Consider the following 144,179-nt stretch of genomic DNA (forward strand, 5'->3'; position numbering starts at 1 on the left):
CTCTCCCCCTCCTTCACTGACCTTGGTGCCTGCAAGGCTGTTTCTCACTCCTCTCTCTCCCAGCTGTTGTTTCCCAGCAGGTTTTTTTTCCCTGTCTTAAATCTGCTCTCACAGAGGCACAAACAATACCGCTCATTGGCCTGGCTCTGGCTGGTGGCGAGGCCCTTATCTGACATGGAGCAGCTTCTGGATTCTCCTCATAGAAACCACCCCTATGGCCCCCTGCTACCAAAGCCACTACAAGCTTACCCAAATTTGCCGCCCTGGGAATGACAGACAGCCCTCTTGTTTCCAACATGTCCCTGTCAGAGCTGGTGCCTTTGACAGCTCATGTCTGCCCTGCACCAAACCAGCAAACACTCATCTGCCTGTGTGAAAACACATTTTAATTGAGTGGTCCTGCTCACCCAGGAATTTAGCTAAGTCTGTAAAGCTGCTTGCTCTTATCTCTATATGCAACTCTGCCAGTTGATGCCATCTGCAAATTTTAGATTTATTTTTAGATAATTGATAGAAATGTTGAAAAGCACCAAGGCTTCACTGCTTCCTTGAGATCCCAACAGAATGTTCCCATTCAGTGACAGTTTTGTGTTGATTTGTGTTTTGTCGCTTGTGGTCATTTCCCAACCCCTTTAACATGGATTAGGTAATGCCTAATACTAACATTTAAAAACAGAATATAATGTCAGATCACTTGCAAAACCCTTTTATGGGCTATATCTGTCAGCTGCATGCTGAGAGGGACTTCACTGCCATAAAGCCTGGGTATTTCGTCAGTGTGTCCTGTTTTAATCAGGCTATATACAATGATCCTTGAACCTGGTGCCATTTCAGCACAGAATGAAAATTCAGACTTCAAGGTTCCAGGAACATCAGTCCAAAGAGGAATTAGCTCTGCCCTGAGGACTGGCCCTGTAAAAGCAAAGTTCCCATATTCCCTGTCACTGCTTCTCTGAAGGAAGTCTCAGCAAACTCCAGCAATAACCCAACCTGTCTGCAAGATGCAGACCTAATTCGGCTGCTTTCCTCAGCACACCCCAGCGATGCTATGGGCATCCACCAGGAGATGGGAAAAGAGCTTTTCAGATAAGCAGGCTCACTGTTGTTCTGCATCCGTGTCATCCTGGCTCTGACCTGAGAGCAATGCAGCATCAAGTGAGGCCTGAGGTGATGCCTCCAGCCCTATAGTGATGCCTCCAGCCCTATAGTGCCCTGCCTGGTCCCCTCCCTCTGCACAGCTCCACTTGAGAGGGAGTCCACCAGTTCTTGCCATCCTTGCCCACCCACCAGGATGGAGGGGAGCAGCAGCTCTGCAGGTTGGTCTCATAATTAATTCTCCCTCTTGTCCACTGACTCTTTAAAGGTGTAAACACTGGGCTGTGTGAGTGCCTGGCAGCAGCCCAGGAACAGCTCTGTTTGTCAGAATGCAATAGGCACTTGCAGTGGGGATTTTTTGTTTACTTTTTTATTTTATCGTCAAGCTCAGCTACAAACAAACCTTTAATTAATTCCTCTACAAAGTTCTGCTGAGCTTGTGGCCTCTAATTCTTTTGGGAGGCTAATTAACCTGATCCTCTCACTCCATGCTCCTTTCTCAAGAATGTCAGTTTTCACTTGTTGAATCTTAATGTGTTCTACTGGTGTAACAATCTGCTCTTCTTTACCAGATGCCTCTCGCCCCCGGTGCACAGGCTACATTTCTATTTTGCCTATATGAGCTCATGCTACAGCTGCTTGCAAAATAGCACAGCTCACACTTCTTTGCTGGAAAAAATCAACTCTTCACAAAACTTCCCCTTAGCACTGGAAAAGGAAACCACCCAGTAATTTCACTTTTCCACTGAAATTTACAGTTTTTAAAAACTGTTGGCTTGTGTGTGTCTGTGTGTCTGTGTGTCTGTGTGTGTGAAAGCTAGCATGCTGTGGAACATGTTCCTGTTTCAATGTTTTCAGTGAACACTTAAGGAAAAGGAAAGCAAACTGATATCTGCACAGATACAGACATACACAGGCATTTTGGGCAAAAAGCCATTTTTCGGGGGAGACTATTTGACTCAGCTCCATCTTGATCAAAAAGCCATTGATTTCAAGCATGAGGCACCCAGGCTGTTTTTGATACACATCTCCAGCCTTGAAAAATCCATACTCTTAAGCTGAAAAAATAGAAGCTTGTAAAAGTCATTGAGATGTTTTGGTAATCATTGAGTTTAGCCTTCTTGTGACTCAAATCCTCAAGACTGATGTTGGAGTGCCAAGCTTTCCAATCTGCTCCGAGGAGTGACATTGCAGGGAAAAGAGTTTGCTCAGCTTCAAGGAACAGGCATGCATCAGAAAATGGTGGCTCTGAAAATGCTGAAGGTAGAGGTGTGGTGTCCAAGTGCAGAAGAATAAAACAGCACCTCAGAACCAGGGAGTCAATGTGGGATATGGCATCACTATGGGACAAGGGTGCCAGATCCATGCTTGCACCCTGTGGACGGACTGCAGCCACTCACTTATAAAAGGAATAGTGGGGCAAGGTCCTGCAGCACTTCCCAGTCTGAGTGATCTCCCAGAGACCATCACCTGCAGCAAAGTGTATCAGCACATTTTCATGGGGAAAAATGTTTTGGTGCTGTAGCCTAGGGACAGCAAGATCCATCTGGGAGGGCTTTCAGCACAACAAACACAACAAAACAACACAGAATGAGAAGGAAAATTGGGCACTTAATGGTACCTTTCTTCCTCTTCCCTGGTTGGCCACGGGTGAGATTGCTCTACTGAGGGGCAATTGCACAAACCTCCATCAAGGAGGGAGTCAAACCTGCATTCCTCATCCTTGGCAGAGCTCCCAGGGATGGCCTGATGGGAGGAGATAGCCACTGCCTGACTTGCTCAGGGACCAGTGCCTAAGTTCAGGTTGCTATTTTCCAAGCTTTTCCTTCCACTGTAGAAACCTGAAATAGAAAAATAGAATCAGTTTAACAGACTTTTTGTTGAACACACCACACAGTTTTCTTCTTTTCAGTCTGACTGAAGTTGTTTGTTTTTTTGTTTGTTTAAGGAAAAACACTGACATTTGTCTTGGGTCCAAACTTTTCCTTCTTTAGACCTCTTAATCCCTCAAGGATATATTTTATACCTCTCTCAGTAAAGGTGTATGGGCAATGCTGGGCAATGAAAGCTAAACAGAAAGGAAAAGTAACATTTAAAAATATATATTTTTACCTTTTTGGCATCCTCAAAGCAACCAAAACAAATAAGTTCTGTTTGTTAAAGGGGAGCAACTTTCTGGCAGCTTTCTTTTTTGGTAAGCCAAATCCCATGTGTGTTTTGACCTGATGAGAAGGAAGCAGCACCACATTCTGCTCTCCAAATGCCCTGCTCTGCAAGCACCTGGAGAGCACTGCCTACAACAGTGTTAAAACAATTTCCCTATTTTACAAAGGTCCTGGAAATGTTTAGAACCAGCTGGGAAGCACTCAGGTACCATAGCAATAAGCACCAGGCCATTTATAGTGCTATATTCAGAGCAAGGTAAAACAGGCCACACATTAAACAATGCCTGTAGAAAGAAGACAGCAGTCATTGTACCCCAGGCTGAGCAAGGTGAAACCTTGTGAGAAAACCATGAGATCATTTAGTTCATCATCCAAAGGACGTCAGGGATCATGCTCACAAGGATTTCATGGCAAGACTGCATGGGGATGCAGCCCTGGTGTTCCCAACTCTATAGCATCGCTTTACTCCAAGGTCACTCTGCAAAGCCAGGCCAGTGAGCTACCGCTGCCCATAATGTGTATGGAGACAGGGGCAAGGCCAAAATTGACTCCGACCTGCCAAAGTCCACTGTTGCTGAAACATGAGACTAAATGCAAAAGAGCAAACAATATATAAGTGAAAAACAGCTTTCAGCCTTACTTAGGGATGATGCTGATTGTTGCTCAGGTAAGAATTTAAATTCTCTTCATATTTCTTCATTGGGCCCTGACAGTCCAAAACCCATTCCTACCATCACCTGTTAAGGCCACCTGGGACATTTTCCCCACTCAGAGCCTCCATTTCTCCCATCAGCAATAATATGCTGAGCCCTTCCTAGAGAAGGTGAGGCCTGTGGAAGATAAGTACTTCAGAGGAGCTCTACCATTCTCCATAATTCTTGTGACACAGGGGACTAGTGACTCTGTTGACCTCTATGCTTTGCTTATCTTTCCCATTGCAGGTGAGGGCAAAGGATGGGAAAGCTCCCTGAAGTCCTAAAGTAACAGCCTGCCTGCACAGCAGCATGGTCCTGGGTCTCAGGATGCAAGCGCTCTTCCTGGGACTGGCCCCTTCCCTGCTGAACCTTCTATAGCCTATAAAGCAGTAGGGCTCTGCTTCTGCAGGTACTTGGTCCCAGGGCAGGAGCAGCCCGGTCTGCATGTCCCTGCAGCCCCCCAGGCAGGAGCCATCACCTCCAAGTGCGGATCCCAAATGGGCTAACACAAGGCAAAACAGACCTGGAGGAGGGAAGAGGGGGAGGACGAACTTAAAATAAGATTGTTGGGTAAAGCAAAAAAAGAAAGACACACACGCCCTCTCAAACTCACATGCTTTTGAAATGTGTGAGTTTCCCTGAGGCTGCAGAGATGACAAACAAGGAGTTCCAGGGAAAAAGGAGCTCTAGGAAGAGTGCTCAGTTGAAAGGAGAAAGCCCCACAGAGCAGCACTGCTTTGCAAAGGCCCTGCAGGGTGGGGAGGGATGCCAGTTATCCCATCACAGCATATTAGTGCATTTTGTTTCTATATTATTATTATTATTATCCTCCTGTTGCTACAGCCATTAAAAACTGTCTCTAAATAGCTCAGCATGGTGATTTACTGATTGAGTTAACTTGGCTGCAGTGGCTCTGGTGCTGAAGGATGTGGTTTGTGATTAGATAAGACCATTGCCCCTTTCAAAATGAACAACACATTAAGAGGTTTTTCTAGGTCATCTAGACTGCTCAGCACAGCACTCTGCCAAGCAGTGCAAAGCCCAGAGCCTGTGGCCCTGACTCAAAACAGACAGTCATTACAGCTGACGAAGGGCTATGCTCTCCGTCCTCTGGAGGAGGCACAGAGCTTGAGAAAACCCCAGGAGAATCTTCAGACTGGAATCACTATCTTCTGCCTTAAAGTCCAGGGAAGACTTTAGAGACCAGCTCAAGACACTTAGAATTTCCAGTTCCTGGTGCACACGGGGTGAGTGGAGGGTCCCCATGCTCCCAAGTGACACTTGTGCTCAGAACTTCCCATGACCTGAGACCATACTTGTAGACCAGAGCACACAACACTGTGTCATGATGGTCTTTCAGGGCAAAAATATACCTGGTTCCTCCCATGCCTTCATGCTATGTCTCCCCTGAATCTGCCAGCATCATGCTGACCCTTGCCAAACCCCTAGCTCCAGAAGCAGCAAGTGCTGGGTCACACTCTGCCCATTCCTCATCAGGACACATCTCAGATGGAGCTCCCAGGATACTGAGAGCTGGCACACACCAACTCCAAGGCGGACCCAGGAGCTCCAGTCTGTCTCACTTGTGCAGAAGTACACACGCAGCTCCCAGGCTGCCCAAAGAAGACTCAGGCAGTTGATGGATCCTATTGCTCTGCCATGCACATGCCTGTAGCACCGGGTGAGCTTGTTCTTCAGTTCACATGGGGGCCAGTCTCCCTGGTTGTCCACGCTAGCTACCACTGTTGAGCATTTAGTTCAGCTTTATTGAGTCTTCCCTTGGCAGGAAGACAAAGGGCTGCATGGGGCTCAGTCACAGCAATCAGCTGCACAGCCTGGAAGCCAGCAGTGTGATGCTGAGAACTTACCAAATCTCAAGAGCCTCGTGTCCTGGAACTGGGGCTCACAAAGAGGCAAACTCCACATTTCTACTTTGCAGAACTCAATAAAAATATATTCTTATTCCCTCCATAGTACTGAGGCTTACACTTGTGCTTGTGACACTGCCCCAGGGGAGTGACCAGGAGACAGGCATGGAGAAAAGCTAAAGCTGGGAAAGGGCTGTGGACAGACCACGAGGACAGGCTACTGCAGTAGGGGTCCTGGAGCTACCCTGCCTGTTCTGCACATTTTCTTGCCACTAAAGTGTCCTCAGCAGAACAGATGCAGTCAAGAAAACCTCCCACTGGTGAGCAGCTCCTGTGTCACACCTGCCTACACCTGCATTGCTTCACAGTGGTGGCACAGCTGCTGAAGCTGCCCAACTCAAAGAACAAGGGGAACTGCATGGCATCAGAAGAGACAAAGCTGGCCTCCTCACAGCTCAAGCACTGGCCAGGCAGGGGGACTGGAACGCGAAATAAAACCCCATTTAACAAGAAGACAGAAACTTTTTTAAAAGTGAAATCATCTCGCATTGAGCCTAGTTCCCCTCTGTCAGCTGAGAGCTTCAATTGGCAGCCAGACGAGTACCTGTCAGGGCTGGGTTGAAGTCATTAGCAAGATCAGAGTCCGGGCAGAACAGCAGGGGGGTGGACTAGATGACCTAATTTGCGTCCCTTCTAGCTCAGAAAGTCTGTGATGTATTTTTAATGAAGCACACACAATAAACTGCTAACATAATATTAGAGGCTCACTTCAAAGCTCAAATAGGCAGGGAAATCAAGGTGAAAGTTTCTGAATTCATCATTATTATGTGTCACTCAGCTTTGCTATGACAACGCCTGCGTACAGCACATGCTTTCTTTCCAGTTTTTGATACATGGTTTGGGACCCACCCTTCTTCTCATTTTTTTTTCAAGCAAACCAGAAAGGGCCTGGAAAGTATAAAGCTTGAATGGACACCCCTTATACATATACGCATTGTTCCAGCCCCACAAAGGTTTTGCAAGCAGCAAAATGGAGTGACTCTGGAGGAGGCTGGGGTCATACCTTAAAAAAGCTTCAGGCCACCTGGGTTCCCTTTTGTCCTGCTGGTCCTTGTCATACAGCTGGTGTCTGTAAAGTTTACAATTTGTTGAGATGTGTCAGAGAGCAGCAAGAGCAGGGCTGCTCCCTCAGTGAAGGCAAGACAGGGGCTGAGGGAGATCCACTGGTTTTCAGGGAACCCACCAGCCACAGCCTGTACTAAGCGAGGAAGAAAAGACCATGTGATGGTGTCAGGTGTCCAGCCAAGAGTCCACATCATAAGGCAATACCATAGCAATGAGACAACACTAAGCTCAAGCCAGGAATTAAATCCACTGGTCAGGACCAGGACGAGTGATCACCAGGCAGGTCCATAACGATGAGGTAGGTCCAAGGTCAAGCCAGGAAATCTGCCTGCTGTTGAGCTCCAGAGGAGCAGGGCTACACAGCCAGGCTGAGACATGATTATGGCTGAGCTGGAGACCAGCCCTCCTCCAGCATATCTCAGGTAGGGTCTGAAAGCACCAGGCTGAGCTGAAACAGAGTTTCTGGGCCCATGGTTTGGGTGAAGACCCCGAGTAAGGTTGGTCAGGGCCATTCAGCCTATTAGCTGACTCAGGGCTCTAGCAAAACATATGAGCTGCACCTGTAATATAAAAGTACACAATGAAAAATGGGATTTCCATGTGTTACAGTATTCTCCTTTCCAGAACTGTTAGACCATTCTGGTAGGGGAAAGCAATTGCTTTTTCCCACAAACCTCCTTTCCTTCTGGGACGCCCTCTGGTTCATGTTGTGCTTTGGAAATGATCTATTCAGGTTTTTTAAAACCCACAGATGTCATAGGAATAAGTAATAGACTCCAAGGGCTGAAGCAAATCAGAAGTCAAATGCTCCTCTGACTGCATATAAATATTCCTGACCCCTCCAGTTTGCAAAAGTTGTTTACCAAAGAGCTTCCGAGGTCCAACCAAATTAATCCTTTCACAAGAACTTACCGAGTCCAGAGGACCTTAGTACTTCAACCCCTACAGTGAGCTGCAGCTGTTGGAAACACTCCTAAAAACAACCTCAAAACATACAAAGTAAAATTAAACACCCCAGTCTACTTTCCATCCCTATCTCCTAGAAATTATGCAATCATTCTCAGATCTCCTTGATGGGGTGATTTCAAGCAAACCAGAAAGGACCTGGAAAGTATAAAACTTGAATAGACACCCCTTATACATATATGCATTGTTCCAGCCTCTGGGGTGACTTCCCTTTGCTTTCCCTTCAACAACCCTCATCCCCAGCAGACCCATCACAGTGAAGCCAACTGGACAGCAAGGGAGAGACAGTGAAGAGCAAAACAGCATTTAGCAAAATGCAGTATTTAATAGTCTCACTTGGAAGCCTTGTTAAAATCTCAACTTTTTCTGCCCAGAGTGAATTGAAACATTTAGTCCCAGCATCCTGAAGTCAACTAGACTGACACAGCCAGGTGATGAGCATGCCTGTTATCCATTGCTGTTGCATCTTATTTGAGCTTGCTCTCTAATTGTCATGCAGAAAGGGATTGAGCCTTGCAGGTAACCTGGTGTTAATTGCACTGCAGGGTGGAGGGGAGGATAGTGACAACTAATGAACTAGCAAAAGTGATTGATTCCTGTCTCAGTGTCAGGACACTGCACGGCTGTTTGTCAAGAAACAAGAAAATGTCACTGGGATTTGTAAGCACTTGTAACTATTACATAAAGCACTTTGACTAAGAATCACATAAGATAACTTTCCAAGACTGCTGCTCTGAGAGTGTGTTAATACAACCACTGGCTCTTCTTGACATTTCTGCAAACAACTTATAAATATTCCATGGGAGCGGCTGCTCCTGCTGCCGCTGTTGTTGTGGTCTGAATGGAAATACCAGGGGAAGAAAAGAGCAGCTCTGCCCTTATTTAGGAAGCATGCAGCTAAATAAGAGTCCTCAGTCAGCCCACTCTAGGGTTTGCTCCAAGCAAAAACAAAACACGGTTGAGCATCCTGTCCTTCTCTTGCTGGTGGAGAAGCTTGGATGCAAGGGAACACCCAGCACAGTCCCCTACCACCAGCCCCTCTGCACCCAGACGGGCACTGGGCAGGGCGTTAAGTGGCTCGCCAGAGGCCACATACTCACCGAATGACACTCACCCACATGGCACATGTGCCAGTGACACTTTGAAGGAGCTGTCTCCACTGCTTTACCCCAAGGCTCAGATGCTAAACGCAGGGCTCCTCAAGCCGTGTAAGACAGTGGTGGGGATGCTGATGTCTGAGAAGCTGGGGGAAAGCTCCGTTGTATCTGGGGACTGTCCATGGTGGGTGCTTTAAAAGAAAGATGTCCTGTCACTCGTCCCAGACATGGACACACTGGTGACTAGGGCACCTTGCGGCAGGCAGCAGGGAGGATCCCTGGCCTATTGGGGTGTTGGGAAGGATCACACAGAAAACTTGGTGACAGATGTCACAGTGCTGCTGGCAGCTGCCCCTGGGGACAGGCAGGTCCACATCAGTTGTGCATGCTGTGGAGCTCGTTATCTTTATCTAGAGGTATTACACCAGACAAGTTTGCGCAGAGAGCAGAGCAGATCTTACTGCTCGTGTTGCAAGAGACACACGCAGTGAGCTGCAGGAGTGTCAGATTAAATCCCACTGGCCATAACCAGCCAATAGGTGCAGCTTCGCTGTTTTAAAATATTATGTGTCCTCTCACATGGCACACCCTTCCCATAATAGACTTTGCAGTCTTTCCTTTTCTGTTTTAAACCCAAGCTATAATGCTCAAAACCAGCCACTGACCAACAAATGTGAGTGGGAGCCAGCCACAACCACACCACCACGAAGGAGCTGAGCCATGAACAAACCACCGCCAACAGACCTGGCCCACAAATAAACCACTGCAGATGGACCCTGACACAAGTAAACCACTGCAGATGGAGCCACCCACAACTGAAATACTGCAAAGAAACCCAGCCCTGTGACTCATCTGAGCTAGCATGCCTGTGTCGGTGCCATGTGGAGAGCAGCAGCCTATCAAATCTATGATTTCATCCCCAAAGATGCACTGTTTTTATCCTTGATGACAGCTGGGCCTTTTTGGTACCTGCTGACCTAGAACAAGTCTCCCAGGCTGTACTGAAGGTGGGTCATTTGCAGTGCCTCATTGTTTAGTGAGTGGGCAGTGCATACTTTATATTCTGTCATGCCTCTCCTTTGCCAAGTCCCAGCTTTCCCTATTTATAGATGCCCTGGGAAGCAAATCTGTTAAGTCTCACCTGCATCAGCATCTCACTGTGAGGTGCTCTAGTTATGGATCAAATCAGAGATTCTCTAATTAGTGTTTCTGTCCCTACCCAGACTCAAATTTTGGCCCTGACTTTATAAGGGCCTGACTTAATTATCTCTGCATAATTTCATATTCCTTGTCCTTCCCACGGCTATACCCGGAGTCTGTGCTGTCTCCCATCTGCAATCATGACACAGTGATCTGCTATCAGCCCTAAGAAACTTCCTCCTCTCTTACCTGTCCTCCCTCTTCTCATGCCCACCCCTATCTTGCAATGACTTAAAAGTTTGCATCTAGAAAAATTAATCAGTTCAGAGCAGAGAGATGAGGAAACCCCAGCTGCTAGAGAGGTTTAGCAGATCCTGTGTAACAGTGGTGCCATCAGCCCTTCAGTCACAGGCAATGGGGCATCTGGCCCCAAGATCTTCTATGATCTACTGGAGAAGAACGGGGCAGAAATGCTCAGCATTTGCTGTATCTGTCTGCAGCCCAGGGCCAGGGTTACAAGCAGGTGCTTGCAGACTCTCAGTCCTTGCAGCCTGTTAGTAACCAGGGACTACTGCCAGGAGCAGGCTCCAGTCCCTGGCCCAACATTGCCAGCCCTCACAGCACTGTCGTGAGTATTGTGAGATTTGGTGTTTCCCTGATGATCGCCAGAGACAGAGGAGTTGCATGGGGACTTCAGTATCAGCTGAGAAAAGCTTTGAAACATGATCTTTAAAACCAGTATGTGGTAAAGCAGAACCCAGAGGCACTTCATTAAGAAGACCTATGAATTTATGCTGACTTCAGTCTGGGGACCTATGCAGTGTGCTGCTGTCTGGAGGTCCAGCTTGAAACTGGGAATCTTCTGGTTCAGTGGAAGGGCAGGAAAGGTAATTTTTATGTCCTTGCACATCCAGTGATGTCCTGGGCAAGAGAAGAGGAAAGCAGCTGCCATGAACCCACCAGCTGTAGACTCATAAAGTCTGAAGCCAGGAGTGACCACGAGCTCAGCCTGAGCCTGCCTACCTCAGGGCATTGCTCGTACAGATCCCTGCATGCAGCAGAATGCCCATGCCTGAAACGCTGCTGGGAAAAGCAATCTGCTGTTTGCAGCAGGCAGAGAACAAACTATCCAAGATCCAGTGCCTTGCCATGGTCCCAGCCTCTCCTGGTTATCTGATGATGTGTTTCCAGCAAGCTCACTGCAGCAGCTATAGCAATGAGGATCAGACCCAGACCTAGGAGGTACTTTCAATGCACAGACCCAGCAAGATCATCTTTTGAGGCCTTGGAGGTACACTGGACAGGGAAAGTGAGGAATCTTCAGGATACCCCAGCTTACAATAGAACTGCTTGAGTTGCATGGATCAGAGCATCTAAGTCCTTTCTAATCAACATCTAGGATTTCTTATGAACCAGACCATTGGTGGGTTTCTTTGACACCACATTACACCTCTCTTCTCTATAGCTTTGATCAAAAAAGTCTTGCTGATGGAAATGATGTCAAAGCCACAGAAGCCCTGTATAAATTTTTGATCTTGGTGAATCACAGTTATCCAGAAATAAAAATGAAAGCTTTCAAAAACAGTTTGATGAAATCACTTTCACATGAAATGTCTTCATGTCAGATGTTGCAACTTGGCAACATGGGAAAGAGAGATGGGGACCTCTGGAGCGTGGCTCACCACAGCTGCACTAGGACGGGACAAATTACCAACTAAGGATGTGTTTTTGGACTCCACTTCCCTTTCCATAGGCAAAGGTACACTCTCATCTTCCTGCCCTCCGCATAAGGATGGGAGGGCAGGGGCAGAAGATAAAAGCACTTCTCTTGTTACCGTGAGAAGGGGAAGAAGAATCACGTCTCTGTCTGGCTTGGAGCCCAGTGGCGCTTGCAGATGGACCTGAAAATCTTGAAAAGGGAGTTCTCTTTTAGTACTGCTTGTTGCAAGGAGAAATGTGGAGCAGACAGCAAAGGATGAGTGTGGAGCTGTGTCGTCAAATGCTGTCAGAGAAGCAAGCATGAACACAATGTCTTTCCACCACTGTGTTTTTACAGTGGGCTCTGCGTTATCAAGGGTCTGTGCAATGGTAAGGCATAGAGGACACTACGTGCAGAGCTGTGCGACTCTGTGATGAGGAGCCCACTCTTCCCAGCACAGCCTAGACTTCATCCCTTAACTTTGTCGATTTGATTTCACCCCTGGCAATCAAGGACTTGAGCAGAAAATTGACTGTGACTTGAACAGCAAGAAAGGAAGAAAGAGAAGGCATCATGATATGAGGAACAGTCAACAAGTTCCTGAGCCCTGAAGGGTAAATCCCACTTAACTCAGTGACATCCAAGTATAAAATAGATCTAGGCACATCTGGAAGTCTTGTGCCAGCCCCAGCAAAGCACCAAAAAAAAAAAAAAAAGAGACTGCCCTCTTCACATACACCCCATCCTCACCTATGTCAGAGCTCACCCTCTCACTCTTCAAACCTCCTACAGGTATTCCTGCTCTCCACTGCATCCCCTTCTTCAATAATATGTCTTTCAAATGGCCTTCTGATGTCTGTAAACAGAGAAATTGGCATCTGGACAGTGGGAAATCTAGGAAATGAGCACAAGGGATTCTTCTGGGCTTATGGCCAATGTATAGTCCTATGAGCCACTGAAAGCATGGCAGAGTCAAGCTCTAGAAAGCAGGAAGAGTGTCACTGGGTTGGCATAAAGCAACTCCCAGTCCATGCAGGGTAAGCAATAGTAATGTGCTTGTCTGCTTTGTGTTAACCACAGGGAGCATTAAAACTGAAGTACCCGTGATACTGATTTGGGCACAGACCAACCCAAATCTCAATTCTGTTCAGGGCCCATTTATTTGTCATGGGGAAATTCCACAACATGCAGCCATTGTCCTTTCTAGCTCAGGTTCATTCTGACTTCTGCCACTTCATCTGGTTTCCCCATGTCCATAGATCTGTAGGTATCCATCCAAGCATTTTGACCACAAGACTTAGCGACTATTTCAAAAAGAACTGTGGTGGAACCTGAGGCTGTGACCAAAATGGAAGTTTCTACAACAACCTGGCACAGCATCTGGCAGTTCTTCTCCTGGCTTTTCTGTGGGCTTTGAAGTGCTGCTGATCCTGTGGCCAAGCCAGGCTGAGCTGTTCTCTGCTACTGTGCTTCCACTTCAGCTATAAATTTGAACCCCTCAATACTCTGAAAGATGTTTTGGATGTGTAGGAGAGGACAGAACCCGCTTTGGGCATGCAGGACCCCCAGAAAACATCCAGTACTGGCATGAAGGGGAGAAATCCAACCTAGTATGGCAGAGTGAAGTTGGTAATGTAATGATCACTCACCTGTGTGTATGAACACTGGACAAGCATGCAGGCGCAGGGATTGTCAAGGCCATATCTAGATTATCAAGGCACTTGGGGATCCCAGCACACGGCACTGACTTCTTGCTTCATCCTTTGGGCTGAACAATGCATTTGAACAGAAAACCACTTGGCTTATATGTAGAAATAAGACCATGAAGCTGGGATGGCAGCAGATCTGCTGTGATCCCAGGGCCATGCTCCACAGCATCTCTTGCCCAGTGACACACCTGGTACTGGCAGATCAGTCCCCGTCTCAGTGCCAAGAGTGAGCTGCTGACCAGCATGGGTCTATGCCACGTCTTTTTGGCAGGCCCAGTGATGGATTTGGAAGAGACAGATCACAACTGCAACTGTTTGGGCATTGACCTTCCTGTCACTCACAGGGGTGGAAACTGGCTGTGGCAGACAACGAAGGTACCCAGCAACACCCTGTGAAGTTGTTGCAGGTGGGTCTCAGATGCTGCCACACCAGCTTAACAGCATGCACCATCACAGCCACCCAACCACCCTCCCTTGCTCCTTCCCATGGCTGCCCTCCCCTCCTCATGACTATTCATGACTAGAGCAGGGCTTGGACTAAGTGCTGGCTGTACTGTTGTCCTTCTCTCTTGGCTTGTGGTGGTCCCTCCCTCTTCCATGTGCAGTTGTTCTAGGAAGCTGAGCACTGGTCCCCATGCTGCGAACCTCAGTGGTGCCCAGGCAGCTTGGAGACCCTCATCCTCATCCTCATAGAGGACACATAGTCCTCTAGCACATGTTTCTAGGACCTTGACACAGCTCTCGCTCTTATCTGGTCAACATGTGAGCATGAAGTCTTCCTGTTTAGAATAGCATGTGCATGACAGATTGGTCTTGTATGTATAGACCACAATACCACAACACTCTTCCTGGAGAGAGGAGCACAGAAGAAAATCTACAGTTTAATAAGGAAAGCAAACTCCTGGCAAACTCTCTGCACAACCCTGCCATAACCTTGCGTACCTACGGAGTGCACAGCGGGCTGTCTGCTGTGCAAGGAATACACAGCTAGATCTAAACAGGTACTTAATGGCCCAGGATGTGGTATGGGGACACCCAGACATCAGCTGATTTATTTTCATAACATCCTGAGGTCAAAGATGGGGGTCAGATAGAAGATGAAGTCACTTGCACAGCGATCATGTGAAGCACCACTGTGGGCACAGCCACGACTGGATGCCAGCTCTCCTGCACAGCCAGCATGGCCTGAGCTGCCAGGCCAGGAGCTGCGTGTCTGGAGTCACACCTCATTTCATAAATCCACGCCCGAGCACTGCTGTGCTCTGCAACCACCTTCTCATTCATTACTCACAGAGCTTAGTCTAGTCATCTGTGCAGGCAGAAGAAAAATGTCCCTGTCTGACTTCTTGGGACAGTTTACCTCTACCTGCAACCTGGAGTCCTCAGCTTCAAGGGGCTCGGCTAACATTTCCTGCTATTCTGAGCATCTTGAAATATGAATGGTGTTGGGGGAGCATGTGGGACAGTTCAAAGGGAAGCAGGAGCATCAGCAGAACATGTTTTCTGCAAAGAAACCCTTTGTTGGCACCAATTAAAGCTTGCATAACTGTGCTGGGTATATCTTATTTATTACTGTCATGTTAAATGCTCAGCCTGCCTTCAGATCGGGGGTTACTCAACACCCTTTTAATTTTGCAGCTTTTTAGTCAGTTAGCATATTTCATCCCTTGCAGAAGACAACCACTTAGGAAAAAGAAATCTTTATTTTATATTTTTTTATACTTGTACACAAGTAAAATAAAATGCATATCTATATATACTGCAATCTTGTGAAGGAAAAGGTAGCATTCTTTAACAAATGCTGCCCGTAAACATGGTGTGATGGAATGAATACGGAAAAACTGCAATATTCATAAACATAGGATTAAAACAGCATCAAATTCATTACCTCTGCAAATGGGAACCTGCAATATTGTTCAGTGTGATGTCAAGTTACAAACAAATTTTAGACATTCTTTTCAGAGCATTTCTTACACATTTTTTTTCCTGTAAATAAACCATATTTCTTTATCATCTGCTGTAGCAAAAGCTGCTTTGTGGGCAAGTGCAGTTCCGAAGATCAAAGGTATAATTCACAGGTTTTAGGACAAATAAATTATGTACATCTCGGTGTCTGTCTTTTTTTTTATGTCTTGTTTTTTGTTTGTTTGTTTGTTTGTTTGTTTTTTATAAAGGCATCCAGTTAACTTTTGTGTAACAAAGCTTTCTCAGGGTGAATGGTAGTTTGCTTTCGTTTGTAGCATTTATGGAGGTCAGCAAAAGTCTTGTATTAAAGTGTCATCAACCCAGGAAAAGAGTTAATTTTAGCAGAATAACAGTAAGCTCCACACCAAGGGAGGGATCAAAAGGCTTAGGCTGAGCTGTAATGTGGAGCTGTTTCCTTGCTGGGTGAGGCGGCACTGGGCCTTTGATTTGTTCTTTTTAGAGCAGCCCTGCCTCTTTTTGGTTGGGACTGTGGAAGGTTCAATAGGCTCTAGAAACTCTGGTTTCAACTTGGTCATTGGAGGGTCTACAATGCTGGGGAAGGTCCCAAAAGGGGAATCATTTATCTGCTTGTTGCTGCTATTTTTGGAACGGTCTGTCTCAATGTACTTGGTTTTGGACATATTCTCCTTATCCTTGAGAGGGTTGTTGGAGGATGGCCGGCTGCTGTGGGAAGAAGGACCTGCCTTGCCTTTAGCTTCATATATAAAAGATTTATCCATTTCTGGCTGGCAGCACTTCACAGAGCCATCATGGGAGCTGAGAGGGGGGTTCCCGGTGGGCAGTTTACCAGACCTGGTCTTAGTGCTAAAAACACTTGTTCGAATCTGGTTGAAAGAGTCGACGCATCCTTCCAAATCAGAGCTCTGCAGCCTTTTGAGGTCTCTCCCTGCCAGATGGGGGGGAAGGTGGCACTCTAGCTCCGAAGACGATCCTTTAAACTGCCTGAACCAATTCCAGAGGGATCGAGCCTGGCAGTCGCAGATCCACTGGTTGCCATTTAAGCGCAGGTACTGGAGGGACACCAGAGGAGCCATGGTTTCCCCTGTGAGCACGGTCAGGTTGTTGTTAAATAGATATAAGGTCATCACTTTCCCAAGGTCATGAAAAGACCGGCGGTGAACCAGGCTGACTCTGTTCTGGTGCAGAAGCAGACGGTCAAGGTTGATTAGCCCACGAAAGACGTTCTCTGACAAGCTCTTGATTTTGTTACCATGCAAAAACAGGTAGGTGAGGTTTGCGAGATCTATGAAAGTGTCATCCAGCAGGTTCTGTAGATTATTATCCTGAAGGTAGAGATATTGCAAGGAAAACAATCCCCGAAAAAGCCCTGTGGAGAGTTCCAGGAGCCCACATCGATCCAGATGTAAGGTGTGGAGGTGAACAAGACCACGGAATGTGACAGGATTGATAGACTTCAGGTTTGTGTTGTCACTGAGATCTAACTCCTCCAGTTTGTTGAGTCCATAGAAGGCTCCAGGCTCAATGAGGCTGATGTTGTTGGAGTGGATCCAAAGAATTGTCATGTTGCGACAGGAGGTGAAGCTGGTGGACCTCACAAGGGTTATTTTGTTGTTGTGCAAGAAGATGCGCTGGCTCTGGATGGGTATCTCTGTGGGGATTGCTGTCAGTCCTTGCTGCTGACAACTTATTGTAATCTTCGGTTCGCTGTAGCATACACACGCCCCAGGGCAAGACTCCACTTCTGACTGGATGTTCAAGCAAAGCACCAAAATCAGCAGTTTGCTTCCTAAAGGACAACAAAAATAGTATGCAAATTAGCCAGTGTCATGGGAGAGCACTTTTCTCTGCAACTAATAGATGAGCCTGAAAATCACCCTTCTAAGTGCATTGACATTAACCACAAACAACATATGCCAGGGGAGCCAAACAGTTAAAATGAAGAATTAAAAATGTTCTACCACTTAGCACAATAGTTAAAAGCAGTACACACTCATAGAGAGAAATCCTGAGCACTTCCTTGGCCTTTTGCACTTGGGAGACCTCTGACTTTGGTCGCAAAAGTAAGTTATAGTCATTATGTATTTGCATCATAGGTCTTGAATGCATGTCTAAAATAAGCCTGGTTCTAATGAGCTTACCTCTGAGCAAAGGGGCTGCCTCCTCAGGGGCCATTTGTCTCTGTCACAGGCACCTCTAGCACAGTTCAGGCTGTGATAATGCACCTGCAGTGGCAGAGCTGTGCTGGGCAACTCTGTGTCCCATCCAGTGCGATCAGCTCCTTGCCTGCCTGCGCTCAAAATGTAAGATAAGGCTTCTGTGACTTTCCGTGAACAATTTCTGATTGATCCAGTCTTTCTGCAAGAAATAACTGCAAGGGATTCTTAGAATAACTTACAGGTCAGACCTGTCTGCAAAGGCCTTGGAGCCAAGAGCATCCTTCAATAGTCAGACCTTTACACCACACATTTGGGCTTCCCTTCCTCTCTCCTCTTCTGCCCTCTGAATCTGTGCCACTGAGGAAGAGGAGAAAAGAGAGTTTTCCAGAGGGCAGTGCTGTTCTTGGAGGAAATCATGTACAAGCCTTGATTAAGAGATTCCTCAAAGCTTACAAGGCAGAAGCAGGTTTTGTGCATCCCAAGAGTGCAGGCAATCCAGTGGGGTTAAAGAGCCCCCGAGAGGAATATTTTTTCATGGTGATAACCACCTGCTTTCCCAGGAGCTGGACTGCAAGGGACCATGGGGCCTCGAATCACAGGGAAGTATGTGGATTCATCACATCTGACGCATGTTTGGGAGGGGCCTGGAAGATGGGCAGAGATAGGGCAGAGGTGTGCAGCCAACACCAGCTTCTGAAAGGGGACCTGGGAAAGAGTCGGTGTGAATGAGGCCAGTTTCAACAATGCTTTACCAGCAATTAGCAGCAAGTAATTAAATCACTTCCTCTAAACCACATACTGAAGCTAAAGCAAATGGGCAGCAGCCGTAGCAGCGGGATGCTCCATTTGTGTAACACCATGTGTGACCAGGGACATGTGTGTCTCCTTCCCAGCTCATTACAGCACCTCTGGCAAAGGGATGCACTCCTCCCAGTCACTGGGGAGCCCCAGCCCAAGCACAAACAGCAGCTGTGGGAGGTTTTCTCTTCCTTAAAAGAACTGAAAATGTTGTTCAGGCATTTTGATGCCTCATTACACTTTAAGGTAGAATAGCAGAGTTCAGAAATCCAGGAAAAAAAAGAAGAGAAGCCAAGATAGTAGTCACTTTTCTGTCATAAGAGGCTGGGATCTAGGCCTGAGATTCCTTCTAGTAAAAATAATTCATCAAGCACAGCTAATAAATCTGTGGAGGTCCAACAGCCCAATATAGACAGGAGACTCCTATACATCATCGTTCACATGGGAGAAAAAATAACAGCTCAGCATGCTGAGATAATTTGAGCCTGATATTATTAGCTGCTGAGCATCCCTGGAAGGCAGTGTGTTGAGAGCAGTATTATGACACATTCTGGCTGTCATGTTTTGACATATCACGTCCCATTGTATGGAGTAAAGTAACACAAGACAACTGAAATCCCCTGCTGGAGACATGTCACACCAAGAGGAGCTTCCTGGGAAATTAAAACAATGTCAGCATCCCTCTGACCAGCACAATTCTTCTCCAGCTGATAATAAAAAACTGCAGCCAGAGAAACACACCTTTCTGGAGCCTCTTCCATGATTCGGATGATGGGGACCCAGTGGTACTGCAGCTACGTGACTCACTCCAGCAGAACCACTTCTGGGCTGTGGGCACCACTGCAGACTCCATGGCTCTTTCCAGCTGCTCCTGGTAATACCGCAGGAGCTGCAGCCTACTCAGGGAATATCCAACCACGACCCAGATGCATCCACACACCTTAAACATGTGACATGTTCACAGCAGAATGGATGCAAAGCACCATTCCTACGGGAGAGGAATCACAGTGACAGTACTCCTGGTCTAGCTCCAGACAAGGGAGGCAAGTGCATAATAAATATATGTATACATGGGGAGAGAAAGAGAGAACATGAAGCAGCCAGCAGAGAACAAGGGATGCATGTGAATACCACCCTGCCCTGTGCTAGCCCTTCCAGACAACCACGCTCCCCTCTTCCTCCACCCTCTGCATCACTTGATGATTGTATGCAGAGTGTGCCCCTTTCTTACAGGCAGAGCTGCCTGGGCTAAGTAGCCAAGTCCTGTCTCAGCTTTTGGGTGTGTGCAGAGCTCAAGACATGCTACAGCTTCTCCCCAGCACAAAGGAACAGAAGGAAAGGAGTAAATCCTTCTCCCTTTTTTTCTCCCATTGCTGCTGCTGCCTCTGCAGCTGCTGGGAGCTGTGAGTCAGTGGCACTGATAGCTGGCTGCCAGTGGAGCAGCACAGGGAAATTAATTACAGTCAGGGCTAGCCTGTGCGCTTTAATTAGGGACCTGGTGTTCATGAGCTGCTCAGATGAGCTCTTTCCACCAGAGACAGTTCCTGTCAATCACCCCCTAAAGCTTTTTTCCAGCTTCTCTCCTGCTGTGCAGCTCAGCCGTGTCCTGGCTGAGCCATGCTGAAGCTCAGCGCCCAGCAGGCACCAGAGTGTCCAGCCAGTGCAGGGCTTGAAGCAAGCACAGGTGTGGCTGCAGACCACAGGCAGCCTTGGGAAGTGAAGCTGATGCTGCAGCCCCCTTATTCCCAGTCCTGTAGCAGAGACTGGAGAGACTGTGCCTTGGCCTGCCACTGCTACTCCGAGGAGCTTCTCTATCACTGGCATTCAAGGTCCGAACAGGTAACTTCCTCATGCTCAGCCTGCCCCATCTGCAGAACCCACCAAGTGCTGTGAGGCACGCAGACTTTGCACCACGATAGTTTCACCTGTCCAACTCCAAGCAAATATTACCTGGGTCTGACTGCCCAGTTGCTAAGTGAGTGACCACTTCAGGACTGGGATGAGCACAAGGCAGGGTCCTGGGACAGGAAGATTGCTAAGACTTGACATCAGGACATGTTAATTAAGCCACACAGATTTAGGATGGCTTGGAGCACAGCAGAGCTTTTTAGTGTCTGCCTGGACTACACCCCTGTATTTTCATGTAATCTCTTGCTTTAGATCAAGTCCTGCAAGACTGAATTATGCCAACTAGCGTTGCTGGGGCTGGAGCCTATCAGCCTGAAACATGCCCCTGTTTTGGGGCCCAATGTCAGAACTCAGATCACAGACCCAAGCCCCTTCCTGCTGAGAAAGAATCCCCAGAGACCCTCTGGATGGGACACATCCTGACAGTGCCCAGAGCCTGAACACTGTCCTGCATACCACACTACACCTTGTTTCCCTTGGCAAAAAATGGAGGGGAAGGAAGAGGCCCTTCAGAGGGTGGTCAAGCAAAAACCGCATAGACGCAGCTTAAAACTTGCCAGGAGTAGTGTGAGTGCCATGGGCTCCTGCTCTTCCTGAGACAGACCAAGGATTTGTGATGCTGAGGGGTTCCAGTGGGTGCTACTCTGAGTATGAAGGTCACCAGACAGGCAGAGCCCTGGCTGAGGACATAAAAAACAGGAATCCAGGGGACTGCGGCAGGAAGAACCACGCTATGCCTCAGCCTGGCTGGCATGGGCAAACAGCATCATTCATTTTCCTGGAGTGCTGGGTTCAGCTCTGCTTGTCCCTGAGGAAAACAATCTTGGAGTAATATGCCTCTTAGATGAGAAGCCATTCCTACCCCTTCCAGATTATGATTAAAACTTAACTGGATAGTTCCAGTCAAAAGCAGAAGATGAAAGAAAATCCAGTACCTGGAACCTTCAGTCCCTCCAAGAGTTTGGGTTTGAGTTTAGCATTTGTTCCTCCAGAGCTTTCTTAAAAGCCAGAAACCTCCTTCAGTCAAACTGCTGTACTTCCCCTTTGCCATCTCAGAAGTGTTATGACTCATGGAACTGGGAAGCAATTAAAGTGGGTCCATTATCTGTCTTTCCGCTAGTCCCCTGTGCGATCGCATTGTCAAACATGGCAATTAGAAAGAAAAGGCTCCGGGGGCCTCTAATAGATGCTTTGCAAACTTTTTAAGAGGCCAAAGCAAAATGCAATTTTCTGCAGTTTGCAGAGCCGTGGCCTTTCTCTGCCGCTCTGCACTTGTCTCTATTGATTTGGAGATATTATAATGCGGCTTTCCTACAGTGGAGGGTCAATAATCATTTGAATTCTCTCCTGGTTGGGCATAAAGGGAGTGCTTTACAATACAAAGCCTTTTGCTGATGCACACAGCATTTTGCCTTTGTTTATAGTACAGAAACACCTTGGCTGCTTAATTCCCTGTTATGAACTGGTATTGTTTGAAATTCAGCGCGTGGCTTTGAAAGACACTCTCTAAAGCAGCTTCAGTGTCTTCCGCTTTGCCCTGTAGCCAAAGGTGGGTCTGCATGTGCGTGAGTGAGTGTGACTGCATGTGCGCCAAAAGGAAGAGGGCAGCACTTTTATTCATTTCATTTCAAGTTGAAGTTGAGTTAAGAAGTGAAAGAGGCAGGAGAATTGATTTGGATGAGTCTCACCCCAGGCTGGATTTTCCCTCCCATTTGCTGCCTCCTCGCTCTGCTGCAGAGAAGATCACAAACTTTGTGACGGTGCAGCTGGAGTGGCTGTACGGTAAGGAGGAGGGGAGAGGAGAAGGGCTGTGCCACCACTCCCACCTGGGAGAAGTAAGCAGCGTTACAGCTCTGGGGAACCAAGGTCTTGAAGCAGGTACTGACAGAACAGGTCTCTGCTGGCAAGCACCTGCAGGCAGCCACCTGGCAGCTAGCTGCAGCAGGACATTGTGGGGTTGCTGCAGGTCCTGTGGCATATCTGCAGCTTTGTGGGGATGTTGGGGTGTCAGGCACCCCTGTGGAGGTGAACAGTCACCGAAGCTCCATGTCTAATCCAGCATGCTCAATTGCTCTCCAGGCTGAGGTGACTGGGTCAGTTTGATCTCCTTGGGCTGTTGCTGGAGCCCAGTGTCCCAGCTCACACCACTACTGGCACAGGCTGCCCTGAAAAACTGCGGATGCCTCATCCCTGTAGTCGCTCAAAGCCAGGTTAGATGGGGCTTTCAGCAACCCGATCTGCTGGAAGGTCTCCCTGCCCATGGCAGGGTGTTAGAACTAGGTGGTCTTTAAGGTCCCTTCCAACCCAAACCATTCTATGATTCTTTGAAAACGCATACATCTTGTTCCAGTACTGAATCACAGTTGTCTAAAAATAGGTGGCTAATTCCCTCTTAGGCACACCTGAGGGTATGATATGCCAACAGGAGTGCTGGAAGATTGGGCACAGCTCCTCTGGGAGACCCGTGCTCAGCAGCTGTAGCCAGCTGTGACATAAATGGCACCAGGCAGCAATGTTTAGGCACCAGAATCTTCTATAGGTACAGTCTCTGATCCCACACACTCTGGGACTGCATCTTGATCCATGAACCTTTGGGACTGTGGTGCTCTTTATTCTCCTTGTCAGTGCAACCTCGGTTCTGCTCATTGGTATATCCAGTCTCTACCCTGAATAAGACAGAATTTCAGTGGAAAAAATACAATATGCGGTCAGAAATGAAAGGTCATTTCCGTAATGCATCCAGGCAATAGATGTGCCATTTCCTAACTTCTAGGTGTTCATCTTTTCCACCTAAATCATACTGCCTTAATGTGATTTTCAGACTTAATATTGCAGGGACATTTTTAAGGGAAAACGGTAAAAGCGAGTTATATCATGTGCAATTCTTAGACTCCCTCCTCACCAATCTCCAGAGGGGTTTGAATACTGATTCTTCAGCACTGCTTAGGGCTGAACTACGAGACTTGTTACGTGAGCTGTGTGCAGCACAAATTCCAACCAGGGCAGCTCCATCCATTCACAGGCAGGTGCCAAAGCAGCTCCTGGCTGCTGGTGCTCCCCACCCCTGCCAGGGGCTCTCCAGTGCTCCCAGCATTTTGGCAGCAGCATTGGCTCAGGCTGACATTTGGGCAGGGTTATTCTTTTGGTGGTTTGCCAGTGTTTCTCTCAGCAACATCAGGGAAGGAAGGAAAAGGTGATACTTAACAGTTTATATTTCAGCCAATCTGAATATGAATTTCGTGAGGAGGAAAAAAAAGAAAAAAAGAAAAAAACTTCTCCTATAGCCAGAGGGTTTTCCTCCTGCTGAATTTCAAAGACTTGCTGCAAGCGATGGAGGTGTGAAAGATTCACAAAGAAAAGGTCATGAGAATCCTTTATAGGGGAAAATATCAAGGGATTAAAATACAGGAGTCATTAGGTCCCCATATAACAATAACACTTGTACCAATTATTACAGGCTAGTAATTCCCTGTGAGGCCAGGAAATGAGAAGGAGAAAAGCCCTGTTCATTATAATACAGTAACAAGAGAAAAGCTGCACTGACTCAGACAAAGAGGCATTTGGGTTGGTCTGAGACAGTGGTCAGGAGTAGATGGAGATGGAAAGGCAATACAAGATGGTGTGAGCATTGCCTTGGCATCTTTTCATTGGAAAACAGTGGCCCAGGACCTGCTTGAGCCAGTTTCGTTTCTCTTTAGCAGACCTTGAAACCTTTCTATTCTTTCAGGTTTTCACTAAGCCATAGGTCATTGCATCACTGCTGCTCCAGACATTTTTGCTTCACTTCTCTGCATCTTTTCCAGGTTTTCTTCACTGTTGGCGTAGGAGGACAGGACTCAGGATGCAGCTGCAACATGGACTTGTACAGAGGTTTAGATGTCCTTTTCCGTCCCTCGCAGTTCCTGCACTCTGTTGGCTATTTAACTATCATTCAGCGTCAGGCTGAAGTTTTCAGAGAGCCCTCCACAAAGTCCCCAAGATCACTTTGCTGAGTGGCAATAGCTCATTTAGAACCCATATTTGTGTTTGTTTAGGTAAGGATCTGGGCTGTTTGCCAGTGTACATTACTTTGTATTTATAAATGCTGAATTGCATTTGCCATCTAGTCTGTGGTTATGTATTTTACCATGTAACTCCTTGCTGCAACAAATGGTGTGCCCAAAATATCCACTGTCCTTTGAGCAGAAATATTATCATTGTTCACAGTTGTGCCCAAATCTTAAAATGGAAGTTGGTCGTAAGCAGTGACATCTTCCATCATCTTCCATGATCCAGAAGCCAATCTGCAGCACTGGTCCACAAAAATAAGGAGCCAGTAACCCCTACCTATCAACACAGGCTAAAGATGCTTCTCAAAAATGGTTTACTTAAAAAGAATAAACTTTCCTCATACCTTTAATATGGGGTTTCTCTCTTAGGCATTAAAAAGCTGATCTAGTTACCACTTTTTTTTCTATGGATAGGCGTAGGAACATCCCATAGATATTCTAGGCCATGATTCAGTGAGGACTCCTTACACCCCTATGCTCTGCCACCTCACCTGGTGGGACTAAATCTGCAGAAGCAGAATTTTCATCTGTTCTCACATGGGATGTAATAAACCTGTGTTTTTTCCACCTGTCCTGTTTCCAGCTCTGCTTTCCCCTTCTATCCCATATCTAGAGGCAAAACCCTACAACCTTTAAAATACTATCCTTGGAAACGACCTAGAGGTGTAAAACAGAAGGATTTTTAAAAACCAAACAAAATACAAACCAAACTCCATACCAAAAAGATGCACCTGGCAATGGAGACACTAGGTAATTTGCTCTACAGACTAGATCTCAACAGGACCTGTGCTGGTGATCATACAGTGCTCCTTGCAACCCACTGCCGCTCCACCTGGGAGAGCAGAGAGGTGGGCAGCAGGATGTCAGCCAGCTACTTCTGTTCCCTTGTAGACCATCCCCGTGCTGACTGATGTAAAACTCATATCAGCTCAGTACAGAAAAGATGATTCTTCACAAGAATGGTTAGGGACCACAAGCTCATGAACCAGAACAGAGCCAGAGAGGACTCAGGTTCAAGGGCAGCACACCTCACTTCGGCAGTCTCCAAACCCTGTCAGTGCACGCAGGGATCAGTTTGGCCCAGAATTATATATTAAAAAAAAAAAAAAAGAAAAAGATACATGGCCATATTCCACTCTCCTGAAGACTTATCACAAAGCCTTGGCCTTGCCTTGCTCTTGGCCCTCTCTAGTGCCTCCACCAGTGTGAGACCGTAAAGGTCCCTACATCACAGCTTCCCCTGTGGCTAATCACAACACCAGCATCAGTATTCAGCAGAACACATATGATCTGTAGAGATCTGGCTCTGAGCAGGTGACTTTGATTACCTGCTGGATACCATGCTGGTTATTAAATTCTATGTTAATAGCTGGAGGAAAGGCAAAAATCTCCAGATATCCAGCATACGGGACAGTCTGTGACAAAGGAGTAGTCCAAGGTAAATACTTGATGTTGAAGACAGATGAGAGGCAAGAGGTTGGGGCTAGAAAAGCCCAGCTACAAGTGTCCAAAGGCAAGGTGAAAGCACATGGACTGCAAAGGACATTTGGAACAGACAGGATGCCTGCAGCACCTCTGGGAAAAACAAGCATGCAGGAGGAAAGAGGAAGAGAATCAGAAGGAAGGCTCACTGAACAACTGTAGACAGATGCTAGCATCCGTGAAGATCTGTGGGTACAACCTGAACTCTCCAAATCCACCTGATCATATGTCATGAATGCATCTTGGATGCTGAGTAACTGCTGTGGTCCTGAACCACCACACAAAACCACGATGGTGCATTTACTGCAAAGCTTGGCCAGACTGAGCACACCGAGTAGGAGAGGAAGTGGGCTCCTTCCTCACAGCCTGGGAGAAATGTCATGTATTTTCTCCAAGTCACAGCCCCCAGGGGCACATATTAGGGACATGTCCCTGACACATTGTCTTTTACAGTTTTTTGCAAAGTATCTTATGACCAAATCCATACCCAGCCCAGTAAATCCTAGCAAATCCCAGGTTGGCTGAGGGCTTTAAAAGTGGTCAAGACCCTCATTTCAATCCTATATGGAAGGAATGCACTGAGCATACTTCATGACCAGGACCATCTATGACATCCCCACCATGCAATCCTCATACTGTGAGGAATGAAGTGAGAAAACAAGCACTGTGAATCACAACAGGGCCTACAGAGGTCGGTGTCTGTGGAAGTCTGTGTCATATTTGTCAGAAATGAGGGACAAACAGGTGTCCAAAAGATGTATACTCCTGTTCTTGAGATGACTTAGATCTCTCACGGAACTCAAAGTATATCAGAAATGCTTCAAAATATTGTTACTAAAGAAGCAGAATTTCCTGCACATCCAAACCCAGCACTAGTGGAAGCACTGTGTGTGAGTGACTCAGAACAGGAGAGGTAAAGCTGCAGATGGCATTTACACCTGCTCCCCCCATCCATCTGGGACTGCTCCCCACCTGGCAGCTGCAACTCCCACCCCCACATCTTCAGCACTGGAAGTGCCCCATTGCACTAGGCAGTATTTTTCTCAGTTTTCTCCTAAAATAACAGTTATGTCAACTTTTGCTACAGACCCAGCATCTGCAGATAATGTGGAATGAAAGAAGGAAGTTTTGGAAAGACTGGAAGGAAATGTAGCTCCAGATAATCTGAAAATTGCCCATAACTTCAGTTTTGCTGTCTGCAGGGACACAGACAACCTTTGCAGCTGAAGACACTGCTCAGGAGCAAATGTGGGATGGAGTGAACACTTTAATTTCAACTTTCAACACAAACACTTTTTCGAACAACAGCTAGAAATGAAAACATGAGAGCGGTAGTTGTGGGTGGCTGAGGATCGTATTTCTATATCCTTTTCCTTTCTGAGCCTGGAAGACCAAACTTTTCCATCCCAACCCATGAATCATCACCTCGAATGGTAGAGTATCAGAGCCATGCAATCAAATACAAGGTCTCTACTATAAAGATGTCTTAAAGAAGACTTCGTGATGCAAACACAGGACATTTCTCAGCATCCCCTGGTCACCTGGACCCTTCACTGGTGGACAGGGAAACCAGCCCAGGCTAGCCATGGACCGCCTCCTTTACCTTGTCTCTCTTGGCATCCCTTCCTGCTGCTCTCCCCAGCTCCCTGGCACACATTGCCACACAGTAATATAGCTCATTCTTTCATTCGCAAATAAAAGCCAGGACTGATTTTTAATAAGTGTGCAAATTCCACTGCCGCTGTCTTTATCAGGAGTTGGCTTTGTTTCCTTTGCAGTTTCGGTATTAGACATGCTTGCCTGCCCTTATGCAGCTCTCTCATTCACTCTCGCCAGATAAGAAACACGACACCCACAACTCTGTAAACATATTTCCCTGAGATGTGCAGACTCTGTGAAGCCAAGCTAAACAAGAGTACAATAGGATGCTAATGATACACCTTCCTGTATGCATGGAAATCAGGAAGCAAACAATGGGGAAACGATCCCAACCTGCAGCCTTCAGTCTCACACGAGGCAGCGGTTCCTGCCACCAGCCCTTGGAGCTTGGCTGAGTTGCCCACTTCTCCTACAACAGATATCCATGCTGAGTTCAAAGACCTCATATATAACATTAGGAATTTGCACTAGATTTCCTTGCCAAAAGCCCTCAATTCAGCCATTAGGTTTCATTACAGCTACAGTAGATGACAACATCCCCCAGTTTTTTAATCAAGGTGGATAAAAACTCCCTGTTCTGTCTTCAGCTTCCCCTCTTCATCCAGAGATCATGTTCATCCATTTTGCCACTACAGGGCATTAAATGTTCATAATCACCTGTTATCCAATATAGCCCTTAAATCAATTTTAGAGTCACTGCTCTGGAGCAGGCAGTCTCCCAGCCTGACGGAGTGCCCTACATTCTGCTCTCAGAGATGGATGACCAAGCATTTAGCTGTATTAAAATTCATGTTGTTTCACTGTTGCCAGTCTACCAAGCAATTGCAATTGCTCTGCGTTAGATATTTGCCTTCATCATTATTTATCATGGCAAAATTTGAGTCAGCTACAAACTTTACGGGCAACTAATTTATATATATTTTCTAGATCATTCATAAAATTAGTGAAATACACTGGGGGGAAAGCAGAAGCCTGCAAAGATATCGTGCAAGCTGCTTGTTTGTCAATGATCCTCCTACAACAATTGCATTTTGAGAGCTTTTAGCTGCCTGTTTCTTAATCCATTTAATAACTGTCCATTGATTCAATAGAGAGTGTATTTTTGACCAAGTAAATCAAGTGCCTGACGTAAGTCTAAATATATAATGAAAATACAGATACATGAGCAGAGAATGTTTTTCTTGTCCACTTCTAAAACACCAGGACATTAGTCCATGCAATAGCAATATCTCTAGAAACAATCCCAGGAAATGAGAAAAAAAAAAACAAAACAAAAAAAACAAAACAAAAAAAACCACTCAGGTTTAAGAATATTTTCTGGGAAATCTGCTGGTTAAAACTGATGGCATTTCTATGTCTTTGATCTCTACTATGTTAGCATTTCTTTTTCTCGCACAGCACTGAGGCTGACCTGCCCAGCCTCTCCTTACCTCCTGGGTTTTCCATCTTGCTGGCTTTTACCAGCGGTGTGGGACTGGCCTTTCCTGCCTTTGGGGCTTCCCTGGTTTTCTGATATTCATAAGAAATTAGAAATGGGGCCTTGTCAGCTAATTTTGACAGTGCTCTTACACTGTCCTTAGGAGGAGGCTTGCACATCAATCCATGGCTGGATTACTGACACACTCCACAAACCACTCCTAATGGATGATGGATGTCTCACCTCAGCTGGGCATCCCTCTCCAGAGGTGCTACTTCACAGCAAGTTGCTTAATCATTTAGCATAATTTCAGAGAAAATAGAAGATTTCCTTAGTGCTGACACTGTAAGAGTCATTTTTTCTCCAGGAATGGGTATTCCTGCCACTCTACCACCACTCTACCAACCCTCTGTCAAAGCAATAATCTTTGCCTTCCACAGTGGGCAGGGAAGGCATTTCTTTCCCATGCCAGGCTAGGAAGGCATTGCTTTCCCACTGCCAGGCTTGTCTGAGAAAGGGAGGTTGTAGAAACACATTTTGCTTCAGGCCCTGAAGCATATTACTTAATTAAAAGAACCAAACCATGAAGCTTATTGAAGACAACCTTCATCCTATAGCCGGGACCTGGAAACCTCCATGGGGACACAAACTTTACACCCTGCAGTTCAGTCACTCCATGCAGAGCAGTTTTAGTGCAGCAGGACTAATTTCCCCTAATATTAAGTGGCTATTAATATTTCATGATACTAAGTGAACTTTTTTTCTATTTCATTTGCCATCTTTATTTGTTTAATTCATTTCCTCAGCACTAGGATGGAGACCAAGGACCAACTGCTATTTTAGGGGAAAAAGGAATCATGACATCAAAGGAATTAACTGAAGTGGAAACAAACAAACAAAAAAAGAGATGAAGTTGGACAAATTAGGAATAGGCATAATAGACATTACATCAGAATGAAAAAAAAATGCACCTGGAAAAATAAAACCTACAGGATACATCTGATGTTAAGAGCAATAACACCAGGCACCAAAATGGCACCTGATAAGAAATATATACATTTACAAGCAAAATATCTCAAATCTTACAACCTGGAGGGAAAAAAAAAAAAGAGAGAGTGAGAGAAAGAGGAAAAAAAAAGACTCAGAAAAGGCTCTGACACTGTTGCCTTCTTTGGGATTTCTCAAACCTGATGCAATTCAAGGCAGAAGAGTAAATCAGACAAGTGCCTGCTCTCTGGTACACCAGCAACAGCCATGATCCCGTCTTGGAAGCTGATGTAACTACATTTACATCCCCAGATCAAGTTCATTTGGAGCTGTCTTGGCTATTGTTTGAAGGGATTCACTGATCAAAGAGACATCTAGTAGGAGTTCTGACACTTTCAGAACCTTTCTTGGACTTGTAATTAAACAAAACAGACTAATGAGGTTTCAACCACCACTTCCCTGCACTAAAACGCATATGCGTATGAACAGTCAGAGTAGCAGAGGTTGAGATTCGTATTTGGGGGATTTGAAGACAGAAAAACATATCTTCTAATCTTTCCCTGCTCTCTTGTCCCTGCCAAACTGGAAGCAAGCTCTTCTTTCTTTGGAGAAATAGCTTGTGCAGCTTCTGACAGCAGTAAGGACAAGGAGAGCAAACCCTGATGGTTCCAGAGGGCACTATCCAGCCAACGTGCTTCAAAAAGTGCTCTTTGCACCAGCCTCAGCATATAAACCTTTCAAAGTACCACCATCTCCCAGTAGCAATACTCCAAAAAAGCTGCTCAGCTCAGCAAATCCCTTGCAGCCTTTTGTGGGGAATCTGGGCACGGATCCCACACAAGGAAAACATGAATTCTTCTGAGAAAATGTAGGAATTATAGAATTTCTGGCACCTCTGTCTTTGCCTTCCTTCCCCGAGGGGCTTTGTCAGAGAGGTAGAGTTAAACTGATTCACACACTGCTGGATTAGAGTCAGAAAGGCTCCTGCATCTCCATGAAAGCCTCCTTCCACTCACAATTCGGATGCTGCCATTTCTCCTCACCACACTTGGCATCTGACTTGCTGTTTTCCTTTTAAGTTATTATCTGGGATGACGCCCTCTCACCCCCACCTTTCACTGGAAAAACAGTCCAAGATGGTTTCCTGTGCTGGATAGATTGGTCAAAAGAGGACCATGCAATAGCATTGCATAAAAAGCAGCAGCAACCTGACAAACAAAGCACCTGGGGAAAGCATACAGAGCAGACTGAGAAGCCATGGCTCACTCGGGTTCAGAATAGAGTAAATTGTGGACAAATTCTTAACTTATATCACCTCAAGCAAGGGTGTCTTCCCAGCTCTTCAAGAACCTTTCCAAAGGAGGGCAATCTCCTCTTGACTCTGTAACAGCCTTGTCCTCACCTCTGCTGCTGTCTATATGCAGCGTCTCCTGCCTGCATCCCTCTCCTAGTCACCAACCTTTCTTCTTCACACTGCCACAAATGTAAGTCTTCCTCTGCCTTGAGAAAAGCCTTGCACTTCTCTTTGCTCACAGTTTGTTCTTCTGCGGGGTCCATCTGTGAGGAAGGTCTGTGTCCTGCCCCAGAAAAGTCCATGGTCCCTGTGTCAGCCACCGAGTGCACTGCTAGGGTCTGCTGGTGGCAGAAATGTACATGGCTTCTACATTAATAAAAAACCTTATGGATCCCTATTCTTCCCAGGATGGAGGGTGCCTGGGGTCCTTCTAGCTTCCTTTAGTGAAGCCATCATGTGTTCTCCATCCTCAAGATAATACTTTCCAAATCCCTAAATCCACTTCATTATCAAAATACTCCAGCTCCTTTCCCAACAGTCTAGAGGTCAACTTAAGTTTTTTTTCCATTCCCAAATGTATGGCTTGACATTTGCTAATGTTAAAATCCAGTAGCTATTTCTTTCTTCCCTCCTCTTACGTGTTTAAATCCTGCTGAAGGTGACACATGGCTCTTTACCCTCATGTTAGCTGCCGGTGCCCAGAGACTATTATCAGGGAACAGGCTAATCCTAGATTTGGAAGGTCCTTCTGGGCTTTCCTGTGATGGGATTGGGCGTGGGGGAGCCTGATGATTTGGTTTGTTCAAAATCACGGCCTGAAGTGAAATCAAACAAGTTCAGTGTCCTCCTCTTCACCTTCCCTGGGACTCCGGCCTGTTTCCACAGCGCAGCATCCCCTCCTCTCCAGCTGGACAGAGAGCAGCAATGTGTGCAAAACAGCAGCAGTGGATGGTCTCTGAAACAAGGGTAGCTGGCGTAGTGACAAACCTCCCCAAGAGCTGCCAGCACCTAAAATGTAACGGCCACAGCAGGTCTCAAATCTCCTCTCACCTGCCTGCAAGGCTGATGGCACATACATTTTCTTACCTCCTACCAGTGTGAGAGCGCATGCATCTATCTGCAGGTTTTAATGGACTTCAGCAACCAGGGGATCTCCTGGCCAAATGAACATGGAGAGGCTTGGAAGGGAGCCCACTGGTGTACACCTATTTCACCCACAAAGCCAGTGTGGTGAGGGAGCTGGTTGTCATAGCTCCACGATGACTGACCTGAGGCAGAGACCTGTACCTTCATCCTCAGTTAGCTGGGCACAGCAGGCAGAGGGACAACACATTACAGGATCAACTGACTCACTCTTTATATGTCACATGAAATAGGTATTAATACTAGATTAAAGGAATGACTACTACGGCCTGAATGATCCTAACTGAAGCTTAATGTTAACTGGTTGATGTATCGAGAAGAGGATGTGCGCTGTGCTAGGCAGTTGGGGCCACCATTAGACCCAGACTCACTCATGAATGATCTAGATGGGGGAGGGAGAAAATAGAGGGTTAATTAAATTTGCCCCTGCTAAGCTGGAGAGACTTTCAGCTTTAGTGGGGATAGAAAAATGATAGGACATTTGTGGAAGAAGTGGAATATTGGTATAGGCTAGAAAAATGCAGCTACTTCTGGGGAAATGATCAGACTTCCAACTAATCAGAGTGAAGGGGAAAAGGCTGTAGATAAAAAAAGAGCCATATCTGAAGAACTGACAGAGAGTAGCAAGATGATGGCTGATAATGACTGAAGGGAAGGTGGTTTACTTGGGACCGAATTTGTGCTCTGTGCTTGCATTGCCTAATGTTAGTTCTTGCCTGGGGCTCCTAGAGACTATCAGAAAGAATATGTTTGTTATTATTGATTGCAGTTACAACAGGTCTTAGGGTCTGATGTTTTTGCTTAACCAAAACACCAAGAAAGTTATGGAAGTGGTAAAAGAAGGAGAATCTGTATCCACAGGTGAACTTAGAGGACCAGTTATGTACATAGGCTGAAACGTCTTAATTGTGTGTCTTTAGGGCTGCAGAATCCTGGAAAAATACAGTAAGAAGCAGTGTAGCATGGTAAATTAACTGAGCAGAAGGAAGAAGGGCTGTCCCACCAGTCACTACAGCAAGGCTAATCAACAAGGAGACATGGGAAGACCACAGAGACAAACATATTGTTCCTCCTCTCTAGTTCAAATCTGAACCCCAAAAATGAGCTGTGCAATGGCAGGCTACCCAGTGCTGTCAGTCTGGTACCCACATCAAGACAGAGCTGAAATGAGGCAGTAAACCAAAACCCTAGGTCAACCCTAGGCAGGTTGTTTGCAAAGAGCTGGACAAAATAAAACCAGAAACTTTTGGACAGAATACTCCCAGCTCAATTTCTGCCCCAAATTGGAACAGAGCATCTGGATTTAAAGCCATCACTCAGACCAGCACAGCACCAGAGGTGAATTTTCTTGTGCCTCCTTTTTGTCGTCCTTATTCAAGGGAAGGGAAGGACGTGGTGTTCCACAAAAAGAGATTTTCCAGAGATCAAAGAAATGTTTGGAAAAAAGGGACATCAAAACATTACCTTTTAGAGGTAAAAATAATCTCATGCCATGACAGATTGTAATAAAGGTCCCCCCCAGCTCTGCTCCACATGAGTTAGAACTTCATTGAAATTTGCCAATGCAAACCAGCTGCAGTCCAAGAAGTCTGTGAAATAACAACAATGAAAGTCAGGTCCCACGACGCACAGAAGATTTCTCTCCAGAGGAGAAGTAAATGTGAGACAAAACTCTGAGAAAGAGAGAGACTAAGTGCACTTAAAATCATTTCTAAAGGGAGCACCTTCAAAAAACAGGAAGAAGATAATTCAAGGCAAATGTGGAAGCCTGACTACTTAAAACAGCAACTGAAAACAGACAAGACAACATTGCAACCTCTGAAAAAAAAAAAAAGTCAGTGTTTGATTGCAGAATTATTGCACAAAAACAAAGCAATTTTTCTAATGCTGGCAAAACAATTTCTGCAATATCTGGAGGAACAGACCTACAGCTTTCAGAACCACAGGAATCCCTCATGCCTAGAAGGAAGTTCAGCCATTCCCAACAGTCACAAGGGAAGTCCATGGCTGAAAGACACTGGGGGAGGGGGGAGGAATCTAAATGAGAAAGAAATCAAAAAACACTTGGAACTAAGCCTTCTGCTAAGATGTTTGTAATCTTTGGTGCATCTGAGATTTTCACAGCCTTGCAAGTTGTCCATAGAAATTAATAAATTAATATACGGCACTGATTTAAGAATTAAACACATATATAAATAAATAGATATCAGCTACCATGAGACATGAGACCACTCATTTCAATTTATATTCTACAGCCGTTGATCAGATCACATCTAGGAACAAACAATCTAGCAAAGGAAACAAATAACATACAATAGGTGCAAAATCAGAATTTTAACGTCTGAGTTACTATAAACTACCTAATCCAAGAGAAGAATCTCCCAGAGGATAAAACAAAAGGCTTTGATGGTTACAGAAGATTCTGAAAATGTGTGGTACTTCAAAGCGCATACTGAATTGGCTTTGATGGAATGGAAGATCCCACGCCATCTTCCACACCTGTGACACATCCTCTAAAGGAGTACATCATCACCTCTGGCTCTGCTGCATCTGCTTCGCCCACCCTTCTCTTGATCGGTCAGGCTGGGCCCTGGTGTAAAACTACCATCCATCACCCTTTCTCTGTGGACTGTCTGAAATAATATGCAAAGTAAAGCAAAGGTATCACAGATTTGTCTAAGATCAGTATGAACATTTCAAATCATATTTGCATGAAATTTGAAATAATGAATGCACCATCATGGCACTGAGAAGGACCAACCTTTAAGAGAAATGGTCTGAGTTGAATACCTGATGAAGTCACTGACCCGTTATCCCCAAAAGAAAGTACAAAAATACTCTGACATTTTAGAACATGGCCTCTCCAGTGACTCTGACATTAGAAATAGAAAAAACTTTAGACTACAAGAAGAGTTTACACCAGCTCCAGAAATCCAGACTGACCAGAAACAACAAGTCAGTGCTACCAGTGCCATGCTAGTCACGATCACAGCATTGGTTTACCAGGAGGACTCTGGAAGAAATGAGTTAGAGAGGGTGGTGAAACATGTCATTTTCCAAACAAAAGTAGATGCTGATGGATTGACTGCCATTGCAGAAATGAAGAAGTGAATTGAAGTATTCTTGTATTTAAGTAGTACAAAATATTTTTAGACACATTTAATACAAACAGTGGACAGAGCGTGAGGGAGAGCCTAGGAAAAGAGAAAGACTATTTAAAAAGTAGAAAGCAAAGCCCTTGCATAAAAAATGTGATCTCTCAACAGCCAAGAAGATCACTCTTTAGATTATCAGCTAAAGCTCTCATCATAGGATCACACAAAAATGCTTTTCACACAACCTGCCTACACTCAGCATGCTCTGAAAACTAGTGAGATCCCAGAGCAAAATGGTGGTCTCACACATCTGCCACGAGAGAGGAGCCATTCCTCAGGACTGGTCCAAGGCACACATATCTTGGGCAGAGCCATCAGATCCCATGTACAGGTTTAAAATCATCAACTTCTGGCAAAAGACACCACTGCTGTCCATTGATAATGATAATGATGATGTAGGAGCATCACAGTATGTCTCCTCATAGACCTGGTGCCCTATATAACTCGAACATGTTTAATTGCACCTCACTGTCAAATTCACAAGTTTAAAGCTATACTTGTATGTTGCTAAGTGGTGTCTTCATGGTTTGGGGAAGACTCCAAAGAAACTGGGGCAGTTTCAGGCACCTGAACCCTCAAGATGAGAACTACATCCAAGCGGACTCAAGAAGAACTTGTCAGTATCCTGAAGGGCTGGATCAGTAACATTAGTAGGACGGACTGAAAAATGAAACATGTTGAGCATGGGTCTGCTATGACGTATACAGAAAAAGCTTGCAAAGAGTGGGGCGGGAGATGAACCTGAGGGAAGGACAGAGAACAAGAAGGAGAAGGCCTATTTCAGCCCTTTCTCTGAGGTTGCACTGGACTCAGAAACAGAAACTTCAGAGTGCCCACCCCTTCGTATATAATCATTTGGATGTCACCACTGAAAGCCAGGAATCCAGGCAGTGTGGAACAAGGAACTTTCTGACTTTGTCTTGGCTCCTAAATCTCTCTTCGACTCTGATGGCAACAGTGTAGGCAGGCTTTACCTTTGAAGCCACTATGGCCTATTTGGAGCTCATTCCTTTCTGGCCTGAGGTTCAGATATATCGCAACTCCACAGCTGCAGGAGGATGCCTGTGGGGCTACCGGGAGTTATGAAGCTAGTTCATGTATGTGCTTGCAGTCAGAGTCATAGGGGAGAGGAGCATCATGCATGAGGCGGCCTTCATACCCAACACCAGCCTGGGTGCTGCAGCCCTACAGTTCACTGTTCCATGGCAATAAGCCCTTTCACACAAAACTGAGGGAAGTTATGAGATTTACTAGCTTTGGGACTCTTCATGCCCACCAAGATTGCAGCACTTGGACACCCCATGCCCTGACCAGCAGGGATAGCTTGTCTACCCTATTTACCACATGTCATATGGCTCTAAGCGTTGCAGGTGGGAGGACTTGGTGTTGCTAGAGTGACTGAGGCTGGAGAAATACCTTCAAAGTCCGTCACCAAATATGGCTGACTTCATGTTGCAGAATAATTAATAAATGCTTTGTTGAAAAGATGTCAGAGAGAGAGGTAGTTGAGGGCTGCGGAGGAAACTCCTGACATCCTTTTCTCCCAAGACATTGTTTTCCAAGCAGCTGTCATAACGCTGTGTGCTACCACTGCTACTGCAGCTTCTCTCCCATACTAAACTCCAGCCTTTGCTCCACTTTTATTCACCCTAAAACTGCCCCAGTCTTGCTCAGAAACTAAGCTGCTCTCTCACTTGCAGGAAAAATATTTTGGGGAGGAATGACATTTTATCACGACTCTCTTGACATTAACATTGCATACAAAATAAGGGAGAACTCTGACATGCTTTTAAACTAGGGAAATTCAAATAAGGAAGTCAAAACATTACCTGTGGTTTCCTTGACAGAATATGACCCATAACAACGACTTTCTAAAGTGAGATTACAGAGCTGTCACTGCCACCGCACAACACGGAAATGAGCAGATCAGGCTGATGATGAATGTGTTGCCTTCGTGTTACACTTAGGCTGCTCTGATCCTATTGCCCCCCTCACTTGTACAGCTCAGGGAAGGCAAATGGAGGGAGGGGAAGGGGAAGGTGCTCCCCCCCAAGCATCTGCCTGGACATCAAAGGAGATCTCTGTGAACTCTTGCTGATTTTCAGGTTTTATCACTGATCCTAAGATCACAGAATCACAGAAACACAGAGTGGGCAGGGTTGGAAGGGACCTCTGAAGATCATCTAGTCCAACCCCCACCCCCCCCAAAGCAGGATCACCAAAAGCACCTTGGGCAGGATGGCATCCAGGCAGAGTTTGAATATCTCTGGAAAAGGAAACTGCACATCCTCTCTGGGCTATCTGTTCCAGTGCTCTGTCACCCTTACAGTAAAGAAGTGCCCCCTCACATTGAGCTGGAACCTCCTGTGCTTCAGTTTGTGCCCCTTGCCTCTTGTCCTGTTGCTGGGCACAACTGGAAAGAGACCGGCTCCATCCTCTTAACACCCTCCCCTCAGATATTTATATACATTAATGAGGTCTCCCCTCAGTCTCCTCTTTTCCAGGCTAAACAGGCCCAGTTCCTTCAGCCTGTCATTGTACGACAGGTGCTCCAGTCCTTTAATAATCTTCGCAGCCCTCCTCTAAACTTGCTCCAGTAGTTCTATGTCCCTGTTGTACTGGGGAGCCGAGAACTGGACACAATACTCCAGATATTTAGCTTTTTTTTTTTTTTTTTTTTTTTTACCTCACAGCTTCTGTGTTCAGGAGAGTTCAGTAGAGTTTCCTTTCCTTTCCTTTCCTTTCCTTTCCTTTCCTTTCCTTTCCTTTCCTTTCCTTTCCTTTCCTTTCCTTTCCTTTCCTTTCCTTTCCTTTCCTTTCCTTTCCTTTCCTTTCCTTTCCTTTCCTTTCCTTTCCTTTCCTTTCCTTTCCTTTCCTTTCCTTTCCTTTCCTTTCCTTTCCTTTCCTTTCCTTTCCTTTCCTTTCCTTTCCTTTCCTTTCCTTTCCTTTCCTTTCCTTTCCTTTCCTTTCCTTTCCTTTCCTTTCCTTTCCTTTCCTTTCCTTTCCTTTCCTTTCCTTTCCTTTCCTTTCCTTTCCTTTCCTTTCCTTTCCTTTCCTTTCCTTTCCTTTCTTTTTCTGGCAAAGAAGATGAAAACATTAACTCATTTATCTATCTCCCATAACCTCATATAGAAGGGGGCAAATGAAAAGGTCCCAAACAGTCTGTTTTCTGAGAATTTTGCTCCATCTCCAAGCTGAGATTCGTAGCTGTTGTTTGCAAGTGTAGTGGATGAGGAAAGGCTCAATGCCAGGCTACCAAACTGCAGCACCCCTGAAGCAAGCAGCACCCCTTTGTCCAGCAACAGGGCACTATTTTCCAGACTTTCCTAGCTGTAGCTGACCTCACTGTGGCTCCAAACGGGGCAATGTGTAAAGCCCTTCAGAAGGTCTCTGTAAATGAGCAAAAGCTGGAGTAGCTACAGTCTTCAGACTAAAAATCAGCTAATAAAAGCACATTTGATAAATGGAGGAGGAACACACAGGAATCATGTTGAAGAGGATGGTTTGAAAGGACAGAGGGGAAGAAGGAAAATGCTGACAACCCACTGAGGCAAACTCTGCTTAAGGAAGCACAGAAAGAGGCATTGCTTCATCTGACCTGCAGGTTTTGATTTAAAGGACTGTGCCTTCTGCAGTCCAGATGACCAATAAGTGCTCATTGCTTTTAAGAAAGCCCTTGTGCCTCACAATAATTCATTGCTGATTGCCTACATTTTCTTAAAAGAGCTCATTTAGAGTTGATTTAAGTACTCTTGGGGAGGCCAGGCAGGCAGGAGGGGGTGCTGTGATTTACAGACCTGGTGCCAGCTGCAGAAGCAGCAGAGGTTCTCCCATCTGCAGCAGCAATGCTGGAGGTTGGCTGGGGGTTAGTATGGAGAGTGTGAGGGCCTGGGATCCCCAAAACGGTCCTGGAGACAATCGGTAGCAGTCATAAATCTTACAAGGTTCAGTTTCCCTTTCTTTATAGCCCAGCTGTGATCTGGACATGGCTTTGCTGTGCACCACAGATCCCAGAGATTAGATGAGGTTTGCAGCTGCATTTCATTATTTCTAATACGGGGGAGGGGAGCTGATCAGTTTGTGTAACAGACTCTGGGACACAATTTAGTTGAGCAGGTGCAAGCATTTAGAAGGAGAAACATCACTCCGGGGAGTAAAGATGACTTGATTAGACATAGATACCCATGTTTGGTCAAATAAATGTCACTGGAGCACCAGCTTAGATGTACACATCCATACTCACCTGATCCATCTTTTTTGAAGAGACACCTCCTTCAGTAAGAACTTGTATGGTCCCTAAACTCTGTAGGTCTTGCCCCACAAGACATTGTGCTGCTTTGCAGCCCCTCCTCTCTGATGTCTCCTGACCCTGCAGACAGCTGCTTGGCTACGGGCAGCCTCAAAAGCAGAGGCAGGGTTGAGTAATGTGTGCAGACAGGTAGCTGATGGCATCCTCTGCTCCTGCTTATTGCACAGCATCTGTGCTGAGCATCATGCCTGTGAAAGAGATGTCTGAGAACAAGAGGCAAGTGCCCTCCAGGACTGTCCTGCTCTTCGTTTGCACCCATATCCAGCTGCTGAGCACAGTCACCCTCAGAAATCTGCTGGCAGATCCCGGCAAAATGCTATCGCCTGACAGAATGAAGTAGAAAAGCAGTAATAAACCAGGAGAGCTCCTCCTCCAGAGCAGGTGGCAGCAGAGAAGAGACCACAGCTATGGGTTTCACTACGGCATCAGTTCCTGCAGCACAGCTGCTCAAGCAGGCTAAGCCAGACCTGGAAGCCTCAGAAGATGCTTGGGATGTGGCCTTGGCTTGTAGGTACTTGTACCCAGTGAAGACTTGTCTGACTAAGGGCATCCTGCTGTCTACAAATTGAGTGTAAACTTCAGAATAAAGCAGTGAGGGAGCATCTTGATGGCTGGGTTAGAGGCACAGAATCCAAGCATACGAGTCTGCGCGTCAGCACAGAAATTGCCTTTGAGAGGTTTTGCAAGGGGCGTAGTGCAAGCAGAAGAAGCTGGAGGTTGAGGTCATGGTCCTTCTTTTCCAGATGCAGCTGGTAAAAACTTAAGAAATCAGCCAGCATCTATGGGCTCTGTTTTCCAGCATCACAGTGTGGATGGAGCCCTTCCTGGACCACAGGGTTCCTGTTCCATGGCACGGCCAACTGTGAGGTCCTTGGACACAGAGCACCAAGGGAGATGGTTCTTACCCATCTGGGCACACCAGAAAGCTCTGCTGCTCCCAGTTTCCCCTCCCAACACCTGTCACGTGCTTGCCCACGTGGCTCGTGCAAGACTGAGTGCCTAAGCGTGTACCTAGCTAATTTCTGTCTGGAAGTCTTTTCAACCAAAATACTTGCATTTCTCAATTCTACTAATTTCAGCTCTGAACTCAGCACCTGCAGCTTCTGGCTGCTTATCTCCACCAAACCTTGGCACCCCCAGTAGCTGGGAGAAGGAGAGAATTAAACCCACACATGCTGACTCCAAACTGGTTAGTAGTCCAATCAGCTGAATGCAACAAATCCATGTCATCATCTCCTCACCACATTGCACAAGAGGTGTCCTGCCCACCAGATATGCTTTGGTTGGTTTCTATTTTGTCCTTTTGGTGGTTTAACACCAACGAGCTGGTCAGCACTACCACACAGCTCTGTCACTCTCTCTCCTCAAAAGAACAGGTGGAGAAAGTACAATGAAAAAGAAGAAAAAGCCTGTGGGCTGAGAAAAGGACAGGGAGATCACTCACCAATTACCATCATGGACAAAACAGACGTAGAGTAAGGGAGATTAATGTAATTCATTGCTTATTGATAACAGACTGGAGCAGTGAGAAATAAAAGCAAACTAAAAACTCCTTCCCGACCATCCGTCTTCTTTTACCTACTCCACAACAAGCAGCCAAGGGGCTTAGGGAATAGGTGCTGAGGTCAGTCCCTAATGTTTCATCTCTGCTATTCCTTTTCGGTCACTCTCTGCCCCTGCTCCATGTGGGGTCCCTCCCATGCGATGCCGTCCTTCCCGAACTGATCCCTCATGGGCTGCCCACAGGCAGCAGCTCTTCAAGAACTGCTCCCACATGGCTCCATACCACGGGGTCCATCCCCCAGGAGCAAACTGCTCCAGCACGGGTCCCCCACGGGCGGCAGCTCCCCCCAGACCCCCTGCTCCTGCGTGGGCTCCTCTCCATGGCTGCAGCTCCGGCCCGGGGCCTGCTCCTGCAGGGGCTCTCCATGGGCCGCAGCCTCCTCCAGGCCACATCCACCTGCTCCACCGGGGGCTCCTCCACGGGCTGCAGCGTGGAGATCTGCTCCGTGTGGGACCCATGGGTGCAGGGGGACAGCCTGCTCCACCAGGGGCCTCTCTGCAGGCCTCAGGGGAACTGCTGCTGTGTGCCTGGAGCACCTCCTGCCCTCCTGCTGCACTCACCTTGGTGTCTGGCTGTCTGCAGGATTCTTTCTCTCTCAGTTCTCACTCCTCTCTCCCAGCTGCTGCTGTGCAGCATATTTTCCCCTTCTCCAATGTGCCCTCCCAGGGAACAACCAATGTCACTCTCTGACTCAGTCTTGGCCAGTGATGGGTCCCTTTTGGAGCCGGCTGGCACTGGCTCTGATCTGACATGGGGCAGCTGCTGGGCTCTGCTCACAGAGGCCACTCCTGCAGTCCCCCCAGTTACAAAACCTTGCCATATAAACCCAATACAGTCTTTTTTTTTCCTTCACAGAACATGTTGCAAATAGCATCTATTCCCCAGGTTGTTGCACTGACTGACTGACTACAGTGCTTGTGATGCAGGGCATAGGCAGTGGCAGGTGGACAGGAGCTCACCAACAGCACAGGAGCCCTCCTGCACACAGTCCTTGTCAACGTGTTCTCCAGTCCTGCAGAATATCCTCTGTCAAACCTTGCTTGCCAGGAGCTCTTTAGCTCTGAGGCCATTGAGGTTGATTGTAGGCAACCACCTACTCCTGCCATTAGTAGGAGAAGCTTCAAAAACACAGATCACACAGTGCCCAGCTCTGGTGACAAATAGAGAGCCATTAGGCTCATCCACCTGTACCAAACCGCATGGGGACAGATGCTGAACTTGGCATCGCAGTGTCCAGACAGCACCAGTGCATCCTGCAGAAAAGAAGAGGAAACCTTTAACCACCTATATCTTTATTTTGTAAGTGTGCTGCCTCTTTAAAACACAGTGGTGATATCTCCATATGCTCCTATCTGGAAAGACTGAAATGGTAGACAGATAGGAATTGTAAGGAAGAAAAGGACCAGTTTACAAAAGAGTAGAATAGAGATTTTCCTGTTGTGCTTCCTTCCCTGCATTGAGACCCCCTCTCAATTACTGCCTCCCAAATTGACAACACAGCCAGCAAAGCAGGGAGCTACCCCACACTTGCCCCAGAAAGGTGCAGAAGAGGATTGATGCCTCTCTCATGGTGTTAGTTTGCCCCCCAGAAGCCTGTCTCCAATTCCTCCCAGGATGAGGACTGGAGAGCTGTTGGAACAGGGACAGGTTTCCATAGCAAACCCTGCATTTTCATATGGAGAGTTTCAACCCTATATTCAGTAGAGCTGAAAAGAAAAGCATTTATTCCCCCATAAACATGAAGGACAGGGAAAAGTCTAATGTCACTTGGGGTTTATTTTTCATGAGCTTCTTCAAAGCAGAAATAGCCTTCCAGTGAGTGTTTGCTGGCAGCCTTTCTTTCTCTAACTTGATACATGAGTTGAAGGCTTTGTGATTCAGAACTGAGTCTTGCTCTCTATTTATCAGTTTGTTGGCTTCCTGCAGTATCTGAGGGTCAGTGGTGGGCCATTCCGTGCTAAGAGGGAGGATATGCTGCTTTTGGCATGCATGCACGACCGAGAAACAGAGCTAGAAACCAACGAGGGCAAAACTGAACTGAAAGCACCATAACCTCAGCAATAGTCATGGAAGGATGAGATTGAGGGGCAGTCAGAGTATATGGGATGGAGATGACAACAATGCTGCACCTTGCAGCTGGCAGCAGAACAGAAAACATGGTCCAGAGACATGTGGGATTAAGAGACACATTCTGGAAGGCATCAGGGTGGGAGGGTTGGGCATTCTCAATGCCAAAAAAGATGAGAGATCATGGACTAAGAAGGGTGGGGCACCCTTATCATAATTGACAGTTCTGTTCAGCACCACTCTGCCTGACAGTGGCACAAGCTGAGGTTGGACCATGAGTGCTTGGCCAACCTACATCCATGAAAACAGCACAGGGGCCACATTCGTCCTCCAGCATCTCTGCTTCACATATGAAGCTACTTGCACAGCGACATGCAAAAGCTGCACATGCTGCATGGAAAATGGTGGAAAGGATACTTTCCACATCCAGCTCCCCATGCACAAGTCCCTGTGATAAACAAGCACTAATAGCAATGCCTAAAATTGTATCCAGCATTTCTTCCAGCTAATTGGTCTTGCTGATCTATTGGAGGGGATTTCTGCTGTGTGAATGCCAATGGGTGAGATATTTCAGCTTTTTCCACAGCCATCATGATTATAAACCACCTTTAAAATGACACCCATGTTCCCAGAAACTAGGTTTTTCAATAAAGAGATGGTATTACAGAAGGCATCCACGAGGATGATGAAGGGAGTGGAGCACCTCCCTTATGAGGAAAGGCTGAGGGAGCTGGGTCTCTTTAGCTTGGAGAAGAGGAGACTGAGGGGTGACCTTATTAATGTGTATAAATATGTAAAGGATGAGTGTCAGGAGGACGGAATCCGGCTCTTCTCGGTGACATCCAATGATAAGAAAAGGAGCAATGGGTGCAAGCTGGAACGTAGGAGGTTCCACTTAAATATGAGACAAAACTTTTTTACAGTGAGGGTGACAGAACACTGGAACAGGCTTCCCAGTGGGGTTGTGGAGCCTCCTTCTCTGGAGACATTCAAAACCCACCTGGACGCCTTCCTGTGTGAACTGATCTAGGTGTTTCTGCTCCAGCAGGGGGATTGGACTAGATGATCCTTAAAGGTCCCTTCCAATCCCTAACATTCTGTGATTCTGTGAAGGCTGGGAGGGAAAATTGTATAGCCTACGTAGGAGAGTGAGAAAGACGCATCAACATGGCCATAAAGGATTACAGAAGGTAAGAGAAGCTATTTCTCCCTCCTTGGGGCCATGCCAGGAAATAATGGGCTTAAAATCTGGAATAAAGATTGAGACCATTCATGAGGAAGGACTTCTCAGTAGTAAGAACAGTGAGGTATATCTTCCCTGGAGAGTGTTGTGGGATCTCCATCACTTGCAGTTTCAAGGGCAAGCTGGGAGAATCCTGTGTGTTGATTCTGAGGCCTTCTCCAGCAATTGCTGGGACAACCTAGCACAATTCACCCAGCAAGACCACACACAATTTCCTGCACTTTTCCCTGTCTACCAAGACTTTGCTGAGCCAAGACTTCCCATCCCATTCTCCTTTACTTCAGTCTTCACACGGCAGCAAGCCATGAATATGGGGCTATATCTGCAGTAGCTGATGGAAATCATCTTGATTGGAGATCCACAGCTCATTTCACACAGGCTGTGGAGCAACCGTCAGAGAAGCGAGCAACTGGTCACTGTGGTGTCATCTGCAAGGCTTTGGGGACAGGGAAGAACTGGGAGGTGGTGGTGAGCATCACCGTCTGCACAGGGACCTGTGCTCCCAAGGGCACACAGTTGTCGATCTTGTACTGGATGGATCCTTGGCATGCACTACTGAAGAGCTTTTCTAAGCATTGCTATTTCGGACTCAGATTTGCTGACAAAACTATCTACTGCAAGTATTGTGGCCAAGCAGACGCATTGAAGTCTGTCTGCTAGCAGGGCTTGAACAATCTATGCAAGCCTCTTCCCCAGTGTGCATCCAGCTGGGGCCTTACATGCCAATGCCACCTGCCGACCAGCACCCCAGGGACAGAGTTATCACCCGTCCAGCTCTGACCCAGAGCAGGGAGGGTGGTCACCCTCAGTGGCAGTCCTGTCCTCAGGGTCCTTTGGCAGGACTTGTTCAAGTGCTGCACAGAGTGATGCAGCCCTGTCCTCTAGAATGAGTTATCATGTCTATGCAGAGCAGACAGTGCAGGCGTTTATTCCTCCTCCAGATGGAGAGATCTGCATTTGCAGTGGACATTAAATTCAGAGCAAGGAAAAAAAGAGTGAAAAAAAAAAGAAAGAAAGAAAAACTGTGCTGCAGCCATCAACCTCCTTCCCTCAGCAGAGTGCTTCTGGGGTGGCTGAAGGGACACTGTCTAGCCTATAAGAAGGGACAAAGGGCTTGTCTTCTGAGAGGTCTCACCTTTTGCATAATAACACCAAGGGGAGCACAAACATTCAGCATCTTTCTGTGCCTTACACCTTGTGTAGAAAAAGCACCAAAGAATATGTAAATGTGTTGGCAAACATTGCCTCAGCCCCTGTTGCTTTTTCCTGGCTAAAAATTGAATTCCTTCAGCAACAGACCAGTGCTGAGCATTTTGCAGGTAGAAGGGAACATTCTGCCTCCCAGCTTGGTGCCAGCAGCTCATGGTGAAGCCCCATGCCCAGCTGTGTTTTGGGATGGTCTATTTGCTTCTTTTCTCTGTTCTGGGACACAACATGTGCTGTGGAAGATGAGAACAGCCGGTCCTGCAGCCCTCTGCCCAAGCCCTCTTCTATGGCCAGGATCACCCCCCCCCCGACACACACACACAAGTCCTGGTGCTGGAATAGACTTCCAAACCCACTTAAAAGTGCAAGTTGGTTAAGAGAAGGCTGTAAAGGAGTGAAGATGCTCTTTTATGTATTAATTACATGTCAACTCATTTGCTCTAGAATAACACTGGGAGCACAGGAAGAATTACAGAATTAATTAGAGAGTAAACGACCCCTAACTCATAACAGTGGTCTTCCAGCATTGGCAGCCATTTATTAATGGTAATGAAAAGCACCAGATTTCATTTCAGAGTGCAACAAAGAGAGACCACACGTTCAGGGCTTCAGTATTCCCCCTCCAGAGCATGAGAAAGTTATTAGTCCCATTGAAATCTGCAAGAGCTTCTTTATATAAAGCTCCTAGGGAGGGAACTCACACGTTTGATTTTGGGACAGAGATCTTTTTTCCTCCAGCTGAAATGTATGAAGCATGCCGGCGATGCAGCACATCAGAGCAATGACCAGGGGCAGCTTTCACTCCTTTGTGGCTCTTCCCAAGCCAGAGACCCAGCAGCCTGTGCATTCTTAATTGACAGAATTAGGAAGCTTATTTGAAGAATACTTGAGTCCTCAGAGTCTAATTTCCTGCTGTATAAATAATACATCAGCAACAGCAGTCTCCAGGAAAAAAGAAATAAATAAATAAAAATAAAAACTGAGAAGCCCAGATGAATACTTTTAGCTTCCATCACACTGTGAAAATCCTTTGCAGAGTTTTTTTTCACAATAGCCCCCAACTGCATTGTACCATTTCTCGCCTCGTCTAATTTAACGAAGGGGATAGGAGCTGAAAATTACACATGTGGGCCTCAGCACTGCAGGTGTGATTGCACCTTCTGATGAGTGCGGTGAGAGCTGGGGCTGTGGGAACTAAATGCTCCAGGTTCCCAGTGCAAAGCCCTCTGCTGTACATCTAGCCAAGCCCACCATCGACACTGCCAGGAGCCCCCATGGTCCTGCTCCGTGGGCTGTGAAAGGCCACGTCGTTGTCCATGCATATTCATGGATAGGGAGAGAAGGAGTGCTGCACAGGCATCTGCAATTTTGGCAACTTGCAACCTTTTGGAGCTGAATTCGCAACTGCAAACTCCCTCACCAGGTCCTGGTCCAGGCGAAATGTCAGCCTGGTAAATTGGACAGAGACGAGCATCCCTGGTTTTGCTGAACCACTTCTTGCCCCAAACCTTCCCATGCTCACGTGCTCTATTTTCAGCTTTTTTCAGCACTGTTAGCAAAGCTGCATGCAGCCTCTGGCACCTGGCCCCACTCTGATTAACTGAGCACTGGGACCGCTACATTTTTACTTCATGCTTGCCTCCTAACCAGGCTGCCACAGCCCCACTCTGCTCTGCAGACACATGGAAGATGCAGGGAAAGCAGTGGGGACTTTGCTGAGCTCCTGGTGCTGCAGCTGTCATGGCCGTGGGACTCAAAACCAAACAGACCTCTGAAAGGCTACGGTGAATTGAGAAGGCAAGCTCCAGGACTTCATTGGAAGGGTTTCTGCAGCACAAATATTTGTATTCTTCTGATGTGGGATTTACAAGCACACACTCAACTCTAGCAGGGAATGCCTGCAAATATGAGTGAGGTCTCTGTGTACCTACCGCTTGCTGCTGCCCTCCTCTGTCTCTCTGTCTCTCTCTTATGTTATCTATTATATTCTGTGTGCCCAAACATGGGACAGGTGGCTGGCAACTGAGCCTGTTCACTAGAGGCAAAGCAATTCTGCTTTGAGAGGAACAGGGTTCCCTTTGTGGTACCCCACTACCACCCTGCAGGGAGAGCATCCTGCACAAGGAGCTGGGGTGCCCTGAGCTCCTGGGTCCCAGCTCTGCGCTGCGGGAAGCACAGGCTGTGCTGGCCGGATCGTTCCAAGGGAGTTCCCTTGCTTTCACCTGATGGACAGAGTAAAAGCAAGGGCTGTGGCAAATGGAGTTGTTCCTTTCCCCACCCTCTGCCTCGGAGGACCGCAGCACCGACTCTGCTTTGGAGAAATGAAATCTGGAGCAAACACAGCAGACAAAGGGGCCCATTTGAAACAGCACTGCCAATAAATAATTCATGGGAGTGAAGTGGTGAGTCTCAGGGGAGCCGGCGCAGGGATCTGTGAATCTGGATGAGTTTGCAGTGCTTTAATTATGCAAATTGACAAATGTCTCTACACTGAGAAATTCTGCTAGTCGTGCAAAAGAGCAAGAGCTGGAAAATGGCATGAATTTCTCAAGGCCGTGTGCCTAGCCAGCTGCCAGCCACAGCTGGCAGGGGGAATCTCACCAGGGTCTCTCCAGAGCCAGCTCTGCTCTTTTCAAGGGCAGCCAGAAGGATCCCCCATAACACGCCTTGAGAGTTTCAACCAAGCTACAAACCCCTGGCCTCAGCCCCAGCCCTGCTGTTGCACCAGCACCCTTTTTTCCCAGTGTCAACTGACTCAGGGAAGGGGGTACTGGGACTGCTGTAGATGCAAGTGGACTGACTGTGGTAGTGGTGGTGACAAACATCAGACAACTTCAGCAAGGACAGCTGGGGAGCCCCAGGTGACACATCGCTCTGACTCGCTCAACAAAGGCAGAGTTGTGTGGGGAGAAGCGGTCCCCGAACGCCCAAAACACATGGGATGCTTTCTTCTGCATCTCTCCGCTTGCTCCTGTGTTGCATTTTTGTGGCCACAGCCCAGGCACTGGTGGCCACAAGCCCAGAGGACAGAGGACCTGCAGTCACCTGTTCAAAGATGCTCACTTGTGCCAGGGGAAATGTGGCTTGATGAAACAAAGCCTTTGCCTTTGAGAGAGACCTTTCCCACTTGGACCTTTTGAAAAGCCAAGATTTTCTTGGCCTGTCAGGGGACCGGGCAGAAATAGGGCAGAAAGAAGCTGAATTTGGGGCATTAGGGGCTGTCATGTCCCCATCAGAAGCCAGCCCATCTGGGGTAGCTGGAAATCAGCTCCACTGCAGAGCAGGCTTCCTCTGGGACCCCAGGCACTGCTTCCTCCTTCCTGTGCCCAACATGCTGTTCGTCACTGGAGTGGATTAATTTTGTGTCCTGTCTGCCCTCGTTTGGACCCAAAGCAGGACTCCTTAGAGAATGAGGACCGTCGCAGTGAATCCCACTGCAGAGAAGGGCATAAGTAAGGCCTTAAGTAAGAAGAGGGAGCCAAGGCCGCTAGCACTGTTGTCCTCACCCCACCCACGGCTCTTCAGGGTCAGGACCGTGGAGCTGAGGGACCAGCTGGGGACACAGTGTTCTCCTCTGCAGACATCTGAGCTCTGCCCACAGCACTGGCTCCTCTCCTCATGGTCCTCAGAGCGAGCAGTTTGTGGGGTGGGAAAGAAAAGCAACAGGACTGGGGAAACTGGGAGAGGTGGGCGCAAAGGAAGTGGGGTGGAGGGGGTAGGAAGGATGAGTCAAAGAACTCAGTGGGGAAAAGGTCTGAGGCTGCTGGCTGGCTGGCTTGATAAGTTTTGATGAGCTGTGCTGCAGGCTAGCCATGTACAGACCACATGTACTCTCCTACAAAGTATTTACCAGATAGCTGTCATTTCTACATTAAGAGTTGTTGGTTTTATTTCTGAAAACTGACTTTTCTTTACTTTTGATATTTGATTTCCTCTAAAAATATGCAGCCCTCTGTTACCCAAACCCAGACACTTTCACTGAAAAATTAACACTGCTTCTGAATTATTTTTGTGCTTGTATCTTTGGAAGAGGGTGGGAGAAGAAAGGAAGGGAACTGTATCATGGAAAAAAATGGGAAAATGTCAGCCCAAACAATATTTTATGCAGAAATGCCTGGTTTGATCAAAAATCCATTTTCTCACAAAATAAATTTTTCATGAAAACTGTGTCAGAGCCAAATCCAACAACCTGGAGCAGAGAAAAGCCACCTTGTTCCACTGATGCTGATTTATGCCAGGCTGCCTGGGAGCAGGAGCTGGTGGCAGCTGTCTTGACCTGTCAGGCACTGGAAAAAGTTGTTGAACCTCTCAGTCCCACCACAAAGCAGGGAGTAATGTGGTTCCAGGTTTGGTGAAGGCTCTTCCCAGACTGCCAGGACATGTTATATCGGGCTGCTCTGCTGCCTCCCTAAGCAAACCACTCCCTCCCTTCACTTATAGGCCACCTGATGGTGGGGAAGGATGAAGGCAGTAGGTTGAGGAGAAGAAAGATCTCTTCAGGGTGATGTGGTCTGCTACAACCCAAGCTGACACAGGTAAGAGCAGTGACAGTGGGGCACAGCCCAGCACCATGAGGTCCCAGGGAGCCCACGGTTCCTCAGGTTCTCCATGCCCAGAAGAGATGGGGAAGGTGGCACCCCAGAACTGTTTTCTTCTGCTCTAAGGCTGCAGAACAACTTGTATGAGGTTTGTTCCTGTCCCAGAGCACCCATCCACTCAGTGGATGGAAAAATCTGCTGGTGACTGTCAGCCCTCGGGGCAGAAGCAGCATGTGACACAAGGTAGTCTGCCAAAGCTTGCAGAGATGTTCAATCTGAGCAGGACGGGCAAATGGCCCTTCAGGGGACTCGGGATATTCTAGCACCAGCTTTGTGCTGGAGGCAGGATCCTGGCAGCTGGATGAAGTGGCCAGAGCTCTCCCTTTCTCACACAGCATTACATTAAGGGGTTGCTAATTGCTGCTGGGTGTTCATGGCAGTCCCTGGGTCAGAAGCTGCTGTCTTGAAAGTACAGGGTCCCAAAGCCATAACATGGGAGACGCTGTGCCAGGAATAGAACCGTGCAGGAGCATGCATCTCTCCCAGAATCCCAGGCACATGGGGCTTCTGGTCACATGGAGAAAAAGGAAAGAAGGCCAAGACATGCATATGAGAAATGTGTTTGGACCACAAAGCCCTTCCTAGAAAATAGCTCCCCTATACTGTGAGTTATCACCCGAACCTCCGAGCTGGGAAAAACCTCTGGGGCAATCCCAAGCACAAATACAGGCTAGGCAGAGAATGGATTGAGAGCAGCTCAGAGGAGAAGGACCTTGAGGTGTTGGTGGATGAGAAGCTCCACATGAGCCAGCAATGTGCGCTTGCAGACCAGAAAGCCAACCGAATCCTGGGCTGCACCAAAAGCAGCGTGGCAGCAGGGTGAGGGAGGGGACTGTCCTCCTCTGCCCTGCTCTTGTGAGACCCCACCTGGAGCCCTGTGTTCAGCTCTGGGGCCCCCAGCACAAGAAGGGCAGGGACCTGGGAGGATGCTATGAGTGTAATCAAAGGAGCAGCTTTAGATTAGATGTTTGGAAGAAATTCTTCATGACGAGGATTGTAAGGCACTGGCACAGGCTGCCCAGAGAAGCTGTGGATGCCCCATCCCTGGAAGTGTTCAAGGCCAGGCTGGATGGGGCTTTGGGCAGTCGGATCTAGTGGGAGGTGTCCCTGCCCATGACAGGGGTGTTGGAACTGGATGGACTTTAAGGTCCCTTCCACCCCAAACCACTCTAAGATTCTATGAATCTATGATCTGAAGGAGAATGGAGAGCCAGAAAGCCACTGGTCCTGTCCTGAGCCCAGCTAGCACATGCAGAGCCAGCTTTGTTCCCACAAGCAGAGAAGTAGGGCTGATGCTTGCAACAGGGATGTCACTCTGAAAGGAGATGCACAGCTCCTGGATGACTTGACCCATGTTTTTAATACATGCAGCACCGAGGTCCATGCTGGTGGGACCACTGAACCCTTTGCAGGGTAGCACTGCAACATCTGACTCATAGCTGATGAGTCCATTCCTATCTTCTTGGAGGACAGACTTCAAAGATCTATGCCATAGTCTTATTTTGCAGCTCTCTTTTCAGGCATCTTGGCCAAGTGGCAAGAGAAAGCTCTGACCTTGAATGAGGATCAGAGGTTGGTGTAAGCTCGAGGTATTCGGCACAGCCCAAAAAGGCGACAGCCCCATTATTTTTTCCCTCAGCACTGGAGACAGACAGCAGCGTCTTAAAACAGGATTCTCTCATCAATCATTTATTGGATTTATGCAGCTTCACTTAGGAACCTGATTTATATTTCCTCTCAATTTACTGCATTTGAATTGTTTGCAAATAGGCACGTGAATCATCGGTTGGAGCAGAATAAAAGCTATTTTCAAGCTTCATTTAGGCCATTCGAAGCATTAATTTTTAGTTGCAAAGGCTATTTTTTGCTAAATTAGTTTTTAGATCTTGTCTTCCTTGTGCTGAGTTATAAATTTAGTGCTGCTTGAGCAGAAATGATCAGCACTAGATTTTTCAGCCTTCTGAGGCAGGTGCAAGGGCCCCATTCTATGCTGGGTTACACTGCAGCACAAGAGAAGATAATTTGGCTTCTGGTGCTGAGATAGAAATACTGCCCTCCCTACTCCCTCCCCCAGCACAATTCAGTGCAAGCTCTGGAGGACTGAAGCCATGTGCACACACTCTCCAATCTCTCTTTGGCATCAGTTTTGCACTTTTCCTTCAAGCACATTCTGAGTCCTTAAGCTACCTTCCAAGGCCATCTTGAAAAATCACCTTTGAATCCGGCACAGAAGAAGCTTTCAACTCAGCTGTTTTAAAGGTGAACTCGTTTCAGGGCCACCGCATCCCAGCAGCATGTGTGGGTGGTTGGTGGATGATGTTTTATTTAAACACAAAGGCATGAGATTCCAGCTCATTTCAAACAAATCCTTCAGTGGGAAAATATGCACATATTTTTAACACAAATCTGTCCATAGCTCCACTAATTCTCTGCCAAAGTGCTTTACCTGTTGGAGCAGATGATAATTCAGCAATGTAAACAGAGCCTTTTAATTTCATTTTGGGATCACAAATGGAAACAAACTGATTAACAAAAGCAGGGTAAACAATGGTTCTGCCTTCCGTTGGTATTAATATTCTTCTAGTATTGATGCTGTTCTCCCAGGAGCCTGTGTCAACAAGGAAAGCTGGGTGCGGCGATGCCAGCGTGTTGAGCTGAGCCATTCACACCCAAGGACAAGGTTCAGTGCCAAGAGTGGCTACTCCATAAGGAAATACACCAGCAGAGAGGGAACGCCTTCCCTTGGCTTCCACTGCCTTCCAGGGAGCTCCTGTTGCCCCACTATGCCGAGGGTCCACACCCCTGCAAGCCCAGTGCTAACTGCAAGGGAAGGTTTCTGAGGTGGGACATGGAGCTGCCTGGCAGGTGAGCCTTCAGGCACCCCAAGAGGGTTTTGCTCAAGGGATAAAATGGTGACATCACAGATTCCCTGAAAGCAGACCGGGGTGGCAACCCCGGCCTACTTGCTGATGTGTGTGCTTCGTTACGCTCCAGCAAGGCAGAAAGCAAGCTGTGTTTGGGAGGTGACATAGCACGTATAAATGTGTCGGTAATCTATAAATGATTTAAGTGCAAGCATGGGGGAGTGCAAAAATGTCATCCCAGCTTGACTGAGACCAGAGGGAGACGTTCAGAGCTCTTGGCTGGGACACCTCCACCCACGTTGCAACCCCAGGAGAGCACCTTTCATCCAGAGAAGCACGGTGTGACTGGGGACAGGGTGACGTTGCAGGTGCTCCCTCTCCACACTGCCTGATGGAACAAATGCATGTTCAGCCACTACAAACATAACCAGGACATGGCTGCTGCCTGGGCAGCCATTCCACCACATACAGCTACCTGGAATTTAGCCCATACTGAGATGCACACAGGGGTGACAAATGGCTTGGGGTAAATGTGTCACTGGCTTCTGGGGCTTGCCTGGAGAAGGGGAAGAGCTGCAGGACAAGTTACAGAGACCATGCCTAATCCATGGGCTGAATTAAATCTTGATGTTCTGCTTTGTTGTGTATCATTCCAGATGGAAGAGAATAGAAACCTGGAAGAAGCAGAAAAGCTTTGGTGCTATAAACATATTTTTTGCTTTTGTGCTAAGCCCAACAGCTCACATTTCGCCTTTTGTTTTTGGAGAATGTTGGGCTAGACTTATTCCAGGAACTAGCACATGCAGACCATTCTTCCTGCCGGGAGACTGGAAGTGAGTATACTGCTAACACACCTCTCAAACTGAGCATGAGGCTTGAGCATCATGATGAAAGAGCTGGTTTGGGGAATGCAAACACTGATATCATGGGATGCCACCTCCATTTGCTAAGTGGCCCTTCAGGAAGACCTAAAGGAAATGCTCATGTCCAACCTGGTGTGTTTGGGGACAGGAAGGAAAAAAGAAAGAGAAACCCATAGACATTGCTGCAAGATGACAGCTGCTAACAAGTTGGCAGGGAAGGATAGATGAGAGGAGGGCATGACATCCACGTCAGACTTCGCTGGGCCTGGGGTTTAAGAAGGTGGTATCTAGAGCAAGAACTCATTGAGATTGCTAATACACATACCCATACACCCATCCTAAGAAAGGCCCATGGTACTTTGAATTCAAATATCAGATTTCACTGGCTGTTGTAGACCAGTTACTTAATCCTGAGGAACTCTAAGATGATAGAGATGTCAAGCTACTTGCTGACCTGGGTCAGAAACCTGGGAGAGATCAGCATGTCATCCTTCCGCTCAAAGTATCAAGTCCAGGTCAGGAGGACAATTTGTACTGCTGCTGGAGGGACTAGGGAAAGGGGTGGAAGTAAAGCCAGGGTGAGTGCTGAAGCACAGAGCTGTTAGGCAACATCAGAGCTTTGCAACAAGGGGACCACAGAGCTATGAAAATAAGGGTTCCAGAAAGGTAATTTAGAAATTGTGTAATAGCACAGTAACCACCCTTGTGCTAGTTTGACACAAGTTAATTTGAATTCCAGGGTTGTCATAAACATTGAATAAACAATGATTTCTGAAATACTCTTATTGCAGGTTCCTTGTGGAGCCGTGAAAAGGTTCCTATTGCAAGGCGTGCTGGTAAGGAAAGGGAAAAACCAGTTCAAACTACAAGAGGACACCAAGGACCTCCTATAGCATGTAATTTGCAAATTGTTACAATATGTTCTTATGACTACGGTTCAATTACCTCTTGCACAAAGAGGTAAATGGGTAGAAAATCAGCACTTGAGGGTTCCTTTTTGTTCATCAAAGAGATTTCTTCTCAAATCAGTTTAAGAGCATTCCGTTAACAGACTAGCAGATGCTCAAAGGCTAGCCACAAGACCATGATATAAGCATGCTCCAACAGCAGTAGAATAAAAAGATCCTCGAGATGAAGGACCTCCAGAAGTCCCCTCCAAGATCAGCTATTCTGTGATTCTGTGATTTTAAAGAGGACTCCAGAGCCCTCAGGACATCTTTTGCAACCTGCTTCTGAACTCTGGTCCCCCCCCACCAAGGACACATCCAAGCAGTTAGCCAGGCCCCAAACAGGTACCTGCTGTCTCTAGTCTCCCCTTGTCCAGCAGAGAAAGGCTAGGAGGGATGGTGTGGGCTGAGCAGAAGCCAGAGGGAGCAATCCAGATCGAGAGCTAAGTGTGGAGCTGGGCTTGCTGGTTGGCTTTGCCCATGTGTTAATTTTTTGTAACTTCTTTATATAGGCTGTCACTAGGAGGATGACTTTGACTTTAGTGAAATCAGCAGAACTTACTTTTACCTCAATCAAGAGGTAGATGTGGTCTACAGGCCAAGTTGAAACACATGCAGGACAGCAGTCCCACGGTGGCCACATCTTGCTAAAGGTGTCCAGTGGTCCAGCCAGGGTGACTACCCCACCAGTAGGCACCATGAGAGCCTGAGAAGCTGGGGCAGCCACTTGTCACCAAAGGCTGTGAATTGGTAACATCAAATGTCCTGACTACAAACAGAAACATCCACTCCAGCTTGGAGACATCTTGGGAAGGTGAGTTACCATTCCCATTGCTCTCACTGCAAAGCTTCAATCTAATTAGATCACACACCAACAAGATAGGAAAGCCAATACAATTATTATTTGGGAGCTTTTTTTAAAAATAATTCATACTGTTTCAGAACATCTCCAATGTTTTACGCTACTTATGTTCACTGTGTGATTTAGATAGCTTTTACCAAGCATTTGCATGGTCTGTCTGTCTTTGAAAACTAAGCAGTTAGCAGAAATGTACTGTGGATTTTCACACAGACACACACACACACATGCACACACACACAGAATGAATCAACCAAAAAAAAGAAGCATCTGTGGGATGCTTTCCCGTAATTTTAGAAAACTGATAAAAAGGGACAGATGTAGAGAAAGAAATCTCAAGCTTCTAGAAGTTAAATCCTTGTTTCTGCAACACTTAAGCAGCTCTGAATCAGAGTCTTAGCTGTTCCTGCAAACCCTTTTTATTTTTTTTATTTTTATTTTTTTTATTTTAAATACAAGAACCGGCATATTGAACCAGAACAATGATCATCAGAGCATTTCATCTTTCATCTTTGGAGGCCTTTGCCATCAGCTGTGATGTTGCTTCTTCCCCAAACATGAAAACCTCTATGTGGGTCCTTCCCTGTCCAAGAGCTATTTCATATCTCTGATCATCCTGACTGCCCATCTCACAAGTTTTTCTGTTACTACAGCATCCTTTCTGAGGAAGGGCAATAAGAAAGATATGGATTATTTGAAATGTGGACACCCCATGGACTTATTATATACATATAAAAAAATCTTCTCTCCTAGTGGCATAAAATCTTTGCACATTCAAAACACATTGATTCCTTTTTAACATTAAAAAGGGATTTCAGTTTTCAATGCACGAACAAAGTTGCTATAAAATTCTTGTACACACAAGTTGACATTTCCAAACAAGCTAGTCTAAAATTAGACTCATACTCCCAACTGCAGGGAATTAGGATGGTTTTGCTAAAGCATTTGACTTCTTGAGATGCAAAAGTCCCCTTAAATTCAACTGGCAAACTCTGATGGTGGGATGTGGTCAAACCAAAACCCCTTGGCTTCCTTAATGGAAAACTCAGCGCATCAGAAAGTGGAATTTGTTGCTCAGCAAATGTCTGTACCTCTCCTACAGTAAAGGTTTTCCTTGGGCCTTGGCACCATTTTTTCAGTACAGATGAGCATTTTAAGAACTAACCTTAAGAAACAGCCTTCTTTAGAAGCAAAAGTCTCTATGGAAAAACTGGGAAACTGCTAAGAAACTAATTAAAGAAACAAGCACAAAACAGCCATTTTAGCAACACAAGCCTGTAAGTCGAAAAGAAAATGCAGACCCACAACATGAAAAGAAAAAAAGCTGATTTGAATTTTAAAAACATTTTTCTCTTATTGCTTTGTGCCTACCCTGATTTCCCTGCACATAACAGCCCGTGGCCACAGCTCAGCTATCACCATTTCACACATACATTGCCAGTCCTCTGCAAAGCTGGGTTTGAAGCAGACCCGTGCTCGTCCAGGTCTCCAGATTCTTCTCCAGTCAGGTCAGGAGCAGTACTCACATATGTGCCTTCACCAAGGACCTCCCTCCTCTTAACCCACGCAGCCCACTTCAGTCCTCTGCAGGGCAGGGAATGGGCCCCCCTGGCCCCATCACCGACCTCCAGCTGCTGTGTGTGCCATGGGGCAAGCTGTGGGCCTGGCCCCAGAGGAGACAGGTCAGGGACCTGCAGGGAGAAGAAACCTGTCCCTAAGGCAGTGTTCCTGCCTGGCCCACAGTCACTCGCTGGTAAGCCCTAGGAGACAACCATGCTTTCTGTCGTCCTGCATTGCAGAGGCAATAAGGCTGCCTGGATTCCACTCTGCTTCAAACTCACAGCTGATCTAGGGGGAAATGTAAAATCTGTCACCTGAACCTGCCAGTGACACCAAACCTGCTACCTGCGTGGGCACAGCTCCTGTTCCTGGTAAAGCACATGTGCTTTATCTCCAGCTCCTGACACCAACCCTCATTTATCCTTTGCCCTCTACTCTGGAGAGCCCTTTTCACTCAGATTTCTCCTGAACAGGGCCTTAGCGGCTGGGCACCACTCCAGCAGGCAGCCAGCGCAAGCAGATGTATCTGAGCTGGGGTCAGTGCAGCCATGGTAGGCATGGGACCCACAGCTCTGTGCAAGAGCCTGCTGACTGCTCTTCTTGCTTCCTGTGAAGGAAGCCTGCCCCATACAGGTCCTACCTCTGGCTGGGTTCTGGTGTCACCTTCTCGTCCAGCATGGAGGCTCATAGTTCTCCAAGGTGTGCTGTTGTGCAGAGCTTGGGTGCCTTCGGCCTCCCCTAGCTCATGCTGCCTGCCCTTTGGGTGCCACTTAGCTCAACTGACTCCAGACAGAGGAGCTTATAGACCCAACACTTAAAACAGCAGCATGCTGCAGTTGGCAGCGCCACACTATGTCTGAGAGCAGGAGCGGTGCAGGCACAGCACACGTGGCAGGAACTACGTGCTGAGGCTGTGACCTGACAGCACTCCCAGGGGCACAGCACTTTTCGCTAACACCATCCATGCAAAGGCTGGCCCTGGTCTTCACGAGCTTCAGTCTCTGCCAAGATCAGACTGTGTGGGGCTGGTGCCACTTCACAGTCTGAGCCACACACTCAGAAATTACAACAAGATGGGAAAGGTCAAGAACTGAGAGTCCTTGATGCGATTCTTTGCAAAGCCACTCTGCAACCTAAAAACATTCATCTTGCTATTTAAAGAGGGCATTTTCCCAGGAGACAAGCTTGACACAGACAGTAGGAAAGGAAGAAGTTATTAGCCTTGCTATACATTGTCTAGGAAAGCTTTGCTGCTAGCATAGCCCTGGCCTGACTTCACCTGAAACCCATGGAAATTCCTGGAATGGGTGTTGCAGAACACACGAAGCAGGGAACTCATGCAGGAAGCACGGCTGAGCATGGAAAAGGAGGAGAATAGGCATGGGCTACAGAGCCAGCTTAGAAGCATAGTGCAGAGCCAAGTGCAACTCCCTGGCTGTCAGCTGGAGCAGGAGCAAGCCCCGGGCTAATGGAGTTACGGACCTGAGCTTCCCCAGCTGAGCTGGGGCTCACGCTGCTTCCTGCCACAGCTGTGATGTTGCTGGTGCCTCTGGCCATGGCTGCTTATGGGGACAACAGGGAGACCTCAGTATGAGACCAGCCTTGCAGGGACAGGGACAATGTGACAAGTGAAGCTGAGAGTCATCATATACCTTAGGAAGGAGTCAGACACCAAGAAGATCAGTGTCGGAGGCCAGCAGGACCCGTGGCTGGACCATGGCTGTATGGGTGTCATCCAACCCAGGAGGGAGGCTTTGTAGGATCTGAGCCTGTTCTGCTTAAAATGAAAGACATCTGCCCAGCTCCCCGAGTTTTGTCTCTGCTCAGACACCTGCAAAGTTATCATTTCCACACCCTTGTGCCTCTGCTCACCCTCTGCAGCCTCCCTAGGGACCAGCGAGGAAGATAGCAGCAGGCAAAGGGACAGGCAGGGCCTGGCTGTCCTAGGAGCCCAAGGCAAAGCCATCCAACTGCTGAAGACATTCACTATGATATGGGAAGCACCTGCAATCTCAGGAAAAGGTCCTGATATGAAGAAGAGGTGCCAACCTCTGTTAGCAAGAATCCTGGGCCACCCTAAGCCCTATTCATGTTTCTCCCCTTCTGAGTGCTGAGAAAACGATAATTTTTCACTCTGCACTTTTTTTTTTTTAATTTTTTTCTTTCTTTGCAGTGAAAAGGAATACTTCTGCAAAACTCACAGAGCTCAACGTGAACAAAGGAGGAGGAAGTGAGGGAGTTTCCACCAGACAGAGTTGCAGGGGAGGGAAAGAAGAGGGGAGAAACTTCTGTGCTCCTGTACACCTGCCTTTTCTGCATGCCAGAAGTGCCTGTTGTGCACACGCACCTGCAGCTCCTACTATGTCCCTCCAACTTAGACACCATCTATTTTTTCTTCAAACCTCAAATTGTCAATTTAAACTGTCACTGACCTGAGGGCAGGACCACTGAGGGACTCCACAGGTTCTAGCTCAGCATCCCAGGTGAACCATATCCAGCAGGCTGCTGGCATCTTCTCCTGGACCCACCACAGCTCCCAGTGCTGGAACAAAACAGGGGGATCTGCTAGCCCATGGGTCTGATCTTGGCTGTGGTCCAAATTATAGAATCACAGAATCATTAAGGTTGGAAAAGACCTCTAAGATCATCTGGTCCAACCATCACCCTACCACCAATATCACCCACTAAACCCTGTCCCTAAGCACCGGGTCCAACCTTTCCTTAAACACCCCCAGGGACAGTGATACCACCACCTCCCATTCCAATGCCTGACTGCTCTTTCTGAGAAGAAACCTCTCCTCATTTCCAAACTAAACCTCCCTTGGTTGAGGGTCCTTGAGGCCATTCCCTCTAGTCCTATCACCTTTGAGAATACGCTGACCCCCAGCTCCCCACACCTTCCTTTCAGGTAGTTATAGAGAGCAATAAGGTCTCCCCTGAGCCTCCTCAACAACAACAAAACAACCGCAGTTCCCTCAGCCACTCTTCACAGAACTTGTGTCCCAGGCCCTTCACCAGCTTCACAGCCCTTCTCTGGACACATTTCAGGGCCTCCATGTCCTTCTTGTAGTGAGGGGCCCAAAGCTGACCACAGTACACGAGGTGCGGCCTCACCAGAGCAGGATACAAGGGGACGATCACCTCCCTGGTCCTGCTGCCTTCACTATTCCTGACACAAGGCAGGATGCCGTTGGCCTTCTTGGCCACCTGGGCACACTGACGGCTCATTTTCAGGTGAGCATTGACCAACACCCCCAGCCACTCTGCCTCAAGAAATGCATGGGACTGTTGTGACCAAAGTGCAGGATCTAGCACTTAGCCAGAGAATGACAGAGAAGAAGATGAGATGAGAAAAGATGAGATGATATCAGATGAGCTGAGAGCAAACCTGTGGAGTGATGACCTCTTGGGAGGGAGTACAGGTGGCTGAACGTGCTCCAGGACAATCTCTGCAAGTTGACAGGTCCCACTTGGGCATTAAGCAGGTTGTCCTCATTATCCCAGCTTCAGCTGCCTTCGCTCTGCCAGCAGGAGGTATGAGCCAGCATGCCAGGCCGGTATGCAGCCCAGCAGGCTGTGGGGATGCACAGTGGGGATGCACAGTGCCAGCCCATGGCACCATTGCCCCACCTGGCTTGGGCTTCACAAGGTGCACCCTGGTCTGGCCATTGCCTTCAGTTCTCTTCAGAGGTCTAGAGCCCTGACATTTCTTCTGTCTTCAGCGGAGCCTGGATCTCTGCCCCTCCTGAAGAGTGAACTTTCCCTGCCTTTGCCTCAAGAAGCCTCTGAATGCAGATTCTCAACAACAACCTGGGAGCCAACATAACACAGTTGTGGCCTTTGCATCTCAGAGGGGCTGGTAGTCAGGGATGGAGCCCGAGTCTTGCCTCTGGCACCCTGCACAAGGCGTCCTGGGGTGAGCCTCGAGCCAAGACCATGCACCTGTTCAGTATGTGTGCTTGGAGGGAGAGGACATTGAGAGTAAAGCCACCTTGCCTCCATTTTAAACTGGGCCGAGGCATTCACAACATCTTGAAACCTGCAGTGAGAGAGTGGATGCTAGCCCTGCACAGCAGGTAAATGCAGAGAAATGAGGGAGAGAGGCGGCTGCTTTCCGAGGAGAGGAAAAGGTTGGCATGAGGCCAGCCAGCTTCACACAGAGAGGAATAAAATAAAATGAAACATCATTGCCCATGTCCAAATGCACCACATCCAACCCTGCCTCTTCCCCAGATCTGTGAATCTGCCAGGGCATGTCTGAAAGCAATAACTGCTCATCACAAATGCAGCACCCAGCCGGTGTCATAGCTAAAGTCACAGTGCTTGGATTGAACACCCACCGTAAATGTAGCACACAGCGGTGGCCTTCTGCAAGTCCAAAAGGGAACTGGCCCATGCTGCAGCACAGGGAAAGCAGGGTGAGAGTATTGCCCCAGTCCAAGACCATCCCAAGTGAGCGGGGAGAAAGGTACAAGACTGCTCACAGCCAGGGGGAGCCCTGGTGTCCCCCTCCCCACTTAAGACCAGGAGCAGTTGCAAAGAAGAACCTAAAATGATAGCAGCGGCTAGGAAAAAAGGTATGAGATGGAAGGCACATGATCTGCCTCTCCCCTAAAGAGAAGCTAAAATAGGTGACCTGATAAACGCATCTAAGCATTTTCAGGGAAGAAAACTAGAGGGTAGTCAGAGCCTCTTTAATCCGGGAGAGGATGGCAAAGCAAGATCCAGCGGTTTAAGGTCACAGACAGAGAAATAAAATCAGAAATGAGTCACAGCAATTAGCCACAATGATGAACAATAGAGGGAAATATCAGCTCCTCTGTCTTCTGATGCCTTCAAAGCCAGACTGTCCAAAATGCAAGCTGCATTCCCACACCTAATCTTGCAGGTCCAGCAGGGCCAAAGAGCTGTACCAGCCCACAGCGCAACTCTCGCATCCATGCTCTAAAATGTTACCGATGGGAAATAAAAGATCTTGCCCTCTTAGAGAGCCCTTGCTACGGCACACTGCCTGCACAGAAGCAGGCAAGGCCCTGGACCTTTGCAAGTGTAATGCTTTGCAAGTATTTCCTGTTCTCCCACAGCATGACAAGGGCAGTCCGCTGCTGGTCCCTTGCACCATCCCTCCTCCAATGAAACTCTACAGCAAAAAGCCTGGATGGAGTGATCTGAGAGATGCAGCAGCCAGTCCCTGCAGTGTGGCAGCCTCAGGCTGTACTTAGCACTCGGACATCTTTGTCCTGGGCCATTTGCTCGTGAGCTGAGCATCACCTTCTTGTGCCAGATTTTCAAGCCTCTCCCCACTGCTTGGCATCACACACAGAGCTGCTGCTTGCAGCACCTCCTGGTTTAACACCAGCTGCAATTTCCATTCCCATGCTGCCTCTGCCTGCCTCCAGCTCACTAATGAAGCTGTTAAATAAGAAACGCCAACTGCCGTGCATGTTCCTTGTACCCCACGCACAGCCACAGCACCCCATTCCTGCCTTCTGCCATTACCCATCCCTACTCTGTTAACAGCCCCCCAGGCAATCTTTCCTCTTTATGACGGTGCTTACAATCCAGGCTGTTAAAACTCAGCCTGAGACAAAGACTTCATGCGAATCTGTACCAAGTATGTTAGTAAATCTCAGTTTTGCACAGTCTCTGCATTTTGTAATTCCAGTCTAAAGGGTAGAGCCAGCTGAGATGTTTTTTTGGAGCATTCATAAAATGCAGTGCTTTTAAGGGACCACCCTGAGGTATCACAACTATTTTGACAGAGCTCCACAAACAAACACCCCAACACAATTTGCTTTAATTTCCTTGTTTTCTGAACCCTCAAACCTCTATTCTAAAATGGATCCTGTAGTTTCATTTTTATTGGTGGAAAAAAATAATACTTGTAATGCCTGAGAATTACAGAAAGCAAGATGCTTCCATGTTTGCAAAGCAGCTGGGATTGCATTTCCTGTCCCTAAGAAAATGGGGGGGCTAGTGGTGTTTTCCACGGGAAATATGAAAGGGAGATGAGGGGGGCTAATGTTGAAATTTTCCACAGAATACAAATGCAGTTTTCTCAGCATTTCTCCTGAATGGTCATCCTGTCTTTTTAGCAGGACTAATTCCTTATAACCCCAGGTGCAGCTTGCCCTTGTGTCAGCTCTTTTTTCAGCCACAGATCCTGAGCTTTGCAGTGTCAGAGTAGTGCTGCCAGGAGTTGTGCCAGAGCAGAACTGGGTCCCAGTCAGCCACGAGGCCTTTTTCTCCAGATGCCCCTTGTCTACTTGCATTGGCTTTAGATAGTGGAAAGACCCCACCTGACTGTCAGGAGGTGCATGCTAAGCACCTGCACATATTTGCTGAGGTCCAGGTGCTGCGCGCCAATCCCACTAACCTGTGGACACCATGTTTCCCTCTTTCATGTGCAGGGAGGCTTGAGTCATGGAGCTGAACCTACCGACCACTTCCAAAGGAGTGCACATCCAGCGGGGCTCAGGGGTGAAGCAGCCCTGCTTGTGTCACCAGGCCAGGTTCCCCGCCTTTGCTGCAGGCTCTCGCTCTGGGTCTCAGATGCTGCATGGAAAGCAAAGGGGCAATCCTACAGCTTTCCTCATGGCAAGGCCAGTCCTGGCCCTGCAGCACTGCAGATACAAAGGTTGTCCCAGACTGGCCACGGCCAGCTTGGACTCCCGGTGTGGAAGAGCTGCAAGACACAACCAGAGAGGATCCTTTGGTCTGGAGAGGGAAGGTGAATTCACGGCTCAGCAGAACACAACAAGCATCCAACTGGCCGGAGCACATCTTCTGTTAGTGAAAATAAAATGTAGACCCTTAATTATTAATCAGTTCATATGCAAAATAGGTATCATAGCAGGATGGGGGAGGGGGAACACATTGTTCCTTAAGAATAAATATTTAACATGATACAGAACAGCATGAATTTTTAAAGAGAAGTTTTTGTAACTGCTGAGGCTCTTGAACTGCTAAAGAAGCAGAACATCTTCTAGCAGCAATGCCAGCTTCTGGAGCGGGGAACAGCCATTTCCACACAGCAGATTGCAGAGGAGAAGGAAGGATGCAAGAACCTGGGCCCCAAGAACAGCAGCTTTTCAACTACTATCCTCCCATGCCCACAGCAAAAGAGCTGTGGCCCAACCCCACATGTACAGCTCCAGGTGGTGGAGTCAGATGAACTGCAAAGGGGACAGGGAGAGCAAAGGCCCAGGGAGCTGAGGTGCTCTGGATGTTTATGCTTTTTGGGAGGTGTGAGAAGGCTTGTGCTTGCTATCCTGTGTGCCACTGATGATGATGATGGATGCAGCAACTGAACCCAGAGGAGCATTTCTCGCCCCTGTGCTGCTCAGGGCTTGCCCGGTGGCTCCTGTTGTGATCTCCAGACCCCAAACTAACTTCCAGCTGTGAACATCTGGTGTGGGCCCCAGGACCCTGCAACCCCTCTGGGTAAAGCAGACAGAGCTGGAGCAATTCCACACACCAAAATTTAAACCTGAAACTAAGCAGATCAGCTTCCCAATCAGTGAGAATCAGTGAGACCTCTCACTCTTCATGCTAGGTTGGATGAGCTTCAGGAAACCTTCTCGAGGTCCCTATTCACTGCCAGAAGCTGAGGGGCTTTGGATACCTCCTCCAGTTCTTTCCTGTCATGGATTCAAGGTCTGCTGCAAGCAGCGCGTGGAGCAGGCTGAAACACCAGTGCAAGGCAGTGGCAGGATTGCCTTCTCCCTGCTCCTGAAGTGAAAGAGTTAAGGCAGCTACCTTTGTGAAGGAGCCAGCAGCTGTCCCTGCTCCCAGTCTTCAGGACGGTCCCCCCCTCTGCCAATGGGCTACATGAAAGCTATTACACTCTTCCTTGATATACACCTCCCATAAATCCAGGGACTATAAATTAGGGTAACCTTCTGCTTTAAGGGCTGTCTGAGCTCTGCAAAGACATCCCAAAGTCAGGCAGATCCTCGCTGAAGACACCAGTACTTTGTCCTCATTTCCCTTGGGGACGCTGGCCCTGGGGCAAGAAGCAAATGCATCCAGTCCAGGGGCACAGCAAAGCCATGCCAACTGCTGTATTTCTGCAGGGACTGGGGGGTTATCCCGCTCCTCCTGCTACTAGGATCTGTCACCTCTCCTTGCTCTCCCCTCCCAGGAGACACAGCTGCTCTCTGCCACTGTCCCCTGACTCTGGTTTGGGTGAGTGACTGTCTCGCTCTCCTACACCGAATGCATGGGAATGAGTCTTCAGCATCGCCTCTCAGAGGTCAATGAAAAGGGCTGTAAAACAGATGCAACGCTTCCCTGCTCATCTCTGAAAGCACGCTACCCTGTGATGAGTCTGCACTGCAACTTGGCAGGAGCTGAGACAGCTCCGGACCAGCACAGAGCCTGTTCCTTCTCACCTCCCCTACACATAAGTGGGTCACTGTAGCCCTACACTGTGTGTCTGTGCTCAGGATCTGGCCCCACCGCTGCCTCTCCAAGACTGCCCAAGCTCACTCTGCCTTGTCTCGACCTGCCCCGCTGCCCACACATGCTCCAGGACGTCCCGGGAGCCCCAGGAGTGAAACTGGAATCTACCTCTCTGGGTCCAGCACCGGGCTGCTTGCAGCACAAATCAGGACCAATGCAGCCCCACTCGAACAGGACCCACCAATACCCTTGGGGCAGCAGAATTCCCTCAAGGAGTTACATTCCTTCTACACGAGGTGTTCACCTACCTCCTGTTCACTTTGCTCCTTGCTTCTCCTTGTATCTCTCCTGTCTGCAAGATGCTGAATGAAGCCATGGAGGACACAGGAGTTGGAAGGTGACAACCAAGATCACAAAGATATTGCCAAGGGTCTGTTTCACATGGGACAGCACTTGCCAGACATCACCCAGCTTTGTGCCCTGATAAGATCTTGTTTTCACAACACCAGCATGTACATACAGGATTTAAAAATACACAGGACTACATGCAGGGCACTACAGAGAGGATTTCCATTGCCACATTGCCATGGGCTGTCACAAACTGAGAGGGTTCAACACAAACTTGCCCAGATGCACTTGGGATTGACACCTGGTGAGAGTCTCATTCCCAAGCTATGGGCAGGTGGCACCAGGGGCTGAAGAGGTCAGGACACAGATTTAGAGCAGCCTTGTATAAGATCAGTGTGCACCCAATGAGTAGTCTTATCCCTTGCTCTGGTGCTGCCACCTAACATGTTTTACAGCCTAATCCAGGCAAAGCATTACACACACCAAAATCTAAACCTGAAACTAAGCAGATCAGCTTCCCAACAGAAAACACCCCCAAGAACCCAGCCTGCTCATCTGCTTCTGGATGAGAAATCTAATAAAGTCATTGAGGTGAGTTAGGGCTGGGCACCATTATTCTCCCCCAATTTGTGCTGTCAGCCCCTTGTAAAACATGACATATGACTCTGAAAATTCATCTTGGGCCCCAAACAGAATTTATTCTGCTGTAAAAAAGAAATGTGCTGAAAGAGACAGTGAACAGCAGCCCAGGGACCTCCATGCCACTGAAAACACACACGCACTGATCTCAGCAAACAATTGATTTTATTCCCCACTGTCGCCATCCGTCTCTGCTCTATCCATTGCCAGATCTGGCTGGCAGGAGAATATGAGTTTTAAAGGTCACCACTTAATGATGTTAAGGAGCTGTCCTCCTTCCCAGATAAAATACTGATCAATCGGTAATATTTCTGACTGGACTCTGCTCATGGAGAAGATACAGGGGGATTCTGTTCCCCTTTATGTTCCAAATATACTTAAAGCCCTTTCTGAAATCGAGCTGATAACTCAGACTGGGGACTGATGCTGGCTGGACCTGACACCTCATGCAACCAGCTTGCAGGCAGGATGCCAGCAGAAGGGGTGATGAAGCGCAGTTTGGATTGCTCTATAACATAAAGTGCTATTATATTCTTACATAACTTAATGTATAAATGTTCAGCTATTGCCTCTCCCATCACCTGTGGAGAATTAAAGCAGTTAGTTAGAGCAGCCCTGGACCCACTTTCCTCCCTGCATTTCATGCTCCTGGGCTCAGCAGAGGGCTCACGTGGTGGCTCAGAGGCGGAGGTGCTGGAGCTCTGCTGGCACGCAGCAAACTCTCAGAGCTGGAGGATCACCTTCCCATACAGCTTTGGGAGGTCTGGGACCCTGAGCAAGCAGAGGGACAGCATCACCCTACCATCCTCAGTATACACCTCCATTCCTGAGAGTATCTCATCCTGGGGACTTTGTGTCACTTTTGGAGACAGTGTCAGGCTGAGAAACATTCTTCTGGTGATGCTGCTTGTGAACCACTCTGCCAAGACCTGCACGATTCTTTGCTGAGCCACTTCCAGCCTCTTCTCAAAGCACAGTGGCCAAGAAGAGTTTGTTTAATGGGTCTCATAAAACCAGAGGAGAAATCCTGACTCCTTATAGCTAAATCCCTGCCCACAAGGCCCAGCACCATCCCTGCTTGCAAGGCAAATCCTGGGGAGCCCTCCCACAGCCCACACATGGGACAACCTGGCCTGGGCTTTGCTTGCTGGGAAAGGCAGCATGATTTAAACATTTGCCTCCTGAGCCCTCTGCAAGCATACCCAGCAGGAACAGGAGCAGCAGGGACCATCTCCCACCCCACCACTCTCCAGCCCACTGCACACTCAGGCTCTCAACCAGAGGCAGCTCCCTCCGATGTAGCTGGAGAAAAAAAGAAATAATTTGAATATCCAGTCTTCAAAATGAACCAAACAGCTCCACCCAAATTTACACCAAAGCACTTAATTTATTATTGGATGTGCAGCCTGAAACAAACGCTCTACCAGAGGAAACCTATTTATAATTTATTCAGCAGCCAGCACATTTTGCAGTCTTTCAGAAGTCCTCACAAAGAATGCCAGAGACAAGGGGGCAAGAGTATTTTATTTACTTATTTATTTATTTAAAACTAAGTGAGTGGGGTCAACTCTGAATTTCTAAAGCACCTCAGAGGTACTCAGACTTTTAAAGCTCTCCAGAGATGGCATTCACATCTTTTCTTCCATTCTTGCTCACTTTGCTCTGCAAAGTAGATTCCTCCAACTTTGTCTCACAAACAAAACCACACAAACCTTCCTTGCCATGCCCACAAAGTAACCAGGTTCCAAAACTCTTTACTTCTTTCAGCAATGACAAAGACCAAATTAGAAACATCCTAGATCTGTACTTCTGAACAATTCCATGTGAAAATAATCTATATTTTACTAATCTAGGCCACGAGTTTAAAGCAGCCATGAAGCCTGGTTTGTACACACAGACAAATAAAAACAGGTCAATATATTTCTTTTTCCCTCCAGATGGATTTCATATGAGCTCCCAGAGGTGGCTGCAGTTTCAGCTGAGGCTGAATGAAGCTGCATCGCAGCTGGGAAGACCTTCAGCTCACAGAGGCTTCTGGGTGCATCATTAAAGGTGGCACTTGTGGCATGGCCTCCTGGACATGTGCTCCCCATATGTCCTTAATTCCCCAGAGGCCCCCAGATCTGTAGCTGAACTTCCAGGCTCCACCATCCTCCATCCCCAGCAGAGAAGCAAAACGATGGAAATATTTCTGAAGATCACTTAGTCCAGAGCTAACCCAGGCTTTTCCCAGAAACACCTAGAAGGGTTACTGAATGATCATTTGAACCCATCCCCTATTTTTGATGGAGCTGAGCAGGGTCTGAACAACCTTAGTCATCAACAGGAGCTCCATGTTTAAGTATCACCAGTATTTTCCAAGCAGACAGAGTCCCAGACCAGTCAGGCCCCCATCATGTTCAGTGCTCCTTCTGACACAATCGCTGTCAAAAAGAGCTGGATTTATCACAGGAAGAGGGGGTGGAGGCAGCCCCAAGGCTCACAGGAGCTGCACTGCAGTGCTGCAATGGCAAAAACTCTGAGGGCAGCTGCTGTGCTGGGTGGCAAAGGGGTGGGATGGCCAGCTTGTCCAGCTCTCAAAGGCATGGGAGGAGCAAGGGATGAGATTTAGCAATAAATATGACCTTTCATGTTTATTTTACCCTCTTCTGACAAAGTCTCCAGTGTTATAACCAAGACCTCAGCCCTTTGCTCGGCTAGAACAGCCTGCTGCTTTCATCTGTAGTGCATAAAGTGAAGTCAAAGGTGATTTACTGAATGGAGCGCCCGATGATTTCCTGCAAGCAATGCACAAAACTTCACCATCTGCTGTTTCAGACAGATCCGGGCATCTGCAACCCCAAGCAAGACTGAAAGTGTCCATCTGGAGAGCTGGGATGCTCTTGTGATGGGTAAAGGGAAAAATCCCCCCTCTTACTCACTGATCCAGCAAGCAGTGGGGAGAAAACCTGCAGCAGCCCAAATAAATCCAGGCTGTCCCAAGGGCATCAGCCTGCCAGAGCAGTCTCCTCACCTGACACACAGCCTGCTGAGCCTGCAGAGCTGCAGGATTCATATATCTGGGCCTTTTACAGCTGCTTGTTGACAAGGAGGTTGTAACTCAGGGCAGGAAAGGTCCCTGTGAAGGTGAGCCACAGCCACAGCCACTACGTGCACCGCGGGAAGCAGAAATCATCCAGATGTTCCCCCAGCTTCCCCCTAGGCTCAGAGGCCCCATCCCACTGGCTGCATCTCAGGCTTTAAATAACCAAGAATAACCAACAGCTCAGGTTTCTGAAATCAGCTCACGCTCACAGACATAGAGTATCCTCCCGCTAAGGAAGAGAAATATCACTGCCATCCATCTGACCTGGAAAAGCAGCTTAGGGGTAAGCATGCAGATGAGAGTAGCAGGGAAGGAGACAGCATGCCAGAATTAGCTGCCCGATGGAAAGGGGATTACATGCTTTGGCATGTCCTGGGGACAGGCCAGCAGCCAGGGCTGGCAGGAAAGAGCTACTGGGGATGGGACGAATAAAGAAGTTGGGGAAGTGGAGGCTGGGGATGATGGGGCCCTGTGGCATCATCCCAGCTCAGATGCTGCTGGCAGGTGGCAGCTGCTACACAGGGATCAGTGCAAAGGCTCAGAGCACAGCTCAGATAGAAGTCTGCAATCACGAGGGGAGGCAAACACCATTGCTTACAACACCCAGAGGTTAGCAGGGTGTTGAGGGAGCTCAGAAAGTCACAGGAGGGGTATACGACCTGGAGATGCACACTGATGACATTCAGCTGTCAAGCAGTGGGGCAGCAGAGGTGGCAGGATGTGACCAAACAGATTTTCCCAGAGGTTTCTGTGATATGGGCTCTCCAGCAACTTACCCATCCTCACCTCATCGCCCACCCAGCCTGTGCTCCCCACCAGCGCCCCACCAGCATGCGTGGTGCTGCCATGAGGCTGCATCCCCTTTCCCAGGGAGGTCTGTGCTATCTCTGTGCTCCCATCCCAAAGCACCTGGCCCAGATGCACAGCAGAACTGCAATCCAGCAAGGTAGAGGCAGAGTTAGGAGGTGTTTTCAGAGGTGATGCTAGGCTCTCCTCCAGAAAATCACCATGCTGAGCACAGGGTCTGAAGACAAGAAGATGCTCATGTCCACAGCTTATGGGAGGAGAGCACAACAGAACAGGAGCGGCTAAAGGCTAACACAGGAGAGGTGCTTTACCTGTGATATCCCAACTATGAAACAGTGTGGATAGGAAAAAAAATAGAAGCAAGAAACATGACATTAATGGGCTAGGGCTGAAATATGAGATTAGATATTTTAGAACATGCCTGCGTATTCCAGGTGCTCTTTAAATTTGTACAGTCTAGTTACTCTATTATGTAAAATTTAATTGCCTAAGAAATCCATACAGCTTCATGCTCTCAGCAGCCAGAGTAGGGTTTCTTTTTTTCCTATTCTTTTTTTTTTTTTTTTTTTCAATCTTTATTCAGGTTGGCTCTAAAGATTGAAATATGAGCTCTCCTGGGTAAGGGAGTTTACTAAATCAAGCTCCACCACTGGGCTGGGAGCTCAGGAGGACACACAGCAGTGGGTGCCAGCAGGGTCTGCATGGCCAGGTGCCTCTCTTTGCTCCCAGAGCATCTATCACCCTGTGTGGCTCCGGGAGGGATGTGGAGGGTGCAGGGTGCCAAAAGGGCTGCTTCTGCTCTGCTGTGCCCTGTGCTGAGCAGGCGCTTCGGGAGCAAAGCCACCAACCTGCAGACCACCAAGGATGGCCAGCAGCCCCCTCCTCCCTTCCTTACCCTCCCGAGCAGCCTGCACAGAGGGATGGAGAGGGAAGGGCTCAGAGGCAGTATGATTAGAAGAAACCCACTGACACTCACTTTGAGCTCTGGCAGCAGTTTCTGAGAGAAGGCCATCTCTTTTGCCTGATCTGCAAGGACGAGAGGATCAGGCCTGATCCCATACTGGGCAAAGAGCCCATCTGGCTGGGAGGAAGCTCCTCATCAGGGGCCAAATGCAGAAGGCTGTGAGCCACGTCGGCGGACAGCACTTATCCGCTCTGCATCTCACTCAGAATGTCCCTTCTGCCCCGAACTTACCCCATCCTGGTGGTAGTCCTCTTGGACAAGATGGGAATGCAGCCCCGAACCTGCCAGATCCAAGGGCAAGCAACAACCTTCTGCGACATCCCAGTGGCCAAAGTGAGAGTAATGAGGCACTGGCTGTGGTTTGGGAACCATGGGGTCCCAGCACCACCTCCCCAGGCAGAGGTGCAGAGCAGATGCTTGGCCACCTTGCCCCACTCCCACTGAGCATTCATGTGGCTGAAGAGTTATCAGTCGCTGAAAGCCAAAGCACCAACCTGACTGTGCTGCTCAGGAAACGCTGCCTGCAAAACCATTCATGGCCCTCTTAGAGCTATTGGGCAGAACCGGGCATGCTGTAGTGATAGAAGCAAGTAATCCCTGCAACAGACACTCAGCCTCGAAGAAGGAAAGCAACCAACAAAGGGATATTTAAGGTTGCTACTGAGCACTTAATATAGTTTATATTTACAGCTTAATGGCTTTTCAGCATCACTAACTTCCATTCCAACAAAAAGACTTCTAGTGTATTGCCTCAGCTTAAGTGCTAACTACATCTTCACATTAATAAATATTTTAAAACAGTGGAACTCTAAACTCCTCTGGCACAAAGCCGGCATCTGCTCAGCTGGAGCAAGCTTTTGCACATGAGAGAGAACAGATGGAAAAACACCTTCCGGATCCCCAGGACCACATCAGCAAGGAAACTCTCCAGCCCCACACTGGAGCTTCTCTGCCAGGGGGAAGAAATTCTCCCTCCTCCACCTCACAAAGCAGTGGCCTTGGAAGCCACCCTGCTGCACCCATTCATCCCACACCCTTTCACACCTGAGCCCCGGGTGCTAGATGCCCAATCACCCGTGTAGGACCCCTGTACCCCGAACCCTCACATATACACCCCAAAGCCTCAGATCACAGAGCAGCTGCACAGGTACAGCAAGGAAATCACAGGCTTAGAGAATCAGACAGACAGAATTAGCTCCAGAAAATAGGTTTAGCTCTGTCTTTGCTCAAGCCTGAGGGGGGTCACAAAATGAGCAGGAGACAAAGACATCATGAGAGTCTGTGGAACAGACCTTCATTGAGTGAAGGACCATCTCAGGCCTTCCAGCTTGTGACCAGTTTTTAGTGCAAGCCTTAAAAACACTTCCACGAGCACAAACTCACAGTGAGCAAGAAGAAATCCACAGCACAGAGAGCCATGCTCACATGACTATGGCCCATCCAGAGAGGGGCAGACAAATCAGATGAACAGGCTCTAGAAAGACCTGCATGTCATCTAGCACAGACCAAGCTGAACAGTGCACCTGAACCACAGTCTTCTTTAGAGTGTGCATCTCATGAGCTGCTGCCCAGGACCATGGCCCAGCAGTAACACAGAGACACTACTCCACAAAGGCTGGATTTTCTCATGGAAACGTCTCCAGAGTGCAGTTAGCACTAGCTCAGCAGGTGGGCTGCACTGGCTGCATTGGCCCAGCGTGGCACAGCACAGGCTGCACGGGCACAGGGAAATGGCTTGGGACAGGGGAACAGCAGGGCATTAGCAACGATTTGCCACTGTTTAAAGGGAATGACAAGCAAGACCTGCTAAACAATACCAGGCATCAGCCATAGGACTTCAGAGATGCCCACCAAGGGAGCTAGGTGCAGGTGGCTTCCTTCTCTCTGTTTGCTTTTTGTCTACGCACAGTCCAGTCTAGGCAGAAAATATGCTGCCAGCCTGGGACCTTCTCTTTGTCTGGCCCAGCTTCACTGTGATCGTGCACAGGAGCTCAGCAGCTTCCAGCACAGCCCTTGAACCACTCCAGGCGGTGGTTCTCCCACAGTGACAAAGCTGGCAAGGAACAGCACCAGCGGGGACAAGCAGGGACTAGGATGGGCTCCTGACACACTTTAACAGTTTCTGCTGCTCCACAGGCATCCTCTCACTCATGGGTTTGAGAAGCTCTGTTCCTCCAGAGATCCTGCATCACGCAAGCAAAGACATTTCTAGCAGATCAAGATCCTGCGGACCACGGAGCTAGGTTGCTGAGTTGTCCACCCTCTCCCTGCTGTTAAACACGAATTCCTGCACAGCCTCCTCAGCTAGGAGCAATGCTGCCCGTGCTAACTACGTCAGCCTTTTCAGATGTAAAGCTCTTGCTGCAAACTTGTCCTTTGGCTCGCGGTAGGAGATCCCTGCTGGCAACAGGAACAGCTAGGAAAGCAGGCAGAGGCACCGCTTTGGTGTGCAGCAATAGGATGTGGTTTTGTGTCCCCTCTGAGGGACCTAATTGCACGGTTGTCACACATGCACACACAAATGCTCCTTTGTGTATCCAGCAAGCAAAGCCATAGCTGAGAACAGCAAGTACACATCAAACAAGGAATGGGTCATTGCTGCTTTTAATTGTCTGGATGGTTTGCTACAGGAGGGAAGGGTAAAAAAAAAAAAAGAAAAAAAAAAACTTTTCTCTCAAGGATTCAGCTCTGTAAATGGCATTATGCCTCTACTTGTATAGGAAATTTTACAAAGCTCTGTTGAAGGAAAACCTTGACTTGTATGGTGCAAGATAAAAATCCTTAGCGTTCACAAATGAATGTACCCATCTGCTGTGCAACGTATTCTCTCTCTCTCAAAAAATAGAAAGGATAAAAAAAGAAAAAAGTGAATTGAACTTTGGATGCTTTTCATTTCCCTACAATGTGCAGCAAACTGTGATTCCTATTCATTAAGAGAGAAGATTGACATTCATTATAGTGTGCATTAAATTCCTCATTCTTCTGCTACCCTCAAAATTAGTCTACAGAGGGTAGTAACCAGTAATTTCTATATTGAATTTCTAGTAACTACAGTGGGCTTTTTCTTCCAAATAAGCAATGCAATTATAATAAGACACTCTTCTTCCTGAAATGGTAAAACAGGCAGTGCCATTTGAAATCTCTGCTGCTTTCCTTTACAGCTGCAGTTAGACATGTGTACAAGCAGCTCACATGTTAGCTCCTGAAGGCATTTGGGAATAAACCCCCTTAACCCAGAACACAGGCAGCTCTGCTGTAGTTGCCACTCTCTCCCAAAATGTCTTCCAGCTCTGGCTGTGTGCAGCCTTGATGCACTGATATTGTCAAATATGGGAGATGCATCAGTCCTGCCATGCACACATGGGCCATAGCAAAGAAGCCACAAATGTGTCTGTATCCATGCCATAGGATGCAATGTGTGCTAGAACTTCACAGCTGAGGTCTCCACAGAAGCTTCCCTATGCAGATGAGCCAGGAGTTGGCTCCCCCATCACTTCTTCCTACTCTTCAGGTGAGTGGCAGAAGGATTAGTCCATCCATTCCAGCTGGCCAAGCTCACCAGCTCACAAGCACGGCAGAGACACAGCACACTGCTCTCCTCCAGGTGTGACCCAGCTCCGGGGCAGGACGTATGGACTCTCAGTCCCACCCAGCCCCAGCCCACATCTCCTCGGCTGCACATGGGTTAACTCACTCTCTCCTGGGACCAGATTGTCTCACGTGTAGGTTAGTCCCCACTGAGATCCCTCATCTCTGGAGATGTTGGTGGGGATTTAGATGAATGTGATCTCAGCAGTGCAATAAGGATAAGTAATTAGCTTTTGTGGTTTTAACCAAGCAGCCCCATCTCTCCTCAGACAGCAGGGGACCCGCAGACATTGCACACAGATAAGATATCACAGGGCAGACTGTCTCCAGAGCCAAGCAAAGCAGTGTGAGGAAAACAGTAAAGGGGACAGACCCCTTTGTCCCTGCAACCCACAGCTTTTGAGGCAAGATGCATTTAAGGGAAACCATCTTAGTTTGTACAGGCTGTAGCCAGTGGCAGGACCAACCTCTGGGGGTACACAGAGGTCCATCCACCTCCTAGGGAGACTTTGTGGCTGCTCTGGAGAGCAGAGTATATGGTCTCTTTAGTCAACCAAGAACACTGGTACGGAGGGCCTCTGGCCCTGCACAGGACCTGCACCACCTCCCCATGCTCTGGAGGACAACCAGCCCCCACCAGCCTGAGGCACATCCAGGAGGCAAAGCCCTCCAGCAGGGCCCCACAGTCTCTGCTCCAGCCCATGCATCCTCCTCTGCCCCAGGGGTGACCGTGCAGTTCTGTTGCCCCAGCGCTGGTCAAAGAGCTCCTGCGTTGACCTGGAGCAGGAGCTGTTCCTACATGCCAGGCTGGCCACAGCCTGCTCAAATAACTTCTTAGACAGCAGAGAAGACAGTGTAGAAGTGTTACAGAGTGCCAGGACACACGTACTGGGGTGCTTTAACCTGGTCAACCATGAAAGACCCATCAGGAAGTGCATCCTCTATGCAAAGCCTGTTGCCACACCTCTCTAGACCTTCAGTGCTGCCACAGGTACACCAAAGCCACAGCACAGCTGTCCAGCAGAGCAGGGACTCCCTGGGCACCAAGCAATATGAGGATTGGGACTCCAGGGGTGTCCCAGGGCCGAGATATGCAGGAGGAACACAGAGCCTGAAACACAGAATGGTGCCCTGCCCCACCAGCTCCAACAGGCCCTATTGGGCACCTTCAGAGTCCTCTAGATGTAGGGCAGTTCCTAAAGGTTTGAACTGCTTGCACCACTGTCTAGGCTCCCAAGAGGCAGGCCCCCAGGAGACAAGCAAAGCAGCCATCAAGCAACAGGTGTGAGACAAGCTCTGCTGCCTAACCAGGAACAGATGACCACTGACGGTGCCAGAGGTACGTCCTGGTCACAGTCCTGAACCACAGTAACCAGACTTGTCACCCTCTATGGAAAGGGAGTTACAATTCAGTAGTGCCTGGAAACCCTTATCCTGAGTTCTCAAGGAGGTGGGCTGGGGTGACCCCCAAGGGTCCCCTTGCTGGGGACAGAGGACACGGCCACTTCACATGTTGCAGAGCTGCCTCAGACACAGCCGGAGAGCTCCTTGTGGGTGCCATCACCACACGAAGCCCCTCTGCTCCTTCCCAAACCACCTGCTCTCTGTCCAGACAGCGCAGCCTGAAAACAGGGAGACTTTCTCACAGAGAGACAGCAGTTGTACTGCTGTTCTCAGGCCAGGCTCCAAGGTCCCAACCTGTGTCCCAGAGGGGCAATCTCGTGGCTGTCTGGAGCTGCCCTGCAAGGCGCTGCAGGGCCAGGAGACCAGGGAGGTCCTCCTCACCCAGAGGGTGAATGGCCAGGAGAGGATGCAGGTACCAGGAATGGGCATCGTGGGTTCAGGAGGGGCTGAACAGTCTGTCAGTGGATGACAGATCAGCATTTCAGCCCCAGGGCAGGTGAGGAATAGAGTCTATTATAGACAGCAGCTGTCTGGAGCCTGACAGGGCTTGGAGATGCTATATGAGGAATATGTAGATGCTGCATCATTGCATGGTGAGCTCTCCTTTAGCCATGCTGATTTGTGAATTCAGCACCCAGACAGTTGTCACACACATCACCTCGTCAACCCTCAGCTGACACAGACGGGGAGTACTGCTGGGAGTAAAAGGCACTTTGGGCAAGGCACACTTCACAGTGTGCTCAAACATGTTATCAAGGTGGGCCGAGCAATAAACCTTGTGAGGGACATTCAGACTTCTGAACCAACAAAGCAGGGGACACAACTGCTTTCTTGCTCCTGAAGAAACTGCACCATCATTGCCAAAGTGCAAATTGAGATAGCTTTAGTAAAAGAAGGTGACCTCCTGTCACTGGCTTGTTTCCCACATCAGCTATTGCCCTTGGTCAGAGAGACCAGGAAAGCCCAGCCTGTCTGGTAAAAGAGCAAAATGGAGAAGACAGGCAGAGATGCAGGTCTCTCAATTTGATGCTTCTCCCCAAAGTACCGACGTGGTAATGTGAATTGAAATATCACATTCCCCGGGGCATGCTGGTGGGCGACACCAGCACAACCATCCAGATCCGGCAGAGGAAATACTTGGTGAAATGGAAATATTCTTCAGTGAGCTATTGCAAAAGGAGTCAGGGACAGAGGAAACAAAACTGCCCCTGTCACTCAGAAAGTCTTTGGACCTTCCTGCTATCTCCTGGAAGACAAGCGGATGATAAAGCCCCTATTTTCTGAGCCTAAGTTCCTTTACAGGACAACTCATGGAATTTCCCTGGACTGTTCCATTTGGAAGTAGGGAAATTCTGTTCATAGCTTTTCAGGGACATAAACTCACTACAACCCTGGACGTGAGCTCCCCATCCAGGAATCCACCTCCTTCTTGCATCTGTGTATTAACCATACCTGCAGCTCAAACTCCAGCATTCTTTCTCTTCAGGCAAGTGAATATTCCCTTTCTGAGAGGCATTTTTCATCAGAAAACATGGATATGGTGGAAGCTCCATCTATTAGGACTGGTTTCAAGAAAACTTGGTCAGGAATAGGCTGTCTCTAGGCCAGGAAGCTACTTCTGATCAAGGATGACGCAAAGTCCAGAGATGCCCTAGTGGTAACAGCAGTTCCCCAAGCTTTGGAGCAATAGATCCCAGTTTGCCACTGGGTTCAAAGCATGCTCTAAGCAAACCATTGCCGTGAGGGGATAACAACCTAATCTCCATCTCTTTGGATCTATTCTTCTTTGTGTACATAATTTGGCATCTTTCAGTCCAGAATCCTTGCAAAGCTTCGAGGCAGGCTGGTACAGGGCCCTCTTCTACCACAGGGGTTTAAATCAGCGTCCCTTGAGTGACACAGCCATTGGACACACACTCACACGTTGCACAGGACAGGGAAACCCATCCCTGCACTGCCCTGATCTTTCCAACCATACTGGGGAGACAAAGACCATGATGCCTTTTTGGTCCCTGAGCAGCCACAGTGAAACGTCCTGCCAAACCAAGTTATTTCATAGTAGCTCAAGTGCTTAATTACCAGACGTGAGACCAGCAGCTTTCCTGCGCAGAAAAGCTTTGCTGTGCTGCCTTGGTACTGGGGAATGAAGACTGCATGGGCAGCATCCTCCCCACCTCATCTCATTGCTCTGCAACTTGGTGTCCATCCCTGCCCTGTGGTCCCCTTCAGTGCTCACAGTCGTTCTCCAGAAGACTGTTATGTTTATAGTTTATTAATTAAGGAGATTTTAATACACTTGTGATGGATTTGTAATGGCTTTTATCAGAATATACAGGGAGTTATAGAATACATATCAGAGTTTTGACATTCTCTTAATTAGCACCCAAGCAAATAAGAGCATGCTAGATCTGGAGATCTTCAGGGCCTCAAGCTCCCTGTCTCAGAGCCACTGGAGATGTGAGTGTAATTTCAAACAGTTAAGGCTGCTTGGAAGGGCACCTCCAAGGTATTTGTCATCACTTTCAAAACCCTTATTTACTCTCTGCTGTTTCCAAAAAACCCTCTGGGAGCTGGGAAATGAATCTATTTTCCTACCAAAACCCATCACATGGACATCCTGTCTTGCTATTTTTAGGGATGCTTGTGAAGATAGGCTGCACCCTGCTCTGTTATTTCAGGGTCTTGCTAGCCTGGAACTGCCCATGCTGACTGTTATTGGGGCGTCCTGGAGGAGAGCCCAGATGCATGCCTTGTCTCGTTCTTTGAGAGCTCCTGCACTGCTGACCCCAAAGCATTTGTCTTACACAGAGGCAGATGCACACTGAGAACTGTAATAACTGCAAAAAGCTGCGGGGGACACCCTGCACCGGGGCCACACAACTAGAGCCATTGACAGTGCTCCCCAGGTGTGTTCTGCCTCCCCAAAGCCACCCGTGAAGCTGCTGAGCTCTGCAGCTGGCACAGCCGACACAGGTGTGGTGGGAACGCTGCAGAGAGAGGCACAGCCACACGGGCTGCAGCTCCTGACAGTAGCAGAGCTGACGTGATGGGGAAGGCTGCAGCACGGAGGGGCCAGCAACCACAGCAGAGCCCTCCTGTGATGTGGATATGGTCCTTGGTTATTCAGCCATGCTGAAATCCATCTTCTTTGCACTGTCACTCCTGCCCACACTGTAATCACACCTTTATTTTGCTCCGTAGACACCTCCCAGGGGCAGCCTGTAAACTCAGCCCTTCATCTTAGTCTCTAGCCCGAGCTAGGATGGTCCCATCAGTCACTGACAGCCTCAGCACCCGGAATTCCCTTCAGCTCTTCATCTGCTGCACATTCAGCTGGGCAGGGAGCTCCCTCCTGCAGCACCATCTGGATCAGGCCCTGCTGAGCTGCCCTCCCCGAGGCAGAGGAGCTGTCCCTGTCCCCAGCACTGCGAGCAGCTCTTGCCACCGAGATGCGAGATGCGTTGCTGCTGACAGCTCCCCTGCCCAGCACCTGGCGAGGGGGACATAGTCCTCCTGACATCATTCAGGAGCCAGATCGAGCCGTCCAAACACGTCCCAACCAACACATGGCTGGGGCACGGGGCAGCTTGTGCTGACAGCGAGGCTGAGCACAGGAGCTGCTGCCTGCAGGGAGCATCTCAAGACTCCCTGGAGGATCCAGCTCCTCAGCTGCGTTCCCAGAGATGGAGCATACACCACTGATGCCCACTCCCCTCCCAGAGGTCCCAGCTTGATGCCCAGAGTGACATTTCCCAGGAAGAGAACAGCACAGTAAATTCAAAGGTTAAATTTGCATATTTCCCGGTGCTGCTCAAAAGAGCCAGGCAGCTGTTGGAGATGGACTGCTGCCAGACTGCTGCACAGGGAGCACCAGCACCCTGTGCCCACCAGGGCTGAGGGATCCTTTCAAGTGGCACTGTGCAGCCTCTGCAGGGGCCTCTGGTTCTGAGAGGCACAAAAACAAAGGACCACGAGCAGTGGAGAGGCTGAAGATTTGTCCATGCATCTGTAGAGCATCCCAGGCCATGGAGGAGGAAGACAGAGATACCTCCTGGGAACAACCAGGACTGGATGTGTCCTAGGAAGAAACAATGACGGCAATTCTGTATTAACAAGCACAACATCTGCTTTCAACAGTGTGCCTGGGACAGCATCTCTCCAATAATGCACCCAGGGATGCCACAAAGAGTCTGCAAAAAGCTCCAAAGGCTACAGGCTCAGCAAAACGCTGCACATTAAATACCCTTTATAGTGCATGCAGAAGGACCATTGAAAATTCAAATGAACAAGCCGGGAGTGAATCACACGACAGGGGAGGGTTGGCTTCAGCTGAGCAGGAGCAAAGCAGCAGCCAGGGAGGGCTCTCAGTGGGATAGGGCTCAGGCTCAGCCACAGGCTTTTGAAACACAGCGAGAAATTCCTGTAGCACACATGGTGGGAGAAGCAGAGGGCCTCCCCCAGAGCGTGGGCACAGGACCACCCGGCAGCACCAGTTTCCCAGCTCAGCAATGCTGAGTGGCTCAGCTTCAGTCTTTTGGTAATGCTGAGCAATGCGTATCCACCACTGATAAACGTGCATTCAATATCCAGCTTTACCTTCTACCTTTTCTTCCCAAACCCTGTTTATGCTCTTAGAAGAATAACAACTCACTCTCTCATTGGCTTAGCAAGTTCCTCTAAAGCAAGAAACCAAAGTGGAGATGCTTAAGAGGGAGAAGGTCTCAAGGATACACCTGTACCCACAGCTCTGGGGTGAGAAGAAAGACGGACAGTGCTGTGGCTGGTGGCACCCACTGCTTGCTTCCTGAAGGAGCCACCGGGCTGGCACCGGTGATGTCCCCTCCTGCAGGAAGCAGGCAGCAGGGCTGTCTCACAGCCTCAGCTCTCCACCACCTTGGCCAGCAGCAGGAGAGCCTGCAGGCTGGCAGTGCTGGATGTTTTCTTGAAAATATGAATACTTGGCCCTTGCTGGGACCTTCAGTGGCCTTTCAGCATAACCTTGAGGGAGGCAGCTCCGTAGGACTCTCCTGCTAGTGAAACACTCTCCTCCTACGCTTCTCAGCATATTGTCATCTGGCTGTTGTATCGGAGGGAACAGCCGAGCTACCGTCCCCATGCCATTTGTCGCTGTGCTTTTGCCTGTATACTGGAGTCTCATTCCCCATCCGCTCCAAACCACCAGGTCACACAGGGCTTTGCCAGCTTGCCCCCACACACACCCTGCCCCTGAAGCAGGCAGCAGTGCAGACCACTGCCCAGGCGCCCAACAGAGCTTGTCATTAGCCTGTATTCAGCATAGCCATTTGTTTAACTATTTTTGTTCTGTGTCTCTGATTTTTCTGTCTCTTTGGGGTGCCAAGCAAGCTGCAGACCCTTCCCCTGCAAGTGATGAACTGTGGGCTCATCCCAGGAACATTTTCGCCCCTGTCCCACGTCAGAAATGAAGGCAGCCTTTCCTGCATCACTTGCCAGGACCTGCTCACTTCTCCAAACACGCACACTCTGCTCACACAGCTCAGTATGTGTGTGCGTACATGTCCAGGCACACACACACTCTCTAATGGACATCTTGGTCTTACAACTATGCATCCAGCCACACGATCCAGAAGGGCCTGGAGGGCCACTGCAAGGCAGCACAAGGGTGCACTTGGCACAAACAACCGATCTTGCCCATCACCTCTCCCTTCCCAAGCATGAGAGGTCCAGGGGAATGCAGCAGAGGGAGCTGTGGATCACGCGAACTGCTCAGGTAGGCTGAGCCAAAGCTTGGCCAAGGCCCTCTCACAGGAGCTGTCGGGGTGCACTTGCAAACACTGCTCATCTCCTTTGCCTCTGTGTCAGTTTTGACACTCACAACAAGGCGCAATTTTCCTTACCGTGTCATTTAGCTTCCATCATGTTGAGAGATTCCTGTGCCTTCATCGTCTCCAATTATCACTTCCCACCTCTGCCGGTGCCAAGTGTCAGGCTCCTTCCTTTAATTCACAGGATTCTCAGTTTTACAGAGAGCAGTAAATGCCTGTGCTGCTCTAGCCTGGCATGCAGGGAGAGCTCATATGTCTTTTTTAGCAGTCCAGCACTGCGTTCCCCAAGTTCAGGGCAACAGGACTGTCAGAATGTCCTATCTCCTCCCCTGGGGACATTCACCATGCACTTGGTCTCTTCTGAACCCTGGGGATGCAGGGACAAGCAGAGGTGACTAGTCCCCCTCCTCTCCAGATAGCAGGACAGCAACATGCTGACGTGGGTGTATCAGCAGGGGCTCGTGCTGCAGCCACACACCGAGGCAGCGGGGGCCACTGGCCCGTGGCCTTTGTGTGTCACAGGCTAAATAATTCGTCTGACTGCAGGTCACCAGCAGAGCTGGACCTTGTGCCCTGGCCCCGCGGCCCCGCGCTCTGCTCACTGGCCTGTGCCCTGCCTGCATTGCAGCAGATAGCAGCAGGTGCCCAAGCGCATCTATGCCGGTCTCCCACCGGCACACAAAGCAGAGCAAACCCCACCCTCACCACTGCATTTTGTTTTAGGAGTTTTGGCATCAGTGCTTTCCCCTCATTGAGCCTGGGGCTTTACAAGCAGGAAACGGGGCACAAAGGTCTGTGGCGAGGGGGTCATACTCAGATGAAGAGCAGCAAAGCCTTCATTTTAGGAATACAGGAACAAGCTAAAAAGGCTCAGAAACCAAAGCTGACGTAGCCCAGACATGTCCATCTCAGCTGCAGCAAGAGGAGGGAAGAAGGTCTGCACAGGGAAATGAGCCCACAGCATGTGGAGAGCTGCCTTGGTGGGCACCTACCGCGTGTCTGCCGTAGAACACGTGCAGAAGACAGGCACCAAATACGTCAGGGGGTTGGGATGCCCCTACAGCACCAAAGGCAGAGAGCAGCACCACAGGGAGCGCTGGGGAGACCCAGCTCCTCCCAGTGCCTGCCAGCCCTGCAGCCCACCACACGACCCCACAGCCAACATTTCACATAGGTGGCCAGGCTGGAGCTGGCAACATATGCTCTGTGGGATGCTCATGACAATAAAAATATGCCAGGTGCACCTGGGTGAGAGAGGGGAGCCCAGCTCTAACACCCGTGCAAACACACCAACTTGCCACCAACTCACACGTGCTGTGACAGCAGCACACCCTGTCTTCCTGCAGCCCAGCGCAGCTGTCGCCTCCTCCCAGAAAGAGCAAATCCCCCATACATGTGATATGAGAGTGCCAAGCAACGTGTTCACCCCCTTCCCACAAAGGCTGGAGGTACAGGTTCCTCTTCTCCATCAGTCCAAGGTGGGCATGGGTCAAGAACTCCTGGACTCCCCGTATTTATGGGAGGTCCTCAGGAAAATTTATCCAAGGTCCTCAGGAAATGACCAAGCGAACTGCTTTGAGGAAGACTGTGTTCCCCGCAGCCCAGCTGGCCACCCAGAAGCTTAGGATTAATTGTAAGCCTAGCAAAACATTAGGAAAGCCAAAAATAAATACAGAGAAAGAAAAGCATTTCCCACTGGAAAGCCATGGCCAAGTAAAGTCAGTCTCTTCTGGGCATATTCCCAGGAGGCAGCTCAGATTCATTTATTCTGCCACTCATATAAATGTCTCTCTTTGGCTGAGCTGCTCCCTTGGTGCTTTCTTCCAACCTAGGAGAACAAGGGCTCGTTATTCAGACCCAGTGCCGCTTGTCGAGCAGGAAAGCAGAGCCCCGGCAGAAGCCCCAGCCCCAGCCTCTTCCTGTTTGCACACCGGAGAGGATGCAGCCTCAGTAAAACCAGAATAGTGACTGCTGACCTGGGGCTGCCATTTAAATAGCCACTGTCCACTTTCCAGGCACTGCATTTCAGTCAGAGCACAGCGAGCTCTTGGCAACAAACAGCATGTCACACGAGGAAAGGTTTGCATTATTATGACCAGAAGAGATGGTTCATCCTGTGGGTAACACTGAACCCAAAGATATTACCCCTTCCAGTGTTAGGTGCAAGCCACAGGGCTTTGGCCAGGCTCTGAAGGCTCACTTCATTGCACGATGTCAGAAACTGAGGCTTGAAAATGACACCTCAAAGCCTGCGAGAGCTGACACCCCCACACCACCCCAACAGGCTTGACTGACAGAATCCTTTTGCTCTCTACTAACGCTGTTTCACCCAGTGGCCCTAAAATTCATTTAAATCGAACTAGCCAAGCAAGGGATTCAGCAGCTGCCGGTCTCCATGGGTGGGGAATAGTGGTGTGGCCCCAGTGCCTTGCCAGAGCTCTGGGTGCTTGGGCAGGGAACGTCCCACATCACGGGCAGGCTGCCTTCCCCACAGCGAAACAGGCTACTTTGGCTACTTTGCACACCTTTATGTGCCCCAGGGCCAGGTCTGCAGGGGGGTGTTAGCCAAAGGAGCAAAGCCAAAGCCAAATCCAAGAAGCAAGGCAGATGTGCAACATAAGAAGTCAGGCGACGCCCTCCTGCCTGCTGGCAGCTCCCGTCTCCTGCAGCGGGCGACCAGGCCAGGAGCAGAGACAGCAAAGCAATGCCTGCCTGCAGCAGGTGACACACAGGCAGCCAACGGGTGTCAAAATCCTGCATGCTCAGCCCAGGAGCAGCCCTGTCCCAGGCTGAGGTGATGGCAGAGCTCAGCCTGCTCCCCCTTCCGGCACCACCCCCCCGTGGGATGCTGGAGAGCAGGTCCCAGCAGGCAGCACCCAGCTCCCCCATGGCACAGTGCTCTGCCAACATCCATCACCGCGCGTGCGGTCAGCGCCAGCACGCAGGACCGTGAGCTGCTGTAATTACCATTATTAATTCTCCCCTCCCTTCAGGATGTATTAGCTGCAAATTGAGAAACGGAGGAGGGAGGAAGGGAGGGAGTGACAGAAGTCCCTGGACTTGATAAATCTGCTGGCGGCGAAGTGATGCCTGCACCTCGGTGTGCGCAAGGCGCAGCCCCAGCCCGCAGCCCAGCGCCCCCCCCAGCTGGCTCCCAGCCCACCCACCGAGGCCCCAGCTCCAGCCCTGCTCCCTGAAGCAGGCCCTCGTTAGCCAGGGCTGAGGGACGTGGCCGCTCTCAATTAACACCACGTTTGCCCCAAGCGAGCCAAACGTTGCCTGCGCAGGCATGCAGGAACAGAAACAAAGGTGTCGAAGGCAGTTGGTACAACACGCTCGGAAGGCACTGAGGGGCTTGTGTTTGCATCACACCACTCTGTGGAAAGTTCTGAATTCAAACCAGATCTGTTAAGCTATTCCAAACCTCATGTGGTTTCACCTTCGCCCAAATTAAAGCCAGGTTGGATGAAGGTGACTGGGAACAGAATTAAACAAATTCATGATACGAGTGCCTGCACGGACCTGAAGCAATTGCCCTTGGTGGTGGCCAAGGTCTAGTGGTTCCACAAAGGTCCCAGCCACACTGCCAGCAGTCAGAGGAAGCTGTCCCGCCTGAGATTATGGAAAGAAGGCTGCCAAACCTCTCTCAGACTGAGGGGCACTGAAGACCCTTCCCAGCCCCCAGGACAGCCATTTCCAAAAGCAGCTCAAGCCTGGTGCACCCCACAACTTGCAGAGTGCATCTGCTGACATCCAGGGCTTCAGCACCTCACAAGCACAAGGCAGCAGTAGGATATGACTGGAAGAGCAGAATGAGCCCCTGCGCTAACATTTGGAGACCTCACTGCTGAGAGCAGAAGTGGCCTGAATGAACAAAGGGGAAAGTTCCCACCTGCTTGAAGCCTGCAGGTTCTGCAGCGAGGCTGCTGACCTGTGGCTGCACTCGCTCGGTGGAGGAGGCAAGAGTGCCTTGCAATATAACCAAAGAGGTTTCATGTCACTCCAGACAAACAGCTCCAAAGCAAGCTCCAGACCAGGATTTGGATGTTCTTATGCAGCACAAAGGGAGGCGGGGAGCAGTAAGTAAAAGCCCGCTTCACATTACACTCCTGACAAAACAGGCCGCTGTCAAATTGTTTGGAGACTGTGAACGACAAGAGCATTCACAGCGTACAGACTAATGCCTTTCCTCTGAAGGGAAAGGGACAGACAGCCCTCTAGTGTAAAGCCAATGCTAACCATGTTTGCACAAGCTTGGGAAACGTCAAGCATCAATCACGGCCAGCCCCGTGCCGGACACGCATGCTTGGGAAGGAACCTGCGCCTGGGAGGGGGCTTTGCTCCCCATCACTGCTTCTTCCATCACCCCTAAAAGCAGGATGCCGCCATGGAGATGTGCTGCTGGCTTTCAAGCGAGCATTTTGCTCTGCAGACAATGTTAACAAACTATGCATTTGTTATTATGATTTCAAAAGACACCTTCTGACAGAGGAGCCTTCATAGCCTGACACTAGCACTTGCAAAAGGCTTCTGAAATCCTGGCTTACGTGGCAGCTGATGGCATGTCTCTGACAAAGCCCCCTGTGGTGCCTGGAAGCAAGGAAAACTGGATCTTGGGCCTCCAAAGATTTTTCTTTTCTTTCCCCTCCTCCCATCTATTTAAGAGTCAGGCTGGGTTCGCATCTTTACTGCACACATTGCTGTGTTATGCGCGTGGTGTATTGTACGTGGCTCTGATCATCACTCACGGCCTTAAGAAAGACGCACAATTAAAATCAATATTTAAAGTCATCAAACAAGCACACACAAATTTTAACAGCCACACAATTCACTCTGACATAACGACGCAGGGTGCAGAGTCGAGAGCTGCGCCGGAGTGCCGAGAGCACAGTTCTGCCCACAGTCTTCAAAATTTAATGAAAACACACCATTTTTAAGCACTTTCCCAAATCCAGCTCACAAAATCTGTCACTTTGATGTGAATGGTCCCAGTCTTAGACTAATCAGTCACTTTTACTTTCTCTTTAGTAGCTAAAGACGCAAATGAACTCCCTGCAAACTGCACAGCTTCAGGAGAAGAATTTAGCAGCCAGATGGTTCCTGCAAAAGATTTGTTCTTAACAACAACAAAAAAAAAGTTAACTAGTTTCCCCAATGAGCAGCACACGGGAGAGGATCTGACACATCAGTAAGCAATTCTGAACTGCTATCTCAGAGCATCACTTCTACTGTATTAGTGCCCCATCTTCCTAGACCATCATGTAAATTGTAATTATTACTAATAACTGATCAGTTAGTACACGTCCATGCTAGGCACTATAATTATCCTGTGCACTCAGGGAAGGAAAGAAAGCATCAAATTTGAATGCAAACATTCCTTAGCTTCCAAAGGAAGGTGTAACACAAAGAGATGAAAGAAACCACAATTGTTAAAAAGGCATCAAGATTCAAAGAGCCATCCCAGGGAAGGTGTCGAATTCCCCCGAGATGGAGCAAAGCTGTGACTGGCTGGAAACTCCCATGCAGGCGGTGAACCTCACTACACTGGTGTGATGTTTGCTTTCTCTTTTTTTATCTCCATGTGGAATGATAGCTGTAGATGTATATCAAAACATGGCTAACAATAAAGACACTCCAGACCTTCGTGGAGACCTCCATAGATGAAGTACAGAAACATGCAGTGCAAGGAAGTTTTTTCTGCAGGGAAGCAAACAGCAGAACAAGGATCATTTAGCAAACGGACTTTGACCATCTAAGGATGGTGGTGGTGGAAGGAAGAAGGGATCCCATGTCAAGGGTTGGTTTCTCCTTAGCTGTCTATACTGCAATTTGGGCAGAAGCAAGGGGAACCAACCAGCAGAGGAGAGCACTGTGTTTTGCAGAAGCCAAGTGCAGGAGGGGAATCCTGGACTTCTTCAAGGATTTCTGACCCACAGCTAAATGACACTTCAGTACAGCAAGGAAAAGAATGCATATGCAGGTAGGCATGTGCTCACCTAGACGTCTGGGCTTTTTGGTAAGTGACACAGTATTAAGAAGCACTTACTCGGTACAAGAAGTGCAAAAAGTTCTGCACCTGGGGCAGAATAACCCCAAGCACCAGTACCAGGCTGCAAATCAACTGGGTGAGCAGCGGCCTCCTGTAAAAGGCCTGGGAGCTGTGGTGGTTCCCAAGATGAATATGAGCAAATGGTGGCTCTAACTGTGAATACGGCAACTACATCCCGGGCTGTGTCAAGGGCTGTGTGGACAGCAGAGTGAGGGTAGTTATTGTCCCACTCTGTTCAGGACTGGCGAGCTGCACCTTGAATGCTGTGTCCAGCTGTGGGCTGCTGAGCCCTAAACAGACATGGAGAAACCAAAGTGATCCAGAGGAGGGTTACCTAGGTGGTCAGGAGCCTACAGCACACATCCTGCAAGGTCAGGTAGAGGGAGTTAAGGTGGCTGAGTCAGGCAAAGAGGATGTGAAGGGATAATCATATAGTGGCCTACAACTACCGAGGAAGCATTAATAAGGATGATGGAGGTGTACATTCCTTTGTGAGGCCAGATGACACAGCAAGGAGCCGTGGCCAAGAACTGCAGTTTGGGAGATTCAGTTTGGACATCAGGAAAAGCTTCTTAATCCACTCCTGCACTGGGAAAGGCCAGAAAGCCTCTGTCGCTGGAGGTTTCAAAGACTCGGGTAGGGAAAGACCCCGCTGACTGAAGCTGCCACTGGCAACAGCCGTGCTCAGAAGGGGAGGCTGTGCTACAAGCACCAGAGAGCCCTTCCCACCAGCACCTCCAGGGCTGTGGGGTTTGTCCTCAGAGAGGTTACTGTGACTGCATGGTGTCCAGGAAGGGTTTCCAGCAAACATTGGGTTTGAGGTCTATAGGGAGGACTGGCAGCAGACATGGGGCTATCTAGTCCCCATTGCTAGACAAGATCAACAAAGTGTGCCTACACGAGGTGAGAAAATACCGTTTTTGCTTTATACCAGAAAACAGTGCAGCAGTGTGGAGTACTTGAGTGCTGCCCAGTCTGAGAGGGAGGCACTGCCAGCTCCAGAAAATAGGAAACTGCACTGTTTTTTTCTTTTGTTCTCTACTGCATAAAACCGGATGGAGTAACAGAGGTACTTGTTGCATTTTTGAGGCTTTTAGCAAATTAAATCTGACAAATTGCTTTAACTAACATTGGTGTGGGAGACCATGCTCGGAGAGCTGGAACTAGTTCATAAAAAATACCTGCAAGTGCTCCACCCCCAAAATGCAGACAGAAAAGTGGACACATCTGAGACTAAAATGTCTGGAAATGCCTTCTGTCTTGCCCAGACTGTGACCCCACTCTCAGCTCCTTCTTGGTATCAACTTAGAGGACTTATAAAAAAGACGGAGAGCAACTCTTTGCTCAATCAGATAACGACAGGACAAGGGGGAATGGTTTTAAACTCAAAGTGGGGAGATTTAGATTAGAGATTAGGAGGAAGTTCTTCCCTCAGAGGGTGGTGAGGCGCTGGAACAGGTTGCCCAGAGAGGTTGTGGATGCCCCATCCCCGGAGGTGTTCAAGACCAGGTTAGATGAGGCCCTGGGCAACCTGATCTAGTGTGTGGCGTCCCTGCCTATGGCAGGGTGTTGGAACTGGGTGATCTTTGCAGTCCCTTCTAACCTGAGCCATTCTGTTATTCTGTGATCAACCTCCATGCCTTCTCCTGAAACCACAAGGACAACCACCCACTCCCATCAAGCATGGTCCCAAGCACTACATACACCATCACTCCACCACTGCTGTACCCAGTGACAGTCAAAGAAGTACCTTGACCATGTCAAAGGGACATGGGAAATGGTCCTGATGCAGGCCAGGTGGTGAAGGGTTTGAGCAGCCTTAGCCCAAAAGACGAACAAGTCTGAGCTATGGATGAGGAGAGAACAGCTCCATCCTTGGTGGTACTCTAAAGCTGACAGAACAAGCCCTTGAGCAACCTGATCAAGCTTTGAAATTAGCTGTTGTAGGAGCAGGCTAATTAGAGACCTTCAGACATCTCTTCCAAAGTGTTCTACGAATTTTTTGAAAGCAAATCTCCTGTAAGCCCTGCTCTGCCTGACCTATGTAGAAAAGACCCTATCGCTGCTGGGGGGAAAGGCTGCAGCCTGCTGCTTGCCAGTTTTCAGGCTGATGTCAGCCTCATACTGTTGAGCTACCAAGAAACTATACTAAAAATCACAATATGCAAGTGTTTCCTTGCTTTCAAAATTCTCAATGTTTTGCACATGCTTGTGTAATGATTTGGCTTTTCTTGGCAAGCAGGAAGGCTACAAAATAAAACTGAAGTACTTTTTAAATCCCTTGATTCCAGGAGCAGAGACCTAAGAGAGAGAGTCAATACCATAAAATCTGCTGGTGCTATTGTTCAGCTCCAAGCTGCAATGCAAAGTTTGTGAGGAAGGCAGGCCAGAGCAGAGAGACAAACCTGCTGTTGATGCAGCAACACCCCTAAGGAGAACATCATCAGTCTTGTTGCCTGCCACTGTGTCACTGCTGAAGAAGCGACTGGCAAAAGCACAGACCTGCACGCTTTAGCTCTGGGCTGACCTTTACGCACATTCTGGGTCCATTGGGAGATAACTCAGCATCACTCTCCCAGTGTTAGAGCTGGAAAAACTGAAACTAAATCACAGAAAAGCTGACTGACCTGCTCAAGGATACAGGGAAGTCAAAAGCAGACTCCAGAAGCCCGGATTTCCAGGAGCTTTCTAAAGGCAAAGTGAATAGGGACAAACCACATGCACACCACATGACGATGCTTTATGTCTTAAACCCAGGTGGGACATTTCTATGCATGCTGCACACACACCAAAGGAAATACCTGTCACTTTGATGTCACCCTGCTCTGAGTCTATGTATCATCACTGTATACCACCATCACGGATAATCAGCCACACAAAACTCATGCTGCTGCATGTCCCTGTCACCATAAGAAGACACCAGTGCAAGCTGAGGTGAGTTTGCACATTTTAGCAAAGTCAGAATGAATTGGCTTGGCATCTCTATGCAAACATAGGAGGATCCACCCTTTGCTTCTTTTTGCTGACTGTGACTTTTCAGCACAATTGTCTCCCTTTTCCTTCAGTCTCTAGAAACCTCCAGGAGTTGCAACCATAAGCATGAAAGGGAAGGAGAGGACGGGCTCTGCAGATCACAACCTCCCTCCTCCCTCCCACACTTGTGTGTGTCTGTAACATGTTTGCCCTGAAACCCAGTTACTCACAAACCCCAGACAGATCCAAGTGGCTCCAGGACACAGCACGGAGCTTTCATGTGGACAGGAAGGAGAAGCCCTAGTGCAATTCCCAGCCCTTGCAGGCACCATACTGTGATGCTGCCTCTTATGGCCCCTCTTTGCAGTGGTACAGGATACTCCTGCTCCACTGTACACATGTCTCTTGGATAAATAAACCCCTTTACAAACATCAAAAGAAGCACTTGGCACTCACAGATATGTCTTAATGAAGGTGACAGCAGCAGAAAGCATTGCAAATCCAAGGGGAAGAGAACACACACCTAATTAGAGCAACTCCTTTCTTCTCCCTTCAGTTCCGCCTCCGGCTGGTTGTGCAGGGTGAATCCTGCATTCGGGCTGCAGCTTCAGCCTCTCCTCCAGGATGCACCATACGGCACAGCAGAGCCGTGGTACACAACCAATGGGCACAGCAGCCACAGGAAGGCTCAGCACAGAGATTAGAGCTCAGCTCTTTGCAATCTTCCTTGTCCTTCTTTGTGCTCAGGCTCTGGCTCAACTGATTTTCCCTTTCCCTCCTCCTCTCCTTCAAGGCTCAGGGTGGAAAGGGGAGGAGGACGCTGTGCTGTTCAGGGCTCCCACAGCAGTATTGCTGTGCCTGCAGGGCGTGTGGCCGCGAGCCTGAAAGCTGGGCTCTGGAACATCCTTCCCCTTCCCTGCCCTTATTTCATTCTTCCTTGCTGCTTCTGAGCCAGAAAAGGTGGAAAATTCACAGAGATGCTGCTGGATTCGCAGATTTTGCTTATTGTTTTCAAAGGCTAAATGGCTGAAATTATCATTGGTGTCAGTAGATGCTTACAGAGGAATGAGGCCCTCGTCGTTAGTGCACTGAAGTGTTATGGAAGACATCTGTGGGGATGTGAATTGTGGACCCACCCAGACCTCCAGCCAGCTTCCAGCTCAATGGTGAGCCACCAGGCTGAGCATCTGGACACACAACCATTCCCCCGCTGACCCTTCTGAGCAGGTAGTAGGGTAGGTAGCAGATCAAAACAGAGGGAGGCATCTCGGTGTTGCAGCAAATTGCTCCCTTCTTCCCCATGTTCCTTCCCACTGCTGTCACCTTTGCACTTTATAAACAGTCTCCTGCACAGGTTCCCAGCAGGTTTTAGCTCTGGTTATGCTCACAGAATCTGAGCACAGGATGCAGGTCACTAATGAAGGACGTGGCTTGTAAGGACAGAACTGCCCTATTCCCTAGGTTGGTGGTGAGCAGCTTGGGCACCTGCTGCCCCCAAGTCACAGCAGTGGAGAGGGCAGCCTAATTTACTTATTTTCTGGATCAGCTTTCTCTGGTGCTCTTAGAGGGCACCAAAACATCTTAGACATCACAAAAACAGCAGGGACACAACCACATCTGCACTGATACAACCCTGCGGCATGGAGCAACACAATGGCACCTCTGCCTTCTTGCCCTGATACTTCTCTTTAAAAAGCCTCTCCAAACATATCCTTGGATGGTCCCACACAATATAGGACTAAGGTATTGTTCTGTCCGGTGGGGAATGGGGGACAAAGCTCACAAAATAATGAGTATGCTTGATATGAATGAATATTGTACAGAAAGGAAACATGAAATAATACCCTGAAGAATGGTGTCTTTTCTCAATAAAAAGAAAGCTGTTCTCACATCAGTGAACAGGTATTCTCTGAGTTTGGTGTAGGTTCTCATATTATAGGCTTTTATTTTTATAAGAAATTCTATAAAGAATAAGCATGGAAAAACCTCTTTCAATATAAATAAATTGTGTTAATAAAGCAGTAAGTGCTGAGAACACCAGGTGAAAGCTCTGCCTCTCTAACTGCCCCTGGTGGCTATTTCTGGCTTACAATGCACTTGAAGCATCCTGGCAGCCCACAGTGGGAAATGTAGTCCAGATGCCATAGGATGGTCATTCACCTAAACATAATCTCCCAAGGTTCATAAGGACCTTACAGTCACAACTCTCAGCAATCCAGGCAACCCGAGCAACTCAAAAACAATGGGGGAAAAAAATTCAAACTCAAACCCAAGCCCTCAAAGCCTTGTTCTATAAATAAAACCACTGTAACACAGTTTCTGTATTTCATTATCTTCAGTGTTTTTTCACATTATGCTGGTAGCAGCCGGAAGCGCGGGGAAAGTCACAGCGCAGAGGAAGCGCTGTGCTGCAGTAGGATCACAAACGGTGCGAGAGAGGAGGCTGTCCTGGGCACCCGAACCACACCCATCACCTGGGTACCGCTCTGCACGGCTAACAGCCTTCCTACAGCATCACGGCAGGCAATCAGCCCACATCCCCAGCTCGGTACTTCGTGCACACTCACAAAACCACTGTGTGCAAATCAACGGGTAACCCATACACCTATGGCACAGCGCATAGCAAATGGATGCTGAAATACCAGTATCCGCTAAGGGCCCACAGGAGAAGCCATCGCTGCAGCCTGCCCCCAGGGTGTTTTCCAAACAGAAATAAATTGGCAGTTTCAGAACTAAAAATGATTCCAATTATCCAAAAGAGACAGGGTGCCATTTGGATCAGCGCTTGGGGATATCCCTTGATCATCACAAATGTATTAGCCAGGAAGCCCACAAAAAAAAAAAAAAAAAAAGGATTCTATTTGTGTCAGTGATGGAAAAAGGAAGCAAGCTGAAGATGGCACATACGGGAAAAGACTCCACACAGCAAGAGGCTCTGCATGTCAAACACTCCCTTGTCCAGCAGCCTGGACAGCAGTGGAGCTCCTGTGCGGGGCTGATCACTCGAGTTAAAAATTTGCAACCCGTGGAGGACTGGCTTTCCAGAAGCACACCTGGATGGCACACGCTTCTCCAAGCGGCCTGAACCTGCAGAGTGAGAGCATGTGTTCCTCCAAACATAGGTCTTTATTTCGGGTTCCACCCGGAGTGACTGCGAATGGGCAAAGCCACGAGTGCACAGCGGGGCACCCCCAAGAGCAGCCGCAGCCCCCGGCTGCTGCTGCTGCCGGCGCAGCCCCAGCCCCATCCGTCCACACCAGGAGCTGGAAAGGAAAAGCTGTCTCCAGGGCTGCCCGAGCAGACAAAAAAGGGCGATTTTCAGCGGGAGGAGGAGGTTCTGCCAGGCCTCCCCCCCCCCCCCCCCTCGACGTGGGGTCCCCCGCTGCACCCCGAGCTCCTCTCGCTAGTGGGCACCGAGCTGAGACGGAGCGGGGCGGGGGGGCCCTGAGGGAGGTGCCCAGCGCGCATCCCCGCCGAGCCCCGGTAATCGCCGTCCTCCGCCGCGCTGCCGGTGCCGGGGCTCCCGGAGCCTCCGCGAACTTCCCCGGCCGGAGGCACCCGCAGGAGGCCGGGGCCGGCGCGCAGCCTCCGCCGGAGGCTCGGGAGCGGAGCCCCGCTCCTCGCCGGCCGGGAGGGGAGCGGAGGGAAAGCCGGGCTGCCCCCGCCCTCCTCGCAGGCGCCGCGGTTCCGGCCACCTCCCCCAGCACGGGCTGTGCCCCTCTGGGAGGCAGCCTTGAGAGCGCAGGTCGCCGCTTCCCCCGGCCCGGCCTCCTTAACACTTTGCCTGCCCCAACCTCGGGGGGAGCCTGGCCACCCCAGGGCCGGGCCGAGGCGGGGGGAGGGGGGGGGGGGAGTCCGGGACAGGAGGGGCCTCAGCCCGCAGCCCCGCTCCGGGGATGGAGCCGGCCGTGCCCCCCATCCAGCCCCGGCCTCTCCTCCGCTCCCGCAGACGTGCCTCCGCTCCCCCAGCCGCCTCTCCCGGGCCGGGCTCGGGCAGCGCTGCGAGGGGCAGAAGCGTCGCCCGGCCCCCGGGGTCCGGCCCCTCTCCCCCGCGGCGGGACCTGAGCGCTCCGCCGAAGAAAGTTGCAAGGAGGGAAGTTCCCGGTGCGGTGCGAAGTTGGGGACGCGCCCGCCTCGCCCTGCACTGCCCTGCCACCCCCCGGGGAGCGGGGGAGCCCCGGCGGCGGGAGGGGAGGGGGGGGAGGGAGGGGGACGAGGGGACGCACCTACCTTCAGCTATCGCCCTCTTCATCTTAGGGGTCGGGGAAGGCACGTCTGGAGGCGCAAAGTCGAACGGCAGCCGGTACAATCCTTGCGAGAGCGGGGCAGATCCTCGTGCAAAACTTCAGCCCGAGCGCGGAGCGGCGGCGCGCGGGGAGGGGGCTCTCCCTGTGCCGCTGCCCTCGCTCATCGGGGGAATGAGCAGCCCCCGAGCTGGAGTCAGCATCCAGGCGAGGCTCCCCCTCCCTCCCTGCCTGCCTGCCTGCCTCCTCCCTCCGTCCTCCCTCCCGCCCGCCGCACGCACGGGGCCGGGGCTGCGGCGGATCCCGCGGAGGCAGAGCCGGCGGCGGCGGGGAGCGCGGAGCCTGCTGCACTGTATCCCGGGAGCGAGCGAGCGGGGCGCAGGGATGGAGAGGCGATGAATGTTTTATGGGATCATGTGGTTTGACGTGAGAGGAATCAGCCTAGATCGGATTTACTGGCTGGAGGAGTGAGAGGGAGGACGGGGGAGACGGGCACGGGATGGAGGGAGGGGCCGCGCCGGGGGCAGCCGGAGCGCGCAGGGCCCGCTCCGACGGCGGCGGCTCCGCCACGGGTGCCCGCGGTGCGCGGCCGCGGGCCGGGCAGGGCGGCCGGCGGCTCATTCCTGGAGGAGAGGTGCCCCCTAAAGGAGGCCGCGGATAGGGCCGGCCGGGCGGCTGCCGGCATCGGGCCGGCCCGCTGCCCCCCCGCGCTGCCCCCCCGCCGCCCGCAGGCAGCCGCGGGAGCGGCGCTGGGAGCCGCCCGCAGCCGGCTCGGCTCGGCTCGGCTCGCACTGAGGGCTCACGGCTCGTGGCAGGCGGAGCCCCGGCTGCTGGAAGCGCCGGCGGGGGCTTTTTCTGGAGCCGGGCTCCGCTCTGGGGAGGCTCCAAGAGACGGCGGAAACCGCAGCGCCCGCACCCGCTGCGCTGCAGGGCCCCGTGGCCGGGCGTTGCTGCTGCTGGCGCGGGGCCGCTGCGTTCCCCGGAGAGGCCCAGTAGAGACAGAGCCCGTGGGCACAGATCCCATCCGAAAGAGAGAGCTCTTCCCCTCTCATCCCGTCCCACCCCCGTGTTTTTGGGACCGTTCTCCCATGTGCAGCAAGGACAGCAGCTTACCTCAGTTTACCTACAAAGCATGATGCTTACACTAGCTGTAGGCAAGGCAGAGTGAAGCTGGCTTTTCCATCTTCCTCACCCCTCCCGCTAGCTTCCCTGTCCTGGAACAGACAAGTGCTTACAGCATGGGCAGCTCCCATCTGCAGTTGTCCTGGGTAGCAGAAAGCCAGGTCTCATGAAGTTGAACTCATTTGCTCAGTGGGCAAAGGAAGAAAGAAGGATGGTGCCAGAAAAAGCAGAACGTTTTGAACATGACGATACAGTGGCTCTGGCCCTGCTAGTGAGAGGTTTCAAACTGCTACCAGATACGTATATATATAGGTGTGCATGTACATATAGGTATATGCATGCTATTGAATATTCACTCCTCTCTTATGATTTCTCACCCTTATCTTGACCACCTCCAGAGCTGTTTGCATACAGCATTTGTGTTGTGACCATAGCTCTCATAGCCCTACAGTATCTGTGTAGGGATGGCCCCAAAATGAGCCACGAAGCTGGTTCTCCTTTGTACAGTATCTCATCTCAACCAAAGACCTGTGGGTACTTCAATGTGCACAGTCATCTTAAAAAAAAAAAGGAGAAAAAAAGTGCAACCAAAGGAAGGCCCAGCTGTGCACTTGAGCCAGCTGGAGGTAGTTTATCAAGTGTGGGCTTTAATTATGCAAACAACCTCATCTGCCCAGATTCCTGGGAAGTATGTCTTCCGGATGGCCTCCAGATCCCCTTTGCTGATGTCTTACCTATCATCCACAATCAAAGGGTAAACATAGAGCTGGGGAAAGGTTTTATTTGGGATATATGGGCAGATCATCTGAAGTGGGACCAGACCAGGAGGGCTGCAGCTGGCAGAGATCTGGAAGGGGCCCTCAGGTGGGATCAGGGACTGCAGACCAGAGCAGTAGTGTCTTGGCTGACCTGGCTGAATATAGCTTTTGTCCCACAGTGTTTGGGGCTTTTTTGCACTGTGTCATCACAGGACTTTCAGTGGCACCAGAAGAATAGAGATGAACTTGGCTTTTCTCAGGATGGAGCAAAGCCTGCCACATGTAAATGCAGCCACATTCTCATGCAGTAACACTCGTTGGAGGCCTACGTCTTGGGGACTTGCTGGGATCACCTGGAAGCAGGATGTGCTTTGAGGGATGTGGTGCCTTCATGAAATCTTTGCACAAGCACTTGTGTCAGGACTGGGTGTGGGGGGAGTCTGGGGACACCTACCTCCAGAGCCTGGCTCAGAGGCAAGGCACCGTGGTACCAGGAGCCAGGCTGGGGAAGAAGCACGAAGGGTGAGACAGGAGGACTGTGAGGTGTTGTCTTCTACTCAGTTAAGATACGTGGGTTCAGATAACTAAGAAAGGTGCAAATAACCCTGTCCAATATGTCTCACGTAGCTACCTTGCCTTACAAACCTTATTAACATTTTCTTACCTGTCAGTCAGAGAACCTTCCCCTGTATCAGTCTCCTGAGTCACCAGCTCCCCCTTTCCCAGCTACAGTTTTCACTTCCAGTTCACCTTTGAAAACCCACCAAAAGATGATCCAAGAGAACTGTAACCACCCAGACGCCCGCTAACACGGTCCAAATGTGAAGGTATAACCCAATGCCTTCAGACCCCATTCTGTCTTCCCTGGAGATGGGAGACGACAGCTGGGGAAGGTAGGGGATGCCTGTTGCTCTGAGCATTGTCTTTTCTGCCCCTCTAGAGAGCAAGGGTCATTCCCTAGTTCTCTTCCTTCCCACACCTCAAGATCTTCATAGTCTAATTGCACCCCGGCTTACCTTCTGCTTATTTAGTGTTGGTGCAGCCTCACCTTCAATACTGTGTGCAGCTCTGGTCGCCACAGTACAAAAAGGGTGTTAGGATCCTTGAAAGCATCCAGAGGAGGGCAACGAAGCTGGCAGTAGGGCTGAAGGCATGTCCTGTGAGGGGAAGCTGAGGACACCTGGGTTGTCCAGGCTGGAGAAGAGGAGGCCCAGAGGCGGCCTCACTGCTCCCTGCAGCTCCTTGGAGAGGGGAAGCATGGAGCGAGGCGCCGGCCTCTGCTCCCTGGAGACCGAAGGCAGGGCACACGGGGAGGGCACAGAGCTGCGCCAGGGGAGGATCAGCCTGGACATTAGGAAAAATGTCCTTACTGTGAAGGTGCTCAGACACTGGGACAGGCTGCCTGGCGAGGTGGGTGGTGCCCCGGTGCCTGTCAGTGTTCAAGAAGCATTTAGACAATGCCCTCATTAATCTGATTTGGCTTTTGGATAGCCCTGAAGGGGTCAGGCAGTTGGCCTAGGTGACCTTTGTAGGGCCTTACAACTGAACCATTTCATTCCGTTCGATTCCGTTCCGTTCTTCTCTACTCACTTTGCTTCGTGTTCTCAGTTCCCTCTACTCATTCTTCGCAAGGGCAACCTCCAGCTGTACCTCCGCCCATCCTGTATTTCAACCCGCACCCCATCCAGTGGGTGCTGTCCTACCCTACCCTTCACATACTGCATGTGTCTCGGCACCATACAGCCCCTCTCTTCTCTGCTGGTCCTTCGGACACTGCCCAAAACACTAAATGAACACGCTGCCAAGGGAGAACTATGCCCTCACAAGGTCAAGCCCTCCTGGCTGGATGGGACCATGGTTTCAATGCTGTTTGCTGTCTCCTTTGGGTGCTCAGGCCAGTCTGTGAGAGGTAACAGGTCTGCTCTGAAGAAGCAGAAGGAGAGATGTCTGGGAGTTTCAGGTGTGAAGGAAGGGTGAGGTCTGGGGATAGACAAGGAGTGTTCCTGTGCAATCTGCTGGTAGCACGCTTTGTTGATTTGTGGACATCTTCTGGGGAAGGGAGGGAGGATGATCCTATCCTGCCCTGCTCTGTCTGCAGTGACAGCCTAGCTACTGCACATTACGAATGTGCTACTCCTCACTTTTGAACACACCTTCAAGCACTGATGTTTGAGTAGTGCACTCTGACATTGCTATCCCAAGTGGTGCATTAGGAAAGAGAGGTCACCTACATGCAGAGCATGAAGATCACTGTAGATAAAAGGACCTTGGAGCTGGAATCATCTGGGAGAGGACAAGAAGGTGAACAAGAGCACTGAAGGAGTTAACTGAAGCTGTAGTCACAAGGCCAAAAATTACAGGTTCTACCACAGAGGCAGCAGTCTGTGTGTGGCTGTTTGGCTGACATTTCTGAAAGGTTAATCTCGAAATGGAGAGAGCACATCCGCAGAGGGCTGGGCCTGACTTTTCTTGCAGATTCCTGCACCACTTTGGGCAGGTTTGAGACCCAGCGTTTTGCAGTACAGAGGTCACTGTGAAGTAACAAGGTGCCTGTGACCCTGGCACACAGAATGGTGCACCACAGTATGGTGGTGTCTGTGCTGGTCCCAACCCTAGTGCCAGCTGGCTCTCCAAGCTCATGTTACAAGAGACTGGCTCTCCCCCGTGCCTGTATGTAGGACATTTGCATTGTCCATTTCCCAACATGGCTAACTAAGCATTGTCTAGCAAGGAGAAAGATTCTTCCAAGCAGGAGATCTGGGAGACTTGAGGTGGCTTGCAATTACAGCATAAGTAGTTCTGTGCAGCTCATTTGCAGCTTGGAGAGGAGCCAACATTCATTGAGATCAAGAGACACCTTGCTTTGACTGGATAATTACATGATCGTCTCTACCTAAGTCTTAATCACACTTAGATCAATTCTCTTCCTTTAGGTTGTGGCTCTTGTTTGCAAGGCTTCAACTGCTCACTTGCTCTTTTTGCCCTTTTTGCCCTTTTTTTGTGTGCAGAGTGGCTCTAACATGTTTGGGGCACATTCCTGGGTCTAAAAATGCTGAAGAGAAGGCAGGGGGGAGCCAGAAAGGGAGAATCACAGCTTCACACGTGCCCTAGGGGAGTGTGGGACCTTCACAGTACACGCATGTTGCCGCCTGTGCAGTGAAGTTGTCTACACCTCAAGAGGTCCCTAGCACTGGGCCCTGCACTCATGTGCGACAGGGAGCCATTCAGGCAGGAAGCTCTCCAGTTAGCCCTGTGTCCTCTGGGAGAGAACAATACAGGTGGCAGCAGGTGAGTTTTGCCTTTGCAGTGAGCACCGATTGCCACATCCGCTTGTGTGGGAGCAGGTCCAATGGCTCAGGTGGAGCAAGCATGCTCTGACCTCCCAACAGGAGGAGAACTATAAAGTTCCATGTCCTGCTCATCCCTTTTGGGATGGGTAGAAACTTGTCCTATTTTTCTTTCTGCTGACCCCCTCTGCCATTCGTCAGGCACCCAGACGTGGCTTAAGACCAGCTTCCTGAGTCCTGGGCCCTGGTGGGAGCTTTACCTGGCTCGAACCAACCCCCTACAGCAGGCAGGACACTGTCTGTGTCAGCTGTCTCAGCCCAGCACTGTATCATGTTAGTTCAGAAAAAAGCACTGAATATCTGTATTGTTCTTATGTGCTGTCTTTTATTTTTTATTTTTTCCTATTGCCATGAGAAAATGCACCAGAGCCTTGGAGTGCCTGGATGGGCAAAGCAGAGTGAGAAAACCTTCCCTTCTCTCAGTGCATCCGACCATCATAGCCAGTGATTCCCCACGGATACTGCCTCTCCCAGGAAGGTGAATTATTAGCCTCATAGCTTCTGCTTCGTGATTTCTCTCAGATTTCAGGCCTCTTCTACGTGACCAGTAGGGTCAGGTTGGACGAGTCACTCCTGTAAATCATCTCAGCACTCGCTTCAGCCTGACACTTCAATCCCTTCTTGTCATGCAGCAAACGGTTCCCACCTGGTCCTGCCAGCACTGCTAAGACTGGAACCCTTCAGAGCATCTTTAGGGCAATGAAAGGAGATTCATCCAGGCATCTCTCACAGAAAGCTATTTGGTTTAAGGTCTTAGGGGGACTTTAGCTGAGAGTCTGCACATGACTTGGAGCTGCCCTAAGCTTGCTATGTCCTGACTGTGAAACGACTGAGAACAGTGGAAGACTTTGAAAAAGGGGAAACACAAAGCCCTAAGAGGTGTCATCCAGTGACTTTCTGGCCAGACTCTTGATTTTGAGCAGGGCCTCCATCTGGGTACTTGTGTGCTCTGCTGAGAAAGGCTCCACATCCCGTGCTGATGGCCTTATCAGCTACTTGAGAGGTAGATTGCTCCTCTGGATTTCTGGGCAGGGTGTAGTTTTTTTCCTTCCAAATACTGGACTGGCTACAATTCATGACTGCAGGGACCAAAAAAAGGGAGGAGATGCTCATCATCGTGTACAAAGCGAGCCAAGGGGAGCAGAGAGAAGAGCAAACAAACTCCAAACATGGATGAAGGATAAAACCTGCTCCTCCATGGAGCTGAGCCAAGGCAGTCCTGTGCACACCATGCATCTTGACTGCAGAGTGAATGAGGGCTGAGTTGCACTGGCATGGCTCTTTTTCCCACAGGCCCACACGGTGTCCTCATCCATGGGAGCCCAGCAGAGCAATGGCTTCCCCATTTCTGCACTGTTGCTCTGTGGAGATTCTTACCCACAGCCATATGAATGCCAAATCTCCAGAGGACAAAGCTTCCAAAACAAGCAAGTTGTGGGGCATGGAAACCTCTCTCAGTGCCCCTTCAATAAGGCCTGGTAACCAGATCCTGTACATACTCCTTGGCCATCTGTGAACCACCAGGACCTGTGCTGGACACAGTGCCAGGGCGTGGGAGCATTTCTGAGAGCAGTAATTGAGATGTAGCAGCTCTATCACAGCCACTCCAGTATGATTCAGCTGGAGTCAGCCCCCAGGTCCTGTAACTGCTCACAAGTCAGAATTTCAGGAGCTCTGCTGTTCCAAACTCCACCACGTTGACAGTGTGGGCTGTAGCTCATATGTTCAGTAAGTGGGTCAGCCTTTTGTTTTTCCTTCAAGCTTGCTGCATACTGTTTCTCTGCCTTGAGATAGTGAGATATGCTTTCTCCTAGTGTTTTTTGTTGTTGTTGTTGTTTGGTTGTTTGTTTTGTTTCCAGTTTAAGTTTACTTTTTTTTTTCATTTTTTTCTTTTTTTTTTTTTTTTTTTGAGACTGACTCCTACTCCCTTGATATTGATGGATGTCCTGGCAGAGGCAGTTGTAGGGACATGCAGAAGAACTACCAGAGAGCATTGGCAGAAAATGAACACCTAATTCGTGATTAGGAGCATCTGCCCTTAAAGCCTGATTCTAAACGTCACATATATTTCATGGAGGAATGGGAGCATAGCAGTACCACATGACCATTCAAAACAGCTCTGATTTCAGATCTGCAGTACTCCCAACAGAGTTAGCAAATGAGTTGCAGACCGGGAACTATCTGCAAATAGTTTCCAATAATGAATTGAGGTGCGAAAGCTGCAATCTGCTCCTAGACAATCTGTAAACAGAGGGAAGCAAAATTCACCAAAATAAATTATTCATTTCAGATTACTCTCTTAGCTCATGTCTTAACTTGAAACCCTCCAGGGCCTGCAGATATTTCCAGGGATGCTCCTATATCTTATGCAGTGCAGTTGTGGGGGGGGGCGGGGGGGGGTGTTGCAGACACAATAGCTGTCTTGTCACTCCATGGCCAAGACTTATCCCTCCCAAATGACATTGATTTGCTACCAAGCATGAGCCAACTCCAAGGATTGTCCAGAGGTGGTGAAGGTAAAGCTATTGCAAGCCAAAAATTGGGGACTCTTCCTCTCTCCCTGCTGCCATCGTCAGAGGGAGATGGAAGAAAGGGAACCACCCTGGAGCAGGAACTGAAACAGGTGAGATGGGGAAAGGGGAGGGAAGGAGAGGACACAGCTCAGGGGCAGAGGAGCAGGACAGATGGAGGCAAGTTGTAACTAGTTGGGCCAAACCAAGTGGGACCTACGGATCTGCCACACGATGGCATGGCAGTCCTGAATAAGGGCATGTGTGCTAGATGCTGTAGCCCACCAGTGTGGTGAACCAGGAACTGCACCCCGCCATCCTTTGGAAACTTTCTAAACAGCCTTAGGAGAAGAAATTGGCCCCTAAGAAAAGCGAGTTCCTTAAGAGTAACTTGAGGCTTCCTGAAGGCACATTTGACTTGACAAATGCCACTGACCTCGGGCAGACTGTCCAGGAGATGAGGACTATGATCAGGCTGTGTTTGAATGATGTGAGTGATTCAGTCACACCAATGTAATCTTTCTGACGCGTTTAGGACTTGGCATGGCTTGATACATGAGAAACTGGCTAAAGAGCAGAGAAACTATACATGGTAAAAAGAAACATATGGAGCTGGAGGAAGGTGCAAAATAGGAAGCCGGTATTTTGCAGTGACTATTTGTTCAGTCATCTGAAAAGATTGCTCCCTCTCAAGTGTCTTGAGCTGTTTATGGGTCCCCCTGTGCAGTACCTCCAGCTGGGACAGACCAGGTTTGAGTAGCTTGACCACTTTGACTGTCGATGTCCCACAGCTCTCCAAATTCCACAGTATGGGTCTTTGTTTTTTTTAGAAACTGAACTGCATTCACAGTCTTAACAAGTCAACCTTTTGCAAAACAGCAGACTGGACTGGAACATGTTAAGATTTTTCACAGAAAGCTGGGAACTATTGTCTTCTGTCCATTAGAACTAAACAAGATTCTTGTGCATGTTTTCCTGAAAGCGTAACATGGGGGACATTGAGCTGAACTATGGAAATGTCAAGTTCAGAGCAGTTTTCCATCCTTGATCATGCCAAACCAGGCATAAGATTTGAGGAACAAGGTATTGGTCACAATATAAGAAGGTTTTACCATGACTCCAGCCATCACCTGGAGAAAGTTTTTGGATAGTTGGACTTTTTCAAACCTTATTTTCTGTCCTAGAGCTTGCTCTTTATTCAGGGAAGTAAAGTAATGCTCAAACAGTGGACTCAGATCTTTTGGATTTGTTCTTATCTATTTTGACAATTATTGTCCCAAGCTTCTGTGATCTCCCCAAATGCCAATGTTTGGCCTTTTGGAGCTGCCTGTCTCACAGCCACCAACACTAATCACCAGGCTACATGTTGCATTATTGCCACTCTGGACCACAATGTTTTTTCAGGAAGATGTGTACTGAAAATACTGAGGCTCCCAAACAACATTTTACCTTTAAGAAGTAACACCAAGAAAATGCTGGCCAAGTTGTTCAATCAGCTCTTAACAAAGACTTTACAAGTATTGCATTCAAGACAATTTCTTTGCTTTGTTGACAAAAGGCAGGTGAACATTTGGACACCTGATTCACAGATGTAAACTGGGAAATGGCAAGTAGAACTCATAGAACTGAGCATTTGAGCAAAAAATGCTGCCACATTCAGTGAGAGAGAGATGGTAGTCTTAGCAATGGCCTGACCTTAGCAGACCTCATGTGGTTAGGCCACCTCATAAATCACACTGGTTCATAAGTGGCTACTCGGTCATCGGTCTTTTTATGTTACAGTTAAGAGGCTGAAGAGATGACTAAAAGCCTGTTCTTGCTTAGTGCATCCCCAGGAAAAAAATAAAGTGCCCACGTAGTTTCCTAAAGAAAGTGGTTTTCAGGAAAAGACAGAAGGCTGGAGGTAAACATAATGCTTCTCTGTGGGAAGACTCAGCATCCCATGGAAATTAGTTCTTCTCATTGAAAATTTGACTATCTGAAAACCAGCTGCTCAATTTAGAGACCTAGCAGCAGCAGTAAGAAGTGTAAGCCCATCTTATCTCTTGTCCCCATATCCTTTAAAATCAGGACTCCTTGAGGTCACGCTGACCAGTTACAGAGCAGGTGAAGACACACCAGGATGCTCATGCCTTGCTAGCCACTCATCAAGGGCAAGTGCCACAGTGTGTCATCAGAGGTGCAGTCTGACCATAAACACTGGAGGAAACCATGAGAATGAAAAACACCAACCTCATCACCAGCAAAATACTGCAGCAATATTTCTGAACTAAAGGGTCTTCATGGTTGTCTCCATGATTTTCCCCTTATCCATCCCTACTCCTGGGTGCTGATGTTTGTGCCCAGCATCTACCTAAACGTCTTGTAATGGGTTACTCAAGGATGTTGATTTGCTTTTCTTCTTTTTTTTCTTTTTTCTTTTCTTCTCTCTCTTTTTTTTTTTTTTTTCCCCAGAGATCTCAAAGCACTAGAGAGAGCCTCAGTTTCCCTTGCTGCAGTTTTCAGAGAAATTCTGGGGACCTAGATGTGCCTTAATGTGAGCTTGTGGCTCGTTACATCTCCCTGGGCTCAAGTCACCCTGCTCTGGCATTGCTAGTTCTCTCCTCGGAGTGGGAATGTCTGTGCCCTACTGCTGCCTTGTTGAGGAAAGCATTCCGTTAGATAGATAGCCCTTAAGCAAATGGAAGAGTGCTAGCGCAGGGACTATGTTCAGGTGGCCAGACCAGGCTGTGTTCAAACCAGAGTGCCATATGGTGCAGAGACAGTGCTGTCCATTACTTCGCAATGAAATAATATTTTGTTTTACAATTGTTTGCAATTAGCCTCCTGCAGCAGATGAATAATCTGTTCTTGTTGATTTGACAGAGAGATTGTTTGGAAGGGGGACAAATAGCATGTGCTGCCTCACCGAGCAATCACAGGCATTAAAGGAGATAAATATGGACGCACTGATAATTCCTAGCGACAACTCCCCAAAATGTAGCTTCTCTGGCATAAAGCAAGCAATAAATGAAAGAAACAGCAATTGGAGGATCCACAAAACCTGCTGCCACAAGGCATCTCAGCCACTTGCCACATAGGCAGGGCTGGAGAGAGGGGTCAGTGAGGGGGGCAGGGGGCAGAGCCCTGCCCCAGGCTGCTCCACTCTGAAGTGTGACAACCAACAGTACTGCAACCCCGTGGGAGAGAGGCTTTCTCACACACAGAAAATACAAGCCATTTTCAGAAGGCGAACAGATTTTGGTTGGGAGGTGAGGGAAGCGGAGGGCCAAGAATAGAAGGGAACAGTGGGCGTAATTCTGACTCCCTGCTGCATTCAAAGTAAAGTACAGGACAAGTTTCAAGGAAACAGCAGGGCAGACCTTGGGGAGCTGGCAGAGAAAATCTATCCTGGCAGGGTGTTGGTGATCCAACCATGCTGCCCCAGAGAAAGAAAGAGAGCATCAGTATGGGCACGGTTTTTGAGCAGCACAAAGGCGAGGTGCATCACTGCACTTATCTCAAGCAGGGTATGGAGGTACAAATGATAGTCCCTTTATCAGGGACTGTAAATGAAAGACATGAAGCAGCAGAACAAGATCCTGGGTGACAGTGGTGAAGTAGATCTTAAACACTGCACAGCCGATCAAGAGGTAGAGAGAAATCATTCAAGCCACCACCAGCCAATCCCTATTAAAGCTTAACATTTTCAAATATATGTATATATATTTATATCTGGCCTCACAAACCCATGCACGTATGGGTGTGCTGCGAAGTGCACAGATACACAGCAAACAGCAGAGTAAAGCTTAGGGCCATCTATGTGGTGAAAACGGGAATTGCATGAGGTCTTCCAGAGCTGCAGAGAAGGCAGGAGAACATTGCTTTCTTCACTGGTTGTCTCTGTTCCCTCAAAGTGCAGCACTGCACTGTGAAAAGCCTCAGCATTTCAGTGCAGGAGAAAGCTCCTGCCCTGGTCACTGTGGAGAGGACCTAACTCTGCTTCCACATATCACTGCTGGTGAGAGTAATTGTCCTGGGAGTATGAGTTCTTGTGCTGGATACACTGGGGACCACGGAGGTGGACTTCTGTCCTGTGCTACTGCCCAGTGCTCTGGACTCAGTGCTGACTCCTCGGTCTTCCTCCTCAGGGCTGTCCGAAGACTGCAGCCCATCTTGCCTCTTTGGCTAATGCACCCACTTTAACAGCTGTCCCAGCATTCCCAGTCCTGTCTCTTCTTCCTTTGGTGGCATTTGGATCCATTTTCCAACTCCACAACAGTCCCATAGCCGTGTGCAGCCAAGGATAGCAATTGCATCTGTGAAGGAGCCTATACGGGAATGCACCCCACTGAGTTTTAACTCCTCCTGTGAATTAATCACTTCAAAGCCAGAAGAGGAAAAGTCCATGGAACTAACCAGGTTCCCAAGCAGTTGGGCTACGTGTCTGTTGGTTGTCTTGCCTACCCTAATCCCAGCTGAGTTCCCACTAAAGCAGCATGGGAAGGCCTCAAGGGAACACCCCTCATTCTTCCACTGCTGCTTTCATGGCAAACTTCTTGATCTGGTCCAACAGATGCTTTCTAGAGAAAAACTGCCAGGCACATGCACTGGGCAACTGCTGGCTGGCGAGCTCTTGCATCACTGCTTGGATGTGGAAGGACCTTCAGTGTCTGGAGAGACCTTGGTGCTGCTCTCTTCTTCAGGCCACAGAAGGTATGGGAATCACACAGACAACCTAATGTCATGTTAGAGCAACAGAGAAACAATCTCTGAAGAGCACCTACCTGGCCTTGTGTGATAATGTGCTCTGAAATATATGTAATAGCTTCAGATTGAGGAACATCACCAGTAGGTTTAACAAAATTTACTTGAAAACCTATTTCAGAGCATTACAAATCTAGCTTGCAAAAATCTGTGAGTTTTTGCTTTTTTCTGAAAGGGATGAGTGGTCGGTGCCTTTCTCCAGTGCTCTTGGGGAGCTGCTATAGTCATCAGAGCTTTGCAAACCACACTTCTGAAGTGTTCCTGAAATGACAGCCCTGCAGCCTGCATGCCACTAGAGAGGGAAGAAGAGCTCCAGGAGGAAGAAAAATTTTTTTAAGCCAGACTGTGTATCATCCCACCAGCCCTCCAACTCATAGTGACAACAGCATTTTTTCCTTGTTGGATTGCGTTGAGTATCTGCTGAGTTGCTGCAGAGCTCATGGCTGGGTTGTCTCTCAGTCCAGGGTCAGTGACTCCTTGGGAAAACAGCAAACCAAGAGAAGGGCCCTCTCAGCAGCCGCCGTCAGGACCTCGTGTCAGCCTCCTGGGCTGGCTCCCGCTTTTCAGGGAGGTAGGAAGGACCAAGTGGCTTTCCCTGCTGCCTCGTGATGATCCCTTCTGACACCAAGCTCAGGCAGAGCTGAGATCATGTGTAAAGTTGGAGTCAGACAGGGGCAGGTCCCTGAAACTGCTGACAGCTCATGGTGAGCACCACCCAGGTGTGAAGTATCATCCAGTGGGTTCTCTCAGTGGATGTCTAGACAGCAGGCAGGTGACATGAAGGCAGGTGGGCTCCGATTGTCTGGACAATTGGAGATCCCTGAGGGACATCCGCAGCCATCTCCCAGCCAGTTATTGTCTGTTCTGTGCACGGCGTTGATGTTGAGCAGCTTTTCTGGCTCACAGCTGCCCTCACTCCTGTCAAACAGAGCTCCCCATTCAGTTTTTATAACAATGAGCAGAACAGGACTGAAGAATTTTTTTTTTCCTTTATCAGGAAACCTGGAAAGATGTCAAAACGCTGAACTGCCACTCTCTGTGGAGTGCGGTGCCCAGCTCTTTGCGTGCTCCCTTGCCAGGCCTGGAGCGATTGCAGCTCTTATTTTCAGCAGTGGAACTGGCAGGATAAGCAGGAGGAGAAGGCTTGGCTATCAGTCATCAAGAGATACTAATCACTCCCACAGAGGTGCTTACCGGAGGGGTGTACGTGTGTGCATGTGTGTGTGAAGGGAGATGAACTGCCATTAGAATTGCAGATCGTGCACTTGTTAGCAAAGTGCCTAGACCCTGCTTTGCAATTTGCTAATAATAAAGCATTTGTTCCCAGGAAACAAATGCCCAGATTTATGTCTTGTTCACAAAAGGCTCCAATAGATATATTGATACCCTGTGAATCTGTGGCAGAAAGAGATATTGAAAAGCGGCTATTTACCTGAGTCCATCAAGCTCCTCTATTGATATCTGGGAGGCATTTATTTCACTATGGATAGACCACTTAGAATTGCTAACTCTCTGTTGCCAATACATCCCATATTTAGGGTTATTATATCACCATAAAATAGCTTTATGGAGCTATGAATATAGGCACACATCAATATTCACAACTGCAGCCACTTCTGTTTCATTTGCCTGACAGTTCTGGGAGAACCCAGGCAACACTGAGCCCCATAGGAAGACCAGAGGACAGGGAAGAGAGATTTCAGAGGATAAATACACAAAGAAAGAGATCCTGGTGCCTTTTACCTAGCCCGGTGTAGAACCCAGTCATGTCTCCTCACTGGAGTGCAGACATTCTTACTTGACACAGGTGACTCAGTTTACTAGCACATTGAGACACTGATGGCCACCTCAACATCACACTTAGGCTAGCTGGGAAGCTGCCAAGTGTCATAAACACCATGCAGAGGGGCTCTAGTCTTCCTCTAGACCCTGACATGGCTACACAGTCCCTGCCAGCTGAAATGGGTGGAGACGGAGGCTGTTCGGTGGTGCTTCCAGATGGCTAGGGCATGTCAGAACACTGGTATCTGTTCTGTTTGGTAGGTAGTGCTTTGCTCTGGGATGATTTTCCAGGAGATCATGGGAGGTGACCTCACAGGAGACCTCCCAAAGGAAGTGCAGCATGCACAGAAGGACCTTAAACATCACCAGGAAGAGTTTTTTCTGCAGGCAGTGTGGGATGCAGGAAGGACAGACATAATGCTGCTGGGATTCCACTGTGGGTTTCATCACCATCCATAGTCAAGACTGCGTAGACTTGGGCTCTCTCTTCCCAGCCCATCCACATGTTCAAAACCTCTAATTGCATGCTCAGGCATGCTCTTATTTCTTGGTGATTCAGTAAATCTGGAGAAAGCTTTCCACGTGGGAGGTCTGCATACACAGTGCTCTGACTGCTGCCAGAGCAGGCCTCCCTCAGGTTGTTTAAGGCATTGCAGCTTACATCCTCTTAAAATTTAGCTGCTAAATAATGCACTAATGGAAAAGGAAACTTAATCCAGGGCATCTGCATTAAGATACAAAGATACCACAGCTTTTAGCTTTCATTTACTGGCTCCCAGCAATGTATTTCTTAGCTTTGTTTCTACAAGTAGATGCATTATTTTATTTTATTTTATTTTATTTTATTTTATTTTTGCACAGAATTTCCAAGAAGAGAGGAAACAGATTTTTAAGATCACACTTGAATTTTTGCTATTAACATTCTCCCTCACAACTAATTTTTGCTTCACAAGAAAGGTTTTGGATCTAAGAAACCAAATGCGGATGGCACCCAAAGAACAGAAGGATGGAGAGGTGCCATCAACCTTTGCAGAAAACTCTGTTAAGATATAGCACTTTGATGATATGTTAGCTCTGTCAACCTGTCTTTCTGTTTACTGCTGTATTTGCCCATGAGGGGGAGTGGCCTTTATGACCCTGGGAGATTTTCATTCTATTAATAATTGCATCTTCATTTACCTGGGATCTCCATTGCTCAGACAATATTGATTTGTCAAAGATGGTACAGTGGAAAGACAGAGCCTCTTTCATTGAAGTTTTGGGCAGAGTGTCAACATGGCTTTTCAGCTATTAAAAGATACATTTCCTGTGCGTCAGTCCACAAAAAGGAAAAAAATAAAAATAAAAAGCAGACTGGGATAACAGAATCAAGGAGGTGGTTTGGCCCTGTGCTGGCCTGCCAGAAGCCTTCCTGGTCTTTGGTGGTAGCACTCCCAGGCTCCCAATGGAATCCTGTTCCTAGCATGGAACCATCATCCATGTTTCTGCTTCTCTTTTTATCCCCAAAGACAGCCCATGTTAGAAGCTGTTAGGCAGAAAACACCTTTCCTGCAAGGCTGTGCTGCCTAAGAGGGACTCCAGGCTCAGGACACTTCACATGTTTGGGCAAGAAATAACCAAGATCACCTTGGCTATCACAAGATTTGGTTTAACAAGAGATCATCATTCCACTGGAGTGTTCTTAGTTGCTTCAGAAAAGGGAAACAAGTACAGGCATTAGGCTAGGGAAAGTAGTCTTATTTATTTTTTCTCTATCATAATTACTCTTGGCTTCTTTCATCTGATTTTTAAACCAGAACGCAACTCCCCACCACCACCCCCTCCAAAAGCTGGCAGGCGTAATCCCAAGCATTCAATAACTGTTATATTTGAAACAGCCCTTTATGAACTAATAGGGCATCACTAAGAAATCATGGCTAACTTAACTGAAGAGATGACAGTCACCAACATGAGACTAGAGTTTATCCAGCTCAATGTGAGCATCTGCACCCAGCACAGGATGTCTCCTTCCAGCTCCTCTCAGTCATGTTGCAGAATGCACCCCAGACAGAGCACACCCAGAACACACCTGGAGTTCATCGCATGGGATTGTACTAAGGGCATGGAAACAGAGAAGGCTCAGGGGGCAGCTCTGCTCATTTTGCTGGAGGTGAACTGCAGCAAAGAGGATGTTCTGAGCCACTGTGCCCAGAGCACGAAGGCTTGAACAGAGAAAATGAACAGCCACTGATAAACTGACTGGCAGAAACAGCACATCAGTAAAACAGCTGTGCAGAGGATAAGCAGACTTAGCAAAGCTTCTGCCCACAGCTGTCCAGCACAAGGGAAAACATATGGAGAAAAAAAAAAGTCTTTACAAATAATCTTAATCTAATCTGTAGCTATGAGCTCGCTACATTTAACCACAACCACGCCACATGCAATGATGCACAGTGTGTACAGGGCCATGTGCTGTTTTTGTGCAGGCGTGTGCCATACCATGTGCTCTCTGGATCTAAGCAACTGGGCCAGGTGCTGTGGTGGTGGGGCAGCAGTAAAGCAGTGAGCATGACTTGTGGGCAGCATCACCCCTGTATGAGGGACACGTCCATATGTGCATCATGGTTTGCAGAGCAGTGTCTTACTCCTCCACCTTCTCTCCTGCTGAAAATAGTTACACGGTATTCCTGGACACTGAGCATCTCCTGTGCAGCTGGAAATCTGATGCTTAGGCCCAAGTGATCCCATCCAGGTCACTCATCTCTTCCCCATGTTCAGCCTTCTGTCTGCCCCTCTTTGCATCCTAAACTGTTTATAAGATCAGCTCCCCCCTACCCAGTCATTCACCTACTAGGTCTCTAGTGGTTCAGGACTGCCATGGACACCCTTTGATATGAGGGAGGAAAAGGGAGGCATCTGAGGCAGTATTTCTTAGTCTGCAGGTAGTGCTAGAGCAGGCAACGGACTGATGGCACCAGAAAGCCCAGGCAGTAGAAGCACTGGAGACATCTCTGTTTCCAGGGACAAGAAGAAGGTCCCAGCCACCTGCCTTCTGGCACCATCCACATCTCCATGCAGCCGGTGTCTCTCCAGATATCTCCAACACAGAATGCTGTTGTGGTGAAGACTGCCTGGATTCTCTCAGGCACAGTGCATGGGCACACAGCAGCAGCATTGCCTCTGGCACCAGAAACAACCTGCCACACACCACTAATGGGGTCAGACAGTTCCACATAGGGTTGAAACATGCCCTGAGGAGCCAAGACATGACAGAGAGCAGTTGGTCTGCAGCAAACATCCTACTGTCACCAGTGGGTCACTGGCTGAACATGAAGAACTTTCTACTGAGTAGGTCTCAGGGAGAGGGAGATATGTTGTCCCCTTGCTTTATAAGCAAAGTTCCTGCGAAGCTCCCCTTATTCTTCTATCCTGCATGGCTCTCTCCTTTCACCTTGGCCACTGCTTTATTCTGGTCATATCTGTTCTTGCAAGCTGAACCTTTTTGCCTCTCTGACCAAAAATGTTTTATGAATTTCCTGTGATCCTGCAAGAAAATTAACCCCAACTCCTTCAGGAATGAGCTGCATTTTGCAATCCTTGCACCTGAGGGATGTGCCTTCTTCCCTGTAGATCTCCACATGGGTTTGCATGTCCAGGAACCACCTCTGATCACATGAAAGATCTCAGATATTGCCAAACAGAAGTTCAGTGAGGATCTGGCTATTAATTGCACACATTTACAAAATGCCATCTGAAGGTAAAGACTAGAACTATTTAAGTGATCAATGGACTTAATTAATTTATCTACACAGCTGATCATCTTTCTATAGGAGAACAGTAAATCAACAGAATCACCTTCAGATTTAATAGAGCAGAACTGCTGCATACCCTAGTGCCCCGTAGAGACCTCTTCAAAGCCTCAGAGGACAGGAGGCTGAGGAGGTCCCAGGGAAACCTGGCCATAGCAGTTACAAAGGAGGCCAAGGAGGGACCTCTGGGAAGCATGTAGTAGGGTGTGAGGACTGGTGAGCACTGTCAGGATGGACCGTGCCAGGGCCCACGCCAGTGGCATGTCTCCCAGTGTAGCATGGTGCCTTTGGTGAGTTGGAAAGAGGTCAGAAACAGCTCTGGGCTCTCCAGGTTTGTCTTTTTTGAACCTACAGCAACAACAGACTTGTCTTTTGCCATGGTGGCCTCACACTCCATTGACACTCTTTGTTCTGTTGTGGTGTCCATCAGCAGTGGATTTGATGACTTCATTTTCCCTTCTGCATCTCATGGAAGCCATGTGAGACTGGATTCCTAGGTGCGAGAGCATTCTCCTTTTCTCTTCTTTGCTCCCCCTCTTTGCCAGGCAGCAGCCCTGCACTGGCAATCAATTCTGCATTGCCAATCCAACCAGCTGCAACGTTCTGAACAGTGGAAAAGGAAGGAGCAGGCTGGCACTGAGAGTAAACAACCCAGTCAACCTGAAACCTGCTGAGATCACCCAAAACCTCTAGCATCGTCAAGAGCACACAACAGGAATAGCAGCTGGGCAGCAGTTACAGCAGCTGGAGATAAAGGATGTCAGCTATCTCACCACTTTTTTTAAGCTTCTACAGTTTTGGTCTGTAGCACAGGGATTAAAACCCTGAAGACCCAACTGTCAGATGTCCTAATGGCAGGAGGCAAAGGCAGAGCCCCAAATGAGTGGAAGCAAGCATTGCCTCCACCTGAGCACATGATTTTGAGGACCTATGGACTGCTGGCATCTGATGGGCTGGTGCTAGGAGCAGAGACCTGCAGGAAGAGTCAAAGCCAAGAAAAGCTGGAGGTGCTGCTACCATCATTTGTCAGACATGGACAGTGTGTGTCCCTCTGGCTCGGAAGACCATGTGGCCAAAGGAGGGGAGCACCTGGCTGGGTTTAGATAGCAGCTGAGATCTAAGCAGTCAGCAGTGGACTGCCATGGGGTCATGTCCTCCTCACTGGGGTGTCCCACTCCTCTGGGTGAACCCCAGGCTCCTATGAAATAGCTCTGCTCAGTAGCTGGCACCCCTGCTGCCAACAGGTATCATCTGCCTGCTGTCACTTAAACAAATGCCCAAGCCTAACAGAGCAAACTTTGGTAGGATTTTCCCTTGTACCGGTGTCAACTATGACTACCATGGCCTTTTTACTGTGCAATTCAGGAGACAGAAGAACTGACTACATTGCCCCAGATATCTTCAGGTAGTTAGAGAGTTGTGAGCAAATTATACCATTGGAAGCATCTCTGAAAATTCAGAAAAGGACAGAAAACAAACAAACAAACAAACAAACAACAACAATAACATAACTTTGTGTTTAAAGCTAATTGAACCATTATTAATTGAAATTAATTTGTGAATATAAGCTCCAGCTCTTAGGAGACATCTTGATTTAAGAAGAAGCAACAAGTAGTCTGGCAAGAGAGGAGATGAGTAGCATCCAGGATGGTCTCCAAATAGGCAGCTTTTACTTTCTGGCCTCATTTTCCCAGATGGACTTAGGACCTCTACAGGCTTACACAGAAGCTAGTCCCCAGCTGGTGCGTGGTGCAGACACACTGCTCATTTTCTGTTTCAGGGCCCCGGATGCTGCCATCAGGAAGGTCAACACAAGGCCTACAAATAGTCCAAACAGCCTGGAGTTAAATTTACAAATGTTTGTGGCTACTGGGATGTTGCTTTATCTTCTGTCTAGTGGAGCTCTATCACAGGAAAAGAAGGATGAGAACTGGGCAGAAGAGATAAAATATATCTGTAAAGCTCAAGGAGAGTTGGCACAGTCTCTGAAAAATACCTAAGGATTTTTAAGTCATTTTCCTCGTTTCTGAAGGCCAATTTATAATTTTTGAACTCTCAGGTTGTTTCACAGAGGAAACAAAAATATTTTGTATGTAGCAAAGAAAAATGGGATTTATCTCTCAAAATCTATGCCTCTTCCATATCTTTGCAAGCACATAATGGTGGATTCCACAGCTAGCAGCAAAGTGATTCTACAAATACTAGCCTAAATAAGAACAAAGTATTTAGGATCATTTTCAGTTTGACAGAAAACAGTTCTGTAAGTACTAGAGGACCATTTTATTTTTACAAGCATACAGTAAGTTGTGAAATTCACATGCAGATTGGAGCCCTTGCACTCTGGCTGCTGTTCACCCATCTCTTCTCTGTGGAGGATCCTGCCTGTGTGACAGAGCCTGCTGGTGGCCAAAGTAAAACAAATAACGCTGATGTTTCAGGCTGATGTCTCTCTGCTGTGCTGTGGAAAAGCCACTGAACAGCCCTATTTCTTGTTACAGAGCAGCATGACCAACTCAAGCAGCCTCTCAGTTTGCTGGATGTCAGTGACTGTGTAGAGCAAACCAGTTCAATCCAGAAAAAACTGGGCTGCAGAGCAGCAGAGCAGGGCATTCATCCCCCAGAGGCATCACAACAAACTCTTGGGTGGTCAGCCCTGGCTTGGACGTTTGAGAGGTTCATGAGTGCAGGGAACAGAATTTGGGTTAGCATGAGAAGCCTTGTCACTGGAAAAGAGTAACGAGTGCCCTGCTGGAGATCGGAAGGGCCTGAACATCCACCTCCACACACAGGTGCACACATGTACAGAATACACTGACCACCTTGTACTATTTCTGCTGGTGATGAGGAGAGAAAGTGAAATCCATCATTTCTAAAACCAGACAGAGCCATTCTGCTGCCTCCGTGGAGACCCAAGACAGAAATTCTTTTAATTGCAGCATTTTCGTTGCTGCTGATCTTCATCATCTGACATATAGCAAAAATCTCCTAAGTTTCCAGTTATAATTCTTACCCCACATGGAATAGGAAGGGCAGAAGGAAGAAGATGGGTATCCCTTGTCTGTGATTTTTTCAGTGTTTGCTGTGGAAATTAGAAGTTTTGAGCATGGAAGCCATTCAAGCAGGTTCAAACAACAGGAACAAATGTACTTGAAAAGATGAATCCAGGCCTCCAGAAAACAAGTTTCAGAGGGTAAGTCGGAAAACCTCATGACTACCCAGTGCATTGAATCACTTCACAATTAATTAATTTTAATTTTTAGTTTCTTGTATCATTTTCTAAATTTCCATGGACATCTGTTGATCCTTTTAACAAATATTTCACAAATGTATTTGTTCACCTTTCAACTTTGTTCTTGGTTTTACCTTCTTTTAATATGCTTTTCCCCACCTCCACTTCTTCTGTGTTCTTGCTGATTCAGCTTTCAAGCAGCCAAATCCATCTTCTCCTCCTTTTTTTCCTTTTCTTTCTATTTCTTATCATGTTTCATTTCCTCCTCCCAGCTTTCTCTCCCCTTAGGCCAAATCTTTGCTGAGGCTGCTGTGGATCTTCTCACTCAGGGACTGAAATTAACTTGATGAGGTGGAGAGGTCTTTTTGTTTTGCTTTGTTTTTCAATGAAAAAAACAGTCTTTAGGGAACAACCTGACTTGAGCACTCCAGGTCAGTTCACTGGGCTGCAGTTTAAAAACAGAGTTCAGCAAGAAATAGATTATGATTATCTATCAGATGTAGACACTCAGCATAACTGAGCATTTAGGGGCGGTGTGGGACATGAGTTTGAAGTCAGAAGAGGGTGGACAGCAGCACACTGGCTAAAGAGGGTTTGAATCTGAGCTCTCCTGGGGCAATGGCAAAGGATGGGGAAGCATTGAGGACTGAGTTTGGAGAGCAATGTGGTTTAGGGCAAACCGTCATGGTGGAGTGTGTTTTAAAGAGCTTGAAGCAAGGATGACATGGACGTGGTACTGGGCAACCTGCTGTAGGTGGCCCTGCTTGCGCAGGGAGGTTGGAGCACATCACCTCCAGAGGCCCCTGCCAGCCTCAACCGTTCTGTGATGAGGGTGGCCCAGGCTTTCACAGGAGGGTGGTGTAGGGTGGGAGTAGTTGATGGTGAGTCATCTCTTGCTTCATGAGGACTTGGGGTGACTTCTTGGGTTGGAAATTTTAATGCACCCACCTGGCAGAGAGCCTTGGGAGCCCTGCAGGCTGGGAAGTAGTTTAGAGTTTGCTCGTACTGGGGCTGAGGTGGTCACTGTGTGGGTATGTTCTAGGGTGACACCTCTGTATAACAGCAATGGAGACTCTTTGGCCTCAGCAGAGATATGGGCTGATTCCACCACCAACCACCTTCTTAAAATAAATTAGGCATCAGGAATCCAAACCATTCATCGTCACAACATGGAGAGCAACTGTCTGCGAGTTTGGAGAGGAGATCCAGTGTGTGATCCACCAAGACAGCAGTCCAGGGTGTGTTATTGAGGGGAGGGGGCTGACTGAACCCTGGTGAGCAGGGCGGTAGGGTGGCCAAGGAGGAATGTCCCAGCTGAGAGCTCCCTGTCAGCCAGTTGAACAAACTGGGTGATACCTGCATCCATTTACAGACACGAGGAGGTCCCTAGGGACATTGTGGGCAGAACAATAACGCACTGCTGGGGGCTAAGCTCTTGTGCCAATGACTGCCAGAATATTTGAGAAAAGACATGGGTCTAGAGGCCATACGTTGTACAGTCTGTGTTGAGTGTCAGTAACAGGTGAAGAAAGAGTTGGATGGAGCTGACGGTTCTCTCTCTTGGCCATTTACATTATGATTTTGTGCAATACCATACTTAAAGATTGCCCAAAAAATGGCCTTTAAAACCAATAAATTTTTCACAATTAAATGCCTTGTGTGTCTCTCATATTAACTTTTCTCTCCTATATAGGTTCCATATATTGGATGCCCACATAAATTTGATAATGCTGAGTTTGAGGAAATCCAAGCACCTGCCAGAGTCTGGGGCTGAGCTTTTCTTAGCCGAGCTCTGCCTTGGGCTGCATGCATTACCTACCAGTGTCTCTGCGGAGCAGCTCAGAGCCACCGCACGTTTCCATCTGCCTACATGTAAAATACAAATCTGTGTCCCATTCAGGCTGATTCTTGGAGGGTTTCTCTGGGATGTCTGATCCTGGGAAGAAAAACTTTGGAAATACACCCATCTGGAGCAGCTGAGAGCTACTGTCAGCACAGGGAAATGAAGTAGTTAAGGTCATTCAGAACAAATGTCAAGAAATTGCAAGGAGAGTCACCTGCTCATTATTTTTGTAGGTTTTTGCTGAAAGAATGCTTCTTTAGGTAGCAAAAGATAGTTCCATGAGAAGCATAAATGTCCTTTTTTTTTTTTTTTTTTTTTAATTCACACTAGGTAGAGGCATCTGCCTGTTACAAATTTTCGATAATGAAGGGCGTGTAATAGTGACCTCATATAGCAAAAGCGAGCCCTGTTTAACATTCTCATGCTTCCCTAGGTATTCATTAAAAAGCTGACTGGGTCTGATGCAAACTCATCCATCCCATTATTGCTCTGCTTTTTATTTGGGGATCACTTGAGCAAGTTGTGAGCTTTAGTCCTTGAGGGAATGTGCTTACACTTGAAGCACTTCTGCATTTATTTTAAGCGGTGTTCAGGGCAGGAGGGTTTGGCTTCAATCAATATGTTGCAGATGGACTTACGAAATGACATGCAGCCAGTTCTCTCACCTTCCTGAAAACAGGGCGTTTGTAAAGATGTGGCACTTGTTTGCTCCAAGTGTTACAGGAAGGGGAACAGTGTATGTTCATCACTGGGGTAACGAGGCCTCTCCCAGCTTTGAGGACAAGCCAAGCAGGCTGAGGGGCAGCTGGGCGTGGAGGGAAAGCAGGGGTTAGGCTCTGAATGTCAGCTCAGTGCAGGGCTTGACCAGGTTCCAGAGCTGCCTGGGGGTCTGGAAGCTGCAAAGCAAAGTCAGACCAGTGCTGTCTCTTCTTACATACCTGCTCCTCTGTGGGGGAGCACACCATGCTGACATGTCTGAGCTGCTTCCAGAGGTGGGCTAGCAATTCCTCTTCTGTCTGTCACCAAGTACTAGGTCTTTGGTAAACTCCTGGTATACTCTGCCATTCCCCAAGCTGACTTCCACACTTGGAGACATCACATCAATGTTTGCACCTGGATTGCTAATGGAGAGGTTGACTCCTAGAGGAGCTGGAGCAGAAAATGCCCCTTGTCCCAGTGTGGGGAGCAGGTCTTGCATGACAGGTCTCTGGTACCTGTGTCTGTACAGTGCTGCTGGGTCTGCACAAGAGGAATGGAGGAGGCAAAGCAGAGCTGGTGGGGTAAGGCAGGGGGGAACAAAAGGTGGCTGCTGGGATGTTCAAGGGCAGGGCTGGGGAGCTGGAAGGACAGAGGAGAGGGGGGGTTACTTTACATCTGCTACCAACCTGCCTAGAATTCATGTCCCCGAATCAGGAGGCACTGATAGACATCACCATATGGATGTGCACCCTGGAGGGTTGATCTCCACCTGCTCCTAAGCACAAGGAGAGGGTTTTGATAGTGTTCATTCACTGCCTCGGAATCAGAGGCACCGGTAAGAGGAGGCAGCAGAAATATGAGTGCACTGCTTGACCATCCAGAGAGGAACATGCAACCAGGTGCGCCATGGGGCTGGGTCTCTGCCTTGAGGATTTTGTGCTGCTCTAAGCTCACGACTACCCAATGTGGCTGTGCCATATTTCTTCTATAGCAGCACTAAGGGGCGTTTGTCCTTATTTTTACATTTCCAGGATGTAAGACTAAGAGTTTAGCAGACAGGAGACCTGGAGTGAAGCCAGCTGGTTTAAGCGTGAGCTGGCCATGAGAGAACCAGTGCTGTCTAGCAGAAGTTCAAGCGGCTCTGGAGATGACAGCCAGACTCTCCGCCATCCAGACCCATCGCTACACATTTTGTTGTGCTCCCAGGGCTCTGAAGGTCACTGACCTGCTACATGTCATACTATCAATATAGTATTTCACTTACAGTAGTGAGGTTTAGATGCTTTTGAAAATGGCCCCTCTGCACATTTCTTCTCTCTCCTGCCCTTGAGTGAGCCATCTTTCTACGCAAAGGAGTGTTTTGAGGCAACAGCTGATCCTCATAGTGTGCATGTACAACGCTTAGCACACAGAGGCATTGGTTTTGGTGAATACCCCTTGGGATGTCTTTTTAAAGCCTGAAGTGCCCCTGCACAATGTAGCTGCCACTGGCTGCTGCACGCTCCAAGTCACATTCCAAGGTCTTCCCTGACATGGGTAGAGGGACATGGGGAAGCATGTGGGAAGTGTTTCCAGTGTTTCCCTGCAGTGAGAGCTGGAACTGGCATCATGCAGCAGCCATCTGAGCTCCTTGTTGGTCACCACCAGAATGCAGTTATCAGCAAAAGCCTGACCACAAGTGAGGGATGAGCCAGTTCACCCAGGCTAGCTCCACAGATGTCCATTACCCCTGCATCTCCAAAAGCAAAGCACAGCCATGTGCATTGCCACAGGAAGCCATCCAAGCAGACAAGAAATGCTGAGAGCTCTGAGATGTCATTCATATGGGCTGATGCGCTTTATCTTGCTGCCTCCCCCCCTCCCCCCCCAAAGGTTTTGATTTGTTTTCTTCATATTTTACAGAAACTGGGATTCCCAGTCCTAGCTTATGATTAAATGACCTACAGAACCGGTGTATCCAAAAATGGATCTTTGGGAGTGCTTGATCTCTGTGTGTGTCTGTGTGTGTGAGAAGATGTAGCTGAGGTATCTGCAAACACCAGTGGAAACCCGCTGTCACGGCAGTTGGGCAGCTGGATTCCAGGCAGTATCTGTTTGCTTTGTTCCTCTCTTTGACAGTGACCCATGAAGGATGCCTTCTTCCTGGTCTTATGCTTACAGGCCCATACTGAGGAAGGAGTGGAAGCCACTCTGCCTTTTCAAAATGAAAATTTGCTGGTTTGCTTTTCTCTGCTACACATGGAAGAGGCTGAAGTTGTGAAAGCTGTGAAATGGCACCACAGCCATTGTGTCTGTTCCAGTTTTTGTTGGCTCCTGAACAGGACCCTTCCCCTCCGTACCTATGTGTCTTCCAGTAGCATGTTAAGTGTGAAGCAAATGCATCAGGTTTGGTCTGGTCATCCTGTCCCAAAGTGGAAGTGTTGCAGTCTGGTGTTTGAAGAAGCAACTGTCTGTACTTCCAAGCTACATGTGCACTTTTCTCAAAGGGAGCGAAGCACAGAAACATGTCTTGTGCTTGGAATAGAAGACAGGACAGTCCCTGCTGTTGTGGGTTGCAAGGCCACTGGCAGCTCTAAGAGAAGATCCATCACCAAGCCAGTTCTCCCACACCAAACAGGCATGAATAAACAAGGTTTCATGTGAGGAAAAATAATATAAAAAAATATTTTCAGTATAACAAAAATCAGAACAATTTTAATGAAATGAAAAACATTTGGAAGACATTATTTTCACTCAAACATTTCACACTTTTCTTCTCTTTCCACTGCTGTTTACAATCAGCTCATTTTGCCCAACTTTTTGATTCAGCATTGTCATGTTCTCAATGCTTTTCCTTTTGGACCCATGATGGCCACTTCCTATCCCTGTTCTGCAGCCAGGTGGATGGAGCCTTTTGCTCTTCTCACCAGGGAAAGGTCTCCTCACTTTCTCTACCAGAAGATTTTTAAAGAGATAGATTAATATTTCTACTGTTTTTTGTTTGTTTCTCATATGCTCCTCAAATCTGCCCCATTATTAGCCCCTTTTGAGAGTGTTAGGGCAAGTACCACAATGTCTTGGCTCCTGACAAGAGACTGATTTTCCTTGGTGCTGGTAGTGGAGTCCCAGTTCCATCAGTTTTAGATGGGGTTCTGGTTTACAAGGAGTGACATTCATGAACAGGGAGAATAAAGCTGCCTCTGTCCTCCAGGAAGCTTGTACACAGACATGCTTCCGTGCCTGTTCTGGGGTGCTTTGGTCCCCAGGAGGTGGGGAAGGGAAAGGAAAGGCAGCATTTGCCCATGGCAGATTTCTCCCGGGAAGAGACCCGATGCCTGGCTGCCACTTCTGATCAGAAAGTGTCTCTGCTGGCAGCAAGGTAGAAGCCAACAGGTGACTTCCTGCTAGTCCAGCTCTGCATGGGGCTGCTTTTCTTGGAGCAATGGAGACTCAAGGGAGCAATGTGTCATTGCCTACATTTCTGCAATATAGCCTGTAGGTGGGGAAACATGTTCTGTAGGTAGGAAAACTCCCACAATGTCTTTTATTCAGCAGAAAACATAAACAAATCCAGCTCCTGACATAGGCAGGAAGGTGCTTTCTTGTTTTTGGACCTTTTCCAGATTTGATAGCTGGGGAGATTCTCTGGCAGTTGCCAGCTGCGTCCACAAAGACATCTTTTAGGCCTTGACCCTGAGCAGGCAGAGCCATCACAGCTGAAAAAATATGAGGCACACAGTCAGTGCAAACATGCCCTGACAGATCAACTCAGGAGAAATTCAGACTTACTCTTCAGCAACCCAGAGCCTTATGCCACCAGAACACTGCATTGCACACAATTATTGCAACCACAGCAATCAGCAGACATTTCTGGAATGTGCTCACAAGAGTTGAAATTGGGCCAGCAGCCAGCAGGAATGGACAGCAGGGGCAAGACAACATGAACCAGCCCGAGCCCCATTTCTGCCCCACGGAGGATGGCAGGGTTGTGTCCTTCTCCATTTGCCAGGCTTGTAAGGTTACAGCATGAACAAGCAACACACATAACCTCCCCCACCATGTGCTCCCTTTTTAATCAGTCCCCTCAGGCATCACTGTGGTGCTCCATGCAGAGGGAGCACCACAAAGGACGGGAGTGCTGGGGGACCAACGCTGTCCATCATCACTGAGGCTCAGCAGAGGAACCCTTGTATGGCCAGGCTGCTGCTCCAATTCCTCTCACCAGCACTGATTTCATGAACTGATGAAATAAACTAAAACTCACCCCTGTGAACACACATTTCCTTTCCTGTCCCCCTAATTACCTCTCTGTGGATGGTTTGGAGGAGGCTGCTCCCACATTGTCCCTGTCCCTGTGCTGTCTGGGACACCCCTGGCCCTGTGGGTCAGCATCATTCCTGGACCCACACGTCCACATGGGCAAAGGCACAACCCAACACACAGAGACACGCCAAGTTATCCACACAGGCACAACTGAAAATTTAATCAAATCATTGGCATCCTGTGCCTGGCCGGAGCCTTCCTGATAGCACTTGAGGAGATGGAAATGTAACATTTGAATGAATGGTCCTTTAATTACGCTTTATCTGCCCTGCTCTTTCACTTCCCGCTGCAGAAAGCCAAGTGAATGTTAATGGGAAGTCGCTCCGTAGGGCGGCTCACAACCTCACACCTGCTTGCTTTCATGCTGCTGGATGCCTGTGCAGAGTATTAATTAAGCAATTAAGGCAAAGGAGGTGTCCTCTGGTCTGCAGCCCTAGTGAAATGCTCCCTTCAAGGACTTTGGGCTCTCTAACTGCACCTGCTGTTAGTGGCAAACCACTGTAAGCTCCTGGGACCAGTGTAAAAAGCAGGCAGGAGAGGCTGTGTCTTAGTCAAGCAAATGCAGCATTTGAGCTGCACAATGAAACAGGCTCTTTCAGGGATTTCATCCGCGCAGAGGCTTGGCCTGACCTTTCGTTTCCTTTCCTTTCTTTTTTTTTGGGGGGGGAGGGAGGGGGGTGGGGGGGGGAGCTTGCTCTGCTCTATGAAAAGTACCAGTCGAGCAGCATACAAAAGCTTTAGAAAAATTCCTGTAGCAAAACCTTCCCAAGATTCCTTTGTAATCTCCAGTTCAGAAACAAGGGCCGGTGTTCTCTGGCCTAGCTGAGCTGTCTTTAAAAGCCTTAGCAAGGGACATGCTGCCCAAACTCCCCTTGGACCAGGCTTGGTGATGGAGCAGTGCTACATCTCTGCTACTGCTGGTGAATATGGCAGACACTGGGATTTAGCCCCCCACTATTACATGGGGAAAGGAAATGGAGATAAGCTATTAGCCAAGACTTGACTTGAAACTGTGAAGAACTCACTGCCATTTGTCCTTTTAGCCAAATGGAAGAGAGAAGGTGAAAAACAAACAAAAAAAAATCACTAGGGGTTTGTTAATTGATGGGGCAGGAGGTCTTCAATGGTTACCTGAAGCCTGTCTGCAGGGTGGGAAGGAGGGATGGATTCCTGAAAGGATCAAGGATATTTGCCTTTTCAGAGCACATCAGAGGATTTACCCCATGTATCTGCCCTCTACATTGGAGGTCAATGACATCACTGACTTCAGCTCATAGATCCCATAGACTCAGGCATTGCTGTCCAAACCTGCCACTAAAAAACCTAATATCTAATGTGGATTACTTTCGTGACAGCTGACCAGAAACTTATCTGCCTGTTCCCCTGGGCAAATACTGACAATCAGATAGTGGAAGGGAGAGCACTGGGAGGAGCAGGTCTGGCTGCCCATCCAGATCTGCTATGTCTGAGGCACTGAGCACAGGTCTCACCCATCACCTCCTACCAGTCAGGACATCTCCAGGGCTTCTCTCATGCTCCATAGCCCAAAGTCAAGTACAGATGGTTGAGTCTATGTTTATCTTACCTACCTGCTGAAGGCACATTGCAGAGAGCCCATCTCACAGGGTTCTGTGTGCAAAAGAGCTTTCCAGGAGGCTTCTGCCACCCTGGCTGTAGCCTGTGGGTCCTGCCCATTGAGAAACCCTCTATCCTCCTACATGGTCCATGTGGACAATCCTAGATGCTGAGGGGGAAGAAAAGAAAGAAGAAAGAAAGAAAGAAAGAGAGAGAGAGAGAGAGAGAGAGAGAGAGAAAGAAAGAAAGAAAGAAAGAAAGAAAGAAAGAAAGAAAGAAAGAAAGAAAGAAAGAAAGAAAAAGAAAGAAAGAAAGAAAGAAGAGAGAGAGAGAGAGACTTGAACAATACCTTTCCATTACTGATAATGTCTTTGCTTATCCTCAGGGAGAAGCAGGACTGCGGAGATAATTTTTGCTATCCAGCCGTGTACAGCCTGAGAATAGAAATCTAGGACTACAGCTGGGCATCTCCAAAAGGCTTTATGATATTTGTCGTGCAAACAGGGAAAAGAGCTTCAAAGACTCATAAGTGTGAAAATGAGGAAACAGTGCCCTAGAAAATGTCTCCTACTGGGTTAACAAATTCATTTCCAGTGACCCATTGCCTTTTAACTGAGGGGTGCCATCAGGCATGTTGTATAAGGTTGATTAAAGAGCAATGACCAGGATTGTTACGATTGGAGTGCAAAGTAAAACCTGCAGAAAGTCTGCTTGGACTGAAAGATTGCCCTTTCTAAGGTGCACTGGTGTTTCCTCTCTTAATTTCTCTGAAGTGTCTTTGGCTTTTCCAATTCCATCTTCTCTTTCTCCCCTGAGCTTCTCGTAACTTAAGTCATTACTTTGGCTCAGAATGGCTGATATTGGCAAATGACGAGCTAAACCATTATCACAGACATGGATAAGAACATAGAAAGACATAAATCACAATCACAGAAAGATTTAGAAAGACTCACAGACTCATTGAACGGGGCCTCTGGAGGTCTCTGCTTGCCCATTCTGCTCTAAGCAGGACTAACTCCAAACTTGGACCAGCTTTCTCAGTGCCTCACTCAGATGTGTTTTGAAAATCTTCAGGGATGGAGGACCTCACTGGTCCTAAAGTTGAAGAATATTTTCAATATGTTCAGTGGGAATTTTTGCGGTTGCAGGTCATGCTCATTGTCCCCATTATGCACCTCTGGGAATAGTTTGGCTCCATCCTCTCCCTTTAAAGTTAACCGAAGACCGGAAAAACAAAATAAAACAAACAAACTAACAAAACAAAAAAAAAAACCACCACAGAGATCTGGCAAAGATATGAGGAGCAATGGCATGCAGAGGAACCCCAGTAACCTAATCAGTGAAAATGGAGCTAGTCCCTAGGAGTGCCCAGGGAAAGTACTGAGAAACCCACTGAAACAACTCATAAAGGATGCTCCCAAAAACATCTTTCAAGCTAAAAGGAAAAATTGTTTAAAGATGTTGATCTGTTTGGCTTTGTGTGTGAGTGTGTGTGTAGGGTATGTGTGTCTGTGTGCTCAGCCTCTTTTCTGGCTGGACATGACAACTGCAGCTGCCACCTTCAACTGTTGGACTGGGATAGCAGGAACTAGAGTTCTTAGATACCAGCAAAGTTAGCCCTGGCAGGCCAGGGAGAAGGAGACCTCTGGGACCCTCAATCCACTAGATTCATGTACCTCTTCCCAGCACATTGCACTTGGTAAACTTCACCATCCTGTTTTCAGACCATTTCTGCATTTTATCAAGGCCAGTGCAGTTTTGATTCTGTAGTTTGTTCTAGCTGGGGATTATTTACAGAGGTGGAAGCATCCTCTCAATTCTGTCCTATAAATCAGGAATCAAAACTCAAATAAGGTCAGTCTTGTCAAAGACCTGTCTGAACAGCCCTCCTGTTTTGACACACAGGAGCTCTCTGAGAATAGTCCTTCACCTACTCACACCCCTGTCTTCTTAGGAAATCTAGAGCTTATTTCCCTAGTTTACTCAGAGAACATCCTGCTGCACTGTGTTAAAAGCCTTGAAGTCAATATATTTCTCATCTATTGCTTCTCTTTATCCACTAGGCCAGTTACTGTCAAAAAAATTGGTCTGATTTGAAATGATTTGTTTCTGACAAATCCCAGATGGTTCTTTTTCATCACCTACAGATATCATATGTACTTAAAACTGAAGGCTTTGTACTTTGTTCTTTCTTCTTTCTGACATCAAAGCTAGGCTGAGCCAATGATGCTATTCACCCCATCTCATTGCTGTCTCCACACTGCCCTTCTTCAGTTCTCCCCCACCTCTTTGAGTTCTGGAATATATGGCTTGACCCAGAGATGAAAGTTTGTGCAAAACCCACCATGCCCTACCACTGTCTATGCGTCCTGCTTCACTCTTCCCAGGGACTAAAGTGAGTCTGACCAACCTACAGTTCCCAGGTCCTCCTTCTTGCTCTCTTCTGAAATTGTGAGTGACACTAGGCTTTCTGCAGTTATTGGGGACCTCATTTGACTTCTACGATCTTTTAAAGAAGGTAGAGAGTAGTCTGACATTGGCATTACCATCTCTCTGAGCACCCTAGATATATTCTGCTTTGACCCATAGACTCAGGTATGTTGAGATTTCTCAAGAGATCCCTGACTTGATCCTCCTCTGCTACTGGTAGTTGTTCTCCTCAAACATCTGCCCTAAACATAAGGGCCTTGGGAGACCTAGTCAATGGAGACAAATGCAAAGAAGATATTGATTTCCATCATCTGCTTCCTCTGACACTAAATTATCCACCCCATTCAACAGCTTACCCACACTCTCCATGTTTATTCTTTTCCTTTTAATGGTAACAATTGACATCCCTTGTTCCTTTCAATTCAAGAAGAGCTTTGGCTTCTCTGTTGCACTACTTGCATGCTGGATCAATGTTTCTGTATTCCTCCTTCACCTTTATAACTTCTCCCACACCTTCCACCTCCTCTGTGTGTCCTTCTTACATCGGTAGTCATTTTTCTCATGCTTAGGGGAAACTGTCCTTAAACATCTGCCTGTTTTCCTGAGTTCCTCTAACCTTCAGAGCTGCCACCAGTGGGATCCCACTTACCAGTTCCCTATACAGAAGTCTGTTATTCTCCCTATACCTACCCTGTCTCATGGTCACCACAGACAACATCAACGTAGATTATCATATCTCCAATCAACTGTTCCTTGTCTGAGTAGGAGGTCCAGGAGGGCACTATCTCTGGCTTCTCCATCCAAGCAGCTGTGTTAAGAATTGTCCCATAAATCTGGAGTGCTTGTGCCCTGCTCCATTGCCTTTCTGACAGACTAAAATCTCTAAGAATGAGTATATGCAATCTGGAGACCTGTTCAAGTTGTTTGAAGGAGACTTTCAAAGCACTTCCGCCTCCTTTTCTCTTACTCTCTTTCCTTAATTGTCCATACCTGTCCTCCACAGCAAGTTTCTCACAACATATCAGTTATTTCAGTAATATCAGTTTGATATTACAACACATGAATCGCTGGCTTTTTTCTTCCCAGGCTTAATGTGCTTGTATAACAAAGACCCCCTTTGTCACATGATATTAGGTCTCCTTTGTCCCTACTTCCGAAGGGCTTCAAGGGCTTTCTCATACCCACCAATCTATCTCAGGTATTAACTACCTCAGCCTCCATTCCTTTACTCAGCTTTCCTCCCCAGCTTGGTAAGCCTGTTGGTAAAGATGCTCCTGTTCAGTTTGTCATCCCAGCCTTCCCTAGCAATCCTTGCTCAGAAGAGACGGACATGTAACAGCAGCCAAAGCATTGTCTATGTCACCAACTGTGCAACCAATCATTAACTCACAGGGTGAGTCTTCTGTGCCCACGTCACTCCTGTTTCTTTTGCAAAATTGAAGAGAACAATATCTGGACACCTAGATCCTTCTTTCTCCTCTCTGCAGCTCTACAGTTGTTCTTGATTTGTTACAGGTTTCCCTTGGCAGCAGCATTGTGCACATGTCGATTAACAATAAGGCTTAAGTCTGAAGGCCAAAAAATCCTCAGCAGCATCTCCACAACATCCAAGATCCAGGTGACTAGCAATTTATAAGCTTTCTGTGACATAGCTCAGGTCAGAAGATGTATGCCTCCAACCTCCAGAGGACAACCTGCGATGGCCAGCACCAGCTGCTTCCTGCTTGTGTTAGTGCCTTCTTCAGGCCTGTCTGAAACCTCCATTCATAGGGTTTATATCCCTTTTTTCAGGATCTCTTCAGGATTCCTGCAAAGACCTTGTCACTCCTGTGTTCATCCACCCTTTAAGTTCACTGTCTGCTCCTTGACTCTCAGCTCCTTCACCTGCCAGCTCAACATCTCAGACATTGCTCACCTCCCACCTAGGAGCCCAGCATCACCCCTAGCCCCAGGAGAGGTATCAGCTTTTCCCTGCTGTTGCAGACCAAACGTGCAGGCCCTTTTAATAAGGTGTGCACCAACTAGGGAACAACCAGCAGAAGCAGTTAGCTGGAGAAGCCTCTAGATCATACAGGAAGAAAACAAAAGCAACAATCTGGCTTCAAGAAAAACACAAAAAATAGATAGAAAAATAGAAATAGGAAGACACATAGAAGGACCAACCAATTCATGCCATGCCCACGAATGCATGTGATGTGTGGAAGAAGAAAGAAGAAAAATACCTCAAACCCCTTACCTAAATAAATAAAACCTAATGAAAAACACTCCACAAAAGCCTGTTACAACAACAAGCTACTGAAACCCCTCCCTCCCAAAAACCACCACACACACCCCCTCAAAAAGAAGGTCTATCTAAGGTCTATCAGCCTCCAGACTGAAACAATCCAAGCGACCTCAGCTGCTCCTCGTACATCTTCCCCTCTAGGCCCTTCACCATCTTCGTCACCCTCCTCTGGACACTCTCCAACAGTTTCACGTCCTTTTTGTACTGTGGTGCCCAGAACTGCACACAGTACTCGAGGTGAGGCTGCACGGCACAGAGCAGTGCGGGACAGTCACTTCCCTCGACCGACTAGCAATGCCGTGCTTGATGCACCCCAGGGTACGGTTGGCCCTCCTGGCTGCCAGGGCACACTGCTGGCTCATATTCAGCTTGCTGTTGACTACAACCCCCAGATCCCTCTCTGTGGGGCTGCTTTTCAGTGTCTCATCCCCCAGTCTGTACGTATAACCAGGGTTGCCCTGTCCCAGGTGCAGGACCAGGCACTTGCTCTTGTTAAACTTCATATTGGGGGTGATTGCCCATCTCTCTGATTAGTCCAGATCTCTCCGCAAGGCCTCACCCCCTCGACAGAGTCAGCAGCTCCACCCAATTTGGTTTCATCCGTGAACTTGCTCCAAAAACCTTCAAGTCATTCATCCAAAGCATCTCTGAAAACATTGAGGAGGCCTGGTCCTAAACTGGAGCCCTGGGGAACCCTGCTAGTGACAACTCACCAGCCTGATGTAACCCCATTTACAAGAACCCTCTGGGCCCGACCCTTCCACCAATTGCTCACCCAACTTATTATGTTTTTATCTAATTATATTCTGGTCATTTTTTCCAGAAGGATGCTGTAAGAGACAGTATCAAATGCTTTACTGAAATCCAGAAAGATTACATTGACTGGCTTCCTTTGGTCAACTAGCTGAGTTATCTTGTTGTAGAAGGAAATTAAGTTTGTTAGACATGACCTTCCCCTAATGAACCCATGTTGGCTCTGACCAATGACTGCATTGTCCTTTAAGTGTTTTTCAGTAACTCCCAGAATAATATTCTCTGTAATTTTACCAGGCACATGCATATACATACATATGCATATATATAAAATGTACACAATGTATATACATATGTATTTCTGTACTTATATAGACATCTGTTTATGACATCTAAGACTGTGACTTGAACAATGACAGAACTTGCATTTTTTTTCTTGTTCAGCACTAATCTGAAAAAATGTTTACTTGTTCCTGCACTGCATGCTGCAGAGTAGTTACCTGCCTGTATCCTGCCCTGCAACCTGCTGATGCCCGGAGATGCACCCACTGAACATTCAGCTGCTTTTAAATGAGTGCTTCCTATGCAAATGCATTCTTCCGCAAGGTTCCTGTGAGCATCCGAGAGGCTCATCCACCACATCTGGCCCCGGCACACAGCAGAAAGATTTAGGGAGTTATTAACTCTCACTTTTCCAGTACTGCTTGTCAGAAGACCTCAGACTGAACACTTCAGCTCTGGAGAGCTGCCTTCCTTGTAGTTGGTTGGCAGGCATCTTAGAAGTCAGACGGTCTTTCTGATGTTGGGGTTTGCTTCTCTGAAAGGAACAGGCTGCCATGTGGGAATCCACATTACCTGGAAATTATTCTCACCAGGTGAAAGATGAATAAAGTACTTTAATCCATCAAAGCATGGATCAAGCCTAGTTTGTCAAACAGAGATATGAAGCAGGAAACAAATGTGTGCCGGAAAGTTCACACTTAACTGAAGATCGTTTTCTTTCAGGTCTCTCCTCTAGTAACTGTGGGCAGATCATGGAGCTGATCCAGACCAGAGAGTCAGACCTGCTCTGGGGAATGTGCATATCTACAGTGGTCCTCTCACTAGACAGGAGCCCCAAGGCTTCACTGAACTGCTTTGTTTATCCCTTAGGGGACCACTGCTCTCAATGAAGGAAGAAGACTCTCTCATCCACCCAAGCCTGTTTGTTTCTTGTTTGCAAGCAAAGTGAAATGGGCACTGGGAAGTGTCAGCATGCACCACTTTATCACTGAAGAATGTAGAGCCCTTGATCTCACTTTCATAAATCTTCAGGGAAAAACTATCAATTCTCTTGTTGAGCTCTTCAGCAAATCTGTCTTACATGGGGCTGAAAGAGAAATGCTTGACTGAATAATGTCACCTGGGCTGGTGTGCACTCTAGAGCACAGAGGACCTGGGACACAGCACATGGCATAGGGGCAACCAGGACAGCTATGGAGCCAGTCCTGCCCCACTTCTTTGGGAAAACACAGGGCTTTCACAGTAGTATTATTGGCAGGATAAGAAAATGAACTGTCAGTAGACAAAGAGCAAAGGACAAGCAATGAAGGTGAATTTGATGTGATTCACTGGGCAGATGTTTAAACTTGCTGAAATTCATAAAGTTTTGGGTATCTGTTGTTGTTTTGGTTGTTTCCAATCACCTACCCAACCCAAGCTGTATGTCATGGCAAATAACCCAAAGCACATTCCTTCTCTGCAAGGACAGCTATGGCATCAGCAGGTTGGTACAATCAGCCAGGTCTCCCTGACACCCCTGTGAGAGCTTCAAACAATTCTCAGCAAGTCAGGATGGTGCCCATATTCTGATCAACTCCCAGCATGGCGAGGTATGCCTTGGGATTTTGCTGAGAACAAGACCCCTGTATCAGGAAAGGTCATAAATCCCACAGGTGAAGCATTTACAGGTAAAGTAATTCACTAGTTTCCAACACAAATTCAGCAGTGCTCTTAAGAGCATCCCCATCCCTTCTTCACCAACCTGAAAAGGTTCACCAGGGTTGGCAGCTATGATGATTCAGTCCTCAGAGAGCTGTTATTTTTCTTACAGCCCCAGCTGCAAGAGTCAGGGGATTACATGAGATGCTCAGTCTTGAATGAAAATCATATCAGAGCCAAACTTGTGACTGCAGAGAAAAGCTGGAAACATGATTCCTAACAGCTCAAAAAAAAAAAAAAAAAAAAAAAAAGGCAAATAAACAGAGCTGGAGTGTATTAATTTTTAAAATCTCATTATTTTTGGACAGCATAATGTTTTCTGAGACCTGAGTCAAGTGTTTTGAATGCCAGAGTTGGTGAGGGAGATGAGGAGTGTCTCAGTGCTCTGCTGCCCACATTCATTGTAATCAGATAATGAGCTATAGACAGTCTTGTCTCAAAGTCACCATCCACAGTGCCTGTTCCCTGACAGTGTTTCTGGTATGTTGCCAGTGCATATTATTATTTTTTAGTGTGATATTGTGCTTGATCTCCAAAACGGGGTTGTGGAGGGTGTTGAATCAAGAAGTGTGGCACCTCTACATTCCAGAAGCTGAAATTAAGTCTGGGGAAATAAATGTGTTGGCTCTCAGCCTAGCTCACTGAGCAGCCATTGTGCAGTGACCCACCTGCCCCTCCACATCACAGGGAAACATGTCAGGACAGGAGCTGATAGAGCTGGGGAATAGCAGCTGAGTCATGAGCTGGTGTGCTCCCCACCTGCAGCTCGTTCACAAGGAGATGCACTAGGCTTCCACCTCCTGCCCCAGATCTGCTCTGACTCTGTCTGCTAGGATGTGTGGTAGACAAACTGAACATCTGAAGTAGACCATGAGAATCTCAAAGGAGCAGCTGTGCAGATGAGGCACTGCAGCCTGTTCATAGAAAAGGAAGTGCAGCCCTTCTCTTACCTCAGTTCTTCACAACTACACAGTTCCCACAGGATTTTCTCTGGCTTAAAAGCTTGAACAAAACCCAAGCCATTCCACTGACTGTAACAGGCTTAAAATAAGATTTCATATATTCAAAAAATGCATTTTATATAATAATGCAGCTCAAGATAATTCCTGGATTACAGGCAATGCATATATGTATATAGACATCATGAGATACCTGTAAGTCTTCACCTCATTTATTAGCATAGTCACATCTGTTAACCACGCAGTTCTGAAATTACTTCTAATAGAAATGTCTCAGATACATCTGATATTGCTTCTCCCACCTCATGTGTGGCTGAACATCATGTGGGCTTTCAAAGTCCTGTTAATTGGAATTGATAATATTCAGGAATGCAGATGTGAAAATGTGTAGAAACAACTGTAAATTGTTTCCAATGCCATTGAAAATATGAAACTGCATCCAGAGCATCCCTGGTAGCTCTGGAGCTAGCAGGTATTCTGAGTAAATGTCCTCAGATGACAGAAATTATTGGAGTGACTCAGAGATTGCCATGCTGACATGAAATGAGCTTATTCCACAGCCTCCATCTCCTGTCTGAATATCATGTATGGACAAGCAGGAGGATGAGGGGCCTCTTCACTAGGTGTTACCCACAAAACTAGTGCCATGTGAGTTCTCCTGTGCCATGCTGGATCCCAGAGCTCACAGACTGGTGCAGGTGATTGCTGGAGAGGATTATTTGAGATCAAAGTATGTGCTTCTATCAAACAATCTTTCTAATGTGTCAAAAGGATGGGAAAATGGTCTTCAGTGACATGTGAAAATGAACTGGAGGTTATCACATGAGAGATGTGGAACATTGTACAGCTCCAAAAAGGTTTTGAAGTGAGCATTAACTGTTAGAGCAGGGAGTCAAAGACAAATTATAGGGAATTCTGAAAGGAGGGGTAAGCGGATTGTCACGTTAAGGGGGGTAGCCAATTAACCGATATGGGTCCAGTCGGATTCAGGGTACTGAACTACGACGGTCATGGATCCACCAATAACGTAGCATGCCCTCACTCTAGTCGTGTTCAATGAGAACTATCACAGCTAGGAACAATGCAATTAAGTGCAGTTTATTACAGCAACAAGTACACAGGTTCTTTGGATTGACAGCGATAAATTCACTGTCTGCCAAAACAAGCTGGCATGCATGAAATACACAGGTACACAGCCTGGCTATTAACGTGTTAAAAGGCACAAAGACTCTAGAGAATTCTAAGTTTCCATGGAGACAACCAGTATAACCAAGTATTCAAATCTTACCCCATAGCATCCCAATGGGGGAGGAGGGCGGTGAGGAAGAGAGGCTCAGCCTGTTCACTGATCCCAGAAGTCACAATGGTGTCCTCCCTAACATTCCCTTTCTCTTAAGCCAATTTATAGTATTTTTTATCTTCTAGGTGGAGCTTAAGTGACTCTAGTCAAGCATATCTTAGTTATGATTGGTGAAAAGTTTTCTCACCTTTGTTTAAAGGTGTAGGCTCTGAGAAATGAATTCTCTGAAGAGCACGTGCTCAGTGGGGGGTGGTCGCACCTTGGAGGTGGGGAGCTTTTGGGATGGAGGTGTGTTTTGGTATTATAATGATATTATAGTGAGCAAAAGTTCACTTGAGTACAGCATTTTGTCAAAAACATGACAGGTCGTTGGCTCAGGGTAGCAAATGTGCAGCTTATCCGTCTCGGTGTGCACAAGAACAGTCGAGTCCCCCTCTTGTCACAGAGCCTAGTCGTGGTGTCTCCACTCCGCTCTACGCTCCATAGTGTTCCTTAGAGTCAGCACACCAGGTTCAACCGGTGTGATAGCATCTAAGGTTGGAGGCCTAGGGAACGCTCAGGTAGTGCAGCTACACTCCACCATGAAAGCTTCTTCAATGCTGTATGTTTTCTTTAAAATGTGAAGCTTCTTCAATGCTGTGCATTTTCTTTAAAATGTGAATATTAGTTTAATTTTCCTAGTCACTTTAGGCAATTACTCCACACAGAGAAAGGCGCTGGGCTGTCCATGGTCCATATTCCATACTTGCATCTTTGTGTCCAGCGATCTGCCAGCATCTGGTGCAACCAGGAGAGTGCGAGCCCCCTGCCCTCCACTTGTGCGTTACTCACGAAAATGGGCTCAACAGCATCATGTCCTGATCTGGTGATGATCAGCTTCATCCCGTGCAGTGTCCTGTGCCTGTTCCTCAATGACTGAAAAAGGGACATGCACGGAGCTTTTCCCACAGTACTGTGGGGCCTATAATACCTGCAAAATAGGCACACTGTATAACTCCGGGCTGAAAAGCATTAATCCATTTATGACATTAAATTTAGCAGCCATTGCCAAGGTAAGATGCATTTATGTGCGTGTGTCTGATCATGATGGTAGTGTAGTTCATGAAACACAATTTTTTACATTCTAGTAGAAAGTCAAAGGCTTCATAATTGACCTGGCTGTGGAATCTCAGGACTGGTCTGGGCTTGCCTTGGCCTGAGCTGTTTTTAGCTCATTTTAACAACTGCCTAACAATCAAGGAACCGTTACTGTTTTAGCACAACACCATGTATATTAAAGGCATAACAAATCCAGGTTGCTGTGATTACTGAACAAGAGCCCTTTATGTTAAGTGGGGCTGTGGAATGTTCTTGTGCAGCTTTCAAACTTAGGTTGGGAGTCAATGAGGAGAGAGCATCAAAGTATAACCCTGGGATCTCCCAAATCAAAGAGGAAGAAACTCCACCTTGAACAGCAGACTTCTCCCAGCAAAGGACTGAAGACACTGCTGGCTCTATGTGACTCCCCACCACCACTCTGCTGGAGGAAGCCTGTCATTTCGGGGCTTAGAACCAGAGGGGCATTTGAGGAGTGAATCTGCACTCACCAGAGAAAAGGACAGACACTGGGAAGACTTGTATAATGTTTTTGATTGCATTACTAATTAGGGTTTTCTATATGAATAAGATGATTTGAATTATTAGACAGCCAAAACATTAAACAAACTTAGCTCCATACAGAGCTAAGAGACATCCTGGTAGAGCATCCTGTTTTCCCCTACTCTTTAGGCCTAAGAGTAGCCTATAGAAGACGTGCACAGTGTAAGCCCTGGGGGAATTTGAGGGTTTCTCCCCCTAGGTCTGTTCTTCAGCCCCCAGCACTCAGACACACAGCTCCTGACCTGTGCTGGTACAGGTGCATGTCTGCATGTCCTGGGTGCTGTCTCTCCAGCTACACACTTTGAATAATTCAGCCCTGTGTTTTTTGACATACTCATTAATGTTGTATTGGCAATTCACAGCCCCCAATGCTTGTCAGCTGTTGACTAAGATAATATTGCAGAGCTGCCAGGAACAATCCCAACCCGACCAGCTCTCCTGCTCCTGCTTAGGCAGCAGCTATGAACACCATCTGCTGAATGAGCCTGGCGGCTTGCAGATGGTCTTCAGGATTAGTCCCAACCAGTTTTGGGATTTAGCTCCTCTGGGTCATCCCATACTCCCACATTTGAAAGTGACCTGGTCCAGAACGGACAGGAGAATCTTGTGTGTTCAGTCCCTGAGCATCCAGCTGTGTGCGTGAATGTATCAGCCAAGACAAGCATGACCCAGGGCTCTCATATCTTCCAGGAACTCCCATGTCTCAACCTGGACTTGGCAGCTGCATGCTTTGGTGGCAAGGACTAAGTTTCCACCACCTCTACTCAGCAGTCTGCCAGTGTGCTCGGGAAATCTCCCTCGGCACAGCCCTTGACCCTTTCCCACTCAGCCCACAGCATGAGCTGGCAACAGGCTCAGCTCAGGCATTTTGCAGCTCTCCATGCTCCAGCCTAACTCCTGCTGTGCCTTTCTGCCATTTCTAGAGTAACTTGGCTTGGAGTGACTGAGCTGGGTCCTGTGCCCAGGGCTGGCAGCAGAGCCCACGCTGCAGCTGGTAGAAAGGGAAAGCTTTTGGCTGAACAAAACACTGCTTGTGCTGAAACATCCTGGGATTTCTGCTTTTGGAGCAAGGAAACACTGGTGTTTGTGGGGCAGGCCTAGAGCTGGTTGTGTGCATGAACTCCATGAGTTTCCCACAGCAAATTCAGGAAGCATTGCTCTGCTGAAAAGCTGTAAGGACCAGATGATCACCTCTTTGGGGATCACTGCCCCCCACTGCCTTCCAGCATAGTCCTTTGGGACAGGATACACACCACTGGGGTGTCTGGCTGATACACGGAGACTGAAGGACTATGATTCAGCACGTGCAATACAGAACCAGGCTGTGGGTATTTGGATCTGGTTCCCATCTTGCTTTCACTGATTGATGCCTTTCTCCAATGTGCCTTTGTTTTTACCCCATGCCTCCCTAATCGTCCTTCCCAGAGCTGAGCAGTGCCACCAATCAGCATTTTGGTTGGCACATTCAAGAACACAACTTGCTCCTCCCTAGATCATCTCTGCTGTAGGAACAGGACTGTGGGTTCTGTCTTGGAGGTGCAGTGAGGTGTTCTGGTCATACAGACCCCAGAATGCCATGTGGGAGAGGAGGCTGTCTGCAGCAGCTCCCATGAAATCCCCCCACCCAGGATTGTCACCTTCACCCCAGGTCAAGCTGGGAAGTGAGGCACAGTGTGGTCCGTTTGCTCAGAAGGTTGAATGTGGTCCTGCTGGGTGTCTGGCCTTCACATTCTGCCACCAAACTGATACACAGGAAAAGCCACCATGAAAAGGCTTTGTTTTAGACCCCCTTCCTATCCCAGGTCCTTCCCTAGGTACCAAACCACCTTCACCCCTGATATTCAGGGCACCAGGTACCAAGCCTAGATGGCTTATGCCTCTGCTCACACATACTCACATGTCCACAGCACACACACTCAGTTACCTGGGGCCATGCACTTGCCAGCAGCCAGTTTAGACCTTGTCTCACCATTCTCCAACATTGCTCCTCTTCCATGCATTGCCTGTCCTGCTTGCACTCACCTGCTCTGCTCCTGGTCTCTTCTCAGTAGCAGTGCTCCAGCGGTGAAGTTTCAGACCTGGCTTTCACAGACTCCCCATGAGTAGTGCCAGAGCTGGCATTCAGCCACATGGCACCAGCTCATGGGCTCCTGCAGAGGAAGGCAGTGGTTGGATATCTCAGAAATTTCCTCTTCCACATGTCCTTGGCCATTTTATAGACCCCAGCACCTAAGGGTAGGGAATTATTTAAAGAATATAAATGGTTCAATAACAAGGCTTCTATCATGTCCCTGATACAAGTGTGGCCACGGATTATGGTCATTTGACTGTAGGCAGAAGTTCTGTCACTTTGAAGGGCACATGGGAAAGGACATGTGGTCTTACAGGTCCAGAGTTGTTAGAAACTTGCGGATGGGCAGAATGGGAACATGAAAAGTTTGCCTCAGCACAAAAGATATATTTATGAAATTCACAGAATCACAGAATTGAAGGGGTTGGAAGGGACCTCGAGAGATCATCGGGTCCAACCCCCCTGCCAAAGCAGATTCCCTAGAGCAAATTGCACAGGTAGGCGTCCAGACGGTTCTTGAATATCTCCAGAGAAGGAGACTCCACAACCTCCCTGGGCAGCCTGTTGCAGTGCTCCGTCACCCTCACCATGAAGAAGTTCTTTCGCATGTTGGTGCAGAACTTCCTGTGCTCTATCTTCTGGCCATTACCCCTTGTCCTGTCCCCACAAACCACTGAAAAGAGGTTGGCCAAATTCCTCTGTCTCCCACACCTCAGGTATTTATAAACATTGGTAAGATCCCCTCTGAGTCTTCTTTTCTCCAGGCTGAACAGACCCAGGCCTCTCAGCCTTTCTTCATAGGGAAGATGCTCCAGGCACCGTATCATCTTTGTGGCCCTCCGCCGGACTCTTTCCAGAATTGATAAGAGACCTTGTGATGGATTGATTGGTTTTATTGGAACAAATGCTGAGTATGAGGAGGAATTGGCAGGAGAAGTGCTGGGTGAGGATCCTTGCCTTGCACAACTGTGGCCCTCTGGTACTGCAGCTGGAAGATGGCCCTGGTACAAATAGTCCAGCCAGTCTGACAGACATGGAAATGTAGATGTCGTCTAACTAAGTCATTGTGACAACCAAGGTCAGCAAGTGGGAATGAGAAGTGTTAATGAAACTCATTGAGGGCTGATGGTCTGCTCAGGGCAGGCTCGAGTGCTCTGCAACCCACCGAAAGGTATGTGTTTTCCAGAACATCACGCCAGAAGAGGGGTGTTTCAGGGTTAGTCTCCCCTGTCAGAGGAAATTTCCTCCCTGTTTCTCTTGAGCTTCCCCCATCACTTGACCATGAACATGTGAGCTCTTCTTGCATGGCAGTTTTCTCAGCACCACATCACCACCCTTCCCAAAGAGCACAATGAGCTGCTCTGAACTCCTGGCTATTAGGAACTTGGCCTTAATAAAACATATTTTTGCTTAATAGGATACAAACAATAAGGAGTTCCAATCAGCCTGTACTGATCCTAACATGACCTATTGCTTGGCCAGATTTTGTCATCAACTTACCTGGAAGTGGTTTTTATTTGCCAACAAATCTTGAGGAAAAATATTGAATAAGTTGATCCATATCCTGATCTGCAGAAAGCCTGATTTTCCAGGACCTCATTTCTTGATATCTGTTAGCCAGTGCTTAATCCATTTATCAAGTGCATAACTGATGCAGTTCAGTGTTAGTTTTAGCCACATTTCCTAAGGAAGCAGGAATTATGTGCTATTACTTGCCTGTCGGTCCTGCTGTTACCACCTTCATTCAAGTTCTGCTGAAAGGTAGAGTGCTCAGAGATACCATGTTCTTACAAATATCATGAAAGTATATAACCAGGATAGAGGAAACAGTCCCAAATTAGTGCTCTGCTGAGAAAGGCTTCCTTCTGAGATCAACCAAATTGCTAGACACATGAGGAAATGCACAGGAGGCAGCCACAGGAAACCAAGCATTATCATTTCTGCTGCCTGTGGAGCTGTTTTTTAAAAGAGAATACTCTGTGACAGTAAATCAAACACCCAAGAAAATATTAAAGCTTTTCACTCTGAGAAGCAGATTAAGCTCATGTAAGTGCATCATCCTTCTCACCCCACCACCCCAAAAAAAAAAAAAAAAAAAAAAGGCAGTTCCCTGGGCTGGGCTGGGGAATTGAACTATTGAACTATCACAGAATCACAGTCACAGAATTGAAGGGGTTGGAAGGGACCTCGAAAGATCATCGGGTCCAACCCCCCTGTCAAAACAGGTTCCTTAGAGCAGGCTGCCCAGGTAGGCATCCAGACGGGCCTAGAATATCTCCAGAGAAGGAGACTCCACAACCTCCCTGGGCAGCCTGTAACTGGTTTAACACGAACTCCCAGGTGAACTTCACACAGTATCAGCTCACTGACTGAGTTTGTTTCAAACCCTGGTGCCAACAGAGAAAGGAAGGCACAAGGCTACAAGGCTGAAACTCGCAAGCTGGTGCAGGGTAGCCAGGACCACCTCTTTTAGCAGAAATGTTGGTTCATGCCATCTTCAAGTGAAGCCCTACTTAGGAAATGAGCTTGTATCTTCACCAAGGTGTGAACATTGTTTTATCCATATGCCTTTAGCACTCAGATCCCATGTGGTTATTTCCATTGCTTCCACTGAAAATGAAGTCACCAGCATAGAGCCCGCCTTGTCACTTTGCTTAGCTCTCATAGCTGTCCAGCATTAACATTCACCACATCTCCGGGATGCTCTCCTTTGCTAGAGCCAGTGAAGTTCCCACCACCAGGATGAGATCTCGCAAAAGAGCTGGTGTGGGGAGAGGCATTCTCTTTGTTGAGCTCTGCTTTGCCACGTTACCTGTTACACGTTGAATGGCTCCTTATAGGAAGGAGACTACTTTTACTTGTTTATTCCTGTTCCTAATGACTTCAAAAGCTCCTTATACTTTTCTGACTTGTCACCATGGTCTTTTTTATTATCTTCAATTTTCCGTATCAATATCCTTCTTCTTGCTACAATTCATAGCGGTAACTGTAGCTTCTTTTCCTTTCTCCATTCCTTCCATGTTGTGTTTTTATTTCTATCAGACATCTTCATTTTGCCACTAAATCAGCGTGGACTTTGAGCCAAAATTGTCTTTTTTTCTTTAAGGTGAAATTATGACCTAATAAGTTCTCATTAAAGAACTTTCCATCTTCATTCACATTTTTCTGATTAAAATTTCCCTCCAAATTAAATCCACTCATACTTTTCCTCAGCTTTGGGACATAAGTCTTTTTAAACCACCAAATGTACGTGTGTGTGTCTATAGATACAGGGAATTAGTTGGGACTGATCTCTCTTTTCCTATATTAAAGATAATCGGGTCATGATCACGGGTCCCTAGGCAACCACTAACTTCCAACATGGTGATTAATTCATCTTTATCCATCATAGTGAGATCCAAAATAAATTACCTCATGTTGGGTGCAATACCTTTTCTGATAGACAATGACCGTCTCTAATGTGCAGTAATGCTAACGATGTTTGACTCCTGACTGTGCCAGGTCTCTGGTGTACGCATGCACAGTGCTCTGATTTCTTTTTCTCTGCCTTGCGGAGTGATAGAGATGTAGCTGCTCATCTTCCTGCCTGAAAAGCCTGTAGGAAATCCCAACCATTCCTCCACTATGGAGGATGTTAAGGACAAAGAAGACAAAAAAGGCAAAGGCCTTTCCCAGGCATGGTCCCATGAAGGGTTCCTTGGGCATTTCAGAGGGGTCCCACATGTCTTTAGCATGTGAGCATGCCAAAGTGAGATACAAAATCTATCTGTCTCTTCCCAGGGCTTTTTCTAGGGCTCTGTATTTTCCTGCCACTAATGGACACAAGAGAGATGGTATCCAGTCTGGAGAGTGCCTGATGGTGGAACTGCTGAGGAAAGCAGTAGGAGACCTGCTGATGGAAAGGAACAAAACTGAGCAGTACCGAAGACCTCCAAGGCCAAGCACCAATCCAGTGTGAGAAATGTGTGACAGCATCACTTCCTAGGGAAAAATGGGCAACCCCTCAGAAAGAAAGCAAGCTGCAGGTCTCTCCTCTCTGTGTATCTGGCCACACAGCGACCCGCTGAGACTTGTGTGTTGTCTGTGGAGAACTGAAGATCCAGTCCCTGTAGTGGCAGAATAGAAGACAGAAACAGAAGGCAGTAGTGGCAGTGTGTCAGAGCATGGGCACGTTGCAAAAACAGGCTGCTCTTTTGTGGTCTGTGATCATCACATTTGTCCCAAGACAGGAGGCTTGAACAATTCACTTCGTAGTTATATATTTGTGGGGATGAGAGGAAAGCCAAGGTGCTTATCAGAAGGCTCTGCCCTCTCTTTGGGCTCCTTCTTTCCCATAGTCCCCACCAAACACGGGGATTGGTCCCGGCCTTGCTGGATGAGCTCCATCCGAGGGACTGGCAGGGAGAGCTGAGACAGGAGGTGCCTGAGGAAAGGAGCTGCAGCAGGACCAGAGGATGCAGAAGAGGCAGCGCAATCTGCTCCCTGGTGCAGCACGGCCACTTCTATCAATTTCACTCCTGCCTGTGACAGATCAATCTGAAGCCCTTATCCGTTGCTCGTTTAATAAATCCCCGTCCTCTGGCTTTTCATCTTTCGAGGAGATTCGCACACAAAAGACACCAGCCCTGCGCTCAGTCTGTGAGATTACCTATGTGAATGCAGTGACTGATCTCTGGCAGGGCTGCTCATACATTACAATTTCTAGAGGACACGTTTGCAGGACTGGCTAAGCACCCAGTATGAGAGCAATCAGTCCTGCTAGCCCAGGCTAGGGTGAAGAAGACAGAAGCCAGTGCTAGAAGTGAGCTTTGTTGTCTGTTCAAGGGCTGCTCTGTACAAAAATGGAAAGGCTTAGTACAGAAGGCAGCTGGAGCTCAGTGGTGGGAAGTCCAATGAGTCCCAGCCCCTTAACTTCATCCAGTGATCTTCTATCCAAGGTTTCCTATGGGTCTTGTCCCTTTCTCAGCTGATCTGATGGTTTGGCTTTGGTTGGGGCTCTCTGCACAAAAATTCTTAGTATACTCATTTTCAGGGCAATGAGCTCACTCAGGAGACTAAACTTTAGGTAGGAATTTTGGGGGGGGGGGGGGGGGGAAGGAGTTAAATCATTTGTAGTGTAAG

The 144,179-nt window shown here is 48.2% G+C and overlaps 1 protein-coding gene and 1 long non-coding RNA gene across 3 annotated transcripts in view; both read right to left on the minus strand.

The window, feature by feature from the left end:
• Positions 1–7,176, minus strand: part of LOC310883406 — an 11,310-nt gene extending 4,134 nt beyond the window's left edge. The window contains exons 1-2 of the long non-coding RNA XR_014573514.1: positions 6,887–7,176; positions 2,717–2,936 (exon numbers count right to left, since the gene is read on the minus strand). This is a non-coding gene — a long non-coding RNA (uncharacterized lncRNA). The remainder of the gene's footprint in view (positions 1–2,716; positions 2,937–6,886) is intronic.
• An 8,067-nt stretch (positions 7,177–15,243) lies between these two features.
• Positions 15,244–96,481, minus strand: RTN4R (reticulon 4 receptor). Of its 2 annotated transcripts, none has more exons than XM_083804592.1 (2): positions 95,929–96,481; positions 15,244–17,292 (listed from the first exon to the last, which is right to left on the minus strand). In XM_083804592.1, exons 1-2 carry the CDS (start codon positions 95,948–95,950, stop codon positions 15,863–15,865), a joined length of 1,452 nt encoding a protein of 483 aa, XP_083660718.1. In that variant the 5' UTR covers positions 95,951–96,481; the 3' UTR covers positions 15,244–15,862. The 2 variants fall into 2 exon arrangements, with proteins under 2 accessions (XP_083660718.1, XP_083660719.1); XM_083804593.1 differs by lacking the exon at positions 95,929–96,481 and adding an exon at positions 60,067–60,160.
• Positions 96,482–144,179: the final 47,698 nt, after the last annotated feature.

This window comes from Anser anser (assembly GCF_964211835.1).
Source record: "Anser anser genome assembly, chromosome: 18".
In the NCBI taxonomy this organism is placed as follows: domain Eukaryota; kingdom Metazoa; phylum Chordata; class Aves; order Anseriformes; family Anatidae; genus Anser; species Anser anser.

Bases quoted from the DNA above. Each gene is read 5' to 3' on its own strand.
- RTN4R (XM_083804592.1), bottom strand. From the start codon at position 95,950: ATGAAGAGGGCGATAGCTGAAG. The intron at 17,293-95,928 runs GTAGGTGCGTCC...GTTGTCCTTTAG, and splicing joins GAAGAGGGCGATAGCTGAAG to GAAGCAAACTGCTGATTTTG.